Here is a 139818-nt window from a genome sequence, read left to right as displayed (position 1 = left end):
ATTTTCTCCCATTCTGTAGGTTGCCTGTTCACTCTGATGGTAGTTTCTTTTGCTGTGCAGAAGCTCTTTAGTTTAATGAGATCCCATTTGTCAATTTTGGCTTTTGTTGCCGTTGCTTTTGGTGTTTTAGACATGAAGTCTTTGCCCATGCCTATGTCCTGAATGGTATTACCTAGGTTTTCTTCTAGGGTTTTTATGGTATTAGGTCTAATATTTAAGTCTCTATTCCATCTTGAATTAATTTTCATATAAGGAGTAAGGAAAGGATCCAGTTTCAGCTTTCTACTTATGGCTAGCCAATTTTCCCAGCACCATTTATTAAATACGGAATCCTTTCCCCCTTTCTTGTGTTTCTCAGGTTTATCAAAGATCAGATGGCTGTAGATATGTGGTATTATTTCTGAGGACTCTGTTCTGTTCCATTGGTCTATATCTCTGTTTTGGTACCAGTACCATGCTGTTTTGGTTACTGTAGCCTTGTAGTATAGTTTGAAGTCAGGTAGTGTGATGCCTCCAGCTTTGTTCTTTTGACTTAGGATTGTCTTGGAGATGCGGGCTCTTTTTTGGTTCCATATGAACTTTAAAGCAGTTTTTTCCAATTCTGTGAAGAAATTCATTGGTAGCTTGATGGGGATGGCATTGAATCTATAAATTACCTTGGGCAGTATGGCCATTTTCACGATATTGATTCTTCCTATCCATGAGCATGGTATGTTCTTCCATTTGTTTATGTCCTCTTTTATTTCACTGAGCAGTGGTTTGTAGTTCTCCTTGAAGAGGTCCTTTACATCCCTTGTCAGTTGGATACCTAGGTATTTTATTCTCTTTGAAGCAATTGTGAATGGAAGTTCATTCATGATTTGGCTCTCTGTTTGTCTGTTACTGGTGTATAAGAATGCTTGTGATTTTTGCACATTAATTTTGTATCCTGAGACTTTGCTGAAGTTTCTCATCAGCTTAAGGAGATTTTGGGCTGAGACAATGGGGTTTTCTAAATATACAATCATGTCATCTGCAAAGAGGGACAATTTGACTTCTTTTCCTAACTGAATACCGTTTATTTCTTTCTCTTGCCTGATTGCCCTAGCCAGAACTTCCAACACTATGTTGAATAGGAGTGGTGAGAGAGGGCATCCCTGTCTTGTGCCAGTTTTCAAAGGGAAGGCTTCCAGTTTTTGCCCATTCAGTATGATATTGACTGTGGGATTGTCATAAATAGCTCTTATGATTTTGAGATACGTTCCTTCAATACTGAATTTATTGAGAGTTTTTAGCATGAAGGGCTGTTGAATTTGGTCAAAGGCCTTTTCTGCATCTATTGAGATAATCATGTGGCTTTTGTCTTTGGTTCTGTTTATATGCTGGATTATGTTTATTGATTTGTGTATGTTGAACCAGCCTTGCATCCCAGGGATGAAGCCAACTTCATCATGGTGGATAAGCTTTTTGATGTGCTGCTGGATCCGGTTTGCCAGTATTTTATTGAGGATTTTTGCATCGATGTTCATCAGGGATGTTGGTCTAAAATTCTCTTTTTTTGTTGTGTCTCTGCCAGGCTTTGGTATCAGGATGATGATGGCCTCATAAAATGAGTTAGGGAGGATTCCCTCTTTTTCTATTGATTGGAATAGTTTCAGAAGGAATGGTACCAGCTCCTCCTTGTACCTCTGGTAGAATTCAGCTGTGAATCCATCTGGTCCTGGACTTTTTTTGGTTGGTAGGCTATTAATTATTGCCTCAATTTCAGAGCCTGTTATTGGTCTATTCAGGGATTCAACTTCTTCCTGGTTTAGTCTTGGAAGAGTGTAAGTGTCCAGGAAATTATCCATTTCTTCTAGGTTTTCCAGTTTATTTGCGTAGAGGTGTTTATAGTATTCTCTGATGGTAGTTTGTATTTCTGTGGGGTCGGTGGTGATATCCCCTTTATCATTTTTTATTGCATCTATTTGATTCTTCTCTCTTTTCTTCTTTATTAGTCTTGCTAGTGGTCTGTCAATTTTGTTGATCTTTTCAAAAAACCAACTCCTGGATTCATTGATTTTTTGGAGGGTTTTTTGTGTCTCTATCTCCTTCAGTTCTGCTCTGATCTTAGTTATTTCTTGCCTTCTGCTCGCTTTTGAATGTGTTTGCTCTTGCTTCTCTATTTCTTTTAATTGTGATGTTAGAGTGTCAATTTTAGATCTTTCCAGCTTTCTCTTGTGGGCATTTAGTGCTATAAATTTCCCTCTACACACTGCTTTAAATGTGTCCCAGAGATTCTGGTATGTTGTATCTTTGTTCTCATTGGTTTCAAAGAACATCTTTATTTCTGCCTTCATTTCGTTGTGTACCCAGTAGTCATTCAGGAGCAGGTTGTTCAGTTTCCATGTAGTTGAGCGGTTTTGATTGAGTTTCTTAGTCCTGAGTTCTAGTTTGATTGCACTGTGGTCTGAGAGACAGTTTGTTATAATTTCTGTTCTTGTACATATGCTGAGGAGTGCTTTACTTCCAATTATGTGGTCAATTTTGGAATAAGTGTGATGTGGTGCTGAGAAGAATGTATATTCTGTTGATTTGGGGTGGAGAGTTCTATAGATGTCTATTAGGTCTGCTTGCTGCAGAGATGAGTTCAATTCCCGGATATCCTTGTTAACTTTCTGTCTCGTTGATCTGTCTAATGTTGACAGTGGAGTGTTGAAGTCTCCCATTATTATTGTATGGGAGTCTAAATCTCTTTGTAAGTCTCTAATGACTTGCTTTATGAATCTGGGTGCTCCTGTATTGGGTGCATATATATTTAGGATAGTTAGCTCTTCCTGTTGAATTGATCCCTTTACCATTATGTAATGGCCTTCTTTGTCTCTTTTGATCTTTGATGGTTTAAAGTCTGTTTTATCAGAGACTAGGATTGCAACCCCTGCTTTTTTCTGTTCTCCATTTGCTTGGTAGATCTTCCTCCATCCCTTTATTTTGAGCCTATGTATGTCTCTGCATGTGAGATGGGTCTCCTGAATACAGCAGACTGATGGGTCTTGACTCTTTACCCAGTTTGCCAGTCTCTGTCTTTTAATTGGAGCATTTAGTCCATTTACATTTAAGGTTAAGATTGTTATGTGTGAACTTGATCCTGCCATTATGATATTAACTGGTTATTTTGCTCATTAGTTGATGCAGTTTCTTCCTAGCCTCGATGGTCTTTACATTTTGGCATGTTTTTGCAATGGCTGGTACTGGTTGTTCCTTTCCATGTTTAGTGCTTCCTTCAGGGTCTCTTGTAAGGCAGGCCTGGTGGTGACAAAATCTCTAAGCATTTGCTTATCTGTAAAGGATTTTATTTCTCCTTCACTTATGAAACTTAGTTTGGCTGGATATGAAATTCTGGGTTGAAAATTCTTTTCTTTAAGAATGTTGAATATTGGCCCCCACTCTCTTCTGGCTTGTAGAGTTTCTGCCGAGAAACCTGCTGTTAGTCTGATGGGCTTCCCTTTGTGGGTAACCCGACCTTTCTCTCTGGCTGCCCTTAAGATTTTTTCCTTCATTTCAACTTTGGTGAATCTGGCAATTATGTGTCTTGGAGTTGCTCTTCTCGAGGAGTATCTTTGTGGCATTCTCTATATTTCCTGAATTTGAATGTTGGCCTGCCCTATTAGGTTGGGGAAGTTCTCCTGGATGATATCCTGAAGAGTGTTTTCCAACTTGGTTCCATTTTCCCCCTCACTTTCAGGCACCCCAATCAGACGTAGATTTGGTCTTTTTACATAATCCCATACTTTCTTGCAGGCTTTGTTCATTTCTTTTTCTTCTTTTTTCTTTAGATTTCTCTTCTCGCTTCATTTCATTCATTTGATCCTCAATCGCTGATACTCTTTCTTCCAGTTGATCGAGTCGGTTACTGAAGCTTGTGCATTTGTTACATATTTCTCGTGTCATGGTTTTCATCTCTGTCCGTTTGTTATGGCCTTCTCTGCATTAATTATTCTGGTTATCAATTCTTCCACTCTTTTTTCAAGCTTTTTAGTTTCTTTGCGCTGGGTACGTAATTCCTCCTTTAGCTCTGAGAAGTTTGATGGACTGGAGGCTTCTTCTCTCATCTCGTCAAAGTCATTCTCCGTCCAGCTTTGATCCGTTGCTGGCGATGAGCTGCATTCCTTTGGAGGGGGAGATGTGCTCTTATTTTTTTAATTTCCAGCTTTTCTGCCCTGCTTTTTCTCCATCTTTGTGGTTTTATCTGCCTCTGGTCTTTGATGATGGTGACATACTGATGGGGTTTTGGTGTGGGTGTCCTTCCTGGTTGTTAGTTTTCCTTCTAACAGTCAGGATCCTCAGCTGTAGGTCTGTTGGAGATTGCTTGAGGTCCACTCCAGACCCTGTTTGCCTGGGTGTCAGCAGCAGAGGCTGCAGAAGATAGAATATTGCTGAACAGCGAGTGTACCTGTCTGATTCTTGCTTTGGAAGCTTCCTCTCAGGGGTGTACTCCACCGTGTGAGGTGTGAGGTGTCGGTCTGCCCCTAGCAGAGGATGTCTCCCAGTTAGGCTACTCAGGGGTCAGGGACCCACTTGAGCAGGCGTCTGTCCGTTCTCAGATCTCAACCTCCGTGTTGGGAGATCCACCGCTCTCTTCAAAGCTGTCAGAATTGTTTGCGTCTGCAAATGTTTCTGCTGCTTTTTGTTTTTGTTGTTGTTGTTTAGCTGTGCCCTGTCCCCAGAGGTGGAGTCTACAGAGACTGGCAGGCCTCCTTGAGCTGCTGTGAGCTCCACCCAGTTAGATCTTCCCAGGGCTTTGTTTACCTACTTAAGCCTCAGCAATGGCGGGCGCCCCTCCCTCAGCCTGGCTGCTGCCTTGAAGTTAGATCGCAGACTGCTGTGCTAGCAATGAGGAAGGCTCTGTGGGCGTGGGACCCTCCTGGCCAGGTGTGGGATATAATCTCCTGGTGTGCCCGTTTGCTTAAAGCGCAGTATTGGGGTGGGAGTTACCCGATTTTCCAGGTGTTGTGTGTCTCAGTTCCCCTGGCTAGGAAAAGTGATTCCCTTCCCCCTTGGGCTTCCCAGGTGAGGTGATGCCTCCCCCTGCTTCAGCTCTCGCTGGACAGGCTGCAACAGCTGACCAGCACTGATTGCCTGGCACTCCCCAGTGAGATGAACCCAGTACCTCAGTTGATAATGCAGAAATCACCTGTCTTCTGTGTCACTCGCGCTGGGAGCTGGAGACTGGAGCTGTTCCTATTCGGCCATCTTGCTCTGCCCCTCTGCTTTTTTTGTTTCTAGTGCTTCTTTGCAATATTTTTTTCACATTAGTCAGATTGGTTATCACTGCTCGTTTCCAAAGCCTACTGCCAAACTCATCAATTTCTATTCCCAACCTTTAGGCATTTGGTTTTTTCGCCTTTTCACTAAAAGAAATATCCCATATGCATTCGTGCACATTTTAATTTTTTTTTTAGGCTAACAACAGAAGAGAAAAGAACATGTATATGTCTGTCTTTTCCTCTTTATTACTGTTTAGTGTTCTCTTCTGGTGGTGCCCTCAAAGACAGAATATTCTATCCCAGAATCATAATTTCATATGGGATTTCCTAGTATACTCAAAACAGACATAATGGTGGAAAGAAACTTTTACGTTTCTATCTCCCCTTAAAGCAAATGTGATTCCTATCTTTACATTCTCTCTTTCTTCCCCTGCCTGGGGTGTGTGTGTGTGTGTGTGTGTGTGTAAGCACACAACTGCAGATATTTGAGTATTATGTATCTGATGTATCTCTTTAAAGAGGATAAAGAGATACACTTCCATTTGATGCAACATGATACATTATTTAATATGTACAGATTTCCTAATAATCTGTTATCCAAACTGTGGGTGAGATAGCAATTTAGCATTCATCTTTAATGAAAAGTCATTGTGAAAGTTTATTGAATTTCAAAGAAAGAAAATACCTAAACCTATTATCTGACAGCATACTAGATAACTGTGAACATTTCCTTGGGCCCTCAGGTCTCTAGTTATAGATCCTACGAATTCAGTGTTGGCCACACACCTCTCCCAACATTTAATAACCACAGTAGGCTGGGTGCAGTGGCTCAAGCCTGTAATCCCAGCATTTTGGGAGGCTGAGATGGGCAGATGATGAGGTCAGGAGTTTGAGACTAGCCTGGCCAAAATGGTGAAACCCCGTCTCTACTAAAAATACAAAAATTAGCCATGTGTGGTGGTGCATGGTTGTAGTCCCAGTTACTCGGGGGGCTGAGTAAGGAGAATCGCTTGAACTCGGGAGGCAGAGGTTGCAGTGAGCCGAGATCGCACCACTGCACTCCAACTTGGGCAACAGAGCAAGACTCTGTCTTGGAAAAAAATTATATGTGTACCTATATATATATCTCCACAATAAAAAGGAGGAATGTGACATGGGTCAAGCTTGAAAATGGACACTTGCAATGAGGCCACCTTGATTATTAATGGTCAAGTGATGTGTGTCTGATATGAGTCACCTATGCTTGGGAAGTGCACAGTCCTCTGAGGTCTGCAAGTGATCAGTGTTAGAGCCTGTGGGAGGACGTTGCATATTCAGACATGTAAATCTGAAAGCATGGATCATGTATATTTGGACTATTGTATATTCAGTGCCATTTGACACCTCACACCTGAGTTAAAGGGTCTCAATAGATAGCTGTTGAATGAATGGGTGAAAAATGTCTTGGCATGTCTGAAAAAATGGTGGAGCAGATGCCATAGAAATCTGAGTGCTCAAGAGATTAAAGAAACTTCTGGGAGATGAGATGTGTTCAGAGAAAAAAGAGGACTGTGTCTGTCTGCCTGTACTATTGACATGTGCTAGAGAAAAATTACACAATGATATGGAAGTTGTATTACCATAGATTCTTGGTCCCCAATATCAACAAAACCTCCAGCTCTATTCAAATGCCAAGAGTTCTGGGTCTGGGTTCTCCAGCAGCTATTTCAAACCTACTCCACCTTCTTCAAGCCTTCTGCCAATCTATTTTAGGTCATTTATGTGGAAAGCTTTGCTGCCAATCTTACCAATAAAATAGACAGCATTTGAGCAAAGAAATAGCTCATCTGCTGGATACCCCATGTTGAAATATGTAAAACGGGAGTGTTATCTGTCTGTCCAAGTGTACTCTGAATATTCTTCCTATTCCACCACTACAAGAAACTCTCTCGTTCCATTCTCTCTCTTTAAGAAAACTTTAAAGAATTTTATTCAAACTATTGTATATTGTAACAATAAATAGTACTATTTAAAGCGCACAATTTCATAAGTTTGGACATGTAGCTACACTTGTATATGTGTATACATATATATATACACATATATATGTATCTGCACATATATCTGCCTGTATTAGACAGATCAAATGGCTGTCAAGAATCCCAGAGATTCCTGGAATCAGTGCTACGATTCTGGAATTTCCAGCTAGTCACAGAGCCTAGAATTATTCCCTGTATATTTATTTAAGCTGGAGAAATCAAGTAACAGCAGTGAATCCATCACCATAATCAAGAAAATAAACATATCACGCCCAAACAATTCCTTATTTCCTAATATAAAAACCTTACCCTCATACCTGCCTCTTCTTCCTCCACAACAGGCAACCACTGATTTGTCATCTGTCACTGCAGATTAGTTGCATTTTCTAGGGTTTTGTATAAAGACAACCACACAGCATGTATTCTGTTTGGTAGGCTGGCTTTACATGTTAATCTATTGATGGGCATTCATGTTGTTTCCAGTTTTTGACTGTTACCAATAAAGCTGCTATAAAAATTCCTGTAGAAGTCTTTGTGTGCATGTGTATTTCTTTTATCTTGAGTTAATACTTAGCAGTAAAAGGGATGAATCACGTTCATTATAGGGTGTGTATTTTTAACTTGTAAAGAAACTGCCAAGCTTTTTCCTAAAGTGGTTGTACTATTTTACATTCCCATAAGCAGTATGATAGAGTTCTAGTTGTTATACATCCTTGCCGACACTTGGTATCGTTGGTCTTATTATTTTTAGCCATTCTCATTCAGATGTGTAATGATATCTCATTTGAAGTTTTAATTTACATTTCTCTAATGACTAATGAGTATTTTTGATGTGCTTTTTTTGACATCATTATATTTTTTTTGGCGAAGTGCCTGTTCATGCTTTTGTCCATTTTTTTTTATCAGGTTATATATTTACTTATTGTGTTTTGAGAATTCTTTATATATTATGGATACAAGTCCCTTATCAGTTGTGTAATTTGCAAATACTTTTTCCTAGTCTGGGGTTGTCCTTTCACTCTCTGACTCTTTCAAGGAGCAAAAATTCTAAATTTCGAAGTTGATTTTATCAACCTTTTCTTTCATGAATTGTGCTTTTGGTGTCATTTCTCAAAAATTTTTGCGTAGCCCAAGCTCACAAAGATTTGCTCCTAAATATTTTTTGGTCTAGGTTTTAGATTAGGTCTATAAGTCGTTTCGAGTTAATTTTAGTATATGAATCAAATTTCAATTTCTTACATATGGATATTTAATTTTTCCAGTATCATTTGTTGAAAAGACTATCCTTTCTCTACTGAATTGCCTTTGCACCTTTACTGAAGTTTAATTGACCACGTAATTGTGGGTCTGTTTCTGGACCCTCTATTTTCTTTTATTGATCTATTTGCCTATCTTAATGTCAATACCACACTATCTTGATCACTATTTTCCATGCTGGCCATGTCATAGATCACCTGCCAGACTATGGATTAGTTTCCTTTGGATCAGGTGCCCATCCAGTATCCAGTCAGCTGCAGCTAAGTGTTGGGGAGAGAAGTTTTGTAGAGTGCAAAGCAGGACTGCTGAGCATTACCTCTCCATGCAAGCTGAGGGCAGGGCAGCTTCCTGTAACATATGCCATGATTATGCAGGTACAAACTGCATAAATAACCTACTCTTCTCTCTGCATCCAGTTTTACCTCTTCAATAAATTGTATATATCTCAAAAGGGCAAATTTTATCATTTAATTTCCTTTTAAGATCCCTCAATGGATTCCCATTGCCCTTAGGATCAAGTCCAAGTTCCTTGTTCTTAGCAATCCAACTTCTGCTTCTCTTTCCAGTTTCATTTCTTACTATGCTTACTCTTACCACTTCTTGCATATATGCTCTAGTTTTGTGAATTACTTACCATTCCCTAAACATGGCATACTCTCTTGTACTTCTTAGACTTTTTTCATGTTTCTCTCTGCAAAGAATGTATTTACCCCTACTCTTTCCCCCCAACTAGCTTTTAAAAGTCTTTTAGATCTTCACCAGGCTCAGTGGCTCACGCCTGTAATCCCAGCACTTTGGGAGGTCTAGGTGAGTAGATCAGTTGAGCCTAGGACTTCAAGTCCAGCCTAGGCAACATGGCAAAACCCCAACCCTACAGAAAAATTTAAAAATTAGCTGGGTGTGGTGGTGTGTGCCTATAGTCCCAGTGACTCAGGAGGCTGTCATGAGGATTGATTGAACCTGGGAGGTCGAAGCTGCACTGAGCTGTGATCATGCCACTGCACTCCAGCCTGGGTAACAGAGAGAGAAGCTACCTTTAAAAAAAGGGAAAAAAAGTATTTTATGTTTTCTCTTAGATATGACATCAAGTTAATTTAACAAATTTTTATTAAGCAACTAATATGAGCTAAGAAATGCACTGCACTGTAAGAAGCAAGATTAATAGGGCCCTTATCTTCATGTAGTATAGAGTCTGGAGGAGGAGGTAGTCATTACACAAGTAATTATAGTAAAATCCACATGTACAATCATGTAGAAATAACATGGTGAAATTATGTCCCCTGACAATGCAAAACCAATTTTAATACATCTGGCTATTAATCCTGCCCTCTCCCCAATTCCCATTTTCAATGTGGTGGGCTAAAGTTCTGATCTTGGAGGGGAAGACAAGGTGAAGTGGGCCCCTGCATTCCCAGTATTCTCCCAACCCAATCTGCCTATATTAGATCAAATGGCTGTCAAAAATCCCAGGGATTCCTGGAATCAGTGCTACGATTCTGGAATTCTCAGCTAGTCATGGAGCCTAGAATTATCCCTGGTATATTTATTTAAGCTGGAGAAGTCAAGTACCAGCAGACTGCTTCGAACTCTAGCTGAGACCAGGATGGATTTTGGTCACACAGCCAGACACAGTGCTCTCCAGCAAACTATGCGGGATCACTCCAGTCATTTCATTAATCTCCTAATAATATGACCTTGTAATTTGTGAAACTGAATTTTTAGATTCTATTTGTTCCGTTATAGTGGGGTTTATGTACACATGAGATAAGTATAACAAAAGAGGAAGCACTGAGTGCTTTGTGAGTATGAGGTAAGAGGGTGAGGGAAAGTAGCTCTGACAGAAGCCCAGGAGAATCCAATCAGCCAATTACATTAATTAGGACTGCTGAAGGATCAAGGCAGGCCCACAACGGTGAATTTAAAATGCAGGTGGGGCTGGGCATTATGGCTCATGCCTGTAATCCCAGCACTTTGGGAGGCCGAGGCGGGTGGATCACTTGAGGTCAGGAGTTCAAGATGAGCCTGGCCAACACGGTGAAACCCTGTCTCTACTGAAAATATAAAAATTACCTGGGCATGGTGGTGCACACCTGTAATCCTAGCTAATCTGGAGGCTGAGGCAGGAGAATTGCTTGAACCCAGGAGGCAGAGGTTGCAGTGAGCCGAGATTGCGCCATTGCACTCTAGCCTGGGCGACAGAGTGAGACTCCATCTCAAAAATATAAAAATAAAAAATAAAAAAATGAATGTACAGGCAGGCATATGCCAAGAAGGAAAGTATATATGTAAATATATGTACACACACTTATGTATATTTATATAAAAATATACATACATAATATAAACATGTGTATATATGTAATTTATATATATTATATACACACATGTCATATATGTATATATAAATATTTGCATTTATATATGCATATATTGTGGTTATCTATTTACATACACATACGTGTAGATTATATATGCATAGACAAATATATGCATTTATATAAAAATCATCTATATATACATATATAATATGTATACATAATAGACAATCACAAATTGACCTACATTTGGGTAACCTATAAAATTGAGCAAAGGATTGTTGATATTAGTTATCCAAAACTAAGGAAATTAAGCAAAGGTATATTTAACTGAAACTTGAAGAATGAGTAGGAATTAGTCCAGGTGAAGGAGTGGGAAGATGGTTCTAGGCAGAGAAGGCATCCTCCTGAAGCCTTCCCTGGTCCACTAGACTGGGTTAGGACTCCCTCTTAGCGATCCCAAGGTCCTACTGGATGCTTACTTTTAGCCCACCCTTATCACATGTGTCACAATGGTTTTTCCTTTATCTCCCCTCATTAGACTGTAAGCTCCTTGAAGATACAGAATGAGTAATTAGGGCCCAGTAGCATATCAATTCTCTCCATGTGAAGTAGAGCAGAGGGACTAGGGAAAGACTGTCTCTGGGCAGAGGGATTGGGAAAGGTAACTACGCAGAAGAACTAGAAACAGGCTGATACAGACTCATGGGGTCAAGGATTGCTTTAAAGAAGAAGTATCTTTGTCAGAAGAAAATGGTACTCTTTCTTGCAGATGGATTCAGCCCTGCACTAGGGGGCATGAGCTGGTGGGTAAGGAACAGGTTGAGTTTCAGCCTCCATTCACCTACTTGGCATCTTTGTACTGTGCACAAACTCCACAACTATACATAGTGACCCTGTGGATTTTTCTCTGTAGTCTCTACAGTGACTATTATAGAGCCCAACACATATTAAGTAAATATTTAGAAAATAGTCCATAAAACTAAAAGCCTTGACTAGAGACTCCAATAATGGCTTACTTAGTACCGTATGTATTCTAGATTGTTAGCTATGGCCATATTGGTGCCTGGCAATAAAATGGTGCTGCCATGTGGAACGCAGTTGTTGCCATCAGAAAGCTCATCAGTAGCCACAGCAGATGACTTGCCAAATCAGACAGGGAATGAGGTAGCTAACAGGACCTGTTCCTAAGTACAAATGCCCCCTTAAGAGACTTTGCAGGCATTTTAAGGGTCCTGCAGTAAAAAGGGATGACAAAACCCAGTGAAATCTGGGTTACTTTATTTTTTATATTTGGAGATGGAGTCTTACTCTGTTGCCCAGGCTGCAGTACAGTGGTACAATCTCAGCTCACTGCAACCTCTGCCTTCCGGGTTCCAGTGAGTCTCCTGCCTCAGCCTCCTGAGTAGCTGGGATTACAGGCGCCCGCTACCACACTTGGCTAATTTTTGTATTTTTAGTAGAGACAGGGTTTCACCATGTTGGCCAGGCTGGTCTTGAACTCCTGACCTCAGGTGATTCGCCCGCCTCGGCTTCCCAAAGTGCTGGGATTACAGGTGTGAGCCACTGCACACAGCCAAGTCTGGGTTACTTTAGAAGCTAAGAATACATTTGCGGATGAAGTATCCTCCAGTGTCCTCTATCCCTTGGGAATTTAGCTCAATTACGACAGCCTGATCAGAATATGAATTGAGGAAAATAAAGCTTGACATAGTTTTTGAACTTAAACTCTCTAAGTAATGATGTAGTGGGGCAACTACTAACTTGATGAAAGTCAATTTACCAAAACAGAAGTAAGGGAGTTTAAAGAAATGTCATGCAATTATCGTATTCCATTAGATTCTAAGATACCACTGAAAGGTGTGCCATTATTTTATGAACCCCTACGAAAGAAAAAACTGCTAATTACAAATTATGATTGTAAGACACAATTTGAAATGTTACATTTTTTAGAAAGTGTCATTGAATTGATGAAATATGAATTATAAATACTTCATCTTCTTGTGGTTTGTATGTTATACATCTTAAAAGAAATATTTTAACTCTTAAAAGAGTTATTGTCCTGGGGTGAAAGCAGACTAAAGAGTCCAAATTCCCTTGAGAGGTACATCATCACGGCGGAGTACAGTTTGCTATCAAAGTTTCATGATCCCGTCTGCTGAGATCATATTTATCTAATTCTATGCTCGTCAAGCAAATAAATTGGTGTTCCTAGCACCCTTCTCTACAAAGAGGGAATGTGCTGACCGGTTTGCTTAGGTATTCCATTATGCTTGGCAGTCAAAACTTTTATTGTAAATTAATATATCAGCATTTGATTTACTCATTAATCTCTTATACGTTTCATCTAACTGAGCTTGATCAACTCCAGTTCAACTGATTCTCAGCCTGCAAAGCTAAGAGCCAAACTCTGGAGGAAAATAATACCACAGCATCATCAACACTAGGTGAGGCACCAGTTGAACAATGAGCTGATCTCTTTCTTTGTCAGTTTTAACATGCAAGTTTCATGTGCATGTGAACTCGCAACTTTTGATCCATTCCACCATAAAATATCTGAGAGCTGAGTGTGTTCTATTTACCTTCACATTCTTCAGGGGGCATGCATAATGATACGCTGAGTAGCATAGCAAATGTGTTCTTGAATATTAGATATAATTTTCATTAAATATGTGTATACTAAATCTATTTTGTACTATGTTTTATGAGGCTTTGTTTTAATTGAGATTTGGAGAACTTCATTATCTATTTCCTTATCTCCTCCATTCCCTGGTAAATTGAGAGTTGATTGTACCTTTTTGTCTAGCTCTTTCCTTGAAGTATAAAAGCTATTGAATAGCTTCAAGGAACTGTTTTACTCATCTTTTTCTGACAGTGCCTAGTACAGTACCTTGCATAGAGTAAACGATCAATGAATGTTAGTTGAACTGAATGGAATTATTTATTGCATACCTGCTATGTGTAAAGCTCTGTGCTCAGGTCAGCATGGGACAAAAATAAGTACAAAACTTGGTTGCTGTTTATATCATCTCTCTTTCTACTCCACACATCCTCCCTACCCCCACTCCAATGAACAAACATACTGAACTATTTGCAGTTCCACAAGAGTGACTTGCTTTACAGTTTTGGTATTAGGAGGTTGATCCAGAACTAGTGGGATACTGAGCAAAATCCACACTTGATTTGACTGTATTACTAGTAGATTAATGTTTCATTTCTTTCTTTTTGGTTGGAATTATGAAGTATTGGAATGAGGGGAATTATTTGTTTTTATTCAACACTGAATTGCATTTTGTTTTTGAGCAAGTCATTTGAGACCACAACTTACTTTATGTTTTTTATCAGGTAATTCCATTCACTGGTAATCTGGTAATAACTAATGGATTCATATACTGTGTAAAATATGGTCAGATTTTAACATATTAACAGTAACCACATTATTAAAAAGTCAAAAAATAACAGATGCTGGTGAGGTTGCAGAGAAAAGAGAACACAAATACACTGTTGGTGGGAATATAAATTGGTTCAACTGTTGTGGAAAACAGTGTGACAATTTCTTAAAAAGCTGAAAACAGAACTACCATTCAACCCAGCAATCCTATCACTAGGTATGTGCCCAAAGGAATATAAATCATTCTATCATAAAGACACATGCATATGTATGCTCATTGAAGTACCCCTCACAATAGCCAAGACTTGGAATCAACCTAAATGCCCATCAGTGGTAGACTGGATAAAGAAAATGTGGTATGTATACACCACGGAATACTATGCAGCCATGAAAAGAATGAGATCACATCCTTTGCAGGAATATGGATGGAGCTGGAGGCCATTATCCTTAGCAAACTAATTCAGGAATAGAAAACCAAATGTTGCATGTTCTCTTATAAGTGGGAACTAAATGATAAGAACACAGGGACACAAGGGAGGGAACAACACACACTAGGGCCCACCTGAGGGTGGAAGGTGGGAGGAGGGAGAGGATCAGAAAAAAATAACTACTGGGTACTAGGCTAAGTAACTGGGTCACGAGATAATCTGTTCAAAACCCCTGTGACATGAGTTTACCTGTATAACAAACCTGCATATGTACTCCTGAACCTAAAATAAAAGTTTCAAAATAACAGCAACAACAAAAACCAGTAGCAGCATCTTGCTTTTTCTTTCTTTAAAACATTTACCAGGTGTATTCATTGGAGCATCATGTTATTCACAATGTATTATGAATTTTCTCCCAGAGTCAAACTGTTTTCCACATCTTGACTTTCATTCTCAACTGCGATTTCCTTAAATATTTTGGCATTGAGCCACATAACTCGTCTTTGGATTTTTCCAGTACCTGTATTTTTTTTTTTTTTTCTGTCCATAAGTTTATTGTCTTTATCTGAAAAATCCTCATAGAAAATTGTTTGGTTTAGCTCTCAGCAGCTCACTCCTGAACTCTGAGGAAGTTTGCCTTCATTGAGCTACCCAATCTTTCTTCTGAGCAAGGGACATTTTGGGACGGTTCCACCTCTTCTTTTTAACTTCTTTCTTGGGCTTCTTTTCATAGACTAGACTCTCTCATATAGCAGCATGAGCTTTCTCATACAACTCCTCCATCATGTCTGGAGTTACGCTGTTCTTTATGTATTGAGAGAACTGTTTCTTGAAGCATCTTCATCTTATTCCGTTAAGTAGCACATGTAATCTGAAACATTCTGGCCCATGATGTGCTTCTGGTGTACTTCTGCATTACATTTCTTGCTTTCAGAATCATAACCAGGGAATCATTTAGTACTGTGAGGGATAGACAAGCCTTCATGCACAGCTCCCTTCAGGGCACCAAAACCTTTATTGCCAGTGATAGTTCTGGCAAGACCTGCATCCTAATTGCAGGTAAAGGCACCTGGCTGACCATCAATGCTTACCACATTGTAGTTATCGCCAGTCGCCTCCACTTGGCCTTCATAGATCTTGTCCATGCCAAACCTATTGAGAAGCCTGCGGGCCAGCAGCAGGCCAGTACAATACACTGCAGCATTAATTTGTCAGGTCAACCTTCACACTGTATTTTGGCAGTTCGTGTGCATATGCCGTGCAGACTATCATATCTCCCTCTATACGGGCATAAGCAATCTGACAAATGATATCTCTGTTTGTTACACGAACTATCATCCTGTATTTGGGTGTGTTGTATTTATTTTTATCCTGTATCACCAAGCGTTTCTGAGCATAGTAATCAGTTTTACCCTCTTGTCATCTTCTAAATTTCACTTGGTATCTCTTAAAGTAGGCCTTATTCTTAATAACTTTTACAAACCACATCCTGCAGAACAGAGACCCGCGTCTGCGGCTCAACAGAGACCTTACATGTATTTTTTTTTTTCTTTTTGCATTACTTTATTCAAGTTTTCTGTCATTATGTTTCTCCTATTCATAGACAGTTTTTGAGATCTATTTTGCTTGTATAGCATTTCATCAACTATTACTACTTCTGCTATTATAATTACTGTGATTACTTTTACTGCTATTATGACTTCCACAGTATTACACTTCAGTTGCTGAGTTCTAGTGTAAAAAGCAGCTTCATTAGTGAGACACGTTTTTGATCATGGCTGAGTTCTGAGTGGTTCTATTTGCTTGTGTGTTTTGTCTGCGCGTTAGTCAGTCAGTGGTGCACATTTATGACAGTTATTTTCTTAGTAACTGCTTTTACAGTGATATAATGTGAGAATTTCCATAGTGCATAATATTTTTGTTCTAAGTCCAATAGTAAACTGAGAATGTCCAATTTTAATGGATTCTGCAAATGAAATGATCCAAAGTGCACCCCTTCCCCATTGACTGCAAATGTATAGGTATTTATATTTTATTGTTTACACATTCATATAAATAAAAAAGGAAGATTTGCATTTTCTTTTTTTTCTTTTTTTTTTTTTTGAGACGGAGTCTCTCTCTGTCTCCCAGGCTGGAGTGCTGCGGCGAGATCTCGGCTCACTGCAAGCTCCACCTCGCCGGTTCACGCCCTTCTCCTGCCTCAGCCTTCTGAGTAGCTGGGATAAAGAACCCAAAGAACTGTGTGATTTTGAGACAATCACCTTACTTCTCTTTGTCTCATTGGGTTATAATGAAATCAAACAAGTTAGAACAATATCTGGTACACAGTAAGCGCTCAAGTGTTAGCTATTAAGTAATAAAGCAATTAATGTGTTTAGTCAAATATTTGTTGTTTGGAATCTATGTTTGCTGTTGCCGAAGGCATCATTCTATAGGAAAGAGAATGTTTCTCATTCTTCTCAAATAAATGCAGTTATGGTATATTCTTCTCAATGTCAATAACATCTTGAGGGTTTGGAGGGCCACAGTAATGACAACTGTACAACTAAAGAAAACTTTTTTATTTTTAATTTTTTAGATGAGTAAACAGAGGTTCAGAGAAGCCAAATAATTAAGGCGGGACCAGTAGATTTCTCAAGAACTCTTGGTTAATCTTAAACACGTTAGCAGTTTCTTGTTGGCTCAGTCGAAAACCAAAATAATAGCCCACTCAGTGTTTCTCTGCCCCCAGGATCCTGTGGTGAAGGCTTGTTAAAAATGAAAATTTCCAGAACCCTCTAAGGACTGATTCTCTGAAGGGTTAACCAGCATCTTAGGTGCTTCTTATACAACTTTTTTTTTTTTTTTTTTTTTTTTTTTGAGACGGAGTCTCGCTCTGTCGCCCAGGCTGGAGTGCAGTGGCCGGATCTCAGCTCATTGCAAGCTCCGCCTCCCGGGTTTACGCCATTCTCCTGCCTCAGCCTCCCGAGTAGCTGGGACTACAGGCGCCCGCCACCTCGCCCAGCTAGTTTTTTGTATTTTTTTAGTAGAGACGGGGTTTCACCGGGTTAGCCAGGATGGTCTCGATCTCCTGACCTCGTGATCCGCCCGTCTCGGCCTCCCAAAGTGCTAGGATTACAGGCTTAAGCCACCGCGCCCGGCCATACAACTTTAATTCGTAGAACCATGACACTTTCAGTAAGGCAGGGAGAGAGTATCCTCAGAGAGTCAAACTGGAGCAAACCTCGGCCACCTTTTAGGGCAGGCTGTCCGGGTAACTGAGATGTCACACTTGATGCTCTGCCTGGCCATCAAGCAACTCCCAACAATCTGCCCCCTTAAGATCCTAAAACCTTCCCTCTGCCATTACTACAGTTGTGATTGGCAAATATTGCATTCTTCGGCTGTTTTCCTCAACAGGAAGAAATAACAGAGATTTTTGCAAGCTCGTGATCATGGAACTCAAACCTGGGCCTGTTCCACCTTAAAGGGCCTAGGCATGCCTAGTGCTTGGGTCTTGCAGAGTTTGGGCACCACCATATTTGGAGCGTGCCTACTTTGGGGCGGGAACCTCCTTAGGAGTGATTAGGTCAGCGCTGGGGGAGGTGACCTTGTTTGGTTTCTGGCACCCGAGAACAGTGGTGCACTGTTTCCGCTGCCCCCGTTTGTCTAATTGGCCCAGACGCTCCACCAGTGCGAAGCTTTCCGGGAGCTCCTCGCTGGCCACCCCCGCGGCCCGCAGCCCGGCAGAGGCGGGAAAGCAGCGCGCCTGCGCCGTGGGAACCGGGGCTGGAGGCGAAAAGCGGGGAGCGGAGGGGGGCCGCTGGAGCCGAGTAGCGTACAGAACGGCGTGTGACGCGGGGACGCCGCGCGCTCCCAACGTCGCCCCGGTTTGACGCACACGGCACCAAACTGTGAGTTTCAGGGGTTATTTGGTCAGATTCGCCGGGACCCGAGTGGGTTTCGGGCCTCTGGGCTGTGGCAGCGGCGGGACTGAGGGTGGCGGAAGAACTTGGGGGACCCGGCCTCCGGCTCTCGAGCCCGGGGAGCTACGCCCTAGGCTGGGTCCCAACCATCCAAAAGGACGCATTTTGCCGCACAGGCTAAGATGGCGGCGGCGGCCGAGGAGGCGGAGTTGGTGCTACACAAGGAGCCCGGGCCCCGGGTTCGGGGAGGCGGCGGCCGCAGCGGTCGCTGGGGGCCACGGAGCCTGAGGTGAGCGGCGGCCGCCGCCGCGGGGCGGGACTCGGCGGAGGGATGGGGGGGCCTTTCCGCTGCGGCGTCGGAGGATCCGGTAGCGGACACAAAGGGGCTGAGCTGGGCACTAGACTTGGGGGTTTTGTTTAGTCACATGAAGCCGAGCAGCCAGTGAGCAGTAGGGGGAAGGGGCCGAGATCAGGCGGCTTGGGGAGCCTGGCGGTCGCCATTGCAATGCACTGAGTAACGGGGCGGGCCGAGAACGGTCACCAACCCCTCTCGTTGAGGCTGCTCGGTTGTGGCCAGAAACGCCGGCTCCGGCATTTACTGTACACACCCCTCCCCTTACTTGGGACAGGACCGCATAGCCCTTCCCTCCCCCCGTCCTGCAAGATCTTATGCGACTAGGTGCCTGGGAAGTAACAGCAAGAGGTAAATCGCTCGAAGTGTTTGGGTTGCCAGGGCTTGGTGGGTGTCCAGCTAAAGCTTTTTGCCTCTCCAGGTCTGATTCTCTGGCCTTTGTGTCCCTGGGAAGTGACTCTGCCAGAGGAAAGCAGGTGTGCTCCACTTCTCCCGTGAACCTGAAGATGAGTTGTCCCAGACTCTTCTCAGTGATTGGAAGCTTAGGTGGTGGAGCTAAAGGTTACTTGTTACGAGACTTCTACAGACAACTCTTGTTGGGATCCATCTATGGTTTAGCAACATTAGTGGAAAAGTTTTCTTGAACTGTATAAGTAATATTGACTTTGAATATAAAAACGTTTATATTTAGACTTCAGATTTTGTGTGATCATCAAACTCAACGAGGGGATAAACATAATTGGGGGCAAATGATGGTCCTGTCTTGTTAATACTTTCAACAGAAGTATCAAAACACCACTGTCTATCCTGTCCAGTCCTGACTAATTCCACGCTTGTTGCATCTGGATGGTAGATTTGTTTTAATTGTGTATTCCCTCCCTGCAGTAGTTTGCTTTAGTTGTAAACAGTTTTTGGTCCCATAAGAAGGAAAACGTTTCAAAAAATAGACAACTAAAGTTTCTCAAAGAAAGGAAACCTGGCTGTTTGCCTTGAGTGGCATGTGTAAGTATCTAGGGAACTTGGTGGCAGTAATACTGCATTTTAGTAGGTTTGCTAAGAAAAAACTCGGTTTTATAATAAGGCTATAATCTAGCTTAAGACTTTTGAATTGGTGAAAGATAAAGCTTGATTAGTATTAATGCAGTGGTATGTATTGCTTTTAAAAGCCTTACAATTTCTAACAAAGTTGTACTGCAATTATATCATACTTTGTGTTGGTATTAACTAATGAAGTACAAGATTTTGAAACACCTAATGTTTTGTGTTGGCCATTAACAGAATTCCTTGATTGGAGGGATATTTAAACACATCAGTGTTTAGATCTCTGTGTTCAAATTGAAATTTGAATTTTTCAGCATTACTTAACTTTCATTTCCTTGTTCTTTTCAGATATATATTTTCTCTTTTTTTAGCTTTTCTTCTAATACAGAACAGTCTTGTATTAATGAGTAGGAGATGCATTAACATTAGCAAATGTTTTCCTGGATCATGTAGTTTTACTGTGGAAGGAATATCAAAGAACAACTGCTCTTACCCTCCTCTTTTACAATATATTGAGGTCCAGAGATGATTAAGTTAGTGGCATAATGCAAAATTGCCTTTCAGCCTCTACCCATTGCTGTTTGTATTTGTCATATTGCTGGGATGAGAAGGTGAATATCTACAACTAATAATGGTTAAAAAAGGGGATGTTATTGAGAATACTTGTTAATTAAGTATTATTAGGTTCATGAGAACTTCTGTGACAATAAGTTTAAAACTTTCGTATTGGCCGGGCACGGTGGCTCACGCCTGTAATCCCAGCACTTTGGGAGGCCGAGGTGGGCAGATCACGAGGTGAAGAGATGGAGACCAACCATCTTGGCTAACATGGTGAAGCCCTGTCTCTACTAAAAATGCAAAAATTAGCTGGGCGTAGTGGCGCACGCCTGTAGTCCCAGCTACTCGGGAGGCAGAGGCAGGAGAATCACTTGAACCCAGGAGGCAGAGGTTGCAGTGAGCTGAGATCGTGCCGCTGCACTCCAGCCTGGCGACACAGTGAGACTACGTCTCAGAACAAAAAACAAAAAACTTTCATATTATGTGGTAACTTAGTTTTTAAAGTGACTTTCAGTGAAACAGAATCAGGTACAAAATACAGAAATATCGGATAGTTTCAGAGCAATGTTGCTTTTGAATTTTAAGGTTTTCCAAATGCAATCGTGACCCAGAAATTGAAAAATTAAAAAACGATCAGGTACTTGATAAATTTCTTTGAAAGTTTGAAATAACTGCTGTTATTGCCAGTTATTACATAAGAAAAGAAATGAGATCAATGCTGAAAATAATGGTGTCTTTCATTTTGTAATAGTGTTTTGGTTGGATAAACAAATGTGCCACTCAGAATGTTCCTTTTTTTTAAAACAACTTTTTAAGACTACTGCTTCTACTGAGTGGTATCTCTAAGGTCTGTCAGGAAATTGAACAAGTAGTGACTGTCATTTATGGTGGGACCCTACAGTGATCTTTAACTTCTTTGAATGTCAAATTTAGCAAAAAGTTAACTTGTTTTAAGGTTTTAAAAGTTTTTATGGGTCATTTCAGGTGCTTTTAAATTACTGATTTTTGTACGTTGATAAGCTGTTTTACAATTTTCAATATTATGTGAGTGGATTTACTTACACTTTCATTTTGTGAAAATTAGAGTCACTTTCAGGTTATTTGTAGTTATAAAGTGGTCTGTCACCTGCCAACCTTAAACATTTTCCAGTTTTAATTTGTCCTTCAAGTTATAAGATTGTTTTGGGTGAATTGAGACTGTTAATGGGTAGCAGGAGGAGAAAAGAAAGTTTCAAGGAGAATAGAAGTGGTGGGATATCTGCAATCTAGAGAAAGGTCAGGTCCATTTTTTTCTGTCATCCTAAATACTGTTCTTTAGGGTTACTTATTTTGACCATTTTCTTAGGATGTGATGATTCTGGAAGGAAAAGTGAATCTTATTCTTGTGGGAAGGCTTTTCAGTCAGGTCCTAAGACGATTGTAGCTTGTCGCAAATAGAGAAATTGGCATGTTGAGTTATCTAACCCTAATTTTATAGAGCACTTGTTTTAGCCATTTTTTAAAAGTGTTTTCTAAATGTTTTAAATTAGTAACCTTGTAAAATAAAACAAGAGAATAAAGAGTGGATACTATGGATACATATTCAGATGAGCTTTTATTTACACTTGTTATTTTTCTGGTGAAGAGAACGTGTCATAAATGGAGAATCTGTAAGTATTGAGTAAAGTTGTCAGGTATAGCATTGACTGAAGCAGTTCTAGACGTGGTGTTTTTGATTCAGGTTTATTACAGGGAAATAAATTGCTATTAATAGTGCAAGCCATTTACACCATTGAGTTTTGGGAGATTTGAGAATCATGGAACTGATGCTAGCACTAGCTCACCCTGCTGGTTGGCTAAAAGATATCTCCTCTTCTCCTTAAGAAACAAACATGAAGATCACAGGAGACCCCGAGGGTAGTAGAACTCTAAATTAAATTCTTTCTTCAAGGAGAGGAAGTTCCCATGAAAAAGGTGTTTTCTCTTCTCCAAGGTCGTAGTTGCTGCATTCTATTTTTTTTTTTGCAGATCTGCCAAGTTGAACCATAGAGTTACTATCCTTTCTTTTTCTTTCTTTTTGGTGGGGGGACAGAGTCACAGTTTGTTGCCCAGGCAGGGGTGCAGTGGTGCAATGTTGGCTCTTTGCCACCTCCACCTCCCATGTTCAGGTGATTCTCCTGCCTCAGTCTCTCAAGTAGCTGGGATTACGGGCGCCTGCCACCGTGCCTGGCTAATTTTTGTGTTTTCAGTAGAGATGGGGTTTCACCATGTTGGCCAGGCTGGTCTTGAACTCCTGACCTCAGGTGATCCACCCGCCTTGGCCTCTCAAAGTGCTGGGATTACAGGTGTGAACCACCGTGCCTGGCAGGAGTTACTGTTGTTTTTTAACTTCCTGGGAACTCTTATGTGATTATGGAGAGTTAGTAGATTTTTTTTCTTTTAATTTCAAGATAAGAAATCCTTTGACAGTTGAGAAATGTTAGGAAAACAGCCCTGTGAGACTAACTTTCCAGGAGGAAAAAAGCAGAGGATTTCAAGAGGAAGAGGACGAGGAGCCTGCCAGGGCAGAAGCAGCAGCAGTGCACACTTCTCTTGGTTGGGCGAAAGTGAGACTGGATTAAGGTTAGCGTTTCTGAGAGATTTTCTTTCCACTCTCCTTCTACTAATCTTGGCCCTACCCCTTCTGTCTGCTAGCTGTAGTCTTTCCATTTCGTTTGGAATCCTTGAAACAGATCTTGTAAGTAAAAATAAAGATAAGTGATTTGTTACATGAAACTTAATTCTGCTAGCCTAGATTTTGGTAGAACTGAAGTTGGGTTAGAGTGATGAATGCAGATTTTATGTGTTAAGCCTTTTGATATGTATATCTTCTTTTAAGTTGGAAATACAGCTTTTAAAATACTTTATACAGGCCGGGTGTGGTGGCTCACACCTGTAATCCCAGCACTTTGGGAGACCGAGGTGGGTGGATCACTTGAGGTCAGGAGTTTGAGACCAGCCTGGCCAACATGATGAAACCCCGTCTCTACCAAAAATACAAAAATTAGTTGGGCGTGGTGGCACATGCTTGTAGTCCCAGCTACTTGGTAGGCAGAGGCAGGAGAATCGCTTGAACTTGGGAGGCAGAGCCTTCAGTGAGCAGATACTGTGCCACTGCACTCTAGCCTGGGTGACAGAGTGAGACCCTGTCTCAAAAAAGAAAGACTTTGTACAAACTCTAGAAACATAAATATGTCTTGAGCCAAATAGACAATTGAAAATAAAAATACCTAATAAAGTGTTAAGATTAAAATTCTTTACACTTTACAAAGCATGTTTACCTGTAGTCAATGAATTTTCTATCTAATTTTTTGAAAAGATTAGTATTTTACTTACAGGTATCTCTTTCCTTAGTTTCTTGAGAAAGATGTTAAGTGCAGTCATGTGCAGCGTAATGGTGTTTTTTGGTCAGTAGTGGACTTCATTTACAATGGGGGTCCTGTAAGATTATAATACTGTATTTTTACTGTATTTTATGTTCTGTGTTTAGATACACAAATACTTAACAGTTATGTTACAATTGTGTATGGTATTCAGTACAGTAACATGCTTTACAAGAGCATGTTGTGACCTAGGAACAATAGGCTATACCAAGTAGCCTAGGTGTGTAAGCAGCCTCTACCATGTAGGTTTGAGTACACTTTGAGATGTTTGCACAGTGACCAAATTGCCTAAGAACGCATCTTTCAGAATGTACATCCATGCTTAAGTGATGTATGATTGTAAAACTAGTACTTTCAGAGCACCACTTAGTGGGGAGGGGAGGGGTGATTCCCAATTTATTGTTGGTTTGTGACGGTGGGTAAAAGCCTTCACAGAGTTGGAATTGCCTTTTGTTTGCTACTGACTCACTAAATACTTTACACACAGACACACACACACAGAATCACAATTGCAAATGTAATTATGCATATATAAAGAGGCAGGATGTGATAAGTTTTAAAAGTGTAAGCCTTGAAGTAAAATTGGCAGGGTTCAGATTTAGCTGTGTGAGCACTAAGCAAGTGGAATTAGTAATTACCATCTTCAAAGAGGTTTAGGGTTGATATTACCTAATTCGTGTAAAGTCCTTAGCTTTCTGGCACACAATACTGAGTAAAGTAAGTGTTAGTTGTTAGAGTAATATAGTTATTGTTACCATTGTTTAATTATTCTTTCTACGTTAACTTGAAATTTTCACCTGCGAGTGATTTGGAGTTGTATACTTTTGCTAATGTACCATTTTAAGCCATACCTATAAAGACAAGGTTGTTATAGAGGAAGTGAGAAGTAGGCATCAAAGTGTGCCTTCTCTGATTCTAGCAGTAGAATCTTATAACCAGGTTAAATATTTCAGGAATGCATTCCCAGCACTGTCAGCAGATAAGTAGATGCACTTGGGAATGAGTACATTTTAATGAAGTTATTTCCCAACCAGTGCATTGGTTTGTCTTTGTTACACATCCTGAATTTCTTCACTCTTCTTTCAATTTTTGACTGTGAGGCCATGTGGTGACCATTAGTAGAGAGAAGAAGGTCAGTGACTATGCATATTTGTAATGTACATATAAACCCAAGATGAGAGTGAGGAGTAACTGGTAGGTAGCTAGATTGAGGAGGGTGGAATCTAATCTTTTCATTGGATAGTCTGAGTTGGGAATTTCCCAAACAGCATTTCCTTTTGCTGTTTTCCTCTCCACACTTTGTTTTGTATATGTCTGTGCTGGTATGGTGTTAAAGTTATCAGTTCCCCCTCTTTAATTTTCTTTCTACCACTAACCTTCTAGCACAAACACAGATTTTAAGCTTATAAGCAAATTTGTCAAAGACAGCTGATAAAAATAATTTTAGGTTCACTTGAGGAGGGGTGCTAGTATGAAATTGTAAGTTTTTCATTTATGCTTGGAAAATATTTACAGCAATTTGGAAAGTGAAGGGGGAAGTCACCCATAATCTTATTACCATTATATAATTATTAGTATTAAAGACAGATGACATTAAGTAAGCATCTACTATATTCTTTTAATAATCCTGTGATATATATATTCCCACTTTACATGTGAGGAAACACATCCACTTAATAGTGTAGCAGCCAAGTTTGAACCTAGGTACATCTTGAGAAAGGTCTGGAGAGGAGACCTTTCTGTTCTACCTTCCTGTTCTTCTTTTATATATATCCTTTTACCTAGTTGTTATACAATTTGTAAGTTTCATCTCCTAGTTTTAAAACTTAGCATTATAAAAACATTTTTCTCCCTGCCCTTATTTCAAGTGGTGTCGTATTGCTCACATTGTCTATTCATACCACCATATAAAGGCTCTTTGTCTTGGCTGCTGGACATTGATACAATGATATTGACCAAAATGGATGCTGCCCTTTACTGAGTGACTAAGATGAAAAAAATCATACTTAATCAGAACTAATACTTTATGGGATTTGGATTGCTACAGGTTTAGTCATGCCATCTATCCTTGCTGGTGGGACATTTGAACTTAGAATTGGATATAAGTAAAATACAGATGAGAAATTGAATAATTTATAGCTATCTGAAAACAACTTTTTAAAATATATTTTAACACTTTGAAATGCCTTGCGCTTCCTTGTGAAAAATCTTAAAGGGATATTAAAATTAAATGGGCACTTAAAACTTATCTAGTTACTATTAGTAATTCCTAATATAATTTTATTTAATTCATAAAAGAAAAAAGCGAATTCTGGCACTCATTGGGAAGATGGCATTATATGTTGATATAATTTGTGGGACATAGTGACTATAGTTAATATTGCATACTTCAAAGTTGCTGGGAGAGTACATTTTAAGTGTTCATACCACAAAATATAACTAAGTGAGGTAATCCATATGTTAATTAGCTAAATTTAACCATTGCATAATTTATATGTTTTTCAAAATGTGTTGTACACCATAAATATATACAATTTGTATTAGTTTAAGAAGAAGAAAAAGATAATTTGTGGGCATTTATAAATAGATTGTATAGGTCAACACTGCACAATAGAAATATAAGTTGAGTCACAAATGCAATTTTAGATTTTCTATAGCTACATCAAAAAATAAAAATAGGTGAAATTTTATTAATGGATTTTTATTTAACGCAGCGTATCTCAAGTACTATTATTTCAACATATAAACATGACTGAACTATTTTACATTTTTTCTTTTTTTTAACCATATTAAGTCTTCAAAATCTGTTGGTATTACATACTTAAAGCACATCTCAATTCAGACTAGCCAGACTTCAGGTATTCAGTAGCCACATACAGTTACTGTGTTGGACAGTGCAATTACAGATAGTAAGTCCTATAGGGGTACAGAGAAAGAATAATATAGAAATAGAACTGAACAGTAAAGAATGGCTGAAAACAGAAAATACTTGAGAAGAATATTCCCATAAAGGAGTGATGGGAATTAAAATTAAGCAAATACGGTTTGATACCAGGTAATAGAGTGGCTTGAATCCAGTTTAGGGAATATAGTTTGGGGTATGTGTGTGTGTATGTGTGTGTGTGTGATTGCGAATATGTATTGGAGGGTGCCTAATTCATGTCTCATACATGAGCACTTGATACATACTGAATTAGCTGGGTGCATTGGCTCACGCCTGTAATCCCAGCACTGTGGGAGGCTGAGGCAGGCAGATCACCTGAGGTCAGGAATTCGAGACCAGCCTGGCCAACATGATGAAATCCCATCTCTACTAAAAATGCAAAAATTAGCTGGGCATGGTGGCGTGCACCTGTAATCCCAGCTACTTGGGAGGCTGAGGCAGGAGAATCGCTTAAACCTGAGAGGTGGAGGTTGCAGTAAGCCAAGATCATGCCACTGCATCCCGCGTGGGTGACAGAGTGAGACTCTGTCTCCAAAAAAAAAAAAAAAAAGATAAATATTGAATTAATATTTAGAGAGAATTAATGTGACACCACAGAAAATGCTGGAAAAAACATCCTAACAAAGCCTTGTGGATCTTCAAAAGGGAAAGAGTTTCGTTTAGGGAATATTGATGTTCTGTAATTAACAATACGATGGATTGATACAGAAGGATGAGAATTGAGAAAAGGTTTTTAGATTTAGCTATTATTGGTTACTTGTTTTTAAGTTTTATTTAGGTATAACTTACAGTGTACTTACAGTGAGGTGCACAAATCTTAAGTACAACTCAGTAAATTTATACATATAAGTATACCCAGGTAACTCCCAGGTACTGGGAGGTACTGGGTTACGCCTGGGGAGAAGAGGATGTAAAAAAAGCATAGACATGAGAGTTGTGGAATGCAAGCATTTTCCCTGGTTAGAGCCTATCTATTTTAAATGAATTACCCAGATTGAGATGTAGAAGAATGTTTTTCTTCACTGATTAAAGGTGCCTTGTGCTCCCTCCTATTAATTTCTCCCTACAGAAGTAACCACTATTCTAGCCTCTAACCTCTATCACCATAAATTAGTTTTTGCTTGTTTCTTTTTATTTTCCTTCCTTTTTTTTTCTTTTGAGACAGGGTCTCACTCTGTCATCCTAGCTGGAGTGCATTGGCGCAATCTCAGCTCACTGCAACCTTCACCTCCCAGGCTCAAACGATCCTCCCACTTCAGCTTCCTGAGTACCTGGAACTACAGGTGCACGCCATCATGCCTGGCTGAATTTTTTTTTTTTTTTTTTGTAGTAGAGACGGGGTTTTACCATGTTGCCCGGGCTGGAGTTTTTGTTTCTGAACTTCTTACGGCATATTTGTTCTCCTTTTCAAGGTTAGTGAGAATTGATGCTTGAATCCATCTCTCTTTTCTTCTGTCCTTGTTTGGCATTGTTATGAATTGGGAGGTAAATCAGATGAAATTTGGTACTATGGCCCTTTTTTCCCCCCAGTGACAAAATCAGAGAGGTGCTTCTTAGTGTTCATAATAGTGCTCCTTTAGACATTAGTTTTATGACTTGATATTTTGTTTAGAATGCAGAGATTTGAGTTGCCTCCACCGATAATATAGTTGCCTGGCTTGCTGTCATTACAGTGTTCTCTAGGCATATAGCCAGGAAGTAGGTGGAGGAGGTTGTGGATTGCCTCCTTATATAACGGTTTTTGGAGCCTCTTTGATAGTAGCTTCCAGGCATTTTATCAGTTAGCTATTAGGCATTTTAGGTTGCTTATTAAGGTATATGGGTATTTTTGATTTTAGTTTTAGAAGTAGGAATAAATAGGTGTACCTTTTTTTTTTATAGGTAGGTATCTAACCTGTCCAACAGAAAAGTAGAATATAACTAGAATGTTACCTTATGGACAGTTGCTTACAAGTGTGAATGGTTAAAGCCCATGTAGGAGACTTTATAAATGGAAAACTGAAATAGAATTGTTCATCATGGTTTTTACTTTTAGTACTTGAATCAGTTTTTTTCCCCAAATGGAATTAATAGTTGTAGCATTATTTTTTGTAAATACTGAATAGTAGAAACCTTATTGTAGTATAGAAATATTAAATTGGTGCTTTGCAGATAAAGAATTTTTTCTGAAATGTGTATTATAATAAAGTTGTTAAAAGTACATAATAATAAAAAATGTGTCTTCGCATTCTAGTATATCTAGTTTTGAAGAATGAATATGTAAATTGTGCAGAAATGGATATGAAAAGACTTTCTCTTTAACATTTGGATTGCTAATGCTCTTGAGTTTATAAATGAAAATATTTACTCTATATAAAGAAGTTTTGTCTTTTGGAATTTGTAATAAATTTGTTTAATATACTCTTGCTCCAAGGATTTTAGTATTTGTCTTGAAGAAATAATAAAATCTCGCCTGTCAACTTTTCTTATTGTAGCTTTTGTGAAGTATAAAAGGCTAAATTAGCAAATTGGTTAAATTAGACATTAAAAAAACTATATGATTATTATCTCCAAAATATTGAGACTTTATACATAACAGCTTTTGGGGGCTAGATTTAGAAAATCACTAACATAAAACAATTAGAATTTTCTTAATTATCATCTTCAGAACTAATGTATGTAGGAAAAAATACACTCAAGTTTGTGTTCTATGTTTACACGTTGTTTTGACAAAAATGAATGTTACATTTGAATTTAGTTTTGGGAGATTTCAGTTTTTTTGTATTCAGAAAAGTCTTGTTTGTCTGGTTGTATTTCCCCCAGTTTTCACATGTTTTATTTAACTGGGTTAGTTGTCATACAAAATTCAGCTAATGCTTCACTAGGAGTAGGGATGCATATATACAGAGCACAGGATATGGCTTCTACTCCAAAGAGCTCATGATCTAAGATATAACTTGAAGAGTACTTAACTGTGAAACATTTAAATTACTGAGCTGACAAAATAAAATCTTTAATAAGATTAATTAATAAAGCTTCTTGACAAAAATAATTTTTTAACCTAGATTTTGAAGAAGTGGTATGTATAGGTTGGTGAAAAGGGAAGGAAATAACAGCTAGGGGGAAGAGCATGTTAAAAAAGCGCAGATATTTTGGGATGCTGAGGCAGGTGGAGCACCTGAGGTCAGGAGTTTGAGACCAGCTTGGCCAACATAGTGAAACCCAGTCTCTACTAAAAATACAAAAAAAAAAAAAAAAAGAAAAAAAGAAATTAGCCGGGTGTGGTGGTGGGTGCCTGCAATCCCAGCTACTCGGGAGGCTGAGACAGGAGAATCACTTGAACCTGGGAGGTAGAGGTTGCAGTGAGCTGAGATTGTGCCACCACACTCAGCCTGGGTGACAGAGTGAGACTGCGGCTCAGGGGAAAAAAAAAAAAAAAAAAAAGCACAGACATGAGAGTTGTGGAATGCAAGCATTTTCCTTGGTTAGAGTCTATTTTAAACGAATATAGTAAAAAATAAGATTGTGGCATGAGCTGGAGGGATCTAAAGAAGTTTGGATTAGAAATTGGAAATAAGGAGTTCTACTGAAGATCATTGAACAGAATTACATGAAGAAATATGATTAGCAGCCAGATACAGCATGATTGGAGAGGAGATTGAAGTGAGGAAGGCCAGTTAGTGTTTATTATCTTGGTGAGTGGGAAGGGTATATTAAGAGTAAGGATATGTAGTTTTAAATAAGTCAAATCAAATATTGTGGCTCCTCAGTTTGTAGTACAGAGCTAAAATAAGAATGAGAATTTTATTATCTTCTGATATTCAAAATAAATGGAGATAGAGTTTGCATATGACTTACTAGCACTAATTGAGGTAGGCCTTTCTCTTAAAAAAAAAACTGGCTTGGACTTTTTTTTCTGTTAAGTTTATTTTGAAAACCAAGAAAGTTATGCTATAATGGTGTTTTCCTAAGTAAAGAATATTTAAGGTAACTGGTAAGAACTTGTATGCTGAATTTTGAGTTAAAATTCTATATTTTATTCATGGCTTAAGAGACATTATAATTTGCATTGGAGCTGGTGGGAAAACAGGAAATAATAAAAATTAACAATGAGTACTACGTATTTATATTTGTTTTTAAGTAGACACTTGTTTTAAAATATAGGAACATTTGGGAATACTCTGCTTTTATAGGAAAATAATGTTCTTAAGATGTAGAGTTTTTAATAATTCCTAAATTGAATGTACATTATGTTTTATAATGGGTAAAGGTCATTTTAAAAATAGAATTAGAAAAACAGGAAAAATTATAAAAGTAATACAATTTTTTAAATCCTCGTTTTTTTTAAGAGTTAGGAAATAGAACAGAAGCTTGGGAACTAATAGTTTTAGAGTTTTAAGATACCATGTTTTAGCTTAACATTTACATTTTAAACATTGTCACAGTTAAATTAAGCTTTTAGGATTTAGTATGCAGTAGTTCTCTGCTGGCACTAAGTCTTTCCCCTTCGCTCCTTTCCAACAGGTGTTGCCCAAGCTGTCATAAGCCATTCTTTTCTTTCTATTATTAGTACTATTTTGTAGAGACAGGTCGCACTTTGTTGCCCAGGCTGGTCTTGAACTCTTGGGCTCAAGCAGTGCTCCTGGCCTCCCAAGGTGCTGTGATTACAGTTGTGAGCTACTGAGACCAGCCTTTTTATTCTGATGGTCAGTACTGATGAAGTCCTTTCCAGCTTTGGGCACACAGCCTTCCGTTATTTCTGCCGTCAGTTTTTTGTCTTTCTACTGTGCTTTTCAACCTTGGTTATTTATGAATCACCTTCATCTGCACAATTATTACTTGCCATTTAACTGCAGCAAGTAAAGACATTAATAGTGAGGTTTTTGGGAACGTGGTAAAATCAGGAGGTATGTTTCACTTTGTCCAAGTTATCTGATGAGGCAGATCAGCTAAAGCAAAATACAGTGGGTTGCTCCCTACTATCACTGGGACCTAGAGATTTCATCTACGTCTCTGAAAAATGAGGTTTCTGTATGATAGTATGGGTGAAAAGGAATGTCAGCAGAACTATCAGCTGTTTTCTGATTATCCTGATGAACTAGTGGTATAGGAAGCTTTTCTGAAAATGCTGCTCTGAGTTGCTTGCTTAAGTAGTCGCTTTTTAATACCTGTGTATGGCTCCATAGTTCTTGAGAATAGCCCTATCTCCATTTGTTTGTAGATGAGAGAAAGCGGAACCTTCTGCTGTCAGTGGAGAAGGCCTAGAATTAGTCTAGAACTGGTGCTGTAGGGCCCTGGAATGCTTCAGGAATTGGTGTCTGCAGGGACCTCTGAAGGAATTGTCTAAAAGTCTGTGTAACAAGTAAGCAACACTGATGGTTCCAGGAAAGGGACTCCTGCCTCATCCAAGTTTTCTTCTTTGACATTCAACCTGAGGATCTCTGTACTTGAGAACAGTAGGCACAGTTCAGGTTAAGGGCATCATACTGGAAAACAGGGAGAATTACATGAAAATCTACATGTTGATCTGAGAGTTATTCCCAATCTCTTTTTCCCTTCCCAGTTCGGAGAATACTGGCTGACAAGTTCTTGCCCCATCTAGCTGTGAGATTAAAAGATTCATCCTGTGACAGCAAACTGATGAGATCAGGAAAAATGTCTAACTGATAACAGATGTGGCCCAGATGGATAATCCTACAGTATGTCTCCTCATTAAGACAGAATCTCTAGGCAACTTTGAAATGCCTCAACCTTAAATATGAGATTAAGGATCACCAAATATTTGAGGATGACCTTAATATGAAAGAGAAGAGGGAAATGGAAATACTTGAAGAAGAAGACAAGTTTTTATAAAAAGTTACTGATTTCTTCAGAAGTAGATACTGCATCTTTGAAACAAGAAAGGATGCTATGAAAAAGCGGTGCCCAGAAAAGAAGAGCATCTAGAAATTTAGAATATGAAACACTTCATAGAATAATTGGAAATTCAGAATATTAAATTCTTATTAGAAGGTTGGAAAATAAAGTTGAGAAAACGCTCACAGAGGAGGACAAAAAGAGTTGTAAAGTGGGAGAAAATAAGAAAACTAGAGGATCACACTTGCATGCACGTTCAACATATGAAAAGTAAGAATTGGCTGGATGCGGTGGCTTATGCCTGTAATCTCAGCCCTTTGGGTGGTCGAGGTGGGCGGATCACCTGAGGTCAGGAGTTCAAGACCAGCCTGGTCAACATGGTGAAACCCTGTCTCTACTAAAATACAAAAGTTAGCCGGGCGTGTTGGTATGCACCTGTAATCTGAGCAAATCGCTTGAACCTGGGAGGCAGAGGTTGCAGTGAGCTGAGGTGGCGCTCCTGCACTCCAGCTTGTGCAACAGTGGGAGACACTGTCTTAAAAAAAAAAAAAAAAAAGGAAAAAATGGAAGAAATTATGTGAATTTCCACAGTGAAAGGGCTCATGAATGCTCAACATGGTGACTGAAAAAAAGAACATCAAGATATATCATGGTGAAATTTCAGACACCCGAAATAAAGGGAAGATCAAGAAAGCTTTCGGGAATGGAGCACAAAGGAGGGATTAGAAATAGGTAGCATTGGAGAGTAATCAGTAATGGAATAATACCTTCAAAATCCTGAAGGAAAGTTATTTCCAAACTCTTCATTCTATACCAATCTATCAAGTGTGGTAGGAGGCTAAAAATAGGAAACGTATGAGGTTGTTAGAATCTTTACTTCAAAAGTACCATATCAGGAAGTTACTAAAAGGCACAGGCTCCATCAAAGTGATGGGATAACTAAAAAGAGGGGGATCCGGGAAATAGGATGCAGTACAGGAGAAGAGTAAAGAGAATTTCTAGGATGATTATGAAGGGAGATTCAAGGATAGTGCTGTACAGGAGGTCTGAAGAGTAACCAGTTCAACTTGGGACAGGAGGATGAAGGGATCTAGATGGTGTGTCTTTAGAGGAAAAAAAAAAAAAGGACTTTTCTGATTTAATTTATAAGGGATATTTGTTGGTAGTTTTCTTATGATAACTTTGTCTGATTTTGGTATGAGGGCAATATTGGCCTCATAGGAATGAGTTAGGAAGTGTTCCCTCCTATTTTTTGAAAGAGTTTGAGAAGGAATAGTGTTAATTCTTGAAATGTTCCCCAGATTCCAGGGAAGCAGTCTGGTCATGGATTGTTTGTTTGTTTTTATGAGACAGAGTCTTGCTCTGTTGCCCAGGCTGGAGTGCAATGCACAATCTTGGCTCACTGCAACCTCGAACTCCGGGGCTCAAATGATCTATCCTCCTGCCTTAGCCTCTCAGGTAGCCAGGACTACAGGTGCTCTCCACCGTGGTTGGCTAGGTCCTGGACTTTTCTTTGTGGGAAGTTCTTTCTACTTGATTTAGGTCTATTCAGATTTCCTGTGTCATCTTCAGTCAGTTTCAACAGTTTGGGTTTTTCTAGGAATTTGTCCATTTCATCTACACTATGTAATTTGTTGGCATACAGTTGCATAGTGTTCTTCTATAATCCTTTTTATTAATATAAGGTTGGTAGTAATGACTCCTTTTCCATTCCTCATTGTAGTGATTTGAATCTTTTCTTTCTTAGTTTAGCTGAAGGTTTGTCAATTTTGTTCTTTTCAAAGAACTAACTTTTGGGTTCATTGATTTTTTTTTTTTTCCCCTCTACTTTTTTTCTGTTCTCTATTTCTGCTGTGTTCTTTTTTTTTTTTTTCTTTTGCCTGCTTTGGGTTTAGTTTGTCTTTTCCTAATTTCTTAAGATAGAAAGTTAGGTTGTGGATTTAAGACCTTCTTTTTTAATGTAGGCATATATAGCTGTAAATTTCCCTATAATAAGCATTGCATTTACTTCATCCCATAAGTTTTAGTATGTTGTGCTTTTGTTTTTATTTATCTCAACATATTTTCTGATTTCCAGTGCAATTTCTTCTTTGGCTTACTGGTTACTTAGATGTTTGTTGCTTAATTTCCACATATTAATTTACCAAATTTCCTTCTGGTATTGATTTCTAGTTTCATTCCATTGTGGTCAGAGAACATACTCTCTGTGATTTTTATTCCTTTAAAATTTATTGACACTTGTCTGATGGCCTAACACATAGTACATACTAAAGAACATTCCTTATTCTGTTGTCGTTAGGTGGAGCGTTTTGTAGAGTTTGTAGTGTTCAGGTCTTCTATTGCCTTGATCTTCTGTCTATACTATCCATTATTGAATGTGAAGTACTAAGGTTTCTAACTATTATTTTTGAATTCTGCCTTTCAATTTTGTCAGTTTCTACTTCATATATTTTGGGGTTCTCTTATTAGCTGTGCACATGATTATAAGTGGCATGTAATTTTGATGGATTGACCTTTTTGTTATTACAAAACATTCTCTGTTTCTAGTAACAATTTTTTGTCTTAATGTCTATTGTTTCTGCTGCGAGAATAGCTGCATCAGCTCTCTTTTGGTTACTTTCTGCATGCTATAACATTTTTGATCTTTTACTTTCAGTTTATTTGTATCTGTTTAATCTCAAGTGTGTCTCTTATAGCCAGTATATAGTTGGATTATGTTTTTTACCCATTCTGCCAGTATGTGCTTTTTGATTGGAGTGCCTGATTAATTTGCATTTAACATAATTACCAATAAAGTGGAATTTACATCTGCTGTTTTGCTCTTTGTTTTCTATATATCTCATTGTTTTTTGGGGTGGTTATTCCTCTAGTCCTCTAGTACTGTTTTTTGTGTTAAATAGCTATTTTCAAGTGTATCACTTGAATCACTTGTTTTGTACTATATATTTTTAATTCATTTTTGTAGTGGTTGCTCTAGGAATTATAATTAACAACTTAATTTTATTCTAGTTGAAATTAATACTGTTAATCTTAATAATATACAAAAAGTTTGCTCCTATATAGCTCTGTTCCCTCTCCTTCCTTCGTGCTATTATTGCCATACATACATCCTTTTATACCTTTTAAATCGGGAGAAGAAAAAGTCACAGAGAGAAAACAATTATACTGTCTTTTATATTTACCTATGTAGTTACCTTCACCATACTCCTTATTTCTTCAGATGGATTCAGCCTGCTATCTAGTGCTCTTTCATTTCAACCTGAGGGATACTCTTCAGTATTTGTTTAAATCTGTAAATGTCTTAATTTCTCCTTCTGTTATGAAAAATAGTTGTAGAATTCATGGTTGAGAGTCTTTTTCTTTCAGTGCTTTGACACCATTGCCATCTGGCCTCCATGGTTTCTCATTAAAAATTAGTTGTTAATGTTACTAAAGATGTTTGTCTGTGACAAGTTGTTTCTTTCTTGCTTCTTTTAGGATTCTCTCTTCCTTTTTCAGCAGTTTTAGGATGATGTGTCTAAGGTGTAGATCTCTTTGGGTTTATCCTCTGTGTAATTCCTTGTGCTTTTTTGGATGTTTAGGTTAATGTTTTTCATCAAACTGGGGGAATTCTTAGTCACATTTCTTCAAATGCTCTTTCTGCCTCATTCTTATCTCCCCTCTCTTCTGAAACTCCTATTATGTATACAATGGTATGTTTAATGTTGTCTCACAGGTATTGTAGGCCCTATGCATTTTTAAAATTGGTTTTCTTTCTGCTCCTCACACTGGATAATCTCAGTTGATCTATTTTCAGGTTTGCTGACTTTTCTAGTGAATTGTTCATTTCAGTTATTGTGCTTTTCAATTCCACAATTTTTTTTTTGTCATAATTTTTTATCTTTTATTGATATTCTCATACTTCCTTTCAGTTCTTTAGACATGGGTTTCTTTTAGTTCTTTGAATATGCTTAAAGTAGCTGATTTTAAAACATTGTCTGGTTTAGTCAGTGCTATGTCTGGGTTTCCTCAGGGACAGTTTTGTGGACTGCTTCTCTCTCCGTGTGTATGAACCGCACTTCCTTCTTCTTTTTTTTATATCTTGTAATTTTTTGTTGAATACTGCACATTTAAAATAATGTCACAACTCTGATAATCAGATTCTCCTCTCCTCTCTGCCCCAGTGTTGTTATTTTAGTGATTTTTTTCGAAACTAATTCTATAAATTAATCTGTATTCTTTGTCACACGTAGGCACTGAAATCTCTGCTCAGTTGGCTTAGTGGTCAGCTAATGATTGGACAGAGATTTCCTTAAATGCCTGGGAGCTATACATCTTTTTGTTGAAGTTATGTGTGTGTTGGGACACTCCTTCAACACTTAGCCAGGCAGTTTACAACTCTGCCTTACTCTTTAGTTCCTGCTTGTGCAGAGCCTCAAGTTTAGCTAGAGGTGAGCACTTAGGTCTTTACTGGGCATGTGTACAGCCCTTTCTGTACACGTGGCTTTCTATAGTCTCAGGAATATGATGGAGCTTTATAAAGCCCCCAGCTTTTCTTTTTAAAGATTGTAGTCTACTGTTTGCCTCAGCTGTTCTTCTCTCCCTCAGCCAGCTGCGATATGAAACAGTTACCTCTTTTTGACAAATGTCCTTTGGTTGTCCTAGGGTATTAGGGGAAGCTTTTTATACTAGATAAGTGCTGAATCAGGTCAAATTAAACTAGCTTTGGGAGTAGAGCCTTCCAGGAGACCACCAGACATGTTAAATAATGACAATTCTCTGGGAATGAGGTACTAAAGGAGCACCAAACCTCTTTTGTCTTCCCTAGTGCCTGCCAGGCTGTTGAGTTTTTTGTTTTTAATTGTAAAGCAGTGGGGTCTGGCTCTGTGCTCAGGCTGGAGTGCAGTGGCGTGGTCATAGCTCACTGCAGCCTCAAAGTCATGGGCTCAACTGATCCTCTGGCTTCGGCCTTGTGAGTAGCAGGGACTACAGATGCATGCCAACATGCCTGACTAATTTTTAAACATTATTTAGAGGTGGGGTACTACCATGTTGCCCAGACTGGTTTCAAGCACTTGGGCTCAAGCAGTTCTCCCCACCTCAGCCTCTCAAGCAGTTGGGATTATAGGCATAAGCCACTGGGCCTGATCCCCCAGGCTGCTAATTTTCAAAGCTACTACCCAGCTATGGGGGAGGATGGGAATAGGGGAAGATGAAATGCCTTAAAGTGTACTGGTCTTCCCAAATAAGATTCAGCCATTTATCACTCTTCCTAGATTGCTCCAAGCCTTTGGCTAATTTCCAGAGTTCACAGAATGTTGATTTTCACAGTTTTTGCCAGTGATCTTGCTGGTTTTATGGAGGAGATGATTTTCGAAGGTCTTTGTTCTGAAATTTTTGCTTATATTCTACTGTTGAATTTTGGGAGTTTTAAAATATTTTAGATATGAGTCTTTTGTTAAGTATATAGTTGGCAAATATTTTCTGTTATTCTAGAGAATATGTAGGGTTATCTCATAGTGATTTTTATTTTACGTTTCCCTGATTCCCAGTGTGACTGAGTACCTTTTACTATGTTTATTGCCAAGTTTTATAAATGTTTTGTGTGTCTTTGGAAAGAATGTGTATGCTGCAATTTTTTGGGTGCAGTATTCTTGTCTGTGTCTTAGTTTGGGCTGCTGTAACACGTACTATAGACTGGGTGGCTTACAAACAACAGAAATTTGTTTCTCACAGTTCTGGAGATTGAAATTCTGAGATCAGAGTGCCAACACGGTCAGGTTCTGATGAGGGCTCTGAGCCTCTGATGTCATATTTTTGATTTAGTGTTGTTACTCTTTCCTTCCCCTCCCCCTTTTAAAACTCTAGTTGTTGGTTTTCTCTGCCGGCCACAAACCCAATTTTTGTTTTCTGAAAATAACTTTTTTTCACCTCATTTTTGAAGGATAGTATCATTGGATATAGAAGATTCAGTGTCTCCAATTTTTCTGATAGGCCAACCATTAATAGTATTGTTGTTTTTGATATGTAACCAGTCATTTTTCTTTGGCTGCTGTCAAGGTTTTCTCTTAGGCTTTCAGCAGCTTGACTATGATATGTATGCATATGTGGCTCTGTGTATTCTGCTTGGGTTTGTTGAGTTTCTTGGATTTGTTAAGTCAGTATTTTCTACTGAATTTGAAATGTTTTTGCCGTTGTTTCTTCAACAAAAATTTTTTTATGCTTGTTTCATTCCTTTCTTTTTGGGACTTGAGTTACATATGTTGGACTGCCTGATAGTGTCCTACTGGTCTCTTAGGATCTGTTTATTTTTCTTTAGTCATTTTACTTTCTGTTCTTTGGATTAGACGGTTTTGTTTCCCTGTCTTCAGACTCACCAATTCTGTCTTCTGCTATCTCTAATCTTCTGTTGAGTCATCTGATGAATTTTTTATTCTGGTTATTGTATTTTTCAGTTTTTTCTTTTTTTTAAGTTTCTGTCAATTGTTTGAACATATTTTCTTTTAATTTTTGTAACATACTTAGAATAACTGCTTTGAATTAATTCAGGTAGATGCAGAATCAGTATCTGTTGATTTACTTTTCTTTTTTCCTGAGTCTGGGTCACATTTTCCTCTTTCTTTGCCTATCATGTTATTTTTTGCCTGCACGTTATGGATATGTTTTAGATTCAGTTAATGTTCTTAGAATTGCTGGTCTTTTTTGTTAAGGTAGGTAGTTAACTTACCTCGGCCCATACTGCAAACTTGGTCTCCCCTGATGTATGCAGCTGTGGCCATCTCTGCTCTCTTCTAGCTTTCCATTGCTGCTTTTTTGGCCTGGCTTCTTGGGGGTCTCCCAGTGAGTAAGTTGGTTGTTACCCAAAAATTTGTGGAGATTATAGTCTGATTTTGCGCTGTGGTTTTCTTGCTTCTTGGAATTTTACTAATTTCCAGCTGTTCTGTGGAGCTTCTAACCTTCACTAACACTTCAACCTTGTAGAGCTGCAGCTTCCTGCCACCTACACTTCATAGTTGGGGAATGCACTCTGTTGAAAGGCAACAAACTCAGTAATAACAGTGCTATTTTCAGGTGTAGCATCATTCTTTCTAGTTTCTGCCTACTTTTTCCTCAGTCCCTTCAGGTCTTCTCTGTGCCTACTGGTTTATCAGTCATCCAATGATTTGGGCAAAGTTTATACCTAGAATTTTTGTTTCACCCCTCTGGTTCTCTGACTGCCGTGTTTTTCCCATTTAAATTTCCGCTGTTTTCTCAGGCCTAAACACCGAGCCCTAGGGTGATACTATCTTTCTCCAGAGATAATTTTTGTGTTCTTGTGGGGTCTCTAGCATTCTGTGATTACTTTAATTAAATTGTAGTGATTGAAGGATGGATGGGTGCATAAGGTATCTATAGGATGATGTCTCTATTTTTGGCTTGGATTTCTTCCATAGTAGTTTCATTCCTAAACATGTTCTCTCCATGAAGTGTGGCAAAGATAGCCACTGGCTGCTCCAACTTACATCATTCTCGTAGCTGTTTCTGCTGAGGATTCAAGCGACACTTTCCCAATAGTTTTTGCAAATGTACTAAGAAACATTCTGTATCTCCCATTTCTGGATATAGTCCCATCCATGAACAAATTACTGTGCTAGGAGAACAGGGTAATCTGATCAGCCTGAGAGTCACTTGTTTATCCTTCCATTCAGGTGCCTAGGATTGGGGCCACTGTAATAGTTGAGTAAGAATGTGTCCCTATAGGGAAATTAAGGTTACTATTAAGTAAAAATAGAGGTAATGTTAGAGATAGAAGATTGCTCTATAACAGTTTTTATAGATTTTGGAGTGTCCTGAAAAATTTCACTGTATTGCTGGATCCAGTAAAGTTGTGTAGGAACAATATTTCACAAAAAAATTATAATTGAGTGGTGACATTACTTACAATAATGATTTTGGTCAGTTTATATATCTCTGAGTTTGAAAAATTTTGTGACAGAATGTCTTGTAGAGTTACTGCTAATAAAAGAATGAAATAGATTTGGTCCTTTATTCCCCCCTTGTCTTCAAAAGTTAAGAGACCTAAATCAAATGTTAATACAAAGTAACTCCTAGGGCTAAGAAAAATTTCTTACAGTATTGTTAAGATAGAGTTGCCCTGTCAGTTAACTATTATTGTGTAACAAATTACTTTGAAACTTGGTGTGGTTTAAATCAATAAACATATATTGTTAGAAAAAGTCTGTGCGTCAGCTAGGTGGCGTTTCTGGTCTTGATTGGGCTCATTTATGAATCTGCATTTACCAGCAGGTCAGGAAGGTGGCTCTGCTTCTCTTGGCTGGATTCTCTCATATATTTGAGCATTGACTGGCCATAAGGTTGATCTAGGATGGCCTATATTGAGTTGGCTGTAGTTTGGTCTAGGGTATGCTGTGACATCTGGGTTACCCCCCCATCCTGAAGCAGATGAGAGTTAGCTTGTTATCATGGTGGTGGCAAGGTTTTGAAAAAGAGAGCAGAAGTATACAATGTCTCTTGAGGCCTAAGCTCAAAACTGGCAAACTGTGACATCTGCTGGATTCCACTGGTGTTTCTTATAAGGTGAATCCCAGATTTAAGAGGTCAAGGAGAGGACACTACTTCTTTTTTCTTTTTATTTTTTAAGAGACAGGGTCTTGCTCTGTTGCCCAGGCTGGAATGCAGTGGCACAGTCGTAGCTCACTGTAACCTCGAACTCCTGGGCTCACGCAATCCTCCTGCCTTGGCCTCTTGAGTAGCTAGGACCACAGACGTGCACTACCACACCTGGCTAATTTTTGTATTTTTTGTAGAGGCAGGGTCTCCTTGTGTTGCTCAGGCTGGTCTTGAACTTCTGGCTTCAAATGATCCTCCTGCCTTGGCCTCCCAAAGTGCTGGGATTATAGGCATGAGCCACTGCAACTGGCAGACCACCTCTTAAAGAGAGAAACTACAAAACTTCCTTGCCAAATACATGGATAACGAGGTGAAACAGAATTGGGCTATTTTCACAATTGGGCTTTTTGTTTCAGTTGGTAAAATTAGATTAATTTTCAGTGTTTAGTTCTGAACTCACTGTATTTCAGTAAGAATTGTTTGCATATAGAAATTGGGGCAGGTACAAATTTTGTATATCAATCTATCCAGTAGTCCAGATTACTCTTTGCTGTATTTGTTTCATAAGTCAGGTCTGATGAGATTTTGGAAGCATTGTTTATACACGGAATTACCAATTGTAAGTAGATGTTGGTAAATTAGCAGTTGTTCAAAGGTGATTCATTTATATCTTTTTTTGGGTCATAAATGACTTATTTTGGTGTTCATTTATTATTCTAACTTTGAGATTTACTTTTTTTCTATTCCTTGTATGCTGTGAATTTTTAACAGATTTGTTGAAGTACAATTGACATATTAAAAAATCACATTTAAAGTAAACAATTTGAACAGATTTGACGTCTGTATACACCTATGAAATCATTCAAGATAAGGAACATACCCTTTAGTTTCAAAAAGTATGCTTATGCCTGTTGGTACTCCTCCTGTTTGCCCAGACAGTGACTTATCTGCTTTAGGTAATTTATAAGGTAATTTGCATATTCTGGAATTTTACATAAATCAACACATGCAGTATGTACTCTTTTTGTTTGGAGTTTTTTTTTTTTTTTTTTTTTTTTTTACTCAACGTATTTTTTTTGAGGTTCATTCATGTTGCATGTATCATTAGTTCAGTCCTACATATTCTGTTGCAGGTATATAATGTAAGGATTCACATGTTGATGGACATTTTTCCCCTAGTGTTTGAATATTACAAATAAGGATGGTATAGACATTTGTATACAAATCGTTTGATATGGTTTGACTCTGTGTCCCTACCAAATCTCATGTTGAATTGTAATTCCCAGTGTTGGAGAAGGGACCTGGGGATAGGTGATTGGATCATGGGGACAGATTTCCCCCTTGCTGTTCTTGTGGTAGTGAGTGAGTCCTCACGAGATGTGGTTGTTTAAAAGTGTTTAACACTTCCCCCCTTCACTCTTATTCTCTTGCTCCACCATGGTAAGATAGATGTGCTTGCTTCCCCTTCATCTTCTGCCATGATGGCAAGTTTCTTGAGGCCTCTCCCAGCTGTGCTTCCTATACAGCCTGTGGAACTGAGAGTCAGTTAAACCTCTTTTCTTCATAAATTATCCAATCTCAGGTAGTTCTTTATAGCAGTGTGAGAATGGACTAATACATCGTTGTGTGGACATATACTTTCATTTATTTGGACAAATACTTAGGAGTTTCCACTCCGTGACTGGATCCTGTAGTAGATGTATGTTTGATGTTTTAAGAAATGGTGAAACTTTTACAAAGTGATTGTACCTTTTTATCTTCTCATATGAATATATGAAAGTTTTAGTTCCTCCACTTGTTCACCAACACTTGATTTGGTTGGTCTTACTAATTTTAGCCATTCTTACAACTGTGTAGTGATACCTCTTTGTGCCTTTAATTTGCATTTCACCAGTAACAAATGATACTGAGCATCTTTTGATATGCTTGTCATTCATATATTGTTGCCGAAGTGCTGCTTCAAATCTTCTGCCTATTTTGTAATTGGATTGTTCTATTATTGAAGGTGTTAAAAGCAGGTTTATTGAGACATAATTGACATGTAATAAAGTACACATATGTAAAGTATACAGTGAGAAAAGTTTTGACACATATATATACTTAGGAGGCCACAAACAAGATGATGAATATATTCATCACCCCCAAAAGTTCTCCTGGTGCCACTTTGTAATTCTTCCTTTTCTGCCATGTTCCTTTTTGGGGGTCTGTCTCTTTAACAGCATATAGCTTAGGATTACTTTCTTTTCCCACTGAGGCAAGACTCCTTTTTATCCGGTGTTACGTGAATTAGGAGATTTTCCACTCTTAAAAGAACAGGTACTATTGTGCTGTGTGAGACTAGGGCAATTCCCTTTCATCCTTTTGGGTGACTCTTCCTTGCTTGGATAGTTTCCACACAGAGTTGCTCTAATCATTATGTAGCTAGATACTTGGGGGTGTTCTTTGTTTGTGGAGTTATCTTCTCTTCAGTACTCTGCCCTGTGATCTTTAGCTGTTGACTTTTTTAGGCTTTTAGCTCAGTCTCTTCAACTCAAGGATTACCACCAGATTCTGCATAGATACTCTTTCCTTGGGCAGGGATCTGTACTTTCTTCAGGCAGTTGTTTGCTCACCTTATTTCCCTTTCAGGGTTCACCCTTAGGGGTTGCTTAATGTCTAATATCTGAAAACTATTGTTTCGTATGTTTTCTCATTTCTTGAGTTTTCAGGGAGGAGGGCAAACCCAATTCCTGTTACTCCACCTTGGCTCTTACGTGTACTTTCTACTCTTCATATTTATCTTTTATTTTGGTAAAAAACACATAACAGTAAATTTACCATCTTAACTGTTTTTAAGTGTACAGTCTAGTAGTGTTAAGTGTATTCACATTGTATAACAGGTCTCTAGAAATTTTTCACTTTGGAAAAGAGAAACTCTGTATCTGTTAAACACTAATTTCACTATAAAAGTTATAGACTTTTATAACCACTCCACTTTCTGTGATTTTGACTATGTTAGGTACCTCATGGATGGAATCATAAAGTATTTGTCTCTTTGTGATTGGCATATTTCAGTTATAATGCCCTTGAGGAGATTGAGGTTCATCCATGCTATAGCATGTGGTACAATTTCCTTGTTTTAAGGCTACATGATATTCCATTGTATGTATACACATTCCGTTGATCTGTTTATACATTGGTGGACAGTGGGTTTCTTCTTTCTCTTGGATCTTGTGAATAATGCTGTTGTGAACGTGGGCATGTAAATATCTTTTTGAGATTCTGCTTTGAATTCTTTGTGTATATGCCCAGAAGTGGGATTGCTGGATCATATGGTAATTTAACTTCAAATATTTTGAGGAACTGTCATGTTTTTCATAATGGCTGCACCATTTTATATTTCCCCCAACAGTGTACCAAGGGTTCCAATTTCTCCACATTCTCACCAACACTTGTTATTTCCTGGGTTTTTAAAAATAACAGCCTCTAGTGGATGTAAGGTGATAACTTGTAGTTTTGATTTGCATTCTCTGATGACTGGTGATGTTGAGTATCTTTTCTTTCTTACTATATTTTTTTTGAAACAGGGTCTTGCTATATTGCCCAGGCTGGAGTGCAGTGGCACAATTATGGCTCACTCCAGCTTTGACTTTCCAGGCTCAAGGGATTCTCCCACCGCAACCTCTCAAGTAGCTGGTACTACAAATGTGTGCTACCACACCTGTTTATTTTTAATTTATTTTTAGTTTTTAGTAGAGACAAGGTCTTGCTATGTTGCCCAGGCTGGCCTCAAACTCCTGAGCTCAAGCGATCCTCCCACCTCAGCCTCTCAGAGTGCTGGGATTACAGTCATGAGCCACCACACTGGGCTGAGCATCTTTTCATGTGCTTGTTTTATATGCCGTCTTTGGAGGATTGTCCATTCAAAAACTTGGCCCATTTTAAAATTCAGTCAATTTTTTGTTGTCAAGTTCGTTATGTTACATATTTTGGATATTAACCTCTTACCAGATACATGATTTGCAAATATTTTCTCCCACTCTGTAGGTTGTCTTTTCACTCCATTGATTACTTCTTTTGATGTACAGAAGTTTTTAACTTTTAATGTAATTCCATTTTTTGTTCCCTGTGCTTTTGGTGTCATGTTCAAGAATTCATAGCTAAATCCAATGTCACGAAGCTTTCTCCTATATTTTCTTTTAGTAGTTTTATAGTTTTTGTATGTGGTGTAAAGGGTCCAACTTCATTCTTTTTCAGGTGGATATTGGATTTTCCCAGTACCATTTGTTGAAAAGACTGTCCTTGCCTCACTGTATAGTCTTGGCCCCCTTGTCAAACACCGTTTGACTAGAAATGCATGGGTTTATTTCTGGGCTGTCTATTTTGTTTCATTGGTTTATATGTCTTTTTATGCTGGCACCACTGCTGTCTTGATTACTATTTGTATTTAGTATGTTTTGAAATTAGGACTTGTAAGGACTCCAACTTTGTTGTTCTTTTTCAAGTTTGTTTTGGCTCTATGGGGTCCTTTGAGATTCCATATTAACTTAAGGATAGGTTTTCCCGTTTCTGCAAAAAATGCCGTTGGGACTTTGACAGGGATTGCATTGAATCTGTAGATTGCTGTGGGTAGTATGGACATTTTAATAATAAATCTTCCAATCTATGGATACAGTGTGTTTCCATTTATTTGTATATTTTATGGTTTCTTTCAGCAGTGTGTTATAGCTTGCAGTGTACAAGCCAGTTGGATCCTTGGTTAATTCCTAAATATTGTATTCTTTTTGATACTATTGTACATGGAATTGTGTTAATTTCTTTTTCAAATTGCTTATTGAAATACAAACTGATGTTTGTATGTTTGTGTGCTTTTATTTTTTGTATCCTGCAACGTTGCCAAAATAATTACTTCTAACATTTTTTTTTTCTTGAAAATTTAAGAGTTTTATGCATGTAAGGTCACATCTGAGAACCAGGGTAATTTTATTTCTTCCTTTCCAGGTTGAATGCAGTTTATTCCTTTTTCTTGTCTAATTGCTCTGGCTAGGACTTCCACTGCTGTGTTAAATAGAAGTGGTGACAGTAGGCATCCTTGCTTTGTTCTCAATGTTAAAGGAAATGCTTTCAGTCTTTCACTGTCAAGTGTGATGTTAGCTGTGGGCTTTTTGTGTATGGCTTTTATTATGTTAAAGTTTCCTTCTATTTCTATTTTGTTTTCATGTGTTGAACTGTCCTTGCATTCCAGAAGTAAAGCCCACTTGGTCATGATGTGTAATCCTTTTAATGTGCTGCTGAATTTGTTTTGCTCCTATTTTGTTGTGGATTTTTGCATCAGTATTAATCACGGATATATGTCTATACTTTTGTTCTTGCTTGTTGTGTCTTTCTCTGATTTTGGTGTCAGGGTAGTGTTGACCTTATGGAATGAATTTGAAGTATTCCCTTCTTTTGAATTCTTTATGAGTCTGAGGAAGCTTGGTGTTAATTCTTGTTTAAATGTCTGGTAGAATTCTCTAGCGGAGCCATCTGGTCCTGGGCTTCTCTTAGTTGGGAAGTTTTTGATAACTGCATCCAATCTCTGTTTACTAGTTATAGGCCATTCAGAGTTTTTATTTTTCATGTCCTCATTTTGCTAGGTGTACATTTTTAGGAATATACCAGTTTATTCTAGGTTATTCAATTGTTGATGTATATTTGTTCATAATATTCTGTTATAATCCTTCTGGCGTCAGTTGTAATGTCCCCTCTTTCATTTCTGATTTTCATTTTTCAAGTCTTTTTCTTAGTCTAGGTAAAGAGTTTATTGATTTTGTTGATCTTTTTTTTAAAAACAAAAAAAACAAAAAATAAAAACCAAAAACGAACTCTAGGTTTCACTGAGTTTTTTTCTTTCCTTGTCTTCAGTTCTGTATTTAGTTGATCTCAGCCCTAATATGTATTATTTTCCTCCCTTCTGCTATTGTTTAGTTTAGTTTGTTCCTCTTTTTTCTAATTTCTTGAGATACAAAGTTAGGTTGTTGATTTGTGATTTTTTTTTTTTTTTTAAACATGTAAGCTTTTGCTGCCATAAACGTCCCTGTTAGTACTGCTTTTGCTGCATCTCATAAATTAGTGGTTTGTTGTTTTTGTCTCCGGATATTTAAAAAATTTCTTTGTAATTTCTTTGCCCCATTGGTTGGTTAAGAGTGAGTTTTTAAATTCCACATGTGTGGATTTTCTTGTTTTTCTTCTGTTATTGGCTTTTAGTTTCATTTCACTGTGATTAGAGAAGATAGTTGGTATGATTTCAGTCTTCTTAAATTTATTCAGACTTGTTTTGTGACCTACGTTTTATATAATTTTAATATGTATCTGAACTTTCAGAGTTAATTATAAAGACTTTTCTGAATTGTCAGTGTTTAGTTTTCTAAAATATGTTCACGCCTCTTCAGCATATTTACAATATTTTTGAAAATTAATAGACATTCTTTTTTAGAAGTTTTTAGGTTTACAAAAAATTTGAGCAGGATAGTATAGTGTTCCCATGTTCTAACCACCCCTCCAACTGTCATTTTTCCCTGTTATTAACGTCTTACATTAGTACAGTACACTTGTTACAGTTAATGAACCAATATTGACACATTATTATTAACTAAAGACCATAGTTTATTCAGATTTTCTTAGTTTTTACCCAGTGTTCTTTTTCTTTTCCAAGATATGTTACATTTAGTTGTCGTTTCTTCCTAAGCTTCTGAAGACTTTGTTTTTGATGACCTTATGAGGTTTTTTTTTTTTTTCTTAGCAGTTTTGAAGAATATTGGTCAGATATACTGTATGATCTTCTATTGGAATTTGTCTGATATTTTTCTCATGATCAGACTGCGGTTATGGGTTTTTGGGAGGATGTGTTATACTTGACATTTTAGTATTCAGGTGTTCTCTTAGAATACTGCTTGAAGCAAAACCATCTGTGCCAACTGCTTTTAAGTTTTATCCTCTTTTTTTGTACTCTCCCACCCACTTATATAAGTAATATTCCAATTGTATTTCTTAGGTATAGATTTTAAAATACATTCTATCATACTTCTTTGTAAAATCTTTTTTTAAAAAAAATGTGTCTTCGCTATTATCAAAAAGATAACACATGTTGGCAAGGATGTGGAGAAAGGGAGCCCTTGTGTACCTTGCTAGGAATGCACAATAAACAGCCATTATGGAAAACAATATGGCAGTTTCTAGAAAATTAAAAATAGAATTACCATATGATATAGCAGTCCCGCTTCTGGTTATATATCTAAAGGAATTGAAATCAGTATGCTGAAACGGTATCTGCATGTCCATGTTCACTACAGCATTATTCACAATAGCTAAAATATGGAAGCACCCTAGGTGTCCATCATTGCATGAAAGGATAAATGTGGTATATATGCACAATGGAATACTTTTCAGTCTTAAGATAGAAAAAATTCTGTTATTTGCAAGAACATGGATGAACCTGGAGGACATTATGCTAAATGAAATAAACCAGGCACAGAAAGACAAACACCACGTAATCTAAATTGCGTGTAGAATCTAAAAAAGTTGAACTCTTAGAAGTAGAGAGTGAAATGGTGTTTACCTGAGGCTGGATTGGGAGTGCATGGGGCAAGAGGAGATGTTGATCAAATGGTACAGGAGGAATAAGCTTTAGTGATCTGTTGCACAGAATTATGAAATATAGTAATAATGCATGTATATTTTAAAATTGATGAAAGAGTAGATTTTAAGTGTTTTACCACAAAAAAATAAGTATGTGAAGTGACGGATTTGTTAATTAGCGTGAATTAATCATTCTACTATGTAAGCATATGTCAAAACATCACATTTTACCCCATAAATAGATAATATATACAACTATTATTTGTCAATTAAAAATTAATAAAATAAAAACAAAGTGTCTCAAATGTGCTGGTTTAGGTTTGTGGGGAACAAATGCAGTTAAAAGGTTTTTTTTTTTTCAGATTTTGGAGGGTACGAGCAAAGCAAGGTAAAATTAAACAACTTAAGTCGAAGTTTGTTTGTGTGTGATGTTTGTATATGCCTTTATTTTTTATTGTGGTAAAATATGCATAACAACATTTACCATTTTCAAGTGTACAGTTCAGTGGCATTTAAGTATGTTTATTTTGTTTGTGCAACCATATATAGTTTTTAAAATATGCATTGGTCTGCTAGGACTGTCATAAAATACTATGGACTGGGTGGCTTACACAACAGAAATTTATTTTCTCACAGTTTTAGAGACTGGAAATTCAAGATTAGGGTGTTGGCAGGTTTTGTTTCTCCTGAGGCATCTCTGTCTTGCAGATGGCCTGCCCTCTGTGTGTACATACCTTGTGTCTCTTAGAATGATACCAATTGGGCCGGGTGCAGTGACACACGCTTGTAATCCCAGAACTTTGGGAGGCCAAAGCGGGTGAATCACTTGAGGTCAGGAGTTCGAGACCAGCCTGGCCAATATGGTGAAACCCTGTCTCTACTAAAACAAACAAACAAAAAAATATAAAAATTAGCCGGGCATAGTGGTGTGTGCCTGTAGTCCCAGCTACTTGGGAGGCTGAGGCATGAGAATCGCTTGAACCTAGGAGGCAGAGTTTGCAGTGAGCCTTCATCTCAAAAAAAAAAAAAGAATGACACCAGTCATATTGGGTAAAATCCTCATAAGTTACCTTATTTAACTGGATTCCTGAAAGGCCCTTGCTCTAATGTCATATTTGAAATGAGGGTTCAATATAAGAAATTTGGGGGGAGACACAGTTCAGTTCATAACATCTTTTATATAGAGGTGCTTCCAGTTTATCGCTATCTTCAATGTATTAATTTCCTGTGGTTGCTCTAACAAATTACCACAAACTGGTTGGTTTAAAACAATAGAAATTAATTCTCTCACAGTTCTAGAGGCCAGAAGTTCTAAATCAGTATTATTGGGCCAAAATCAAGGTGATGGCAGGGCTTTGTTCCTTCTGGAGGGAGGCTATAGAAGAGAATCCATTACTTGCTTCTCCCTGATACTAGTGGGTACTGGCATTCCTGACTGTGGCCCATGTCCCTCCAGTCTTCAAAGGCAGCATTTTCAGTTCTCTCTGCCATGTCGTCGTCGTCTTTTTTGGAGACAGAGTCTTGCTGTGTTGCCCAGGCTGAATTGCAGTGACATGATCTGGGCTCATTGCAACCTCTGCCTCCTTCATTCAAGCAAGATTCTCCTGCCTCAGCCTTCTGAGTAGCTGGGACTACAGGTGTGTGCCACCATGCCCAACTGATTTTTGTATTTTTAGTAGAGATGGGGTTTCACCATGTTGGCCAGGCTGGTCTCGAACTCCTGACCTCAGGTCATCTGCCCACCTTGGCCTCCCAAAGTGCTGGGATTACAGGTGTGAGCCACTGTGCTTGGCCTCTCTGCTGTGTCCTCTCATTGCCTTCAGAGTGTGTCTCATTCTTATAAAGATACATGTGATTGCATTATGGCCCACCAGATAATTCAGAATAATCTCCCCTCTCGAGATCCTTAATGTAATCATATCTGAAAAGACTTTTTTTTTTTTTTTTTTTTTTGCCATGTGAGGTAACATTCTCAGGTTTCAGGGATCAGGGTGTGGATATCTTTTGTGGGGCGATTGTTCAGCTTATCCCACTCAGTCGTTTATAGTAGACTTTTAATGTTCTTACTTTGATTTTACAGTTTAGTTTTTAACAGGCCCCCATGTTCAGTTCTGGGTTGGTGGGAGATGATGGCATTGGGTGGCAGAGAAAGTATCTCATCTTTTCTGTATACTATGCAGAAAATTCTAGGTCTGTGGTTCTGGGAAGGACAAATCAGAGATGATAGTGAGTATGGAAATAAAACAATTAAAGTAATCTAGCTTGATAACAGAGGTAGGTATGGTGGTGCTATTTTTTAAATAATAGAGAATTTAGAAGAGTCACAAGCTAGTTTCAGGTATGGGGAGGAGGGGATGTATAGAGTTTGGGACACACTGAGTTTTTAGAACTTCTGAAATATGGTAAAATTAGTAATGGTAGGTGTGTTTTTGGCAAATGCATGTTCAGTGGATTGTTGGAATAGAAGTCACTTTATACTAAATTAAGGATTAAGTTGAAGATGGAAAGTATTGATACATTCTATTCTCTAGAATAAGGGTGCTTGGCATTTAGTAAGTACTTAATCAGTGTTGGCTATTATGAGAATTACTATAGTGTTCCAATACTATAACATTTTTGTCTTCAGCTGTTTGGTTACGTCTTGATATGTACATAATATTAAATAAATACTGATCTAGAAAGATGTGTGTTGTGTTAATTATTTTCATTATTGCCATTGCCATACTATTAAAATTAATGAAAACAATTTATTGTAGATTTTTTTAAAAAAAAAGAATTAGAAAGTTTCGATTTCTCGTTTGAATAGATTATTATTTCTCAAAAAAAACCAGTGGGATTGGGGGGGCACTTAGCAATAGTTTCCTAAAGATTAAAATGATCGTATTCTAGTTGAATGCTTTTTTTTATGTTATATCAAGAAATATAATTTGATTTATGGTTTTTCATTTAAAATCGTAATGTATTGTAGCTGTAGTTATTCATGTTTAACACAAAAAATTAAACCTTGGTCTTTGTATGTATTCTTTCAGGTTTGATTTAATTTTGGATGAGATTATTCTTGCAGCAAGATGTTAATAAGACAAAATCTAGGTAAGTAGAAGACTGCTTTGTTAAATGTACATATCGAGATAGGAATAATACAAAAAAAATGTCTTAAAAATGTGGTGTTGAGTTCAGAACCAAAGAGTTTTTAAATAAAATTTTGAAATGCAAATAACTGTCTTTTTGACACACTTGGTCCACTTGATTTGATGGGAGTAAAATTACAGCTATCAAATTGTGGAACTAAATTTTTAGTTTCCTTCTTTTGTGTTGAGGTTAACTAAAGCATTCAGGTTTCCAGTGAATATTCTAACATGTTAGAAAATCAAGTTAGTGTTTGGTTCAGCCACTCTTCAAATTGAACTCTCACCACTTCAGTAAGACATTTATTGTGCCACTTCATTGTTTTCTCCTTTGTTGATAAAGTATATGAATAGTCATTGCTTTTGTGAATTTTGCTTCGTTATTACTGTTACCAAATGGGACATTTGCCAAATTGTGATTTCTTTCTGTTAATATAGTATTCAAAATTGTAAATTATTGTTTTAATGTTTTCCTAGTGGGTGTCTTTACTGAATGACCTCTCTAATACAGCATTCTGATTAGCTTTCTAAGGCTGTTCACTTTCAAAAAGTTGAATTGGCATCATGTACTTTTGGTCTGGTATGTGAAAGAATGCTTTTAAATAATATAAGCTGTTGACGTGTTTTAAAAAGATACATTTACTGTTTGTTGGTAAGTGAATATGGCTTCAAAACGGAAACAGGGGAAAACGAACACTGAAAAAATTGGAGTTAACTTGGTTTTCCCTCTAACCAGATGTTTCAGCTGTCAAAAATTTGCTGATCTCAGTGTTTGTTAAAGAAAAAAAAAAAGAAGTCTAGGATGAAAAGTGCTGTAGTTCAGTAATATGCACTGAAAGAAATCTCAGTCAGTGGTTTGGGCATGTTTTGAAGCAAAATTTCCCTTTTATTGCTATTATATAATAATAATAGTAGTGGTAGTTTGAAGAGTACTTATTGTGCTCTAAATTCTATTAAGTGCTTGTCATACCTTATTGATCATTATAGTACCTCCTATTGTGTAGAAAAATTTTATTTTTTGCTTTATAGTGGACTATTTTTCTTTAGGAAGAATAATTTACTTTTGTAGCATTTATTAGAAATAACACTTGCCTATATATCCTCTTACAGTGGAGAAGAAGCCAGACTTTTGTACTTGAAGGTCTTATTAGGGATTTGTTTTCTAGTTGAATATACAGTGTCTGTTAGAACTTTTGTTCTGATTTTCTGTGTTTGATATTGCTTGTGGGATGACACTGGTTTAACTTATTCTGACCTTATTTTCCACCATGCTTATATATGTATTTTTTTCTTTTTTATTATGGTATAGTTTACATATATATAGTAACATAAAATTTGAGGTATAGAGCTGAATGACTTTTCGCATACACATTCATACATGTAACCGCCATCTAGATCAAGATATAGAACATTTCATTACTTTAGAAAGTTCCTTGTGCTTTCCCCGCTTCCAGTCCAATAGCTTTTTTCCCCTAAAGTAATGATCTCTCTGAATTCTGTCAGCATAATTTAGTTTTGCCTGTTCTTGGATTTTATGTATAGTATGTACTCTTGTATCTGGCTTTTTCATTCAACATAATGTTCTTGAGCTTCATCTATGTTGTGACTATATCAGCAGTTCATTATTTTTTATTGCTGTTTTATTTTTAGTAATATTCCATTGTATGAACACACTACAAAATATTTATGTTTTCTCTGTGATTTGGTTTATTGGATTCTCCATATTTCTGTTCCTACTTGCTAACTTTTCTATACTCTTTTCCTTCTTCTACCTATCTCTTTAATTGTCCCCCATCACTTTCGAAATAAAATGTAGTAAACCCTATAACACGGCATGCAGTTATCTCACTGTAGCTATGCCAGAATGCTGAGGATTATATGAATAAACTAAGTATGATGTTTCATATTCCTAGTTCTAGTCCTAGGTGCCTGTTGTCACTTTCCCTCAACCCCTTGCCTCCCCAATTGCCAGAGCCCTCTCTGCTAGTTGTCAGCTGATCTTCTGAAATAGCCTATCTGAAGCATCTGTCTGATCCTTTAAGCCAGGCCTGGGCATAGTTTGTCTTCTTTATTGGACTATGAGTTTGAAGGTAGATACCATCCATGTCTCATTTATCTTAGTAGCACAGTGCTGGGAATACTGCGTGCATTCGGTAAATGTTTTGTTAAACATAGATCAATGAAAAGTGTTCTTTTCTCCCAGGCAAATAGAGATTCAGAATGCTAGCTGGAATGGGATGGGGGCATTGGCACTTCAGTTGCTGTTGGGCCATAGGAAGGAGCCACTGAGGACAATCCAGAGAGAGCATTATAGACATTTTAGAAAGAGAAATAAATTATTTCCCAAGTCTTCTTTCAATGGCTAGTAAAATATTCTTAGTTCAGACCTAAAGTAAGACTGTCATTGTTGATTTTGATTAGTATTTCCAAGTGGAGGCATTAATCCATGTTGCAGAAATTTGAAGTGTTTGCTATGAAGAGTGTTTTCTTTGTGGGTTTGTACTAGTTATTTCTTTAAAGATTTTGAAAGGTTACACTAATACAAGTAGAAGATTGGGAACACTAGTCACACATGTAAGAAGTGAAGAAAACTTTTCCTCATTTCTCTGAAGGTAAAAAACTGTTAGGATGGAGGAAGAAATTGTAGAATCATAGCCTGGAACTGTGGTAACATTTTCGATTCCCACAACTGAGGAAGCCTGCTATTTGTTGTAAGGTATTTAAATTTTTTTTATTGTAGATATGTAATATAACATATATGAACAATATGCTTTTTTTGTTTTGTTTTTGAGATGGAGTTTCGCTGTTGTTGCCCAGGTGGGAATGGAGTGGTGTAATCTCAGCTCACTGCAACCTCTGCCTCCTGGGTTCAAGCAGTTCTTCTGCCTCAGCTTCCCAAGTAGCTGGGATTACAGGCATGTGATACCACACCCAGCTAAATTTGTGTTTTTAAGTAGAGATGGGATTTCACCATGTTCATCAGGCTAGTCTCAAACTCCTGACCTCAGGTGATCCACCCTCCTTGGCCTCCCAATGTTCTGGGATTACAGGTGTGAGCCACTGCACCCAGCCTAAACAATATACTTTCTTAAGAAATAACACACTTCTTAAATTTTAAAGCATTTTGACTAGTGGGTTTTTTTTGTTTTTTTTTTGTTTTTTTTCCTGTGTTTGAAATTTGGCTAGTTGGTTGACTATAGTAATCATCTGTAGATTTTTATGCCTGAAGCTTGATTGCCCTCTAGCAAGTCCAAAGCAAGAAAAGGTTCTTCCCCACTGGGATCAATTTGTTGCCTTTCCTTTCTGTAGCTTCTGCCATAATGCTTGAACACATAGTTGGACATTGACCTTTTCTCATGCTGTTCCTTCTGTCTTCCCACAAGGATTTTCTTAGACATAGATTCTTACCGTATATAGACCTTGATTCTTTTTTTTTTTTTTTCTTTTTAATCCTGGATGTGAACTGTGTTTAGTCCTATTGTTGGTTAGGGTTGAGCAGCCAGAGAAATTTAACCTTGAGATTGCCTAACTTACGTGTCTCCACAAATATTTTAGACTAATTTTTCTTCTCAGAGGCTGCTAGCTGTACCTCAGTTGCAGAGTCTTCCTCTTCATTTTGTGCTTCAGTATTTAACATAGGCAGCTGCTGCTAAGACTGCAGAATCCCTGAATCCAAGAATTTGAAATTCTTTATGGATATTTGTCTTAAATTAATTTATCTAGTTTCTACCTTAACTTCTCTGTACTTCAGTTTCTTTAGTAGCACTGTAGATGTGCTGCCCTTTGTTGTAGCATGAAAAAGAAAACTTTTAAATTAATACAGTTCTTTGTTCTTCATTCTAGATGAGATTATACAACATACATTGACCCTTTCCAGCTGTATTGCCAAGTAACAGTATTTAGTATTTCACTTTTTTTTTTTTTTTAAGACAAAGTTTTGCTCTTGTCGCCCAGGCTGGAGTACAATGGCGCAATTTCGGCTCCCTGCAGCCCTTGCCTCCTGAGTTCATGCGATTCTCCTGCCTCAGCCTCCTGAGTAGCTGGGACTACAGGTGCATGCCACCACACCTGGCTAATTTCAGTATTTTTAGTAGAGATGGGGTTTCACTGTGTTGACCACGCTGGTCTCTAACTCCTGACCTCAGGCGATCCACCGGCCTCAGCCTCCCAAAGTGCTGGGATGATAGGCGTTAGCCACTGCACCCAGCCACATTTAGTATTTTCAAAATGTAAATTTTTTATAAAAGTCACATGTGACTTTATGAGCAAATAGTACAGCAGTGTTTAAAGTAAAAAGTAAAACTCTTACCTCCCACCCAGCACTGTACTCCCCATAAGTTACCAAAAATAGCTGGTATGTATTCTACATCTTTCTCTTTCTGCTTATCAATATATTTTGGACATTTTTCCATATATGTACCACATTTATTATAACTGTTACCTTATTAATATTTAGGTAAATCTCAGGATTTTTTGCCTGTATATAAGTATTGCTGCAATAAATATTTTTGATTATATCAATGGGAGTGTGTGAGAGTGTCAGGATAATTTGTAGCAGTAGATTGCTGGGTCAAGGATATGTGCCCTTTAACTTCTGATATAATAAAACTGCAATGAGGTTGTACCACTTAATATTCTTATTGCTAGTTTATGAGAATATCTTTTCCCACATTCTGCTAAATATTTGTTTTATCCTGCTAGTTTAATTGGCAGAAAGTAGTATTTATTTTACTGTGCATTTTTTAAATTGTGAGAGTGCTCAAAGGTTTGAAATATCACCTTCATTACAACTTAAATTCTATTGGAGAATATATGTGAAGATTTTTATTTTTTGCTGTTAAGTCCATCAGTTCCATCAATTAACATACCTTTGTGTTTTAGGTGTTACAGTCAAAGTTAATATTGAATAATCAGATTATTTGCCTTTTTTTTCCCTTTATACTATTTTTTTTAAGATAAATATTTCCTTATGGCAAATTTCTTTATAGTTTGCTACAAACTAACATCAGCATAGCCTGTAAATAAAAAGAAAATAAAAGCCATTACTAAATATTAGGTTCATTAAGTCTAGATTAATAGCAGTCTGCTTAAAATCTGTTGTCTTTTACAACTCAAGCATTAGAATACTTTGCTTCTTTGTGGTTATTTTTTACTATTCTTATTATGTATGATAACCTACAGTTATTAGTCTTAATTCCAGCTTTAATATGAGTGAACTCCTTTTTTTTAAAAAAATTATTTAATTCTAGAAAACTTAAATACTTAAATTTACAACTGTAAAAAAAGAGCTGAGAAAATCCTTAGTGTTCCTATGATAGATTTCTCTGAGTTATTGTTACAAATTGACATCTTTTGGTATTTTTAAAATAGTATTTTCTAGTGTGATGCTTTTATTCCTAGATATGTTTATAGTAGTATGCCATATTATATAAGGGATTTGAGCATCTGTGGATTTTGGTGTCTGGGGGGTTGTCCTGGAACCAATCCCCTTCAGATGTGAAGGGTCAACTGTATATCTGTCTCTCTTGATCTACATCTCTTAAAACTCACCCTTGGTTTCACTGTGCTGTTAAATTTGTTTAAAGGGAGGCTACATTGTTCTCTTTTGAAGTTGAGCTGTGAGTAGTTTTTCAAGAAAGTTTCAGCCATGCTTGGGTTTAGTATAAAAGTTTCTATCCAAATCTGAAATGTTTTTAAACCTAACAAAGACTAAGTGGCCAATATCATTCCAATGTGTGAACAGGAAACCATAAAACTGCTCCTTCAGACCAAAGAATTTTGCCATGGCTATACTTTAGCCTTCTATGATTGGTCTAAACTGTAAATAAAAGTGCTAAATAAAACAAGGCAATCAGTAAGCCTTTACTGAAATCTAATATTCTAGGCACTGTGCTATATGTTAGGGATGCATAATTAGTCATTAGAATTCCCAGTATCATTCGACTAATTATAGTACAAATGATGAACACAATACTGCCAAGTCTGAGTAGTACAGTGTAGTAGTAGGCCTGAGGAGGACGTTTTTAAGGAAGAAGTCAGGAAAGGCTTCATAGAGCAAGATATCATTTAGAGTTGAAAAAAAGAATAGAATTTTCACCTTGGGAAAATATGGGCAGATGGGGCATGAACTAAAGCTGTTATTTTAGTTTCTAGACATTATTTCGTAAAAACAGTTTCATTTAACTGAATGTCCATATTGCCAGAGTTACTGAGTTTCTTAAATGTACTGAAGTGTACATTTTACCACAGCTTAGGAATTTATTATTTGAACTGTTTCCTTGTGCTATTTTTTTCAAACTGTGGAAACAAGTTTAATTTTTTGAATCTACCAAGAAATAAATGATACCGTGAAAACTTTCATCCTCATTATTTTGATTATTATAATATTACACTTAAGTGTAAGAGATTCAGAAATAATAAATGACTGGCTTGAGGTTAGGTAGGTAATTGCAGAGGCAGAATTGGAACCTAAGTCTTCTGATATCTGATTTACTATTCTTTTGAGATGACCATTAAAGTAGATATTTGAGACCAGGTGGGGTGGCTCACACCTGTAATCCCAGCACTTTGGGAGGCTGAGGCAGGTGAATCGCCTGAGGTCAGGAGTTCAAGACCAGCCTGGCCAACATGGTGAAATCTCGTCTCTACTAAAAATATAAAAATTAGCTGGGTGTGATGGCAGGCGCCTGTAATCCCAGCTGCTTGGGAGGCTGAGGCAGGAGAATCAATCACTTGAACCTGGGAGACAGAGGTTGCAGTGAGCCGAGATCGCGCCATTGCACTCCAGCCTAGGAGACAGAATGAGACACTGTCTCAAAAAAAAAAAAACAAGTAGATATTTGAAACTTTTACGGTCTTCTAACTAGGCTGAAGCCTGTGGGCTCAGTAAATTTTTGTTTAATATTTTATTGATTCATCTGATGTTTTATGAATTGGTGATTGTAATTAAGTTGGTTTTAGATCACACTTTACTAGTCTGAGGAGGAAAGATGACTAAATAAGTAATTATAATCAAATATCATTAGTATTGTGATAGTCTCTGTTCCTGGAAGGCAAGGGCCATGTCTGTTTTATTTATTTATATATTCAGTACTTTAACATAGCTAATACTTTACTCATAGTAGACATTTAATAAATATATATTTAATGACTGGATGGAAATATGGCAAGGCTTCCCAGAAGTGACACTTAAACTGAAACTTGGAGGAACTGTTTGGTGATTAATGTAGATAAAAAATATGGGGAAGGCCTGTTAGCAGAAGAAATAGCATGTACAAAGGATGAGAGGTAACAGAAAGGGAAGATTGCTGGAACTGAAAGAAATGTAAGTTTTGAATGTAGAGCTCACCGTGGGGTGTGGATGTGGGGAGTGGCTAGTGTCAAGAGATAAGATGAGAGAGTAAGGCTGGGCTATTTTATTGAGGCTTTTATAAACCATTGAAGGAGTTTAAATGCGAGGAAATGATTTTATTCTATCTGTTTTAGCAAACGAACCTAATTAAAATGGGGAGAACAGATCACAGGGAAAGCTAGATTGGATTCAGGATGACTAGTTAGTATGGAGAGCGTGCTAGCCTGACTTGAGAGTGGTAGAAGTGGGGATAGAAAGATGTGGTTGGATTTGAGGGAGACTTAGACGACAAAAGAGACCAGCTTTGGTGGTTAATTGTAATGGAGGTGGGAGTGGGAGAATAAGGAAGGAGTTAAGAATGACTCATGTTTCTAGCTGGGCAGTAGTGCTGTATTATTCACAGATAGGTACTGTGAAGAAGAACATTTGGAGAGAACAAGAGCTACATTTTAGATGTATTAAGCTTTAAGTAGCTCAGGACTTCCGATTAGAAATGTCAGGTGGCAGTTAGATATGAGACCTGTAACTTGAGATGTGAGAATCGTCGGCATGAAATCTTAATGTCTCTCGAAATCTTTTTTTTTTTTTTTTTTTTTTTTTCTTTGAGACAAGTCTTGCTGTATCCTCCAGGCTGGAGTGCAGTGGTGTGATCTTGGCTCACTGCAACCTTCGCCTCCCGGGTTCAAACGATGCTCATGCCTCAGCCTGGGATTACCGGCGCCTGCCACCATGCCCAGCTAATTTTTGTATTTTTAGTAGAGATGGAGTTTCACCATGTTGGCCAGGCTGGTCTCGAACTCCTGACCTCAGGTGATCTACCCGCCTCGGCCTCCCAAACTGCTGGGATTACAGGCGTGAGCTCGCCTGACTCATTTTTTAATTTTAATATCTTTCTGCAAGATATTACAAAGCGTGTTTATACATTAAATATTCTATTGACCTAAACATTGCTCCATGTAGACTTATGAGCTGCTGTTTTTATTAGAGATTCTGGCCTCTGCTTATTGTTAATTGAACAAGATTTAATACCATTAATGAATAATTATGCTACTGATGGCAAAAGTCTTACCAAAAATATTGAATGGCTAAGGGTGTATTGAATGTATTAAATCTTAGATTTATATTAGTGTGTCTAAGTAGCTGAATATAAATCCTAATATTTGATAATGCAAATATTTTCCACCCTGAATAGCAAAGTTTAGGTTAAAGTGATCCTGTGGTCTTTAGATTAATCATGATTCAACAAACTATTAGGATTAAAGTTACACACAACAGTATGATCTTGCCTACCTTGTTAACCGTTATATACTCACTGTCTAGAGCAGTTCTTGGCACAGAGGTCCTCAATATTTGTTGAGTAATCAATCAATATTGACATACAATGCTTTAATAGCTAATACAATTTTATTTTTGGTCAGGTTACAGCAATGGCAGACTGACTTTTTTAGTTCTTAAAAAGAGTCTTATCCCCAACTTAAGGAATTATATTTTTATTTGAGCAATATTTTCCCCCTTAAATTACCCTTTATTCATATTTATGCCACCTTCTTTCTATATACTTCGCTTCCAACAAACGGACACATTTCTGTTTCTAATCAGAGCATTTTTACTGACATTTATGAAACAAGTCTTCTAGTAAAAACAGTTTGGACATTTCACTTGTGTATTCTGACATCACCATGTCTAATGGTGTTTTGTCACTTTTGCTTTCAAAACCTATTCTTGCTAATGGGATGACCATTCTCGTCATGGAGCTCAGAATCTCTCCAAATATTTGTAGTGCTTACCTTCTGTTATAAAGATTTGGTCAGTTATTAAGTCTTTTTGCTATTACTTCGGCGATACAGCATGTATTTATCTTTTTCTTTCTATTCCCATTGCTATTGTTGTTTGCCCATCTTTTACACTCATCTTGGATGATGTGTCTGTGTTCATTTCATTTGGATAAGACCATTTGATTCAACTCTTTAGGAAGTTACCTTAATTATATTACTTGTTCAAAAACATTAACTACTCCTTAAGAATAAATTTTAATTCTTAGGTATTATATCTAGGAGCTTCCAAATTTATGTTCTAATCAACAGTTTTATCTCCTGCTATTCTTTAGTAAGCATTTTGCTGCAGCCTGATTATCATTGTTATATGAAAAAACCCTCACTTTCATCTTTACTCTTTGCCAGTCTCATCCTCAGTTTATCTCTACCCTTGAAATCTAACTCATCCAAGAAAGCTTAGCTCAAATCCTGCCTCTGCCTTGAGGGGGTGACATAGTCTCTGGTATATGGGATGTAGTTCTGGTATATTTCCTCACCCATCCCTAGATTCATGGTGGAGATCTCTCTAACCAAGACAGATTAACAAGAGAAGTGCATACAAATTTATTTAATAAAAATTTTGCATGACATGAGAGACTTCAGATATGAAGACTTGGCAAAACAACAGAAAGCTGTATTATTATGGACAGTCATGCAGGAGAATGATTAGAGGACAAAAGGGTATGATCTAATGGTGATAAACTGGGGTGGAGTTAGCAAAGCCTGTTTGTTCAGATTCTTCTTGGCATCTCTATGTGACACATCTGTAGGGACACCTATCCCATAAGAGTTTTAGGAGAGAAGGGAGAGAAAAAGTCAAAGAATGACTTTCCTAGATTTTATGGCCTACTTCAGGGGAGAAAAGAATGAGAAAGAGAGACCTTCCTGCTTCTGCTGTTTTCTCAAATGCCAAGGTGCCATATTTTGGGGGTAGTATTTCCTACATCTCATTACTGGGAAGTCACTTTCTCTTGATATTTATGATTGTAAACTGAGCTACCTATTAATTGAATGACTTTAAAGTATGATAAGATAATGAAGTGCTAAATATTGACATCTCCTGCAACACCCTGTATAGTTGACGGGCTCCTTTATTTTTTAAACTGGTAAAAACAAAAACCGTGGTTACCTTATATATATATTTTTAACAGACGTTTATATGTTTACTTTTTCTATACTTATCACAGATATTTTTTGTCTGATGGATTAAAAATCAAAACCATGATAAATGCAGACTTATTTAACATTTATATAGTGCTTACTACCTGCCAGACGCTGTTATAAGTACTTTTAAAATATTAACTCAATCCACATTTTACAGATAACAAAACTAAAATATGAGTTTAGCAATGGAAGAGCTAGAATTTGAATGGAGTAGTCTAGCTTGAGAGTCTGTGCTATTAAAGCCTTATGTTATACTGCTCTCAACAGAGTGGTAAAATAATTTAGTAAATATTAAAATAATTCAGTGAAATAACATAAGAAATATTACACAGGAAAATACATAATTACATGTATACTCTTATTTATACTCTCACGCATTTTTTTCCTGCCCCTCATGTTATTCTGGAGCAAATCCAGAGATATTTGTTATTTATTGATGTCTACTTCATCCCCATTGGTAATTTTTTTCCAGTTTTTTATTATGGTAAACTATAAGTAACATGAAATTTGCCATTTTAACCATTTTTAAGTGTACAGTTCAGTGTTACTGTATACATTTATAATGTGCACTCATCACCACCATCCATCTTCATAATTTCTTGTCTTGTAAAACTGAAACTCTATACCCATTAAACAACAATTCCTCCACTTCTCCTGCTCCTGAGGTCCTGGAAATCACCATTTTTCTGTCTCTTTGAATTTGACTACTCTAAGTGTCTCGTAAGCAGAATCATATAGTGTTTGTCTTTTTGTGACTGGCTTATTTCACAAGTGTGTTGTTTTCAGAGTTCATCCATGTTACAGTATTTTGCAGAATTTCCTCCCATTTTAAGTCTGCATAATATTGCATTGTATGTATGTAACACATGTTGTTTATGGTGGACACCTGTGTTGCTTCCAACATTTAGCTATTGTGAATAATGTTGCAGTGAACATGGGTGTACAAATATCTCTTCAAGACCTTGCTTTCAATTTTCAGGGATATATAGCTAGAAGTGGAATTGCTGGATCATATGGTAATTCTATTTTTAGTTTTTTGAGGAGCCACCATAGTTTTCTGTAGTGGCTGCACCATTTGACATTCCCACCAACAGTGCACAAATGTTCCTATTTCTCTACATCCTTGCCAATACTTGATATTTTGTTTTTGTTTTTTGATAGTGGCTATTATGTGTTTTGATGGTTTTGATTTGTATTTGTCTAATAATTAGTGATGTTGAGCATCTTTTCATATGCTTATTGGCCATATGTTTATCCTTGGAGAAATGTCTATTCAAGTCTTTTGCCCATTTTTTAATCATGTTGTTTTTCTGTTGAGTTGTATGTTCTAGATACTACTCCCTTGTTAGATATATGATTTGCAGAGATATTTTCTCCCATTCCATTGGTTCTGTTTACTCTGTATATCTTTTGTGGCACACAAATTTTTACATTTTCACAGAGTTCAATTAGTCTTTTTTGTTTGTTTTTTTTAGACAGAGTCTCATTGTGTCGCCCACGCTGGAGTGCAGTGTTATAATGACTTGGTTCACTGCAACCTCTGCCTCTGGATTCAGGCGATTGTCATGCCTCAGCCTCCTGAGTAGCTGGGACTACAGCACTTATTTGCATGTTTCATTGTTTTCCAGCCTTTACGCTGTATGCTTAAAATGCAAATGGAATAATATAAGAATATAAGAATAATGAGAAGTAATACTTGGAAATGTTCTGAGAAATGATGAAAAAAGGGCCTGGTTTCTATCTGATTGAAAAGAGATGAGACTTGGGAGAGCAGTCAGACTCCCTCTGTCCTTCCCACCTCTTCTCATCCCCTCCCCTAAGTGCTCTGGCTAGGAATTCTAGTACAATGTATGTAGAAGTGGGCTTTTCTTGCCCTGGCGTGGTGGCTCACACCTGTCATCCCAGCACTTTGGGAAGCCAAGGTGGATGGATCATGAAATCAGGAGTTCGAGACCAGCCTAGTCAATGTGGTGAAACCCCATCTCTACCAAAAATACAAAAATTAGCTGGATGCGGTTGTATGCACCTGTAATCCCAGCTACTCAGGAGGCTGAGGCAGGAGAATTGCTTGAACCCTGTGGCGGAGGTTGCAGTGAGCCGAGATCAGGCCATTGCACTTCAACCTGGGTGACATAGTGAGACTCTTACCCCCCATCAAAAAGAAAGAAAGAAAGAAAGAAAGAAATGGGCTTTTTGTGTATTGCTTTTATTGTATTGAAGTAGTTTCCTTCTATTCGTAGTTTGTTGGATCTGGTTATTAACGAAAGGATATTGAATTTTGTCTTTTTTTTTTTTGTTGCATCAATTGTGATGGTCATGGGTTTTGTCCATTGTTTTGTTAATGTGCTGTGTTACATTGATTTTTTTTTTTTTTTATGTTGAACTATCCTTGGATTCCAGAAATAAATCTCACTTGGTTATGGTGTATAATCCTTTCAATATGCTGTTGAATTTTGTTTGCTAGTATTTTGTTTGAGGTTCTCAATCTCTTTTCTTCCTGGATAAATGAAGGCGTACAGATAATTTTCATAATAAAGCCATACTACAGTGTATATTTATAGTTCAATGGAATGTAAGTAATGGTTTGTTTTTTTTTTTTTTTTTTTTTTTTTTTGAGATGGAGTCTTGCTTAGTTGCTAGGCTGGAGTGCAGTGGCGTGGTCTCTGCTCACTGTAAACTCTGCCTCCCGGGTTCAAGTGAGTCTCCTGCCTCAGCCTCCTGAGTAGCTGGGACTACAGACATGTGTCACCACGCCCAGCTAATTTTTGTATTTTTAGTAGAGATAGGATTTCACCATGTTGGCCAGGATGGACTAGATCTCTTGACCTTGTAATCTGCCCGCCTCAGCCCTGTATTTTTTTAATAGATAATCACTTATATACCCTGGTATTTGGTAGTATATGCTTCACACTAATTACAACACATGATAATCATATGATATCTGAACGCTAGACCATTGTTTTCAATTATGGCTGCACATCACAATGCCAAAGGAGATATTCATACACACACCATTGCCAGAGTCATTTAGATTGGAATATTTCCGAAGGGGACTGAACATCAGTAGTTTTAAAAAAGTCTTCAAGTACAGAAATATTTTAAAATTCCCTAGATTGTTTTGGCTACACATCCAAGTTGTATGGGGTGCTTTAAAAAGTCTATAGGCCTTGGTGAAGTGGAATCAAATTCCAGGCGAGGAGTTGCACAATCTGTCATTTTTAAAAGTTTCCCAAGTTTATCTGAAGCACAGCTAGGTTCTTAATACTGGTCTAGAATTTTCTCAGCCACAAGAAAGGTTAATTAGCAATTTATTTTGATTAAGGTAATTTTCAAGGGCCTTAAATACAGATTTTCTATTGTATAGGCTGAAAGGAGAGCCATATGTTTTATATTGTCAATTATACAGGAGCTAAGTTGTTTACTTAAGGAAATTGACGTAGGTGCTTATCTTCATATTAATCTAATTGCTGTATGGGGTTGCAATAATATGAATAGGCAGGACCACCAATTATTTTCTTAGGCAAACTTGTTCTTATGTCTAAACTGGTATTCTGCTCACAACTCAGCATTTAGCATAAAGCATGTTCGAGGTGACCTTAGTTTTGTGTTTTCAGAAGATAGAAATATTCATGTGTATCACAGTAGAACTTAAATGCAGTGTGATTTAAAACATCTCATTTGTTCTGCCAAATTGAACATATTAGTCTGCTAGGGCTGCCATAGGAAACTACAGTAGACCTACCTAATCCGTGGGGGATACATTCCAGTACCTCCAGTGGATGCTGAAACCTCAGTACAGAATTCTATATGCGCTGTTTTTTTCCTACATATACATATCTGTGATAAAGTTTACTTTATAAATTAGACACAATGAGAGATTTAAAACAATAATAATAGAACAGTTAAGTAAGGTTTACTTAGCACAAGTACTACAATACCTAGACAGTTGATTCAATAACTGAGGTGGCTAATAGATAGGGAGCATCTACAACATGGATCCACAGGACAGAGGGATGATTGATACATAACCTGAGTGGGATGGAGCAGGACGGTGTGAGATTACATCACACTACACAGAACTGTGTGCAGTTTAAAAGGGTTGAATTGTTTATTTTTGGAATTTTTGATTTAATATTTTCAGACCATAGTTGACTGGGTAATTGAAACCTCAGAAAGTGAAACTGCAGATAAGGGGTAACTATTATACCATAGACTGGGTAGCCTAAACAATAGAAATTTATTTTCTCACATTTCTGGAGGCTAGAAGTCCAGGATCAAGATGTTAACAGGCTTGGCTTCTTCTGAGGCCTCTCTCCTTGGCTTGCAGATGACTGTCTTCTTGGTGTGTCCTTACATGGCCTTTTCTCAGTGCATGCCCATCTTTGGTGTCTTCTTATAAGGACCCCAGTTAGATTGGATTAGGGCCTATTAACGGCTTCATTTTAACTTAGTACTAGGGCTTCGACATATGAATTTTGGGGGGAACACAATTCAATCTGTAACATTGCATTTAAAGTGTTCTCCTTTATAGGTAATGAATTAATGAGTGGAATTATTTTGAATTATTGGGTGCTGCTTACTGAAGAAAATTTGCCAAAAATGATGACTTTGTTTTTGTAATGAATATTTAACCATACCTTCAGAATGTAATAACAAGTTGTGGTGCATTGAGTCAGATGTGTGACTTTGGTTTGCTGTGGCAAGTAAATAGGATAAATGCATCTAGATGTGCATATATGCTTTCAAGATATACTGATAAATGTATCTATTTATCAGTATATCTATTTGTCTCTATATAGTGAAAGGTATTCTTAAAGTATTTAGGAAAAGAATCATAAATCTGAAAGGGAGTTACAGTATACCTTATTTTATGTCATTATGCGAAGTTATTTTAAAAATTTATTCAACCCACTTTAAATATTATTGTGATATTTAAGGAAACTCTAAAACTTTGTACTGTCTGTTAAAATTACACAGTTTAATCTGGGGATAGTCATTGTTTAGGCACTAGAAAGCTAATGATACAACAATAAATGTGACAGAGATTTAAATTATACTTATTTTCTCAATTCAGAGAAATAGTAGAGGTATTAGAACCATTGTAAAAAGTCTGTTTATCACACATCACATTAAAATGAGAGGCTCCCCCCCAAAACTGAACTGTATTAGAATGCTTATATACAGTTTGAAAGGAAATTAGCTAGTTGATAAATTTTTAATTTGGGGGCAAAAAGTTGCCTATGCAATACTGTATTTTGATATTACCCTATTGTAAATTATATCTCATGTGCAGCCTTTTAAGTTTTCAGTGCATATCAGTACATTTACATACATAGGGAATTTTTTAAATTTTCCTGCAATTTCCTGCAAAATAACTGAAGATGAGGCGTGTGAATTAGTTATATCACTAATTGAGATAAGGTGTACAATGGCAATTGCTATTACTTTTCATGCACTTTTAAATTGATTGCATGGTCGAATATTAAAATAAGCTTGGATCTTTTTTTTTTTTTTTGAGATGGAGTCTCACTCTGTCACCCAGGCTGGAGTGCAGTGATGAGATCTCGGCTCACGGCAATCTCCACCTCCCAGATTCAAGCAGTTCTCCTGCCTCAGCCTCCTGAGTAGTTGGGATTACAGGCATGTGCCATCATGCCTGGCTAATTTTTTTTTTTTTGTATTTTTTTTTTAGTAGAGACGGGGTTTCACCATATTGGCCAAGCTGGTCTCGAACTCCTGATCTTGTGCTCCACCTGCCTCGACCTCCCAAAGTGCTGGGATTACAGGCGTGAGCCATCGCTCGCGGCCATAAGCTTGGTTCTTTTTGTGCACTCACTGGTGGCTAGGGGCAGCCTACCCAGAAATATGCAATGTGTCTGATGAAACCAGTTGAAGTTAATAAAAGGAAACTTTGTTGTGTTTAATTCCTATATTGACTGATTTCAGGGCCTTTTTCATTTGTAGTCAGCCTGTGTTGGCTGTGTTTCTTCATTAGGTTGACTACTACCTTTTAGTTGTTCAAAACAGCATAAGCAATAGAAGACATGGTTCCCATTCTCTCGCAATCACAGGGAAGGTTTTTGCTTTTGTGTTTTGGAACTTAGGTCCATTAGGAGAGAGATATCAATACTCATCAACTGAATATTTGAAAGGGTTCTGAAAAGAACAGTTCTGTAAGAGCATATGTCAAAGGAACTTGACACAGAGTGGGTTGAGGAGAGCTTCACAGAGTAAGTGACCTTAAGAGCTGTGATCTGAAGGGAGATTATCAGTTAAGGTTAACTAGATTTGTGTGATGGAGGGCTGAGGATTCCAGACCAAGGGAACTACATGTATAGAGGCCCTATGGTGAAGAGGAACATGTTTGGGGAATTTGAGAGAAGGCCAGTACTTTGGATCACTGAGAACTGATGGGAGGAGAGTCTGAGACTACAGTGGAGAGATAGGCAGGGCCCAGCAAAGCCATTTCAACTGTGTAAAAGATTTGGGATTATATCCTGAGAGAAGGGAAAATGTGTTTTACAGAGAAATGGAAAGATGACTCTGCCTTTGGTGTAGAAAATGATTAGAAAAGGGAACACTAGATTCTACTTAGAAGTCAGACATGCATTAACTTTAAGAAACTTTCTGCTTATGATAATGAACAAAAAAGTAGTCACAAATTGTGTTCCACACTCTAGGCACTATTTTGGATGTCAAGGGTACATCAGTGAGCAAAATGTCTCTGTTCTCAAGAAGCTTACTTTATAGTGCAGAGAAAAAACAAATGATCAAATAATAATGTATCAGGTGTTAGTACTATAAAGAAAAGTATCAGCAGAGAGGGGCATAGAGAGTTACTCTTCCAGTGCTCTTCCAGTAACTTTATTTTGGATGTTATATGAAGAACCAGGAAGGAGATGGACACAAATGTGAAAGAACTGATCCGTATGTATATTTGGAAGAAGAACTTCAGGTGGAGAATATTAAGTGCAAAATAACTGGAGCATAGTCGAGACATAGTAAGGCCAATATGAGTACATTGAGAAAGAGAGTTGGGGCCGGGCGCGGTGGCTCATGCCTGTAAGCCAGACACTTTGGGAGGTCGAGGTGGGTGAATCACCTGAGGTCAGGGGTTTGAGACCAGCCTGGCAAGCATGATGAAACCCCATCTCTCTGCTAAAAATACAAAAAATTAGCTGGGCGTGGTGGCTGGTGCCTGTAATCCCAGATACTTGGGAGGCTGAAGCAGGAGAATCGCTTGAACCCAGGAGGTGAAGGTTTCAGTGAGCCGAGATCATGCCATTGGATTCCAGCCTAGGCAACAAGAGTGAAACTCCATCTCAAAAAAAAAAAAAAAAAAAAAAAAGAGAGAGAGAAAGAGAGTTGGTGGGAGATGGGGTCTAGGACAAAGTGCATTGGATATGAACTATAAGACTCATTACTTATATCAAAATTTAGTCCTTTTTGCTGATAACATTTTATGTAATTAAAATAGTATTCTGTTATTTTACACCTTATAGGAACTTTTTTTCCTCCTTTTAAATAAGAAAAATAAACAAAAATTTCAGAAAAGAACAGTAGTGTTGAGGGGTGAATTATATCCCCCTCCAAATTCTTATGTTGAAATCCTATCCCCCTCTACCTCAGAGTAACCTTACTTGGAGATAGGGTCTTTATAGAGGTAATCAGGTTGAATGAGGTCATTAGGGTGGGCTTATCCAATTATCACTGATGTCCTTATAAAAAGGAGAAATTTGGATACTGAGACACTAATAGAAGGAAGATGATGTGAAGAGACCTAGGAAAAAGTGGCTCTCTGCAGGCCAAGGAGAAATCGGAAACAGATCTTTCCTCACAGCTGTGAGAAGGAACCAACCCTACTGATACTTTTGTCTTGGACTTCCAGTTCCCAGATATTTGAGCCAATAAATTTTTGTTGTTTAAGCCACCAGTTGCAGGACTTTGTTAAAAGGCGATTCTAGGTTTTTCTTTTATCCTAGCAAATTAATACAGATATTAACTAAAGACTAAAATTTACTCTCCTCACTCCTTCCCCATACTTAACAAGGGTAACAGATTGTTATGAAACCTTCCAGGTCTTTTATTGTGTTTGTGTGTATGTGTGTGTGTTTCATTAATTTGTAAAGCAACTTATATAACTTCTGAGGGAATGTGGGGAATTTAAAAACAACAAGCAACAAAAAGTAAATGCTACAGCATTATATTATAGTTCCTTGCCTTCCAAGAAAATTTTTAACTCTAAACCTAACTCTATCACAAGATAATATACACTACTCTTTTCCAAAAAAAAGACCTCTTTTATTTTTAAAGTTTCATGCTAAGATACTTCACAATCTTATTTAAATTTGTTAAAAGGTTGATTTTTCCATTCCAGTATAATATTCCAGTATAGCTTTTTTTGTTGCTTCAGTGTGGTATTTTGGAAAAAGAATTTGTTACCACTTGGTGGCACTATGTGGCTTAAAAATGAATCACATTGTATGCAGTTAACTATACTGTTCTACGTAAATGATTAAATTCAGAGGGAAACTGTTTGATACAGAGCAACTTAATATAGTAAATGTTTGATTCTTTTGTAAATAAAATAATAACTGGTATTGTAGAATTTTATTAAAATGTCATGGAATATAAAAATATAAACCAAGGGTTAGTTTGGTGGGTAGGGAAGTATATAAATTTTTGATAGAAACCTCCTTTAGGTCAGGTGTCATTTATCATTCTGTCTTAATCCTCTTCTTTGTCTAGATGTGAGAAAATAGATTTTTAATATTAGAAGCAAACATCTTCAACTTTAATAGTAATTAATGTTTTCCAAGGTATATATTTTATTTTCTCTTATATAAACTTAAGAAAATGAAATTTTTTCAAATGATTAAGATAAGTAAAACTTAAAGGAAAACAGAAAAATTAAATATATTGAATGATGTCTTCCTGCAGCATATTGAAAAATCAAACAGTCCTTTTAAAGATCCTGTATGTTTCATTTAATTAGACAAAGGATCTTGAAATATAAGAGGAAAGTTACTTTGTTCCAGACATAATTTTTGCTCCCTAGCAATTGACATCTAATACCATAATTGTTAAGGTATTTGTGTAATATATTGTTTTCTAGGTCACATATACAGCATATAAAAGATGGTGCTCTGTGTCTTTTTAAAAATTTAAATATAATACAGGAAAATGCATGAAGTGTAGGGTACAGCTCAGTGAGTCATCACAAAGTAAACACTCCATGACCACCACAGATCGAGAAATAGAATACTGCCAGCAACCCAGAAACCCCATTTCTTTTCTTAGTCGCTATCCCTGTTTTTTCTTTCCCAGATTAACCACTTGCCTGACTTCAAAGAAAATAACTTTTTTTTTTTACTTGTTTTTGAACTTTTACAGAAATAGAATTATACAGAAGTATTATTTTGTCTATTTTGTTCAACGTTATATTTGAGAATTGGGAATTTTGTCAGATATAGCTATGGTTCACTTGTATAATTTTATCACAATTTGTCATATTATTGTAGGACATTTGGGCTGAATAATGCTGCTGTGAACATTCTTGCATGTTTCTGGGTGCATATGTGCAACATTTATATTAGGTGTATACCAAGACTAGAATCTGGGTCATTGGTTTGACCTGTGTGTATATATTCAAATTTAGAAGATGACACAAGAATTGTTTTCAAAATGGTTGTATCAATCACATCAAGTATATGAGGATTCCTGTTGCTCTGTATCCTCACTAACACTTAGTATTAATATCCTCTAATTTTAGTCTTCTGAAAGATGCATTTCCCTGATCCAAATGGAGTTGAGTACCCTTTCATAAATTTACTGGTTGTTTTGGTATCCTTTTTTGCAAAGTCTCTTCTCTCCTCACCACCTTAACAAAATTACTGTTGAGCTTTCTGTTTCTATCTTACTGGTTTATAGGAATTATATAGTTTATGCATACAGCCCTGTTTTTCCTATTGGAGTTTCTGTACTTTTCCTTTTGCTTTTAGGAGTTTTTATATGCTCTAAATACAGACTCTTTGTTAGTTACATTTAAAAAATATATATATATATATATATATATTCCACTTTGGCTTGACTTTCACCTTCTTAATATTATCTGTTGATGAAAGGAAGGTCTTAATTTTAGTATAGTCCATATTATCATTGTTTGCTCTTATAGTTAATGTCCCGTTTAAGAAGTCTTTCCTTGCTCCAAGGACATGAAGATACTCTCTTATGCTCTGAAACTATGCTTCTCAACTAGAGGCAGTTCCCTCCTCTCTAACGACATATCTCCCACCATCTGGGTGAGACATTTGGCAGTGTGAATACATGTTTAGTTTTTATAACTGAGTGAGTGGAGTACTCTGGTCATCTAGTGAGTTGGGCTAGTGGTGCTGCTAAATATCCTACAATGTACAGAATGTTAAGCATCCTACAATGCACAAAACAAACATCTAGCCAGGGTATCACTAGTGGTGAGGTTAAGAAACGTTATCCTAGGATCTTTATTATTTTGCTTTCTACCATCCATCTAGAACTTACTATTATTATTTTGTATATTGTTTATTATGTATTTAGATCGCCTTCTATCTAGAACTGATTTTTGTATAATGTGTGAGGCATAGAATCACCTTTTCTTATGTGTGAATGTACGTTTTATATGACATCATTTATTAAAAAGATCACTTCCCTACTGCTCTGTAGTATCACCTTTGGCATAAATAAAGTGACCATATGCATGTGGGTCTGTTTATGGACTCTGTTTTTTCCCCCCTATTGGTCTACTTTTGTCTGTCCAAAGCACCAACACTATGGTCTTTTAATTACATGGCATTATAATAAGTCTTTATCTCCACTAAGGCGGGTCCTCCTACCTTGTTCTTGTTTCATTGCTTTCCATAAATTTTTAGTCATAGCAGTTTTATAAAATTGAATCTATACATTGAGAGAGTAAACATCTTTATGATATTAGGTCTTATAGTTCACGAGTGGCAAATTATCCATTTATTTAGCTCAGTGAGACTGAAATTCTTTGTTCTCAGGATCTCTTTGAACTTTTTAAAATAACTTTTATTTATATGATTATATCAGGTTATTTGTTGCTTATATCAAGGTTGTTTCTCAGCCTTGGCACAATTGACATTTTGGGCCAGATAATTTTCTGTTCAGTAGACTGTCTGTGGATGGATACTATCTGTGCATCATAAGATTTTTACCTAGCCTTTAGTCACTAGATGCCATTAGTACTCACCCAGTGTGACAGTCAAAAAGTCTAGACATTTCCAAGTGTATTGATCCTAGTTGAGAACAATTTTTACTGCTTTTGAAATTAAATTTAAATGTTTATAAGTTTATTTTAATATAATAATATTCCATTACATGTTAACATGAGTAACACCATTTTGAGAAAAATACACATTCCAGAACAAAATTTAGTGAGAAGAGTACCATTGTTTTACATGTTTTAAAAATATCTTTAATGTCTCAATAGAAGACAGTTGGGTTCTTATACTTGCTTCAGTTCAGATATTGTACATTATATAGCCTCTGGAAAACTCCATGGTACACTTGTGAAAGAATGGCAGTGAAAAGGCAAATAAGGTTTTAGTATTATTATGAAAATAGTTTTGTTTATTGAAGATCTTCTAATAAGGTCTTAGGGACGCCCCCTGGGCCCCCAACTCACACTTTTCAGATCTCCTGTCCTAGAGATCACAGTATGCACCCTTGACCTAACTTAATCAAACTGTTAATAAATTAAGTAAATTAGATTAGATTATTTGTTAATTTGTTTTATCTTTCCAGACAATGCAAGAAACTGAAAACATTTTAATCCTATTCATTTCCTTCCATACTGTACCCCTTACTCAACTTATTTGCTACTATACTCTTGTGATTTTAAACTCTATATATTTTAGCCAGCATGAAACCTCATCATCATTTGCTGTGTAGCTTTACCTGCATATTTACCACTTGTATCACTTTTTATTCTTTCCTCCATCTTCAGTTCTTCATCTGTGATTTTCTATTTCTGAAGATCACTTTCTATTGTACCCTTTAGTGTAGATCTGTAGCGAGAAATTCTCTTTGTTTTTGTTGTCTGGTCATGTTCTGTATTCCACCCTCACTTTTGGGTGATTATTTTTTAGGATTCTGAGTTGGCAGTTACTTTCTTTTAACGAGGATGTTACTCCTTTGTTTTCTCTGCCTTCTGTTGTTTCTGTTGAGAAATTGTTAGTCTTGTCAATGTCCTCCATCCAAAAAGACTAGCAGGAACACCCGTAGTTGAACACATTTTTTACTTGTTGCAATGAAGGAGACCACACACTAAAGGGAGCTTTGGGGTGTCTTACTAAGAGGATATTAGAGGGAACCTATTACAAGATTTGGGCTTTGGTTGAGTAGTTTGAAGAGGGTCTAAGGAAGTGGAAGTTTGTCCTAGATTGGGTGTTGTCAGGACATGGGATATTTTAAGATTGGCTATCTTTTTTAAACGGAGGTAAAATTCACATTACATACGATTAACCATTTTTAGTGTACAATTCTTTGGTGTTTAGTGAACAGTAGTCCCTCCTTATCCATAGAGTGTACATTTCAAGACTGCCAGAGGATGCCTGAAACTGCAGGTGGTACCAAACCTTATTGCCGTCAGTCAGACACGTTTCTGTTCATGTCTTTCACCTATATATTTAATGACTTTTCTGTTTTACCTAAGTTCTTAAAATGCACCGTGTTCATAACTTTTGCAGTTTGAGGTGTGACAGGAAAACTTGCACAAATTTCTTTTCCCTTCTTTGCAGTTCATCGAATAGAAGATTTGTTCTTACTGTAGATCTTAGCAACCTTAGCATTTTTTTTCTCTTCTTATTGAGAACTTTCACCTTTTTATGTAAAGGAAATGGTTTACAGCTTCTCTTGGACATATCTGAATTGCCAGAATCACTACTTTTGTACTTTGGGACCATTATTAAGTGAAATAAAGGTTCTTGAACAAAAGTACTGCAATATCATGACAGTCAATCTGATAATCAAGATGATTACTAAGTGACTGGTGGGTGGAGAACATATACACTCGACAAAGGGATGATTTGTATCCCTCAGAGTGGGATGGTGCAAGATGTCATCAAGCTCCATAGACTAGCAATTTAAAACCTGTAACTTGCTTCTTTCTGAATTTTCCATTTAATATTTTTGGACTGTGGTTGACCACACGTAACTGAAACTGTGAAAAGTAAAACTGTAGATAAGGAGGGACTACTGTATTTACACTGTTGTGCAACCACTAGTTTCTAAAGTGTTTCATCACCCCATAAAAACACTGTGTATTCATTACATAATCACTTTCTATTTGCCCCCTTCCATCACCTGGTAAAGTAACCTTAACTTTCTGTCTCTATATATTTGCCTGTTCTGGATATTTCATATGAAAGAAACCATAGAAAATGTGACTTTTTATGTCTGGCTTCTTTTACTTGGCATAATGTTTTCAAGGTTCGCACAAGTTGTAGCATGTGCTTCATTTCTTTACATGGCTAAATAATATTCCATTGTATGGATGTACTGCAATTTACATATTATTCCTTAATGAATATTTGAGTTATTTTTACTATTTGGCTTTTATGAATACAGTGCTATCAACATATGCGTACAAGTTTCTCTGTGGACATGAGTTTACATTTCTCCTGGATGTATATCTAGGCATTGAATAGCTGGATCATATGGTAATCTATGTCAACTCTTTTAGGAACTGCCAAACTTATTATCCATAGCGGATTCACTGTTCCCACCAGCAGTGTATGAAGGTCTCTGTTTCTCTACATCAATGTCAGTAATTGTTAGTTTTCATTTTTTTGTTTGTTTATTAAAGCTATTCTAATGGGTATGAAGTGGTATTATTGTAGTATTGATTTGCATTTCTTTAATGACCACGATGTTGAACATCTTTTTATGGGCTTGGTCATTTATATATCTTTTTTTGAGAAATGTCTATTCAGGTCCTTTGCTCATTTAAAAAATTAGGTTGTCTTTTTGTTGTTGAGGTTTTTATATGTTCCGGATATTAAACATTTACCAAATATATTTCAATAATATCTGTTGATATACACAGGATTTTTACTTTGATAAAGTTCAATTTCTGGTTTTATTTTATTTTATTTTTTTTTTGGCTGTTTGTGCTTTTGATGTTAAAGAATCCATTGCCAAATCAAGAGTCATGAAGATCCAACCCATGCCTTCTGAGAGCTTTACAGATTTAGCTTTTATATTCAGATTGTTGGCCCATTTTGATTTAATTTATGTAACTGGTGTGAGACAGGCTTCCAACTTCATTCTTTTGCACGTGGTTATCCAGTTGTCCCAGTATCATTTGTTGAAAAGAGTGTTCTTTTCCCCATTGAATGGTCTTGGCACTTTGTTGGAAATGAATTGGCCATAGGTGAGTGGGCTTATTTCTGGACTCTTAAAATCTATTCCATTGGTCTATATGTCTACCCTTCTTCTACTGCCACATTGATTACTATAGTTTTGTAATCAGTGTTCTGAAATCAGGGAGTGTGAGTACTCCTCCTTTTTATTTCTCAGTATTGTTTTTGTTGTTCAGGGACCCTTTCAGTTCCATATGAGTTTGAGGATAAGCTTTAACAATCCTGCAAAAAGGCCTTTAGAATTTTGATAGGGATTGAGTTGAATCTGGGATCTCTTTAGGGGAATTTTGTCATCTTAACAATATTGAGTCTTGAAATCCATGAACATAGATGTATTTCCATTTAATTAGGCCTTTAAGTTTTTCTAGCAACGTTTTGTAGTTCTTAGTGCACAGGTCTTTTACTTTCTTGGTTACGGTTATTCTTTTTTTTTTTTTTTTAGAAGGAGTTTTGCTTTTGTTGCCCAGGTTGGGGTGCAATGTTGCGATCTCAGCTCACTGCAACCTCAGCCTCCTAAGTAGCTGGGATTACAGGTGCCTACCACCACGCCTGGCTAGTTTTTATTTTTAGTAGAGACAGGTTTTCTCAATGTTGGCTAAGCTGGTCATGAGGTTACACTTACTCTTTTGGTTATTTTTTTGTTTTTGATGCTATTGCAAATTGATTTATTTTCTTAATTTTCTTTTTGGATCATTCGTTGCTGGTATATAGAAGCACAACTGATTTTTGCATGTTGCTGTTGTGCTTGCAAGTTTGCTTTATTTGTTTATTAGCTCTAGTAGTTTTTTTGTGGATGCTAAGGGATTTTCTATGAATAGAATTATGTCATCCGCAAATACAGTTTGACTTCTTTTCTAATTTGGATACCTTTTATTTCTTTTTCTTACATAATTGCTCTGACTTTTAGTACAATGTTGAATGGCAGTGGTAAAAGTGGTAGCCTTGTCTCTTTACTGATGTTAGGAGAAAAACTTGTCTCTCACCATTGGCTATGATGTTTGTTATGGGTTTTTCATAGATGCTCTTTGTCATGTCCTTTTATTACTCATTTGCTGAGTATTTTTTTTTATCCTGAAACAGTGTTGAATTTTGTCAGATGCTTTTTCTGCATCTATTGAGATAATCATGTAGTATTTTTTCTTTGTTCTATTAGTGTGATATGTTGTATTGATTGCATTTCTTATGTTGAACTGCCCTGGCATTCCTGGGCTAAATCCCACTTGGTTATGTTTTATGATACTTTTAATATACTATTGGTTTAGTTTGCTAGTATGTTGTTGAGGATTTTGGTGTCTGTTTTCATAATGAATATTTGTAGTTTTCTTTCAGTATCTTCGGCTTTGGTATTAGGGTAATGCTGGCTGCTTAGAATGTGTTAGGAAGTGTTGTCTTATCTTCCATTTCTGAAAGAGTTTGAGAATAATTAGTGTTAATTTTGTTTCATAGAATTTACCAGTGAAACTGCATAGTCCTGGATTTTTGCATTTGGTGAGGTTTTTGATTATTAGTTAATTCTCTTTACTTATTCTAGGTCTATTCAGATTTTCTATTTCTTCTTGACTTCATTTTGGTAATTTCTGTGTTTCTAGGAATTTTTCTATTTCATCTAGATTATCTAATTTTTTGGCATCCAATTATTCATAGTATTCTCTTATAATTCTTTTAATTTTTAAGGTTGGTACCAGTGTTCCCACTTTTATTCCTGATTTGTCACTTGTGTTCTTCTCTCTTTTGTTGTTGTTGTTGTTGTCAATTCCTTTGTCAACCTTGTTGATCTTTTTAAGGAACCAACTTTATTTTTTTAATTAGAGGGAGGCTCAGGTAGGGGTTTCTTGTTTCTGTTTTCGAGACAGAGTCTGTGTTGCCCAGGCTGGACTTGAACTCCTGGGCTCAAGTGATCCTCCTGCCTCAGCCTCCTGAGTATTTGTGACTAAAAGAACCAATATTCTCTCATCTCTGTTCTAAAGACTGATTATTTCCTTCCTTCTGCTGGCTTTGGGTTTAGTGTGCTCTTCTTTTCCCTAAGGTAATAATTCCCTAAGGCATAAAGTAAGATGGCTAATTTGACATCTTCTTTTTTAATATAGATATTTACAGCTGTAAAGTTTCCTCTGCATGCTGCTTTTGCTGCATCCTATAAGTATTGGTATGTTGTATTTTCATTTTCATTTGTCTCAAGATTGGCCATCATACTAAATCTCATCTATAGGGAATGCAGACTGAAGCTGGGACAAACTTACACTGGCATACCCTGTTTTATTGTGTTTTGATTTATTGTGCTTTTCATATATTGTGTTTTATGTAAACTGAAATTTTGCAGCAACCCTGCATCAAGCAAGTGTACAGGTATCATTTTCTCAACAACATATGCTCATTCATATCTCTGTATCACATTTAGGTAATCCTCACAGTGTTTCAGACTTTTTATTTTGTTAGGGTGATCTGTGATCAGTGATCTTCAATGTTTCTATTGTAATTGTTTTAGGGCTCCACAAACCGTGCCCCATCCAAGATAGTAAACTTAATTGATTAATATTGTGTGTGTTGTGATTGCTTCACCAACTGGTCCTTCCTTGCCTGTCTCTTTCCCTCTCCTTGGGCCTCCTTATTCCATGAGACACAACAGTATTGAAATTAGGCAAATTTATAACCCTACAATGGCCTCTCTTAGTGTTTGAGTGAAAGGACGAGTCACGTGTCTCTCATTTTAAATCAAAACCTAGAATTAAGCTTAGTGAGGAAGGCATTGTACAAGATGAGATAGGCCAAAAGGTAGGCCTCTTGCAGCAAACATTTAGCCAAGTTTGTGAATGTAAAAGAAAAGTTCTTGGAAGAAATTAAAAGTGCTACCAGTGAGCACACAAATAGTAAGAAATTAAAACAACCTTATTACTGATATGGAGAAAGTTGGAATGGTCTGGATAGAAGATCAAACCAGCCACAACATTCCCTTAAGCAAAAGCTTAATCCAGATCAAAACCCTAACTCTCTTCAATTCTCTGAAGGCCAAGAGAGGTGAGGAAGTTTCGGAAGAAAAGTTTGAAGCTAACAGAGGTGGATTCACAAGGTTTAAGGAAAAAAGCCATGTTATAACATAAAAGCGCAAGGTGATGCAGCAAGTGCTGATGTAGAAGCTGCAGCAAACTACCCAGAAGATCTAGCTCTGACAATTCATGAAAATGGCTACACTAACCAACAGATTTTTCAGTGTAGATGAAACAGCCTCCTACTAGAAGAAGATGCCATCTAGCACTTTCATAGCTAGAGAAAAGTAAATGCCTGGCTTCAAAACTGAAGCCTGAGAGACAGGCAGACCCTCTTGTTAGTGGCTAATGCAGCTGGTAACTTTTAAGTTAAAGCCCAATGCTCATTGAACAATTTCATAAATCTTAGGGCCCATCAGTATTATGCTAAATCTCTACCTGTGCTCTATAAATGAATCAACAAAGCCTGGATGACAGTGCATCTGTTACAGCATGGTTTATGAACTATTTTAAGCCTACTGTTGAGACCTACAAGAAAAGACTACTTTCGAAATATACTCATTGACAGTGCACCTGGTCATCCAGGATCTCTGATGGAGATGTACAAGACGAATGTTGTTTTCATGCCTGCCAACACAGTATCCATTGTGTATCTTATGGAACAAGGAATAATTTTGATCTTGAAGTCTTACTATTTAAATGCATTTCATAAGGCTACAGCTGCCATAGCTAGAGTCATTCCTCTGATGGATCTGAGCAAAGTAAATTGAAAACTTTTTGGAAAGGATTAGCTATTCTAGATGCAACTTAAAACATTTGTGATTCATGGGAGGAGGTCAGAATATCAACATTAATAGGAGTTTGGAAGAAGTTGATTTCAACGCTCATGTATGACTTTGAGGGATGCAAGACTACAATGGAGCAAGTAACTGTAGATAGGGTAGAAATAGGAAGAAAACTAGAATTAGAAGTAGAACCTGAAGACCTGGTGCCATGGCTCACGCCTGTAATCCTAGCACTTTGGAAGGCCAAGGCAGGTGGATCACTTGAGGTCAGGAGTTCAAGACCAGCCTGGCCAACATGGTGAAACCCCATCTCTACTAAAAATTAAAAAATTAGCCAGGCATGGTTGCACAAGTCTGTAATCCCAGCTACTTGGGAGGCTGAACCAGGAGAATCACTTGAACCTGGGAGGTGGATGTTGCTGTGAGCTGAGATGGCAACACTACACTCCAGCCTGGGCTCTGTCTCAAAAAAAAAAAAAAAAAAGTGGAACCTGAAGGTGTAACTGAATTGCCGCAATCTCACCCTACAAAGCCTGACCAGATGAGAAGTTGCTTCTCTAGTGAAGAAAGTGGTTTCTTGAGAGGGAGTCTACTCCTAGTAAAAATAGTGTGAACATTGTTGAAATGACAACATAAGATTTAGAATATTACGTCAATAAAGCAGTAGCAGGGTTTGAGAAGATTGACTCCAATATCAAAAGAAGTTTTGCTGTGGGTAAGATGCTGTCAAACAGCATTGCATGTTACAGAGAAATCTTTCATGAAAGAAAGGGTCAATCAATGTGTCAAACTTCATTGCTGTCTTATTTTAAGAAGTTGCCACAGCCACCACAACCTTCAGCATCCACCACTCTGATTGTCAATATTAAGGCAAAAATCTCAGCAAAAAGACTAGAACTTACCAAATGCTTAGATGACTGTTAGTATTTTTTAAAGCTATAAAGTATTTTATTTTTATTTTGTTTTGTTTTCGTTGTTGTTTTTTAAGACGAAGTCTCACTCTGTCACCAGGCTGGAGTGCAGTGGTGCGATCTCAGCTCACTGCAACCTCTGCCTCCCAGGTTCAAGCAGTTCTTCTGCCTCAGCCTCCCAAGTAGCTGAGATTACATGCACCCGCCACCACACCTGGCTAATTTTTTGTATTTTTAGTAGAGATAGGGTTTCACCATGTTGGCCAGGCTGGTCTTGAACACATGACCTCGGGCGATTCACCCGCCTCAGCCTCCCAAAGTGTTGGGATTGGCGTGAGCCACTGCACCCGGCCACAATAAAATACTTTAAGGTATATACATTGTTTTTTAGACATAATGGCTTTTGTGTACTTAATTGACAACAGTATAGTATAAACATAACTTTTTTTTTTTTTTTAAGTTCCAGGGTACATGTACAGGGTGTGTAGGTTTGTTACATAGGTAAATGTGTGCCATAGTGGTTTGCTGCACCTGTTAACCCGTCACTTGCATATTAAGCCCAGCATGCATTAGCTATTTTTCCTGATGCTCTTCCTTCACCCCCTACCCCATAGGCCCAGTGTGTTCCCCTCCCCGTGTCTATTAAATGTAACTTTTATATGTACTTGGAAACCAAAAAAAAAAAAAAAAAAAAAAAAAAAAAAAAAAAATCGTGGCTCATTTTATTCCAATATTCACCTTATTGCAGTGGTCTGGAACTGAACCCACAGTATCTCCGAGGTATTCCTGTAATTGATAAAGAAGGTGACACATCACTCATTTTAGTGGATCGGGGGGGATGTTTGGTTGTGTTGCACAATGGTCTTGTCTGACATGGATGTTTTATGAGATACTATTTTTTTCTTAAGACAATGTTGTGACAGAACATCAGATAGTCTGATAGCACGAGGTTAGTTCTTGGACATTGGGAGCTGCTACCCCCCGCCATCCCTTAGTCTATAGGTATTCTTTTATAGGTATTCTTTTTTTCTGTGGCTGCTTTTAGTATTTTTTCCTCATTGTCTTTTATTTTCATTAGTTTTCCTGTGATGTATCTAAGTGTAGTTTTTATTTATTCATCTCAGAGTTCCAGGTGCTCCCAGAAGCTTTGGCTTGATGTGTTTTGTCAGTTTTACAAAATTCTCAGCAATTATCTCAGAGGTATTGCTTCTGCCCTATATTCTGTCTTTTCTTCCGTGATTCCAACTAGATGTTGGAATGTATGTGTGATCTTTTACTATATCAGTTTCAGCTCTTACTCTTTTCTCTATTTTCCATGCTTTTGTCTCCCCTTGCTTCATTCAATATACTTTGTTTTGGCCTTTTTCTAGTTCACTAATTATCTAATTGTTTCAGCTTTCTGGTTTGTTACATAGTGGCCAGAGCATATGGTCTACAGTGATTTCTGTTTCTGTTGGAAGTTTCTCAGTGGTTGTTGAAATACATTCTCAGATTTTATAAATGTTCTGTGTTTTGAAAAAAAGAATGTCTGGTTGTTGTATAGAGCTCTCCCTATATATTTGATCGGTGGTCTACATACTTTTTTTTCACACACCTCTATAATTTTGGAAAACTATGGTATTTTTAAGTTGGCATCTGACATTTTTCTCACAAGCGAGAATAATTGTGTGTTTATACAGTATATTGTATGCATAATTTACATCTCATTTCTTCAGAATCTTTGTACTGTAGATTTAATTCATTAAGGTTACAGAAAATGTCTGCCTTGTAACGTTTAACAAAACCAGTCTTAACAGCTAAACCAAGGTGACCCTTTGTCAGTAAAAATGGCTTCATTTTTAAAATTCAAATAAATGTATTTTTATCACTGTTGATGACCTTTTCATTTCTGAATTTTAATTCTAAGACTGGGAATCAGGGAGAGGGATGAGAGAGAAGTATGGAGAGACAGCCACTGGAATCTTCCCTTGAGTTGTTTTTTGATTAAGACTGTGTAGCCTTCAAATTTTCCTATTATGTGCTTTGCTGCAATGGCCTCTGCCTAAGGAGCTCTATATTCTCAAACCTTTTATTTGACTCCCGAAAGGTTTTTACACACTGGAGCATTTGCGCAATGCTAACAGTCTGGGCAGCTCTTTTCTTGACCCTTGAAGTATTCAGTTAGCAAGATAGATAGAAATCTTTGCCTTTGAAACTTAGTTTTAGAGGAGGGATGCTCAAACTACAACCACAGTAAATAAATACATTGCATAGTGTGGTAGAAGGTGTTAAGTGTTATGGGAGATGGGAGAAGGTATAAACTAGTATAAGTGGATTTGAGAATGCCAGCAGTGTGGAGAAGGTAAGGGTTTTGGGGTGTCAGTTTAACTAAAGTGGTCCTGGTTGGCATCATTCAAAAGATAATGATTGAGCAAAGACTTGAACCAAGATGAAATAGTTTGCCATGAGACTATCTGGGAGAAGGAGCATTCCATCTGAGGAATAGTCAATGCTAAGGCCTTACGCTAGTTGAGAACGTATTCAAGAATAGTAAAAACAAAACAACAACAAAAAAGCTAATGTGTCTACAGCAGAGGGAGTGAGTTGGGGAGAGGAGTAGGAAACAAAGTCAAAGGGTTACTAGGTAGTCTCTCTCTGTAGGTCCTTACAGGTCATTGTAAGGACTTTTCCTTTTTTATCTGAGAAAAACAGGGAGTCATTTTAGAGTTTTGAGGGACATCATCTGTATGGATCACTCTGATTGCTGTGTTGAGAATAGATGGTAAGTGACTAAGGATCTGTCCTTGTACTAATACCAGATTAGTCAGCTGATGAAGTCATACAGGGGAGAGGTAATAGTGGATCTGGGTATAGGAGTGATGAGAAGTGATTGGATTCTGGATATATTTTGAAGATAATAGCGGTAGGAGTTCCTGATAGTTTAGATATGAGGTGTGAGTAAACAAGAACGGTGAAGGTTGCTCCAAGGTTATTGGCCTGAACAACTGATATAGATGAGGAAGGCCGTTAGATATGTGTTTGGAAACTTTTCTTTTGTACAGTGAGAGAAGGGTGATCTTTAAAAGGGGGATGGGTAAGCAGAACTAGAGTATTGCGAATATAACATTCGGATCAATTTTAGGGAAAGAGTACATATGGAAGTTGAGGAACTAGAAATTAATACTTTACCTGCATACTCTTTGAGAAGTCAATTCTGCTGCCCCAGCCATCTGAGTAGCTGGGACTACAGGCGCATGCCACCACACCCGGCTAATTTTTTGTATTTTAGTAGAGACGGGGTTTCACCATGTTGCCCAGGCTGATCATGAACTCCGATCTCAGGCAATCTGCTCACCTTGGCCTCCCAAAGTGCTGGGACTACAGGTGTAAGCCACTGCGCCCGGCCCCAACACTATTTTTTTGAATCAATAAATGAACAACAAAAAGGATTCAGGAACGGTGTTTGGTAATATAAGCAAACATTCTCCTTAGCTGCACACTGGGAATCCTATTGCTAAAAACACGCAAATTTAGCTGCTAACCAAAAATCGGTACCATACATTTAACCTGAATATCCATGTGGGATTGGTTCCATGACCCTGCAAGAATACCAAACTCCAGTGATGCTCCAGACCTGTATATAAAATGATTTCGTATTTGCATATAATCTGTACGCATCCTCCCGTATACGTTAAACTATCAATATATTTCTTGCAATACCTAATACAGTGTAAATGCCAAATAGTTGTTATACTTTATTGGTTTCTTATTTGTATTTTTTATTCTTGTAATTTTATTTTTTATTTCTTTTGATCTGAGTTTGATTGAATCCGAGGATGCAGAACCCATACAGAGAGCCAACTATATTTTTGTTAAGACAATAATGTGAGAGAGAAGCACACTAATACATTTTGTTTCAAGAAAAGCAAATTTCTTGTATTTGAATTATTACCATCCTAAATTAAGATACTTGTAGAATAGTGATTATCTTGAAATATTTTTCTTAGATCATAATAGGATTTTTTCTGTTTTCAGAAAAATAAATTGAGCAAGGATAAGAACATTAACAAGAGTTCACATTTAATACGAAACATTTCTTTGAAGTAACACTTTCAGTTTTGTCCTTTTTTTAGTTCTCAAAGATGCCATACTTTTCCATGTGAGTGTATGGAATAAGTATATTCAAATATATAAATTCAATATGTTTGAATTTGCATAATAGAGTTTGAATGTATATAATACAGGTGAGAGGTTAAGTACTCATTATAGATTGTTACAGATTTGCAGAATTTTTTTTACTATTTAAATCCTTCTTTCAATAAATTAAATTGTAAATCAGTGAAATAATTCAATCTTGGATGTCATATTATTCAAGTTCTATTTCTCATTAGACTTTAATTTTATATTTTCTAAATGTGAGATTAAGCAAATTAATTTATGGAACTTTTATAATGACAGATTATTAAAATCTACAGAAGTTTAAGAAATCTACATGTTAAATAAAATCTGTGAATGTTTGAATTTGAAAAACTTAAATTGCTGAGGCATTAGAAGGAAACTAGTATACATTCATTATGTTCCAAGCTTCAGGCTAGACATGCTGGTAAGGTTTCTGTTGGTCATCTTTTCCCAAAAATGAAATACGGTTGACCCTTGGAACAACATGAGCTTGAACTCTGCGGGTCCACTTAAACGTGGATTTTTTTTGATGAATATAGTTGACTTTCTGTATCAGTGGGTCCTGCATCTGCACCCAAACCAAATGCAGATCAAAAATACAGTCTTCATGGCATGTAAAACCCACATTTAAGGAGGGCTTGCTTATCTTATCCATAGATGGTGTCAAGTGCAGGGACTTAAGTATGCATAGATTTTGGTATCCACCAGGGTTTTAGAACCAATCCGTCATGGATACTGAGGGATGACAGTAGTTTCATCTGCATTAACAATCTATTAAGGCACCAGTTGTCTCTTCAGCTGTTGTAAGGAATCCCTTTAAAACCACCATGTTTGCATTTGCAGTCATGCCACTAACTTTGATGTGCATACTATAATGTGCCTTGATCCTGTGTAATATACGTGGTTGGGGCAAAAGTTTCATTAACAGCACTTTGAACATTCTCAGCTTTTAAGTTCTTCAACAAATTACTAGTGTTTCCTGAATAAACATTAAGCAAATAGATATCTGACTTGGTGCTGATTCTATACTCTAAAACCGTTCTTTTGTTATTTATGTCTTGATAATTGTTGTGAAATGTATAGGTATAAATTTTTTGAACGGTGAAATTTTCTTTGCCCTTTAAAATTATTTCTATTCTGAAGCAATTTATTCCATATGCATATATATTTATCTCACTACTTTGAGTATAATTGTCTCTATTTTCATTTATATAATTACATACAGTCTCTGACTTACAATGACAGTGATTCAATTTTGCGATGGTGCAGAAGCAATGTGCATTCAGTAGAGACTGTATTTTTAATCTTATCTTTTATTTTTTATTATAAAATTTTTATAGACTGTGTCAGATTATTTTGCCCAATTGTAGGCTAACGTAAGTACATTTAAGTAGGCTAAGCTACAATGTTCAATAGTTTAGATGTATTAAATGCATTTTCAACATGACGTTTTCAATTTATCATGGGTTTATTGGGAGGTAACCCCATTATAAGTAAAAGAGCATCTGTGTATGCTTTGTATTCCTAGGACTTTCAACACTCTCACTTTTCTTGCATTTATTAGACATGATGGTTTAGTATTTATATAATATTTCAAAACTGAATACAAACAGCGTACCCATCATAGGGTAAAGAATACCAAAAGGCTCAAAGTAAAATGACAATTTATGGCATGATACTTTCTGTGGAGGGCAAAGTTGACACACTGCATCTGGAATATGGGATTGACACACTTTAGCTACATTGGTTTCTTTGAAAGTTTCACAGTTAACGATTTGAACAGATAGGTTTTATAGTGAACCGACCCATGTTACACAAATGTGGTCAAAATGTTTGACCAGTTACATATATATCACTCATTTCAAATGCTTAAATGCTTGAATTTGTCTTGTGGGAGCCATGTGCATATGTCATTTATGATGTAAGCTGAGACCATCACTTATTCTAATTATATGAAAGCATAAACAACACAACAGTCATTCTGTGCTAACTGTGACTTAGCACTCTCCTTTGGTTACAACTGTAATTTATTGCCTTCTTCCAGTTACAAAATTCTTCATTAGGAAATTAATGTTTGATTAGTGAACATCCATTTGATTTTCTACTACTGTTGATTCTCATTGTTACATAATTTTGCCATGTCTTTAAAGTTATGTCTTTGTAGGACCTCCCTGCCCCCCTTGCCTTCATCCACACAGTTAACTGCTTCCATTTACCATATGGGAGCTTCTTTAGATGTGTTAGATTATATTTAGTATTTACTATACTTTGCAGTAAGAATGATCTTGAGTTATTGGGTGTTTATGGTCTGGTACCTACCATCTGTCGTCTGTTAAAAATTGAGGATGGTACATGGCATCAGGAACAAGCTATTCAACAGGTTCAGTATAATTTGTTTACTTTATTTTTTAAATTGCAATCTATATATCAAACTCAGTGCCTTTTTTTATTTGTGTTTTGGTATTGCCAAGAGGAAAAAAAAAATCTCTGGCTGTAACATTGAGTTTTCATGACACAGTTAGCTCTGTGGCAGTGTCTTGGTCATTTAATGCCATATTTTCACTGTTCAAGAATCAATTTATTGACAGATCATAAGTTAACTAAAGGATTATTTCAGGTAATTGTGAATTTAGAGAATACTTTTAAGGCTCAGTAGTGCAATTCTCCAGTTTTTAGCTCATTATTTCAAATAATGTTAAATGTTAATTATGTAATAACTAAATACTAAACATTTGTAGTACATATTAGAAGGGATCTTAGAAATCATCTTATTCAATCCCCAACTCCATATTCTTGTCTGTAATGTTCTTGACAAGTAAGCAAGAACCATTCTTGCCTAATGGTAACCTTCTGAACCATTTTATTATTTGGCTTGGTTTTAGAGTCAGTCTCATGCTGGATACCCTTATAAGTGTTCTATATTTTTTTAGTGTTTCTTCTCAATGTGACATTTAGAATAAGTTATTAGCTGGATGGTACACTCTATCTTCTCTTGAATTGTGCACTAGGTGAGATTTAGGTATATATGTACATTGTGTATGGTATATATAGGTTTAAATGCTGCAATAATTTTAAATGTAATATTTCAGTTAATTAAGATTCGTTTTGTAGTTTGACACTTGTGAATGGTATTCTCTTCTTGACCCAGTCTCATACATTACTAACTGAAGTTGTCATGTGTTTGCAAGGATAATTTAAATGAACATAGAATTTGTGAAAACCTGACAGATCCTAACTATAACTCAGCTAGTGGGCAGCATTATAATTTATTTATAGCAGTGTAATATAGCAGTTAATGAACTAATATACAATGAGGGCAAATTGTACTATATTTTTGCACGAAATTACACGACACAGCAAAGGTTGGCATTATGTAGTTAAGTACCCACAAAATGTTAACCTACTTGCAATAAATACAATTAATAATGTACATAAAAGAATGGAATTAAGCTAATTTTCTATCACAAAAGAATTATTCGTGAACAGAAAGTGGACAGCATAGATTTGATGACAGAAAGGTTGTATCTAATCTGAATTACTGAGTGACCTAGGAAGCTTGCTCAGAGGGATTACAGAATAATTATGTTAATATGCAATTATCACCTCATTTCTTCTGTAGTAACCTCAAGATGTAGTGTAGTGAGGGTGTTATAGCAAGTGCTGATAGTTTGCAAAAATACTGATGTTTGAGATTTCTGAGACAATAAGTCTAGCTTGAGGCATATAAGTGATGATCTGTCATCTTGAAGACAGATCTGACCTTTGTACAATTTTTTAATGCTCACAGTATATAACTAGAGGCAGTTATAGCTGTAAAACTCATTATGATTTTCCAGCAATTGAAATATATTTTATGTAGATTTAAAGTTCTGTTTGCAGCTTTTTAAAAAGGTGTGTGAATTTTTTTAAAGAACATTTTAAAATTCAGTTAAAAGAAAAATTCTATGATTATATGATTATCTGGGGAAGCTTTAGTAATGGTGTCTAAACATTGTTTTAAAATCTTAATTGATATAGCTAATTCATTGAATTCATGGAATTGAAATTTAAGGAGTCCAACAGTTTATCTATCTTAATTTATTAGCTTCTGTTTTTTAAACTTAGTGAATAATGCCCACCTTCAAATATGTTCCTACTTTGTTATAGTAACCTAAACTGGTATTGATGTCTCTGTTATATATACATTTGACTATACAAAGGTAGTTGAAAAACTATTTGAGATGGTGTAAAATTAACTCAGATCAAATAGTTTCTTGCCTAGATGCCTCATAACCCAACATGAATGTAGTAAAATAATTTTTGATGGTGTTAAAATTCTGTATCCATTATTCAGTGCAACAGATTTTGGTGATCCATTGTTCTGCGTGGTATCTCAGGACAACAGCTATGAGTATTGAGTACTGTTATTAGTAAGTAGTGTATTTGGAGCATTGTATAATTAGAATATATTCTGAACATTTTAATTGTTTCTAAAATAAGTACCCACAAAATGTTAATCTACTTATAGTTAAATACAGTTAATAATGTACATAAAAGAACAAAATTAAGCTAATTTTCTCTGAGTAAAGAATTACTCATGAACAAAATGTGGACAGTATAGATTTGACGACAGGAAGGTTGTATCTAATCAGAATTACCGAGTGACCTAGAAAACTTCCTTACTTAGTCAACTTTTGTAACATATTTTCAAACTGATGCAGAAGGTAATGTCTTTTATTTTTGAGTAGAGATAATTATTAATTTGGGGGTAAGTAAGCCATGTCATGTGGATGTGAAGGAAAACTTTAATTGTTAAAGTCTTCATTTTATATTTTAATAATATTTAATCTGATTTTTTTTGCTAGATGTGTTTTGTAGATAAAATCATTTATGCACATATATTTTTTCTATGTTTTTGAACAAAACAGGTTGATATCTTCAGAATGTGAACTTACGAAAAGCTCTTATAAAGCCATTCTGGTAATGAGGATGCAGTCTCCAAGCTGACATGATGTTCTCATAGTTTGTCACCCTGCTGTTCAGGGGGTACCAATGAAGTTGCTTTAAATGGGAAGCGTCTGTTCCATCTCTAAACCTCTAACACCAGAACAGATGGGTGGGACATAGAATATGGAAGGTTTTACCTCTGAGGTGGTAACAGTGAAGCCACTCATTAACACTGAATTTACCACTTCGTTAGCAACATTGCTTCCTGTTGAGAAAAACTAATATAGGCTTTCAAATTGACTGAGCATATATTTGTCCACCTCTGTGATTATAGTAAGTGGGAACATAAAGGAAAGTAACTGTCTTTCAAGCCAGTTTTTTGTCGTTCATTTCAGATTTATGAGATTGTTGCTATTGAAGCATTTTATATTTTCTACCTAATTTAATGAGAAATATCAGGAATGAATAATAAGTGTAGCATTAAGGCTTGCTTTTCTTTCCCTTGACATTTGCACACCCTTTCCTAACACATGTTTATGTGCTGCCCATTTTTAACTTCTGTGTGTGTGATGTAGAGACTCCTGCTGGGTGATGCATTAGCACCATTTTGAAGTGATATCATTGAATGTGATCTTATTGGAAGTCTATTTTTATTACCACCATACCAGAAGTTTGCCAATCTCAGAACAGAATTCTAAAACCTATGAGGGGTGGAAAAAATAATTGTTTGTATAAATAACAATGTCAAAGATACTGGTAATAGATATTTTTTGTATTAAATAACACTTTATGGAAAGAATAAGATCAGATTATAAATGCTTGTTCTAAGTTATAAAATACAAAAAAGGTAAGAACAATTTTATTATTCTTGAATTAGATTTAATGTTTTACAAAGCATGAAATTGGTACCCTTAAAGGACAGTAAAAATATTGAACTTTATTGAACATGTTTTGATTTGTAAATGTTAGATTGTGAGGTCCTGTTGCCCTAAAATAATATTACTTGTTATGCAAATTAAAAATACTACAAAAGAAAAATATACAGGCTTCGTTCTTTATCTGAGAGCAGGAAACTAACTTGTCTTGTTTACCGTTATTTCTGGAATACGGGATCAATGCATGGCACAACTAAGTGCTTAGTAAATATTTGGATAATAACTGCAAAAAAGGAGAAGAAATATGGAAGCTTATGCCAATACTTCAATTAGTTAATACCTGGGGTTGCCAAATAGCAGGTTCTTTAAATTGTACATGAGAATTATTGGATATTTTGAGGACCTTATTATAATTACTGCATTAATAAATCAGAACCTGATGGAACTTGTATTTGAATGGGGTATCCAAATTTCATAGGAACAAAACTGTTTTTCTTCTTACACTTTAGGAACTTGTACTTTGATTTTGAAATTGTGTTTTTATTAATCCAATACTTACTCAGTCTTTTATTCAACAAATATTGCCTGAGCACCTATGCCAAGTGATGTACTAGGTTCTAGAGATATGATAGTGACTAGATTACATTCCCAGTCCTCTAAGAGCAGGAAAAGAACAGGTTGCAAGGGAACTCTTCATAGTAAGGGTAGTCATTACATAAAGTCATCATATGAATGGACCCCAAACATTCAGAAATACTATTTGCTTTAAAAATATTGTACTTTTTTCTCATAATGATTAAATAACTTATCAAAAATGCCTAGAAAAGTTTTATCTACATTTTATGTGAAATAAATTTAAAACATATGTTTATGCTATTTTATTGTAAAATGTGTTAGGCCGTTGCACTAGACCACCAGATCAAAAATGGGATAACTGCTTTTAAAGAATGCCTGGAATTTGGGGCCCCACATATGAAAGTTTGACATGAAACTTCATTAATTTTAACTTTAGTGAAGTTGAAATTCACTTTACTAAAATTTAGTTAACTTTAGTAAAGTTAAAATTATAGTTAAGGTTAATTTGAATAAGGAATGAACAAAACTATGAATAAAGCATTTTAACAATAAAACATTGATGTTGATAGCAAATATGTTCATTCAAATAAAGTTTTTTACTGAATGGCGTTTTGTTACCTTCCTTCAGGAATGAACTTATAAGTGACAAATCTTTCATTTCTCTGCAGTATTTGATAATTTATATTATTCTCTCGAATAGAGTGACTGCCTCTGATAAACCTACTTAAGTGAAAGAATTTTCTTTGTATTAGCAATCTCTACATGTGGTTTAAAATTTTTTCAGTCTGTAGCATATTTACATTGTTTTTGTGTCTGTGTGTATATGTGTATCTGTGTGTATGCTGCTTTTTCCCTAGTATGTTTGTGTATGTTGCTTTTCTCTAGACATTTTGTATATATGACGTATTGGATTGTTGTTGTTGCCTAGCATGAAGAACAATATTAACCTTTGAGGTGCTTTTTAAATATTTCAATATGTTTGTGTTCTTTCATTCTTGGAAAATTATTAGAATGTCAATATAAAGAGTAGAAAATTAAACTAATAAAAATATGTACTTTCAACTCTCCATACATTCTAATAGTATTTTTTCTTTCATGCAAATCTAAATTTTTTTTTTCCATTTTCTAGACTAAATGTGTTAAATGGGCTTGCCAACAATATGGATGATTTGAAGATAAACACCGATATTACTGGTGCTAAAGAAGAACTCCTAGATGACAACAATTTTATCTCAGACAAGGAGAGCGGAGTTCATAAACCAAAAGATTGTCAAACATCATTTCAGAAAAATAATACATTGACTCTGCCTGAAGAACTGTCAAAGGACAAATCTGAAAACGCCTTAAGCGGAGGCCAGTCTAGTCTATTTATACATGCTGGTGCTCCTACTGTTTCTAGTGAAAACTTTATCTTACCTAAAGGAGCTGCTGTTAATGGACCAGTTTCACACTCCTCCTTAACTAAGACTTCCAATATGAATAAAGGCAGTGTTTCATTAACCACTGGGCAGCCTGTGGATCAGCCAACAACAGAATCTTGTTCAACTTTAAAGGTAGCAGCTGATCTTCAGCTGTCTACACCACAGAAAACAAGTCAACACCAAGTTTTATTTTTGTTATCAGATGTAGCACATGCTAAGAATCCCACCCATTCCAATAAAAAACTACCTACCTCTGCTTCAGTTGGTTGTGACATTCAGAATTCAGTAGGGAGTAATATAAAGTCAGATGGCACTTTAATAAATCAAGTAGAGGTGGGTGAGGATGGTGAAGATTTATTGGTAAAAGATGATTGTGTCAATACAGTAACAGGAATTTCCTCAGGTACAGATGGATTTAGATCAGAAAATGATACAAACTGGGATCCCCAAAAAGAGTTCATTCAGTTTCTTATGACTAATGAGGAAACAGTAGACAAAGCTCCACCTCATTCTAAAGTAGGTCTAGAAAAAAAAAGAAAGCGAAAAATGGATGTAAGCAAGATAACTCGTTATACTGAGGATTGCTTTAGTGATTCTAATTGTGTACCCAATAAATCAAAAATGCAAGAAGTAGACTTTCTAGAACAAAATGAAGAGCTACAAGCAGTAGACCCACAGAAATATGCTTTATCAAAAGTGAAGCCTGAATCGACTGATGAAGACTTAGAATCTGTGGATGCCTTCCAACATCTAATTTATAACCCAGATAAGTGTGGAGAAGAGAGTTCACCTGTTCATACTAGCACTTTTCTTTCAAATACCTTAAAAAAGAAATGTGAAGAGAGTGATTCTGAGTCACCTGCTACTTTCAGTACCGAAGAGCCATCATTCTACCCCTGTACAAAGTGCAATGTGAATTTTAGGGAGAAGAAGCACCTCCACAGGCATATGATGTATCATTTAGATGGGAATAGTCACTTTCGCCATCTTAATGTCCCAAGGCCATATGCTTGTAGAGAATGTGGACGGACATTTCGAGATCGCAATTCACTTCTAAAACATATGATTATTCACCAGGAGAGAAGACAGAAGTTGATGGAGGAAATTCGTGAATTGAAAGAACTTCAGGATGAAGGAAGAAGCGCACGATTACAGTGTCCTCAGTGTGTGTTTGGTACCAATTGCCCTAAAACATTTGTGCAACATGCTAAAACCCATGAAAAAGATAAAAGGTACTACTGCTGTGAAGAGTGTAACTTCATGGCAGTGACAGAAAATGAATTAGAATGCCATCGAGGCATTGCACATGGGGCAGTGGTAAAATGCCCGTTGGTCACTTCTGATATAGCCCAGAGAAAAACACAAAAAAAGACTTTCATGAAAGACTCCGTAGTAGGATCGTCCAAAAAATCAGCTACCTACGTATGTAAGATGTGTCCTTTTACTACTTCAGCCAAAAGTGTTTTAAAAAAGCACATGGAGTACTTGCATTCATCATCATGTGTTGATTCATTTGGTAGTCCTCTTGGACTTGATAAAAGAAAAAATGACATCCTTGAAGAACCTGTAGATAGTGATAGCACTAAACCATTAACTAAACAACAGTCAACCACGTTTCCAAAGAACTCTGCTTTAAAACAAGATGTGAGGCGAACATTTGGATCAACCTCACAATCAAGTAGTTTTTCAAAAATCCATAAGCGGCCACACAGAGTACAGAAAGCTCGGAAAAGCATTGCCCAATCAGGCGTAAACACTTGCAATCAAAACAGCTCTCCTCATAAGAATGTTACAGTTAAAAGCAGCATTGACCAAAAACCTAAGTATTTTCATCAAACAGCAAAAGAAAAGTCTAATGCCAAGGCAAATAGCAACTATTTGTATAGACACAAATATGAAAACTATAGGATGATAAAAAAATCAGGTGAATCATATCCTGTGCATTTCAAAAAAGAAGAAGCTAGTTCATTAAATTCTTTACACCTGTTTTCATCATCAGGTAATTCTCACAACAGTTTTATTTCAGACCCTCATAAGCCTGACACCAAAAGACCTGAAAGCTTCAAAGATCACAGACGTGTAGCTGTAAAGAGAGTAGTTAAGGAATCTAAGAAGGAAAGTTCTGTTGGAGGGGAAGACTTGGATAGCTATCCAGATTTTTTGCATAAAATGACTGTTGTCGTTTTGCAAAAACTTAATTCTGCTGAAAAGAAAGATAGTTATGAAACAGAAGATGAAAGTTCCTGGGATAATGTTGAGTTAGGAGACTACACTACACAGGCCATAGAAGATGAAACCTATAGTGATATTAATCAAGAACATGTAAATTTATTCCCTTTATTTAAGAGCAAAGTGGAAGGTCAGGAGCCTGGAGAAAATGCTACTCTTAGTTATGACCAAAATGATGGCTTTTATTTTGAATACTATGAAGATGCTGGAAGTAACAACTTTTTGCATGAGATACATGATCCTCAGCATTTAGAAACTGCAGATGCTTCATTGTCAAAGCATAGTTCTGTTTTTCATTGGACTGATTTGTCTCTTGAGAAGAAATCGTGTCCTTACTGCCCAGCAACATTTGAAACAGGTGTTGGGTTATCAAATCATGTCCGGGGGCATCTTCACAGAGCAGGATTAAGCTATGAAGCCCGTCATGTTGTATCACCAGAACAAATAGCCACAAGTGACAAAATGCAGCATTTCAAAAGAACTGGCACAGGAACACCTGTTAAACGAGTTAGAAAAGGTAAGTTCTCCATGGGAATAATTTGGGCTAATAGGTCTGTGTTCTAATTCTGAGGATTTAAAAGTTCTGTTTGAATTTGGTCTCCATTAGAATCATATAATTTTATGTTTCAGAATTAACTCATTTTAGGGTGGTCAGTTTATATAAGAAAGTCTGATATTACTCTTAAAAATTTTTTTTTAGCTATAGAGAAGTCTGAAACCACTTCTGAACACACTTGTCAGCTCTGTGGTGGTTGGTTTGATACTAAAATTGGATTATCAAATCATGTTAGAGGCCACTTGAAAAGACTTGGAAAGACCAAATGGGATGCTCACAAATCTCCAATCTGTGTTCTGAATGAGATGATGCAAAATGAAGAAAAATATGAAAAAATCTTAAAGGCTTTGAACAGTCGTCGTATTATTCCCAGACCATTTGTAGCTCAAAAACTTGCATCAAATGATGACTTTATATCTCAAAATGTTATACCTCTTGAAGCATACCGTAATGGCCTAAAGACTGAAGCTCTGTCAGTGTCTGCATCAGAAGAAGAAGGGCTGAATTTCTTAAATGAATATGATGAAACAAAACCAGAACTGCCCAGTGGAAAAAAGAATCAATCTCTTACACTCATAGAACTTCTTAAAAATAAAAGGATGGGAGAAGAAAGGAATTCTGCTATTTCTCCGCAAAAGATCCATAATCAGACAGCAAGAAAGAGATTCGTTCAGAAATGTGTTCTTCCATTAAATGAGGATAGTCCGTTGATGTATCAGCCACAAAAAATGGACTTGACTATGCACTCAGGTAAGAGGACATTTATGACTATCCTATACACAATTTAAATGCAGTTCAATTATGCCTTCTTTAATGGAATCTATGTGGAAAATACTTTCTCACAGTCTTCTTGTTTAAGCTGCTTTTTTTTTTACAGAGCACAGATTGGTTATTCTACTGTCATTTCTGTATAAATCATCAATTGATGCTCATTAGCACTGAGTTCTCTGTGCCTCTTTTCTTGGTCTGAATGGAAGGTGAGAACAAAAGCAGAAGAAAACCACACACACACAAAAAAACAAACAAAAAGCTGATCTGTGAAAATAAAACTTGCTGTGGCTGGAGGATGGTTGTGGATAATGTTCAAAAGCATAGCATTATTGAAAAGGCATACCTCTGTCATATTTTTGCGAGTTCTCCAAGGTGATCATGTTTTCAAGATTTAGCTGTTGGGTTTTCCACTGCGTAGGTAAAACAAAAAAGACTCTTAAAGCTAAATGGTTTGGTGTCTTTGTGATTAACCCAAAGAAACATCTCCGTCTCCAATTCCTCATTGTATTGCGGGATAGTTTGGTTTTGGAGAACAGGTGTGAACATAAAACATATTTGTTTGGGGTTTTAGGTTTTAAGATGGTGCTGTAATGGAACAGAACAGATGATTTAGCTTAGTGCTTGTGCACCAATAGTTTTTCCTTTTGAAAGGAATATTTTGTATGTATTGGCAAATAATGTGGCAGATAAAGTAGCCAAACGTTATTCAGTATTGCCAAGTCTGGTTTATACTTTTAGACTAGAAAAATTTTAAGTGTCTTTTCTAGATTTCTTTTTGAAGGTTAATAATGTTGAAGGTTTATGTAAATGGTCTCATGATTAGAGCTGTAAGTTGAATGTGTCGGAGGTAATAGTTAATGGATTAATAACGAGTAACATTACTGTAAAGTAATGTTGTTTATTTGCTTTGGGGCAAACATTGTGATATCCCAAATAGTTGTAATGCAATTTTGATTTAAGGAAAGATGACTTTGTGTTGTAAGTGGTCTGGAAAACAATTTATCTTGTATGAGGTTCTGTTTAATATGGCTTTTTCTTTCTAATAAAGAGTCTCTGAAAGTCAATAGCTTTCAATATTTTTTCAGAAGGATAAAATGCAGGCAAGATGTGTTAGCTGTGTTGACCAAGGGGTAGTATACTTCAGAGATGGCAAATGTATTTGTGGCTATCACAGTAATGCTGAAGAAACCGATTGAAATGTGTTGGGGGAGTGAGGATTGTCTGAGAAGTTAGGAGTTTCTTATTGTTTGAACATGTTTTTTCTGTGATGACTAAGATGTTAGCTTGTTGATCATTTATTTAGCACAAAGATTTTAGCAAAAAACTTTAAATCATTGACTTTCATTATTGATTGCGCATTCAGAGTAATGAACATAAAATACCCTGAATAAAATGTTGTGTCTAACAGCTGTTCAGTGGTGTGTTTTACCACCTTTTCTCCCAGCCTTCAGAAAGCCTAATTTAGTACTGAGACTTTTACGGTTTTGTGGGTAAAACACTTTAATTACCACTTTGTCAACTAGACTTTTTAATTCTTTTTATTGGTAATGTTGTAAGCTTTGAAACTTCTCAACAGAACCGTGGTGTTCAAATCACAGGATTGTATATTAGTAGGTTTAAGAAATAATCTGCGTAACACAGAAATCTGCAAGAAAGTGATAATAGGTGTTATATCCAGAGGAGCTCAAAGGTTCAAGTCACTCCTCTTCTACCTTTCCAAAGAGCATGAGTTGGCTCTAAACACTAACTACAAACTAATAATAGTTAACTTAATTTCCCCTCCTTATTTTAAGTTAACCTATTTCATTGAACGTTTTGAAAACCATCTTTATTGTGGTGCTTTTCTACACTCTTTAGGCTAAGAAAATTTCACTTTTTGAAGTGAGAACTGGATTATAGTTTTCTTTTGAATGATAGGTATGCCTGTGAAGCTTAGAACATGTGTGCATTGCAATACGACGTTTACAAGTGCTGTTAGCCTGTCCAACCACTTACGCGCTTATGCACGAAAGAAGAGTGCTGGACTTTTGACTGGTACAGGTATGTTTGAACAGATATCACAGCAAGTCTGTTTGATACAATACACTTTTTTTTTTCCCACCAGACTGGTGTTAATTCAGATCATATTTATAGCTTTCTTTAGTAAGCTGCAGTTGAGTCTGAATACACATTAACTTTCAGCAGCTTGTAAACTGTTAGATATAATTCTAAGCTAGTTAATCTTTTTCTTCTGGCTCTTATTGACTTAATTTGGGGAAAAAAAATTAACCCAAGAGGTGTGGAACTTTTAAGTCTACCTTAATCCCATTTCTTTTTTAGAATACTATTTTTGATTTTTAAATTTATTTTAGATTCCAGTAAAACACCTCTCTTTATAGTTCTAGTCAGGCACAGTGGTGTGCCCCTATAGTCCCAGCTACTCATGAGGCTGGCAGGAGGATCACTTGAGCTCAAGAGTTAGAGGCTATAATGTGCAATGATTGTGCCTGTGAATAGTCACTGCACTCCAGCCTGGGCAACATAGCATAAAAATATTGTAGTTCTAGCTTGGGGAAATCCTTTTAGCAAAGGAAATTATAGGGATATTTCAAAATGTAGACTTGGTTAGTAAACTAAGCAAACTAATGAATTTTCATTAGTCTATAGATTAGATCTTTGAAGGGGTGAGCCTTAATAATGGCTTGTGTTGACAAGTGAATAGATTTTTCTTTTAATACTTCTTAAATATATTAAGGATTAATAAACTTAGCTATGCACATAAGTGTTAACATGCACATTTCTGTGTTATTTTTGGTTGGTTAGCCTAACCTTGCAGATACCTCTTAATACTGCTCATCTGTGAAAATTTGATTAGCTTACTTCTATGTAATATGCTTCTTATAACCTACAAGATGCTTTGCACTTTCATTTGTAGTCTTTTAAGCTACCCTGCTTCAGCAAATCTCATTTCCTTCACATCTTAAAATATACCCTCTTTTTGACATAGATCTACATAAATTCTTTTGCCTAAAATTCTTTCCAATCTTTTTATTTCTCTTGCTCTTTTTTAGATCACTGCCTCCTGCTTTCTTCTAGTTGTTTGCCCAGCTTTTTTGTTCTTCCTTGTGTCCTATAACTTACATCCAATATGTTCTTGCTTTCAAAAAACCACTTATATTTATACTAGTGTCTTCTGCTTCTTTGCATTCTTCCTTAACTTGATATACAAATGACCAGGGATGAATGTTGACGGTTTATATTAAAAAGAGAGGAGCGGGGTGAGTTTTAGTCTACTGGATTAGGCCTCCTACTCTGAGATTATAATTTTTATATACCTTTATCACCTTTATCAGGCTTGGCAAGTGATTGCAGACATTAGAGGTGGGGGACAATGAAAATAAGAGACTGTACAAGTGGGAAATCATTAGTTACCATACTTGCTAACCTTTATTGAACATTTACTATGTGTCAGGCACTATGCCATGCAATTTACATGTATAATATTTAATCTTCACAACAACCATACAAGTTGTAGGTACTGGAATTCTCTTCCATTTTATAGGAAACTAGGACTTAGAGAACTTAATTTGCTCAAACTTATACAGTTAATAAGTAGCAAGGTTGTAATTCAGATCAGGGCTATCTTACCTAATCTTTGTTTTTAATCACTGTTTTCTACCTTATACAGGCGGCCTATTTTTGAATTTCTTATTTTTAAAATAAGAAATTGAAATAAAAATAAGCAATTGAAAATTCTAAAACGAAGGTGGGTGGGTTTGTTTGTTTGTTTATTTATTTATTTATTTAGAGATGGAGTCTCGCTCTGTCACCCAGGCTGGAGTGCAGTGGCGCGATCTTGGCTCACTGCAACCTCCACCTCCCTGGTTCAAGCAATGCCCCTGCCTCAGCCTCCCTAGTAGCTGGGATTACAGGTTCATGCCATCATGCCCAGCTAAGTTTTTTGTATTTTTAGTAGAGATGGGGTTTCACCATGTTGGACAGGCTGGTCTCGAACTCCTGACCTCAGGCAGTCTGCCGGCCTCAGCCTCCCAAAGTGCTGGGATTACAGGCGTGAGACACCGCACCCGGCCTGAAGGTGGGTTTAAAATGGGGAGTACTCTGGTGAAGATTGAATACATAAGAGTCTAATTAAAAAGAGCAGAGATCCAAGAAGTGCTTAGGCCTAGATTAGACTTTGGAGGACTTAGTGTTCCATTCTGATTATTCAAGCAGATTATGCAGATATCCAATAAGGCAAGATATCTCCAGTCCAGATTTTATTAGTCCACTAAAAAAATGCTTTTACTTCATCTGAAAATTCTGCAAAACACAGGATTAATTACCTATAAATAACTGGTAGTAAATTTCCATTTACCAAGAATGCATTTATGAAGATTATCTAAAAAAAATCTTCATTGTCAGAGAGAAAAGTAACGTAGGATGACTGAGAATATATTTAGGTCCTGAAGAATAAAAGAGGGTGTTATTTTAAAAATATGATTAAGTACTAGCCAAAATATTAGAAGTACTAGGAAATAGAAAGCGTGTGTTTGGCAGTCCTAGGCAAAGAAAAGGAAAATGAGAAACTGAAGAAAGCCTAGGGTCATATTTTCCACACCCAGTAGCCACTTTGGACAAACTTTAAAAACTAATGCTTCTTTTTCTTGGAAATTCTGAAACATTTTTCCCTCATTAAAAAAAATCTTGATCAGTAGAGCCATACAGATGTCTTTGCTGCTTATTCATGCCAACTGAAAAGTTTTTATCAAGCTTTATTAACTTTTTTATTTTCCAAATAGAGAATTCTGTATTATATTTGCAAACTCCACATACCTACTATTCCCCATATCAGTATCACTGTTATAAAGCAGTAGTCCTAATAACCTATGGCCCTAGAAGGTTCCACTCGGTTATTATAAGTGATTCGTTAATTCATATGAGTAAAAGGCATCATTTTTCAAGAATACATGATCTTTTAATGAATAAAATGCAAATTCATTTTTATAAAATCTTACCTTAGTATATCACAAAATTGGAACAATGTAAAGGAAAAATAGGTGGGAATAAAGCCTTCCTAACCATGTCCAGTATGTGTATTTCTAGTTTAAGCAGTCTTAATTCATGTGGATTTTAAGTTGTGTGGCACTCTTGAATACAAAGCTTAGATACCCCCAGACTAAATGGTAAAGGCCTGCTTTTGGTTACCTGTGATAGAATAAACTTTCAAGCCTTCTTAGAAGCCACCAGCTCCTGGTCTCTTCTGTGGGAACTGGTGACCTTTTGAGGGAAGCAAAATATATCTTCTAACTTATAATCCCTTCAAGTATCCTGAATACACTGAAAAGGATACCCCTATTCTTCCCAAAATACCTGTTTACTGGTGACCTAAATACTTCTGATGTTATGGTTCTCAGTCTTTATTGGGGTCACCAACATCTTTGAGAATTTCATGAAAGCTATGGGCCCCATCCCAGAAACATGCACTTATTCATTCTCAGATAAAAAAATTTTCTGTGTATAGCCTTTGCATATCTCCTGAAGGCTGTCATCAATTTGTCTGGTGGAAAACTGAGAAAGGAGAGATGCCAGAATAAAAGGAAAGTAGAAACAGAACTAGGAATCAGAAGCCCTAAGAAGTTCTTTTTTGTTTTTTTTATAAGAGCAGAAGATGCTTAAAATATAAGAATTGCATAATAACAAAACTAATTCTGGGGTCATAAATATAAATTAAAATACATCTTCCCTGATATTTATAAAAGGATCCGATGGAGGAAATAGGAAAAGTTTAGAATTGGAGATTTGGAAGAGGTAGGCAGACTTAGGACAGTTAAATTGTCATAAAAGAATAATTTCACAGATCAAAGTTTTGCCGAGAACTGTCTCAGTTTATCTTCTGTTGGGTAGGTTCAAATAATAATTTTTATGTGTCTTTACTTGTAGATAATTTATGAAGCTGTTTTACTTCCTTTCCCCGATCAATCTTTATCAAAACAGACTAGAATCAAAGGGTTTATTTTGTATCCTATATCGTAAATTTAAGGCAGACTTCTTACTCAAGAGTTTATTCCAGTTATTTATAGAATGCAGTAATGGTAGGGTTTTTTTTGAGATTTTGTTCTCTTTAATGTTTTACATGCTCACACAGATTATTTCTGGTTAATTTTCTAAACAGTTTAATAAGAACACTATATAGTTTTCATTAAATATTGAAATTTTATAATGTAGCTTATATTAATTACTTCTGGACTTTTTATTTTACTGGTTAGCTTTTTGTGCCTAATGTTTTAATTAAATGATGTATTTTTATGCTGGCAATATTAAGAACATAGTTCTATTAAGTTATTAATGGAGGGACTGTACATACTGGTTTGCCTTGTCACACCTAAGTACTAGTGCCTCTTTTACTCTCATAAATGTCCTGGATTGAATGATAAATTAATCATCCTGGTTATTAAAATTGCTAAAGCATTTAAAATTAAGGTAAAGCATATTCTATCAACCTAATCTGCAATCAGGAAATAAAATATATTTTGAGGTCAAAATAAGAGTGAATTTCAGCAGGTAGGGAAAGGGAAATACAGTCAGAGTAGAGAGAATGTTGTTAAAGGAAGTAGATCTGTCAGTGAATGCCACAATGCTTCTCTGTGGTAGATAGCATGTTGTTATCCTTTGAAAAGAAGAAACAATGATGGTAGCATTCAGCATTTTAATGGGACTTTATTTTATATCTTGGCCACATATACAAACTTATATTAATACAAACACACAATTCCTTGATCACTCACCTAAATGTACTTCAATATTTTCTTTTTTAGTATATTCTTTGTTGTGAAAAATTAATGCTGGTCATGAGCCAGTAAATTGATTTGCTGCCCACTAAGAAGTCACTATCATACATTGAAGTCACTGTCCTAACTGCCTCTTTCTCTTAGGGGTCGGTACTGACTAGAACTAATGGTAATAGTATCTTAGAAGTCATAACTCTTCTGTGGCAGCAGGTGAATTTTCTATACGCATTTTATCCAAATTTTTCTCTCTAGATCACTTTTGAAATCAAATGCTAACTTCTGGGACTTAAAGTAATTGGAGATTTCTAGTTACTCATTTAAAATTAATGCAAGAAAAATATTTTTATATTTGGGAGGGGCTTCATTTCATTATCTTCAGAACACTTTTGTGTGTGTGTGTGTGTGTGTGTGTGTGTGTGTGTGTGACGGAGTTTCACCCTTGTTCCCAGGCTGGAGTGCAATGGTGTGATCTTGGCTCACTGCAACCTCTGCCTCCCAGATTCAAGTGATTCTCCTGCCTCAGCCTCATGAGTAGCTGGGATTACAGGCACACGCCACCATGCCTGGCTAATTTTGTATTTTTAGTAGAGACGGGGTTTCTCCATGTTGGTCAGGCAGATCTCGAACTCCTGACCTCAGGTGATCCTCCCGCCTGGGCCTCCCAAAGTGCTGGGATTACAGGCATGAGCCACTGTGCCGAGCCCAGAACACTTTCTTGATACATTTTGGAAGTAAAGCCCAGTTGTTGCTATTCTGCAACAAATGACTTATCCATCATAATTATTTGACTTTTCTGATGAGGTCAGTGCCACTAGTGCAATATATTAACAGTTTTTAAAAGTCAGTGTTTTATTTTTTATACCATCTACTTTTAAGTGTAATCGTAGTAGGTTTCTTTTGTCTGTTTTCAGCTTTAATGATATAATTGGCCACACAGGACTGTAACAAGTGCTAATGAACATGTAGTACAGTGTCAGGTGCTGAATGGATTTGTAAGCCACTAGAAAAGTCATTTTTATGTTGTGGAAAGTGCTGTGGGAGCACTTTCTGATGTGACAGGAAAAGTAGTATTGTGAAAGCTTCCCAATGTGCATTAAATTACTTGGTCATTCATGAGTGTCACTGTAGTGTCTTTTAAAAATAATACGGTACTGCATGTTTGAAAAATTGCATGCTTTCATAATGGTTCATTCGGCCTGAAAGAGTGTAAGTAGAAAATTTTGATCTTAGTAAGATTAAACTCCAAACGAGCGAACCTGCTTCTACTTAAAGCAAACACCTTGATAATTCTTCCAGACTGGACTGAGGGGGGATATGTGAAAAGTACGAGACGTGTCTCTACTGTCAGAGAACTTAGGAAAGGATTGTTGACAACATACATAAAACTATCAAAATTTGGAAACTGTGCAAGATGGTATACAACTAAATGGCATATTGGCTTTAAGTGTTGTAGGTGTTCAGGTTGATTATTTTAGTCTAAGCCTCCTTTTGAGGGGAGCTGGGAGTTAAGTGAGATTCCTTTTTTTTTTTCCTGATGCCCTTACTGTTTGTCTCATTGAATTAGAGCTTGTAGAAAAGAGAAAAAGAAAATAAATGAAAGTAGTTCATGCTGGTATGTTTCTTGTCACTTTTCAAATGCAAGAGAACTACAAAACTAGCAGTCACACAAAATTTTATTCATTCAACAAAAGTTTGAGTTCTTGTACCAAGACTGTGCTCATCGCTGAGCCAGTAAAGATACTGCACTCCAACTTCATAAACATAATCATAACCCAGTGGGAAAAGATCAAGTATGATGTTACAGAAAGGTTTACATGGTTTCAGCCACACCCTTAACTTGAAGGATGCAGTAGAGTTTTAGGAAGACAAGATGAAGTGTAGAACATTTCAGGCAGAGAAGAACATAGTGTGGACACAAAGGTATGAAATTTGGACTTCAGGTGTCAGGAGTGAAACTTGGAGTTCAACTATGAGAAGATTTGGTTACAGATGTTTGGGAAAATTGTAGTGCCAGAAAGGTGGGGTTGGTGCTTTGAATGCTTGGTAAAAAAAAAAAAAAAAATTAGGAAGTCGTTAAAGGATGTTTTAAAAATAAGGGGGCTGGGTGTGGTGGCTCACACTTGTAATCCCAACACTTTGGGAGGCTGAGGCAGGCAGATCACCTGAGGTCAGGAGTGTGAGACCATCTTGGCCAACATGGTGAAACCCCATCTCTACTTAAAAAAAAAAAATACAAAAAATTAGCTGGGCGTGGTAGTACACACCTGTAATCCCAGCTATTCAGGAGGCTAAGGCAGGAGGATTGCGTGAACCCGGTAGCCGGAGGTTGCAGTGAGCCAAGATTGTGCCATTGCACTCCAGCCCGGGCAACAAGAGCAAAACTCCTCAAAAAAAAAAAAAAAAAAAAAAAAAAAATTAGCCCAGTGTGGTGGTGTGTGCCTGAGTAGCCTCAGCTACTCAGGAGACTGAGGCAGGAGAATTGCTTGAACCTGGGGGGTGGAGGTTGCAGTGAGCCAAGATTGCACCACTGCACTCCAGCCTGGGCGACAGAGAAAAATAGGCCAGGCGCAGTGGCTCACACCTGTAATCCCAACACTTTGGGAGACCGAGGTGGGCGGATCACCTGAGGTCAGGAGTTTGAGACCAGCTTGGCCAACATGGTGAAACTCCATCTCTACTAAAAAATACAAAAAAGTAGCCAGGCATGGTGGGTAGGCGCCTGTAATCCCAGCTACTCAGGAGGCTGAGGCAGGAGAATCACTTAAACGTGAAAGGCAGAGGTTGCAGTGAGCTGAGATCATGCCATTGCACTCCAGCCTGGGCGACACAGCAAGACTCCATCTCCAAAGAAGGAAGGAAGGAAGGCAGGAGGGAGGGAGGGGAGGGAGGGAGGGAGGGCGGGGAGAGAAAGAGAGAGTGAGAGAGAAGAAAAATAAGAGAATGGCATGGTCAGACTTTTATTTTAAAAAGCTATTCATGAGACAATGAAAAGATGGGTCTTTATATTTCTTAGCTATAACTTATTTCTATAGTACTGTTCTTCATTAAGAGCATATATGCGTATACATTTATCTGCACAGTAACATATCATTTATAAATGATTAGCAAGGTAGTGAATTATCTGAGTTGAGTAGATTCTCTAGGTGACTGAAGACTAGTCCCTCAACTGTTAATAACTTGATTTTTCCTAACCAGTTTGGTGGTTATTGCTCTAAAATGTTGTTCTTATTTTTGCCTTGAGTAGCTTGGATATAATTTAATCCAGTATTTTGGGTAACCCTCTACTAATTGTTTTATTATTCCAGCAAGAATTAGGCTATTTCCCCAGCATACTAAAAAATGATGGGCTGATTTTTTCACTAATTCAACATGTATTTTTTTTCACCTCCAACTGTGCTAAGTATGCAGAGGTATATTGGATCTTACAATACAGTAGAAGTACATATATGCATAACTGCAATACAAGACAAATTGGTAAGTGCCATTGAAGAGGTATGCGTGAAATACTGTGGAATTTCAGAGAAAGAGGAAGACACTTTCAGCTAGACTAGGATCTCCCAAGGCTTTTGGAGTTAGCATTTGAATGGACCCTAATGTATAGCCAACTGAAATGGAAATGGGGGTCAGGCGTGGGGAAGAGAAATGCCTGAAGGAAGGAGCAAGGCGGGACAATGTGGGAAGTTTATTGGAAATACTAGGAAGAAGGAGGTAAGGGGGAATTGAGTTGGATTGGTAAAGTGAGTCACAAAGATGACATAAAATGCTAGTCTAAGATGTTGGAATTAACTTTGTAGTGGGGAACTATTTGAATACAGAATTTGTGTAATGCATTTGAAATTGCTTTTTAAATAAAGGATTTGGCGGAGAGGAGGAAAAATTGCAGGGTAGATGATTTTAAGAGTCCTGTACCAGGTCAGTGACATTAAGTATGTAAAGGAGGGGTAATAGATGTATGGGTAATATTACGGAAATAAAATAAGCAGGATATGGTAGATTAGAGATAAGAGATGGCTCAGTATTTTAAATCTGAGTGGGAGGAGGATGGTTATACCAGTACGGTTAATCAGTCTGCTACCATGCTGTCTGGTAGAAGGGCAGGCTTCATTACTTCTCTTGTCATTTACTAGCAACACTTCATCATCCAGCTATCCACTATAACAAAGTGTCATTTTAAAAGCTGGAGATCTCCAATTTTGGAAAAGAGAGCTTTATTTCTTAGAAAGCTTGAAGCCTGCAGGCTTGGAAGTGAGACAGAGACCAAAAGCAAGCCCTTCAGAGGAGGAAGGGTGAGACAGGAAGTTATGCTGAATGGGTTGGCTAAGTATACATATTCAACAGGTTATATAGGAGGAGTTATGAATATTCATGAGGGGGTGCACACATGCTTAGTGTGCAGGCTCCATGTTACATACATCTCATGTTCACTATGAGGTGAAGACTTAACATTTAATCATAGGAAAATTAGGGTTTACATGTCAAAAGGTGAAACAGAGTTCATAGGCACCCTATGTGCAACCTCCATGGGCCAGCTAGAACCAGTTGGTGATCTCTTATCAGGAATGCTGGTCAGTTCAAAACCACAAAAACAGAGGGGAGTCCAGCTTCTGAGTTAGGCGATTGGTTGATATCCGTGGTGGAGCAAGTCTTTTGAAAGGGTTGGTTTCTTTTTAACTCTTAGGAAAGAAAGTTTAATGGTGGTTAGTGAGGGAGGGAACCTAATGAGACATGCTTCACCTCCTGTCCCATCATGGCTGGGAACTCAATTTTTAAGGTTTCTCTGGGGTCACCTTGGCAAGGAGGAGGGTATCCATTCAGTCTGCTGTAGAACTTAGAATTTTATTTTTATTTCTCAAAAGTAAATAACCACACTTGTTGAATCAGTAAGTTTGTTTTTAGGAGAATATAACCGAAGAGTTACACCATTGTAGCATAAAATACTTAAATTTTACGATGCTTGTTTTTTGCTGCTCATTGATTCCAAAAGGAGGGTGATCTATTCTGACTGACATCTTGTTTTTCATGCAAGTCTTATCTAGTTTCCTAGCATTACTGTTGGTTTTATTATTTACCAAGTTTCTGGGTTTTGCTTTTTTTTTTTTTTTAATATTTGTTTGGGCATTTTAAATGTATCTCATTCTATCCTCAGTTATAATGTTTGTGTTTGCTATGATTTTTTTTCTGTAAGCCTTAAATAATGAGATTCAGAAAATATCATTAGGTATAGAGTTTATTCAAGCCCAAAACTTGAGGATGGCCACCTGGGATGGCCACCTGGGAGCATAGGTTCAAGTTGCCCTGGATATATACACTGTGATTAGCAGCAGTTACCAGTGAGTTTTTAAGGAAAAAAGCGGTTTCTGTGTTTATTTACCAAGAATTTACATTAAGATAATGTAAGCTATCAATTGGCTATACATTGTTCTTTGTATCACAGATTTCAGGAACATAAAAATAATGGGTGAGGCATCAGGTCAGTAACATAATAAATGCCTAATTTAAACAATTGCCCTCCCCCCAGTCGGGGGGTGGGCATGAGAGTCACGTGACTCAAGTCCCCTACTCCAGTCTTTCTGGGCCTGGTAAATCTCGCATACTGTACATAGCTGACTTCTCTGAGCTGTTTTCCTTCTCTCAATTCTAACTTGAATTTCTTGAATGCTATTTGTAATCTGGATTAAGATAGAAGTAACACTTATAATAACAAGGCATGTGGTTGGCCAGAGCTAAAGTTTAGTGTAATGTTTTAATTGACTTTATGGAAATAATAAAATAACACCCAGACTTTCTCTGTTGGAGGTTAGGGCAAAAGGATGCCTTATTGGTAGGTAGTTCCTCACTTATTGCAGAAGTAGAAAAAAGTAGAAAAGTAGAATTTACTTTTTTTTTTTTTTTGGTATGCCTAGGGTTTGAAGAATGAGTTAATTTTTGTTATCCAAGGTTTATGTTTTTAATTGTAGCCTAGCTGGGAGTTGGCTAACACAGAAAATACCTGATCAATACCATGTTTGGTTGTAGTTTGAATTTTGGCTGGAATGTGTAAAGCTCTTAAGAACTATAAAAAGCCAAATCAGATCCATTGCAACCATGGATTTGTGACATTGAGATTTACTAATATATTGTTATGAGTACCATCTAATTTAAGTTAAATATGATTATATCAAGGATAATTTAAAGGAAATTTTAAAATTAGGTGGTTTTCTTAGCTAATTTTAAGATCAAGAACAATTTAATTATTGTTACTACATCTGAAATGATATATCAGAAATAAGGAGATTTTAGAGGGCAGGGACTGTGATTATTTTGTTTGTAATTCTCAACAAAAGTGACTTAAAGCAGATTGTCATTATGTACTTTAATGTTTATTCTTATTTCAGATGTGTCTTAGAAAAGTGGTTGATGTTGATAGCTAATGCCTATTTTGCTTAATAAAACAGCATACAAGTCCAACTTACTTACCTGTTACCACAAAGAAGTAATACGTTTGCTATCCTATCAACTCTTAACTGACCAGTAAGCCACTTGTAGTTGTGATATTGTTAGCTTTTTTAGCTTTGGGCAAGCTGGTAAAACTAGCCTGCTTCTAATTTCTGTTTATAAAAATGTGTGAAGTATCATATTTATGTCTAGCTTTTCCCTTTACATAGAGAATACTTGCTCAAAATATTCTTTAGTAATCATCCCCTCTACTTTGAAATAGTGGGGGCTTCTACAAGTTGTACTTTTTCTTTAACTGAATCCATTCAAGTTTAAATATAAAAGGCTACTTCCATTTCCTTTAACTCTTCCTCTGAACTATAAGGCTGTTGACTATCCTTAATATAATTTCCTACTTTGTAGGACAAACTCAAGCAACCAGTCCTTGTGGACTAATAATTTGTTAAACCACAAACCTAATTCTTAAAGCAAAGGAAATCTGCTTTCCACGTATTTTGCATTTCATCCTCTTCCAGGTAAATTATTAAAACATGCAGGATCTAGTTAACTTTGCCACTGATTGCTGTGTGATTGAGTTACTTATCTTTTTTTCAGTCATTGGGAGTGGAAACTCTAAAAATTAATGAAAGTTATTTAGGGTACTAAAAAATTATTTAATTTTAGAGTGAAAATATCAAGGGAAAATGATGATGAAAATAAATACTTTTGAGGTTACTAAATGTGTATCTTTATACTTCATTCCTGATTATAAGGGAAACATTGTTTTTTTTAACTTTAAACTTATATACTCATCTTCGGAATAATGAAGTGGTATAGCTAGAAGCAAAGAACTGATGTTGGTAGGAGTAGGGGAGTCTTTTTCAATTTTCATACTGTGTAGAGATTGGGGATTTAACAATTTTTCTCTTAATAGCTTTTTTTTTTTTTTTTTTTTGTATGGGCCAAGAGATTGAGGGGTGGAACTGAATGCAGCCTCTCTCATTTATGATAGTAGATACTCAGGTCCCAGGACTGCTATTTGCAGAGTCCAATGCAAAATGAGTACGTGGTAGACCTCGTTCAAAAATTAATAATTTCAAGGCTGCAATAGTAGAGCATTAAACCGAGTGTGGGGCTCTCCCTATGTGACTACACAAGTTGGACACCCATGAAGCTGGTCTCCTAGGCACTTTGTACAGAAAGAAAGATAAAAGCTGAATAAAGGAAACTTTGACTTCTCAACAATTGGCTTTCTCTACCCCATTCCTGTTTTACACAAGCTAGCATGTTTTTGTTTGTTTGTTTGTTTGTTTGTTTGTTTTAAAAAGGCCCTGATTCTTTTTCAGTTGAGGCCAAAGGAAAGAAAATGGTATTTGCAGTCTTTTTATATGCTTGGGGCTTATGAACCTTGAAGGATTAGTGACAGTTATAATTGAATTTATTACTAACACAGGAACAGAAAACCAGTACTGAATGTTCTCACTTATAAGTGGGAGCTAAACAACAAGAACAGATGGACACAAAGAAGGGAGCAACAGACTGAGGCCTACCTTGAGGGTGGAGGGTAGGAGGAGGGAAATAATTTTAAAAACTACCTATCAGGTACTATGCTTATTGCCTGGGTGATGAAATAGTCTGTACACCAACTCCTGTGACAATTTACCTATATAACAAACCTGCACATGTACCCCTGAAGTTAAAGGTTAAAAAAAAGAATTGAGTTTTACTTGTGTACCCTTTGGCATGTGTGCATCCTCTTCCCACCTCACCACTGCCACCACAACCTCCAGCACCAACTTTTTAATAGTGGTGGAATGATGGTTTACCTGTTTGTGTCATGTTTATTCCTACTGCAGTTCTGAGTGAGGTCATAGCTAATATTGTCCACCAAACTTATACAGTCCAACCACTTAGAGAAAAAATTTTCATCCCTCTTGTGCCTCTGTCTTTGGGTATAGGTAACCCAGTTGTTTCACTTTGTCCTAGAGATACCAGCAACCAATTAGAAAAGAAACGGATTAAACATGCTTTTAAGTAATTGGGCAGGTGAGAATGATTACAAATAAAAATACTTTGGTGGCAAATGTTAATTTAGTTATGGTGTGCTTTATCAAAGAAGTTCCAGATGTTTTTATGAACTCTCATTCTCTTGGGTCATTTATATTGTGAAGGAAAAAGAAAGTGAAACTCGTTGAAGCAATTATTGTATAAAATGGGCAGAAAGGTGGAAAGAGCAAAAGATTTTAATAATGTCAAAGTGAAAACTAAATTCTTAATCTTCTTTGGGTAAAACTAAATAATGGCTCAGAAAACAGACGAATTTTTATGTGTTGTGTTATCTATTTGCTTTGCACCAATCTGGTTTAGTGCTTTGGCGTATTGTTGTCGTCATGATCATTGGTCGTCGTATTCATAGCATAGCAGTGTGGTGTTCTTTTTGAGGACTCATGAGTTTATTGTATTTCTCTTTCATATTTGTATTTGACCAAGACAGATATCTTACTGGAAGATATATATATATATTTTTTTTTTTTTTTTGCATTTTACCTCACAACTCAATTTATTCTCTGTATAAGTAAAATATTCTCAGTAGCAATTTAGATCTTTTATAAATCAGGTAACTTGAAAGATTTTTGACAGTCTTTTGGTTGAAATTGATCACTTAAACAGTTTGCCCAGTGATTAGTAATCTCAGGAAGGTTTGGATGACTAGATTTGTTTCTTTCTAAAGAAGCTTATACTTGAGAAGAAAATTAACACTTTCTAAAAATAAATTTTTAATATATTTAAATTATAGAAACAATGTTAGATTTAAAATACTTTGTAAAGAGAAAAGTGTGTGTGGGTTTTTTGTTTTTAAGTTCCTTGGAGTGTTTTGGTCACTAACAAGTGCAAATAAAATCCTATTACAAAAAAAGGCTTTGTGTAACAAAGTTATCTATTTGGCAGATTATTCATATAAACAACTCTGTTAAAGCTTTGGCTGTTTATCACAGATATTGATGAGCTGCATTATACTAAAACTGAATGTGTTAGTGATCTGTATTTAATGTTGTAGTGGCTCCTGGTACAGTCCAGAACAAAACTACTTTTCCCTCTAGATATAATAAAATCTCTTAAGTGAAAATATTGGTATAACAGACATGTTTGTACCTCATCCTTTTCATTTATTGAAATTTTCTGTGTAAATCGTCTTTTTATGTAGAGGATCCTATATAGATGTCCCCTTTTTGTGCAGTTTTAATATGTTAAATATTCAATTTTAAACAGATTTTCCCAAAGGTATGGGCACTATCACAGGAGTGAGTTTGGATATTGGCATTAGAAAAAACTATTGTAAAATATGTTCATGTCTCACCTACTCAAAAATATAACATTTCAGGAGATAATCTAGAATTGATGAAGATATTAAAACACTGAGGCATTTAGATTTCAATTTCCAAAGATCCCAGATTTTTAATATTTTAACTTTATGGATAAGTTTCTAGGCATTCTCAGTGCCTGAGATTCTGTAACCTTAACTTTGGAGCCCTGGGTTCTAGAGATGATCGATCAGTCATATGCTGACTGAGTTGTCCTGCTTTCCAAGGTCATAATACCTTCAAATATTCATTGCTACAAAAATGATGGCATTCTCATTTCAAGTTTAGATCTGATCATTCATAACACAGCCTAAACTTAAGAATTTCCACAGTCCATAAAGCATCAAAAGCCATAAAATAATTCTTTTTTTCCCTAAAGGAAAACCAAAAATATTTCTGTATTTCAGAATAAACATACCCAGTTCCATTTTTAAAATATTACAACATGTAAATTTAAATGCTTTATAACTGATAAAGTGTTCTTTTGCATATTTCCCTACCATCCTCTGCCCTTCTTCCTCAATTTGCTTAACACCCCTAACATTAACATTCTATGAACAAATTTTTAAGGGTTGTTATAATGTATTCTATTTGTGTCCTACAGTAATTTATTTGCATTTTAAAAGGAGTTTGAATACAGTGTGGCAATTTTGACAACCAGCAAGCTCATCAAAGTAAGATTATACCTGTAGTCTTATGAGACACCAAATGCCTGCTCTATTCTGCCTAACACAGACAAGGATCCATCTTTACAAATGGAAAGAATAGCTGACATCTAGTAGCAGTTACTCTTTGAGTTACCTCAACTCTATTTCCAGTATATGAATTACTCATAACCCACTTAAATTCAGATTGCTTACCACAGCGATTAGGAAAAAGGTTTTTCCTACTGGTTACAAAGCATATCGTATTTCACTCTTGTAGTTGTTGTGAATAACCTAGTTTCTCTACATAAGCTGGACTGGTCAGTGATTTATATCTAGGATAATGAAGTACGTGCGACTGCAGCAACATATTTAAGCAAATGATGCACAGTGTTGTACAGGAATATTACCGGTATCAAATAGGAGTAAAACATTTTCATTCTTAGGCTGTCTAAATATCAATGGTTAAATTACTGGGTTTTGCTTTATTTTTACTACAGAAGTATTTGTTGAGTTCCTACTACATGCCAGGCTCTTGACTGAGATAACTAATAAGATCCTTATAAGATTTTTCTATTCCAGAGTTTGGTTGTTTAGTTTTGAATTACCCATTCTTTAATACCTAACTTGACTTCTAGTAGTTCTTTACTTATTAGACTCTTCTTCTAAGGATAAACAGAAAAAGACTGTGTGTCCTAGATTTTACTTTTGAATAGGCAGGTGACAGGAAGCTGATACCAGTGACTTCAATTTAGGTTTCTTGTGGTTTTGAATTTTCTATATGACATTTCTGTTAGCATTGCCATTTGACTAAGGAACTATGTTTACTGGTTTTGTGATAGTAGCATCTATTCTTTTGGAATCTGGACTTTGAACAATTCATTTCACAGAGTCATTGAATAGCCAGTTCCTTCTCTCTTACTTAGAATTTTTCAAGGGAATTTTTCACATGACAGGATAATGGAAGAAAAGCCATTTGGGTAACTCTTCTGTTACATTTGTATCCCTCCCCCCTTGGATCCCTACAGATAAATTCTTACCTTCTCTTCCTGCTAATTGACCAGCAGCACCCTGGATTGCTATCATCCCTTTGTCCAAAGAAATGGTGTAGCTGTATTCAAAGACCTATAAAATGTTATGTGCTATCTATTTCTGCCTATAAAAAAATACCTTTTTTTTTCTTTTTAAAATTAGGTTGTTTTAGAATAAATAAAGGAAAAGTCAAGTAATGGAAAAATTTCAAGAACAGTTCACATACAATTTTGGTCTATTTTAATATAATTTTTTTTTTACCTTTTCAATTCACATTTTAAAATAAGCTATTGGAGAAAATGTAAAATGAAAAATATGTAAAGAATAGTTAGCATAAAACATGAGATCCAGTTGTAAACTTACATGAAATAATATGGATTTATATTTATTTTCTAGGAAAATAAAACATGATTGCATAATTGATTATTGTATATGGAATACAAGTTAAGTTCAAAAATGAAAGTTGAACTTTTTTTGTCCTTTCAAATGTAGGGCCACCATACAATTTTAAGAGCTATTTATTATTATAGAATTAATGGTGAGTCACTATGAAAATTGATTTTTCGTTGAGCTTTAAATTACATTGTCCATATTCCCTTACTAAGTTTTCCAAATATATAAGACCTACTTAATGGAGCGGTAATCAAATGCAAACTTAATTTAATGATCTCAAAAGGTTATATTTTTCTGGAAATAAGTAAGATTTAACCAGATGTTAAAATTATATATGATTATAAGAGTAAACATTGCCATTATTGTAATAATTGACCAATTTAGTAGTTTCGAGTTATTTAGTTACATTTTCTCAGTTCTAGTTTGGCGTGGTAAAACATTATTTGAAAAGGCAGTACAGGAAGAATACAGATAGTATTCTTCAGTACAGAAAATACTGCTGTACAGTACAGATAATATTACTGCTATTACAGAATCAGCAAGTTGAATGCATGCTTCAGGGAAAAGGGAAATGAATGCAGACTTTTTCTAACTGATTTAGATGGTCTGTCTGACCTCTCTAGAAAAATATGCGTGTATGTATATTTTGAAATATATAAGGAATGTTAAGTCTTTCTCTTCCTCTTTTTAGCCTTAGATTGTAAGCAAAAGAAATCAAGGTCAAGATCTGGAAGCAAGAAGAAAATGCTAACATTACCTCATGGTGCTGACGAGGTTTACATTCTCCGATGCAGGTATATACCTCTTTTGCCAGATCTGATCAGTTTCTTCATACTTTGCTTTGAAACATATTAGCTATTTCATTTGGGGTTTTTAATTTGTGGCAGAGTGTGCATTCTCAACAATCAAGTTATAAATGAACTTTTGGAGATAGGCTTAAAATCTTAATTCAGCTAACAATATCCTGTACTTCAACAACTAATGAATCAAGTTTTTTACATTAGCTAATAGTAATGTAAATCTACTATACTGTGACTTATTTAATAGCTTGGCCAGGTGTGGTGGCTCACACCTGTAATTCCAGCACTTTGGGTGGCCAAGATGGGTGGGTCACTTGAGGCCAGGAGTTTAAGACCAGCCTGGCCAACATGATGAAAACTCATGTCTACTAAAAATACCAAAATTAGCCAGGCGTTGTAGCGGGTGCCTGTAATCCCAGCTACTCAGGAGGCTGAGGCAGGAGAATCACTTGAGCCCAGGAGGCGGAGGTTGCAGTGGGCCGAGATTGTGCCACTGCACTCCAGCCTGAGCAGCAGAGCAAGACTCTGTCTCAGAAAAAATAAAAAAGAATAAAAAAGTAGCTTTCCTTGTGTTTATCTGGTTTGTATGGTTTAACTTTGTTTGGTTTGATGTTTTGCTATCTTGAGTTCTCACTTATTGGGAACACATTTTTCTCTCCCCTCATAGTCACACCTTCTTCTGTACTCACACTCACAACACACATGAAGAAACACAGACACAATGCAATTTAAGGAATGCTAAATTGGGGAAGGGTCTTTTCTAAAGCATGACATATTTTGGAGTAATGGTTGTTGTTTCAAGTGAATTAAGATGTGTAGATGTTAATTTTAACCTAATAATAATGCTCCCACCTATACAAAGATTACTGGAGTTTATTATAGCTGTTAATAAACATATGAATTGGGAGTTTTGATGTTTTATTAAATCATTTGACTTTATTTAGAAACTTTATCAAGTGTTGTCTTTAAAATACAATAAAGTTTATTCCTTATATTTTAGGATTTTATGTGAATTGGTTTTAAAGAAGGAGAATTGGTCATGTTAAGAGAACTGTTATCTTTCTGTAGGTTTTGTGGCCTAGTCTTTCGAGGACCCTTGTCTGTTCAGGAAGACTGGATTAAGCACTTACAACGACATATTGTAAACGCTAATCTTCCACGGACTGGAGCTGGCATGGTGGAAGTCACGTCACTACTTAAAAAGCCTGCCTCCATTACAGAAACTTCATTTTCTCTACTAATGGCCGAAGCAGCTTCATAGAACCAGGAAACCTTTTGAATAGCCAATTTGAATTGGATGTAAATTTGAAATTCTTTTTTTTTTTAAAGCCACATTAAATTATCTGTTTATAAATACTAAAGCAGGAAAATGGGGGAAAGTGAATTACAATGACATCAGAGCAAATCGAATACTTAAAACAGTAAGTAGTCTATATATTTTATATAGGGTGGAAGATGTGTTTTTAAGGTTTATGAAGTTTTATTGGTTAACTGTGTTCACTCAATAAAAAAGCAGTACATGTAAGCAGCCATTAATAAACTGTTGCACATGAATACTTATAGACAGACTTATTGGACAATTATGTTTTTTGCAGTGTTACCAGAATCAAGGCTCTGTTCATTCCCCACAAGACTTGCATAGAAAAATAAGATATTATATTTTGTTTGTATGTATTTAGTGTTTTGTATAATACCAAGAACCGCTGACTAAATTTACTTAAATTAGGGCATTAAATATCATGTACTTCATAGTTTGAGACTGTTCACTCAAATAGGGCAGAGTACTATTCTATCTAGATGTGTAAGTGTTTTTTTTAAAATCACATGGAACGGTTTTTTTTATACTAAAAAGTGGAGGGAGATTTGTTTAAACAAGTATTTCTAAAAGAAATATGTACATAGTTCTGGAAATTATTTGTGGTAAGGAAATATTCTTTACTCCAGTTGCATTTCTCAGACAATAAAGTGGTGCATCCATGCTACCTCCTACTTTGTCAACAAAGATGCTATTTACCCTTTACATTTTTGTATCATAATAGATTTTAAAAATCTAATGTTCTTTATTGCAAGACAGTCTTTTGTTAACAGGTTTGTTTCTTTTTAATGTTTTACCTAAAATTTGACATGCTTACAGGACAGGTTTGCCTCTTACTTTATTTAACATTGTAGAAATGTAATTAATAAACAATGCTCACTACACAGTTTAGAATAGACGTTCTCATTTATATTATCTTCCAAATTTGATCAGTTAGCAAAACTTAATACACCAATTAAAATATTTCTACATATGATGAGAATGTTTACAATTTAAATTTTAGAACTTGTTTTGGATGTGATTATATGTACGAAAATCGTGTAACACTATGCTCATGCTAAGAACCGACATAACAGAATTACTGAAATAAATGTGCTGTGAGGAATGGAAAATATGGTGCAGGTGTCTTGGTCATGATAAATTGTGATTCTTTTTAAAATTTTTTTCCAAAAACAAATTAGTTCTTTTAATCTGAAATCAGATTCCTTTATAAACAACAAGTTTTTGTATGCAAGCACCATTTTATTTCATGTAGTATGGCTGATACTATAGTTGAACCAAGGATATGCATTGATTCTTTGCTTCGTATGTAAATAAAGTTAAAAACAGTTAAAATAAGGAGTATTTTGGTAGAGTATATACATACCTCACTGCCAGTGAAATTGCTTTCCTATGGTATATCTCCTTACCAGAAAAATCTCTAAATAAAAAAAGGTTTAAAGAAAATTAAAATGTGAAACATTTCTTATTTTTATCATTGGTGGAAATAGTTCACTTCAGGTTGTGTTTCATTGGATTTAAACTGTTTATACTTACCAGGTTACTTGGTTCACAGAGTATAGTTTTTCTGGAATCACCTCATTGGTCGATAAAATGTATGTGAGAAAGATCATTTTTCCCCCTTTCATGATTAATCAAACCTCTAAATTTAGAACCATCTTATATGCAAAATTAGAAGGTTGGACTAGATGGATCATTCCCAAACAAGGATCTCCTGATCCTTAGGTTAATAGATAAGGGAAAAGTACTTGTAAGTTATTTTCAATTTTACAAAAGACCCGATAAAAACTATGTATTTGTCTATAGTGACAAAACTTAAAACATCACATTTCTTTACTTTCGACTGAAAATATATCAGGTCTGTATATATTGGTTATCTCTTACTGAACAAGTTTCATTGATAGTTATATAAGGTCTTTGAACATATATTTTTAAATTGGAAGACATACTACATAGCAAGTGGAATCCAGAAGTAAAAAAAAAAAAAAAAAATCATAGCAGGATTCTTGTGGGAAGGCTAGTAATCACTAGAGCCCCTTTCCACTCTAATTGTTTGTTGTTTTTTTTTTTTTAAAGACAGGGTTTTACTCTGTCACCCAGGCTGGAGTGCAATGGTATGACCATGTCTCACTGCAGACTCAACCTCTCAGGACTCAACTGATCCTCCCACTTCAGCCTCCCTAGTAGCTGGAATTAAAAGCACACGTCATCACTCTTGGCTAGTTTTTGTATTTTTTGTAGAGACAGCGTTTTGCCATGTTGCCCAGGCTGTGCTTAAACTCCTGGGATCAAGAGATCCTTCCGCCTCGGCCTCCCAAAGTGTTGAGATAACAGTCATGAGCCACCAGCTTGACCCCCTAATTCTTACACTTCTGTGATTTTGTCTTATTAGGCCAAATATCAACATGTGTGAATACAAGGAGAAGAATTCGTTTGACCACAAGTTTCGGAATCAAAACTACATTTAATTTTAAAATATATTGAGCTATATGTAAACAATTATTTCTCCTTCTAGATATATAAAGAATTCAGTCATCAGAATAAAATATTTCATGTCAGAAACAGTAGACTAGAGTGACTCTTGAAAAGTAAATTAAGCGAAGAGCATTTTTCATAGTAAAGATATTAGGGTTACAAAATTTAAAGAATTCTTTAGGAAGCATTCAAAATTCATCTTTTATTTGGCAACTAGAAAGTTAGTATATTTTCATTTGGTTCCCACTAGAAGAAAAGTATGAAATATTGTCTCAAGTTACATGATCGATTTTTATGTCAGCATATGACCTGATTTATCCTTCAGTATTGACTAATTTTCTTTTAATTCTTTTTCCATTGCCTGAGATATGTGAGCTTCTAATGCTAAATTAGGGCTTTAAAAAATTCCAGTCTGGGCCGGGCGCGGTGACTCACGCCTGTAATCCCAGCACTTTGGGAGGCTGAGGTGGGCGGACCACAAGGTCAGGAGATGGAGACCATCCTGGCTAACACAGTGAAACCCTGTCTCTCTACTAAAAATACAAAAAAATTAGTCGGGCGTGGCGGCGTGCGCCTGTAGTCCCAGCTGCTGGGGAGGCTGAGGCAGGAGTATGGCATGAACCGGGAAGGCGGAGCTTGCAGTGAGCCGAGATCGCGCTCACTGGGTGGACACAGCAAGACTCCGTCTCAACAACAACAACAACAAATTACAGGCTGAAGTGTTAATTTATTTAGTGGCTTCAAGACAAAAAAGTTAACTTCTATGTGTTGTTTTCCACTATACTTATTTCTAGTATATTAGAACTGTGGCATAACTCATATCTGTATTTTAAATTTTACTTATTTAATTATAGGTTGGGGAGATAATGGCTTCTCAGTAATTTACTAGACAAACTTTTTTAAAGGACATATTCGTAACTTTTCAAGGACTATGCAATTAGAACACAGAGTCCAAAGGATCACTCTGGGTTTTTCCTCACTAAGAAAATGTAATAGACCAGGCACAGTAGCTCAGGCCTGTAGTCCCAGCCCTTTTGGAGGCCAAGGTAGAAGGATCACTTGAGCCCAGGAGTTTAAAATCAGCCTGTCCAACATAGCAAGACCCCATCTCTATGAAAGAATTTTTTTTTTTTTTAAAGGCATGGTGGTGTGCACCAGTAGTCCCAGCTACTCAAGAGGCTGAGGTGGGAGGATTGCTTGAGCCCAGGAGTTCAAGGTGAACACAGTGAGCTATGACCATGCCACTGCCGTCCATACTGGGGCAACAGAGTGAGACCTGGTCTCCTTAAAAAAAAAAAAAAAAAAATGTAATCTATGCCCATTTAAAAAATAATAGAAAAACAAAAAAAAGTGGGGAAATCACCTGTGATAGTATCACTCAGATACCTACTTTTAAATAGCTTGATATATTTATGTCTCTTATCTATCTCACTGTTTCAATATAATTATGATCAGAATGTATTATAACATATCTTGTTTTACCATTAATTTTAAATTGGGGTGCTGCGTTGTATACACTAACATTTGAATACCACATAATTTATGTTAACCCTTGAATGTGACGGAAGCCAGTCCTCATCTGTGATATTTCAAATGACAGACTAGAATCACCTTTCATCCCCACTGCAGAAGATAACTATCATATTTATTTCAACAATTGGAACTTGTTTTCTTATTTTGAGGGCCAGCCACATTTAATTATAGATCTTTCATCAGTAGCCCATACCTTTACTACAACTTTGGTTTTTCTTATCACAAATTGTTGAATAAATACCTTTAATAGTTTAGGCAAACAACAACTGTAATAATAAAATTTACAGAATTGATTCCTCATACTGCATGGTTCTTAAATTAGGCCAGAAGTCAAGGTAAACAAAGAGTGCATATAATCTAATAAATTATTGATCTATTGTTAAAATTTTAGATAAGAAAAAGAAAAAAATAATTATAATTCCCCACATTAAAAATTCATCATATGTCCCTCTAGTCTTGTTTTTCTGTTTGTAGACTTTTTCCTTTAAAATAAATAAATAGAATTTGCTATGCAGAAATTGACCCTTTATTCTCTTAGCAGTAGATTCATGAGCATTTTCATGCCACTAAATATTCATCTTAAATATATTTAAATTTTTTACAGTTTTCCATTATCCTATACTCCTCCATTATTGCTCATGTTATATTGTCTCCAGGGTTGGGCATCATAAAGAATGCCTTTGTCGGCCCGGCATGGTGGCTCACATCTGTAATCCCAGCACTTTGGGAGGTGAGGTGGGTGGATCACCTGAGGGCAGGAGTTCAAGACCAGCCTGACCAACGTGGTGAAACCCTGTCTTTACTAAAAATACAAAAATTAACTGGGTGTGGTGGCGGACACCTGTAATCCCAGCTTCTCAGGAGGCTGAGGCAGGAGAATCGTTTGAACCTGGAAGATGGAGGTTGCAGTGAGCTGAGATCGTGCCATTGCACTCTAGTCTGGGCAGTGGAGCAAGACTCAGTCTCAAAAAATAAATAAATAAATAAATAAATAAATAGTGCTTTTGATGATCATTCTTGCTGTAAATTCTATACATCCAAAATTACTTCCTTAGAATAAATTTCTAGTAGTAGAGTTAATCAAGAGTTGAATATTCCTCAGAGAGTTGAGGCTTTATGTATACATTTCCAAATTGTTACTCAGAAAGGTTATATAACTGTATTCTCCTAACTTCAGTGTATGAGACTGGTTTCAGTTCCTCATCCTTGCCAGTATATTCTTCTAAACAAAACAAAACTTTGCTTATTTAGTATGTAAAAAGTGGTATTGTGTTCATTTTTAAGTGGTAAATGAAAAAAAAATGTCAACTTTTGTTCTTAAAGACATTACCTTTCTGATTTAAAATGAATATAATAATATAATACATACAATTATATTTTGCTGGATAATATGTCTAAAATAACTTAAGCTCTGATTTCACAATTGGCCACCAGGATAATGGAGAGCTTTAAGTGTCCTTAACCTGTAGTGTTTTTCAAGAGATCTTTGACTATTGAATTTTGTGGTGTGTCTATATACACTTTTCTGGGAGCTCCATAGCACTTAATTGCTCTGTGACCCCCACCTCCCCCCAAAAAAGTAAACAGTAACTTCTTTGAAAGTAGCATATGTCACCATATCAACTGTCAAGTGGTTTGTGTTTTTGAATATAATCCTAGACAAATTTTAATTAAAGTTAACTCTCAAAATCTTCCATCATATAAATTGGTGTTGTGTGAGAATTTAAAAAAAAAAATCTTCTGGCATAGGTATTTTTGTTTGCTTTTATATAATGTGAAAAATAGATAGCATTACATGTGAATTGTTTTGTGTATTCTGAACAAGTTGGTAGAGAAATATTATTTAGAAGTTTGCTCTAAAAAGATGATTTCTTAAGGATATAAATCCAAAGATTTAGTTCTTTCTTAAGTTTCTAAGGTCAAACTCATGGGTTGTTTTTTTGTTTGTGTTTTTCTATTGATGAGTTTAGCAAATTTCAGCAAATACTTTCAAGGAGCTTTTAGATAATGTGTAGTCACATTTACAACCTTAGTAGAATTTTAAAAACATTTAAAAAAGCATTTCTAAATTCAGTATATTCAGTTACTATTTCAAGAACCTCCGTTCCCTGATTTGAAATCTTTTCAAGTACATTAATATCTTTTATAAATAGAACAAATTAGTCTTAATGTGTAGAACGTTGACTTATCTTGGCTATTTCAATGCCTCAGATAACTTAAGATTTCTACTTTAAAATGATTAGTACAAGTCCATGTTGATTACTCATTTACACATTTTTAGATTGGATTTAGAAGGATGAACTGTTAGGCTAATAGACCAGATAATTCTTAAATATTATAAATACTCAGAATGTTTGAAGTATGAACAAATTGCCACTTACCAAATTGGCTTTATTGTGAGATAAAGTACGTAAATATGTTACTCTGATATGTAAAGAAATAACCTTAATTACACTAAAGACGAGATGTAGAACATTGCAAGCATCCCCAATTAAATTATCTTTCTCTTTACCATTATTCTGACTTTTCTAATAATCATTTGTCTATCATTCTTAATAGTTTGACCTCTTAGAAAGCATGCAGTCTGCTTTGTCCTGTTCTTGTATTTCATAGAAATGGAATTACACTGTGTGTCCTCTTTTGTGACTTGTTGCTTTTGCTTAATACTGTCATTGAAGTTCATCTCTGTTTTTGTTAGTAACTATAGTTTATTCATTTTCATTGTTGTATATTATTATATAGATATGCCACATTTAATTATCCATTTTGGTTCTTGATAGACATTTGGGTTGTTTCCAGCTTATGACTTTTAAAAGCAATGGAGCTATGAACACTTTTATTATGTCTCATGATGAACATCTGTAGGTTTCTCTTAAGGTGCATGCCAAGGGGTGGGATTTTTTACTCATAGACTATATAGTTTCTGCTTCTTAGATAAAGCCAAACTTTTCTAAAAAATGATTGTACATGTTTTTACTCCCAGAAGTGTGTCAGGGTTCTTGTTCCTCTGTATCCTAATACTATCAGACTTAAATTTTTACTCGATAGTGCATATAAGTATTTCATTGTGAACTTAATTTACATTTCCCTGATTACTATAAGGCTGATTATCCTTTCTTATGTTTATTGGCCACATGTGTTTCTCTTTTGAAAAATGCCTTTACTGATCACCCATTTTTTTTCTATTGGAGTGTCTGTCTTTTTCCATATTGACTCTTAGGAATTCCATTAATCCTTAGGTTGTATGTGTTGCAGATATCCTCTACTTTGTGGCTGTACTTTTCACTTGCTTTATGGTGACTTCCAATGAATCCTTTTAAATTTTTTAGTCATTTTATGGCACATATTCTTGGCATTTGTTTGTCTGATGATGCCTTTATTTGGTTAATTTTTTTTTCCCCACTGTTTAGGGTTTATTTGATATTTTAGTTAGTGTGGCTATTCACTTAGTTCTAGAATGATATTTTTACTGGGTATGGAATTCTATATTGATAGTTATTTTTTCCTCACATATTGAGGCTGTTCCATCATTTTCTGCCTTGTTCTTGCAAGTTGTTGTTGCTCATCTTAAAACAATCTGTTCTGTATTTTCTGGGTGATTTTTAGATACTTATATTTATCTCGAGTTTTTAAAGTTTTCCTCTAATATGTCTGTGGGAATTTTTTGTTGTTGTCCAGTTTGAGATCTCTGCTGGGATTCTGGAAATTTCTGGGCTGTTTATCTCTCAACTGTTTTTTTCTGCCCCATTTTCTCTCTCTCGTTCTTTTGGGACTCTAAAATATGTGTTAAATCCTTCTCACTGTGCTTTCTAGGTTTTGTGTCTTCTCTGTTTTCTTTCTCTTTGTCTCTCTGTGCTGCATTCTAGTTTCTTCCCCTGGTTTTCTCAGTGACTTACTTTAGTTATACTATTATTCAGATCTAGAATTTCCATTGGCTTTTTTTCAGATACACTTTTTATTGTTTTTAGTACCCTAGCTTGGCTTTTATTTCTTAGAATATGGCCCAGATAGTTATTTTTATATTCTGTATTTGATAGTTCTGGGACTCTGAAATAATTGTGGGTCAGATTCTGTTAGTAGTTCCTTTTTTCTGCTTGTTCATGGCATCTTGTTTTCTTATATGCCCATATGTTTGACTATATGGTGGGCATTGTATTTGAAATCTATTATAGAACTATTTTCAGGCCTAGGACAGTATCTTCTCCCATAGGATTTTCATTTACTTCTGCCAGGTGTCTAGGGGTGCTACTAGTTCAGAACACCTTAATCCAAGTTCAGGTCTTGCATTTACCTGGCCTACTCAGATGACCCAAAGTCAGGCTATAAGAGCTATCTCATGGTTAGCTCAACTGGTTATCAACTGGTTCACCTTTTGCCCGGTGGGTATAGTTTTGTTGTTCTAGCCCCATGAGGCCATTGAAAGTGCAATTTAGTTTTATAGCTATTTATTGAGATCGGACATTTCCCCCTGGGCAAAACTAAAAGATATCCCTACTGCATGGCCTCGCTGGGTTTCTTGTCTTCTTTAAGATTTTTTTTTTTTTTTTTTTTTTTTTCCTGTGAACTCTGTGGAGAAGTGTCTTTCGGATTTTTGGCTCAGTAATCCTTCACTGTTGTGTAAGTTCTTTGATGCCTGTATGAAGTTTTTGTTTTTATTAATCCAACATTTTAATAAATCATTATAAATTTTCTGAGATTGGGGATTTTGAATGTTCACTTCTAGTGTAGACGAGTACTGGTATATAGCATGCATCCAGTATTTACCGAATGAATGAGGTTTTTTTTTGTTGGTTTTTTGTTTTTTGGTTTTTGGTTTTTTGAGACTGACTCTTGCTCTATCGCTTAGGCTGAAGGGCAGTGGCACGATCTGGGCTCACTGCAACTTCCGCCTCCTGGGTTCAAGCGATTCTTCTGACTCAGCCTCCCAAGTATCTGGGATTACAGGCGCCCACCACCATACCCAGCTAATTTTTGTATTTTTAGTAGAGACAGGGTTTCACCATATCGACCAGGTTGGTCTCAAACTCCTGATCTCAAGTGATCCATCCGCCTCGACCTCCCAGAGTGCTCAGAATACAGACATGAGCCACTGCGCCCAGCCTGTGAATTAGCTGTTTTAAAGCACTGCGTTTTTCTCTTCCACATATATTTTAGAATTTGTTTGTCAAATTTGGGAACATCCTGAGATTTGGCTTAGAACTACACTGTAATTTGTGGAAAATGGGAAAATATGTCTTCCCTCTTAGGAACATGATATGTTTTTCCATTTATCTTTGTCTTTTATGTCCTGTGGGAAAGTCCTATAGTTTTCTTTATAGAGAACTGCACATTTCTTTTAAAATTTATTTTTATGTATCTTAGTTTTTGTTTTTGTTGCTAGTGAAAGAGGGATTTTATACCAGAATTTTCTAATTCATTATTGATACAAAGGAATTCATTCAGTCTCATGCTGAACTCATATTCTAATATTTTTTTCAGTTCTCTTGGAATTTCTAAGTAGCCAATATTCTCAAAAATATGACATTTATCTGTTGCTTTCCAATTTTATTCCTGTTCTTTTTCTTGTGTTCTTATACTACGAAGGATCCCCAGTACAATATTAGCAGGTATTTCTCTCTTGCTTCAGATTATAACAAGGATACTGCTGTCATTATTGAATGTAATTTTGCTTAAAGTTTCTTGTAGACAGTTTGTTGAGTTGAAAAGAGTTTATTTCTTGTTGGATAAGAGTTTTTGCATGTTTTTGTTTTAAATAACAAAGGAAATACCGATTTTAGTAAGGATTAACTGTTGTTGTGATTGCCATGTGATTTTTTTCTTCTTTAATTGGTTGATACTAATAAAATACGTTAATAGGCTTTTAAACATTAAGTCATCCTTAAATGCCTTTTTGTAGTCATGATGTGTTGGTTAATACTGTACAACTGATTTGTTTCTGCAGGTTGAGTATCCCTAATCTGAAAATCCAAAATGCTCCAAAATCCTTGGGTCACTCCCTTGAGTATTGACATGATACCACAAATGGAAAATTCCACACCTGACCTCATGTGACAAGTCACAGTTAAAACAGTCAAAACTTCGTTTCATGCACAAAATTTAAAATACTGTATAAAATTACCTTCAGACTGTGTATAAGATGTATATGAAACAAATGAATGTTGTGTTTATACTTGGATCACATCCCCAATATATTATGTAAACAATGTAAGGATTATGTATATAACCTAATAATTTCTTTGGGTTTTGAAATATTTGCATATCTAATATAAAATATTTGCATATATCGCATATATGCAAAATATTTCAAAACCTAAAGAAATCCAAAATCTGAAACACTTCTGCTCTTAAGCATTTCAGATAAGGGATACTCAATCCATATTTCATTGAGGAATTTTTTTCATATATGTTTATTAGTAATATTGGCCTGTACCTTTCTTCTGCTTTACTTGTCTGGAATCTAAGTTGGGCTAGCCTAAGAAAATGAGTTAGGAAATTTAAACCTAAGAAATGAGTTAGAAAATGAGTTAGGAAATTTAAGCCTAAGAAAATGAGTTAGGAAATGCGTCTATACTTTGACAGGGTTTTCATATCATGGACAATATTGTCTTCTTAAAGATTTGATGGTACTCATCCATAAACTCATCTGAGTCTGTCACCTTTTGAGAGATCAATATTTTGGATAAGTTTACTATGTCTTCTATAATTATAGGTTGTTAGTGTGCTTTTCTTCTTTTTGAGTCAATTTTGGTTATACTTTCCTAGAAGAGTATCCATCTGTTCTAGATTTTCCAAAATTTTGGAATAACTTCTAGATAATATCCTCTTAAAAGTTATTTAATCTCTGTATCTGTCATTTCCTCGTTTACTGATGTTTTCTTCTCTTTTTCCTTAATTAAACTTACTGAAGGTTTTTTCTGGGGTGTTTAAGTCTTTACAAGAACTTACTCTTGGTATTTTATTTATTAACTCTTCTACCTTCCAAAACCTAAATTTTATTTCCCACCTTTCTGGTTTTCTAGTAATTACATGTAAGGCTACATGTTTTTCTATCTGTATCAATTTGATATCCCACAGGTGTAGATATACTAGAGCTATTGTTGTTTACGTTTTACATTATATTTCAACTTTGATTTACTTTTTAACCAATTTCTACCTTTTGGGAATGTGTTGAAATTTTTTCTGTGGTCTAAGATCTATGATTACTTGCCGGTAGTGTTTCATGTGTTTGAAAATAATGTATAATCTCTTTTTTTGGTATAGAATTTTGTATATACATGATATGTAGTTTATTTACATATATTTTAAAATATAATTTATATATATAGTCTGGATTTAAATGATGCTGTTTTAATTATATTTTCTTTCTTTTCTTTTTTTTTTTTTTTTATTTGAGATGGAGTCTCGCTCTGTTGCCCAGGCTGGAGTGCAGTGTCACAGTCTCGGCTCACTGCAACCTTCACCTCCTGAGTTCAAGCAATTCTCCTGCCTCAGCCTCCCAAGTACCTGGGATTACAGGTGCCCACCACCGTGCGTGGCTAATTTTTGTATTTTTTAGTAGAGATGGAGTTTTGCAAAGCTGGTTGGCAAAGCTGGTCTTGAACTCCTGACCTCAGGTGATCCACCCACCTCAGCCTCCCCTAGGATTACAGGCGCAAGCCACCGTGTCCGGCCTACTCATCTATTTTCTACATAATTTGTCAGATTCTGTGAAAGATAGTTTAGGGTCTCAGTGTGATTGTTATTGTATCGTTTCTTCTAAACCTCAGTTTATTTTTACCCATTGTTTTTAAGTATATAGAGGTTGTTGCTGTTATATCTACTTGGTAGATTGTTCAGTTTTTCAAATACAAAAAAAAAAAGGAGTATCTTTTTTTCTTCTTTCCTAATGTCAGTTTATTTTGGACGTAGAGCTGGATTTTCTTATTATTTCACCCAAGTTAAGATGAGTAGGTAAATATAACCATTCATATTTTTGTGCATATGTTTACACTTACTCTTATCATACTATGTTTTCTATGTATTGTGCTTTCTTAATGATTCCTTTTTCAACTTCTATTGGATTGATTGAGGAGTTTTTGGTTAATTTTTATGCATATATTTGTATAGAATAATACAGGACAGAGAGAAATACCTCTTTCCTTAGATAATACATGTAGTTTTCTAGATTTTTTTAAATTGTTTTTAATCCATTTGGAATTTGCTTTTACAGTATTGTATGGGAGTCCATTTCTTATACCAAAAAATGGATATCAACACCACTTATTAAACAGTTTTTCTTTGTCTAACAGAATTGAACAACTTTGTCACATACCAAATTCTTGTGTAACCTAGAATCTGCATCTGGAATCTCTATTCTATTCAACTGTTCTTTTTGTCTTTTTCTTAATACCATATTTATTTGATTGCAGAGTTAATACTATATTCTAATAATGGCAGAACAAGTTCCCTGTCCTTCTTTAGAATATACTTACCTCCTTCACTGCTGTCACAGTGAGATCTTCAGAATGATTTTACTACCCTTCTAAATTTTGAGTCCTTATTGTCATAATCCTAAGTAATATATCCCTTCCCAATTAAATTTAAATTTACATGAGTAACCAGTGTTTCCTTTTCTCTAATTCCATCTTGAGGCCTCTTTTCTAGTTACTTTTCTTTTGCCCTGAAAGATGAATAATTAATTGACCAGGTAAAAGATCACTGGAGGCAGTCCATTCTCTCAGGGTGGATAGATGCTTTTTGTCTCAGGGTGGATAGACTAGCTATTTCATTGCCGGTCTAACCTCTTTTCTTATAAGTAACTTATTCTTTCTGCCTGGATGTTTTATAAGATCTTCTGTTTAGAGTCAGGAACTTTACCAAGCATGTCTAAATGTACAGCTTGGGACTTACTGAGTAGATTTCAGTCTTTCTCTAACTCAGGTAAATTTTTCTACTATTACCTGCCAAATAATTTTATTTTTTTCTTTTATTCCTTTGTCTCCTTCTAGAGCTCCCATTGTATGTTAGATTTCTTTGATCTATTATTTAAATCTTTTCCCCTCACGGTTTCCATTTACGTATGTTTGCTTTGTACTTTGAGATATTTTTTGTGCTTAGTGACCATCCTCCTTTTAAAACTATCATTTAAATTTTTTTGTTTTTTTTTTTTTTTAAGACACAAGGTTTCGCTCTGTCACCCAGGCTGGAGTGCAGTGGCAGGATCATAGCTCACTGCAGCCTTGAACTCCTGGGCCCAAGTGATCCTCCCACCTCTGCCTCCCAAGTAGCTGGAATCAAGCCACCATGCATAGCTCTCATTTAAAAATCTATTTAAAAAATAATGTTACTAAACTTTTGGAAGTTGTGTGTGTATGTGTATGTGCTGCACGTGAATCACCTTAAATGCTCTTATTTTTATTCATGTTTTCATCTTCTCTAGCATTTCTATTTTACTAGAGGTGTATTCTGATTACTCTGTTCATTTTCCTCTCATTGCTGGGACTCTTTAAATGGGTTGTTTTTCTTTTTCAGGTCATTGAGTTCTGGTATGTTTGTTGTGGTGTCCTACATGTTAGTAATCTTCCAAGCAGTAGATAGTGAAATGGCAGTTCCTGTTGAAGTACCTGAAGGATGTGTCTGGTCCACTATCACCCTGAGCTCTCTGGGAGATAATCTCTGGGTCTCAAGATAGGGGGGACTCAGTCCACTTATTCTTTCAAAAACACATAGGACATTTACTTGTGGGCCAGAATTGACCTTCTTCCCTGGAGCCTATGTATTCCTGATACTCAGTCTCTCCTGAGGTACATCTTCTGGTCCTCCACACTGAGCTTCCAACACTTGGAGAAGAAAGTTGCATATTGGTTCTCTTTTCTCCAATAGGAGCCCCAAGCCTCATACACATCTACACCAGCTACTACAAGTCCCAGTCACCATCTGGCTTAGGAGAAGAGTAGAGGAAAGGGAACCTGTGTTGAAATCACCCATGCATTTTATCTTTTTTCTCCAACAACACAAGAACTTTAGTATACTTTACTTCCCTCACATTCAGCAACCTTTTTTTCCTTTTAATCACTTGAAATTTGGCTTCCATATTATTTTTTTATTTATTAACTTTAAGTCTTGACCCTTTATTACTTAATATTCTGTGTGAAGAAATGGGAAAAATGCATATAGCATTTCTGCTGCATACTGAAGTGTAGTGGTTGCCTTCAGGAAAATTGATATGCAGTTTGAGTTCCAAGCTGAACTAGTTACTATTTTTATGGAACATTTTCGCAGATTGTGGTAAAATTGATATAACAGAATTAACCATTTTAAAGTAAAAAATCTAAAGACATTTAGTGCATTCACACTGTTGTCCAACAGTCACCTCTACCTAGTTCCAAAATGTTTTCATTACCCCAAAAAGAAACCCTGTACATAGGAAGCACTTGCTCCCCATTTTCCCCTACCCCCAACCACTGGCAACCACCAGTCTACATTTTGTGTCAATGGGTTTACCTTTTATACTTCCATACTAGTTTTTAATCAGTATTTTGTAATTTAATTCTTAAATTCACCCTCCATGATTTTTTTAATACATAATTTACTCTTAGAATAGTTAGAATACAACCTCAAGGAGCTTTTTTCGCAAAGGGCTTTTAACCTTATGGGTGGTATGCTCTCTGAATCTTTGTACATCTGAAAATGTACTTCTAGTTTGGGGGTAGAATAGATTTTCCCCTAAGCCTCTGAAGATTGTTCCATTGTCTTATATCTAGTATTGTGGATAGTCTGGTGCCAATCTGGTCTAATTTCTTTGTCAGTCTCCCACCCTCCCCCATGAAAATTGTAAGATTATCTTTTTATCCTTAATGTTCTGAAAGTTCACCAAGATGTGTCTTTATTTTTCCTTCATCCTGATCAATCAGTATTTTGTAGGCATTCTCAATTTTGAGGACTAATGTCTTTTCGGTTCTGGGATACTTATTTTTATCATTTCTTGTTTCCCTTAATTATTTCTGTTCTGTCCTTGTGGCACTTCTTTCGGGTGTATATTAGGACTTATACATCTGTCCTCTAAGTCTTAGTTTTTATTGCGCTGTCCTGTGGGAGAATTCCTTAGCTCAGTCTTCAACACAGGTTGACTCTGAAGCTCTGTGCATTCTGCTAATCAGCTATCTGATGAGTTGTTTTGGGGTTTGATGTTTTGGTTTGTTTGTTTATTGGCACTCAACACTTTCTATATCTAAGATCTTTAATTGTTTTTCTTAAGGACCCATTTTGTTTTATGGATATGATTTCCTCTTGGCCCTCAGGAATTAATTATATATGTTTTTAAGTCTCTTTACACTATTGAATATTTTCTTGGGGTTAACTCTTTTTTTTTAGTTTGATGCCCTTATTTTATGGTGTAGGTTTTCCTCACATATTTGGTGATTCGTGCTTGTTTGCTCATGTTTTAGGGTCCTTGCTAGCCTTTCTGCAAACGTTACATTAATTCGGCCTGTTTCTGGTGATTGTAGGGAAAGAGTACAACATATAAATATTGAGTTTTCTAGAAATGGAGGCTGTTTCTTTTTTTGGTTTTGTAGAGCAATGTCATGGCCTTGCCATGTCTGAACTGAGAGAACCCCAGCCTCCAGAGCCCTTACCACCTCTTGTAGCAATCTTCCTATGCATGGTTTGGATTAATTTCCTCATTTAATTAGATTTCCTTTGCCTTCTGTTTCTTCAGTTATTACATTTTTTTATTAACCAAAATATGCTATTTTCCCCCAACCCTATTATAGGTTTAAATTTTTTCTTTATGTCCAACTTTAGGGATTAGATAATCCTGCAGTATAGTCCCTTTTTTTAATTGATTGAAGAATTGTTCATGTAAATAATAGTGATACATTATTTTCCTAAAGCACTGTAAAGTGAAGTCATAAGACATGGTAGTTGTGCTTCAAAAGTGTTCTTTTTTAGCTGCCTCAAATCCTGTATTTTTTTTTCTGCGCTTAACTTTTGTAAGTCCTTTCAGAGTATCACAACAATGCTGTCTTTCTACTCTCTACAACCACTGGATATGTATTTTTTATGAGGTACATAGAAAAAGATAAGGAGGAAAAGTATTTTTGTAATATGTTAACCTAAAACATAAAGTGATTTAAATGAACACATTTTTTACCCTGTGATTTAAGTTGTGTATTCTGCATTCTGCTTTTTGTATTTGTTTTTAGAAGGTGACGTTTACTGCTATTCATTTCTCTTTGCTTAAGGTGGTAACCAAGCTGCTAATTTGAAATACTTGTTATGGTACCATTTCAGAACTAAAACATTGCTTACCAAAGGTGAATGATACCATATGAACATAGTTTTTGCAGACCCTCCTAATATTTTGCATAATATGTTTAAGTCTATACATCACAGATCATAGCTTCATTGGCCCTCTTCTCACCTAGGAGGCCAATACAATGAAGACTTAGGGCCATTTACTAGGAAGATGGAACTTATGTTCGCTCATGTATAATGTTAAAGGTCTATTATCTCTGTTAGACATCTGTTAGTGTCATATTTTCTCTTCTGATAGGGCAGGCAAATGCCCTTGCCCTTCTCCCTCCCTCCCTTCCTTTTTTCTTTCTTTTTTTTTTTTTTTTTGGACAAGGTCTCACTCTGTCACCCAGGTTGGAGTGCTGCATGCAGCATGGTCATAGCTAACTGCAGCCTCAAACTCCTGAGCTCAAGTGATCCTCCCATCTCGGCCTCCTGAGTAGCTGGGCCTACAGCCATGTGCCACCACTCCTGGCTAATTTTTAAAATTTTTTTAGAGACAGGGTCTCACCGTGTTGCCCAGGCTGATCTCGAACTCCTGGCCTCAAGCAATCCTCCTTCCTCAGCCCTCCAAAGTGCTGGGATTATAGGCATGAGCCATTGTCCCAGCCCCTTTCTCTCTAAGACTAAAGCTAATGTGGCTATTTGAATTGGTGATTGGGAACTTTAGTATACAGTCTGATGTGTGGTGTTGGGCCCACACAGTTTAAAAGGAAATCGCTTTCCTACATAGTTACTGCTAAAACCAAAGGATTCTAAATGGTAATGCTGACACAACAGTAAGTTTAATTTAATTCATGTGAGAGGGAAGAAAGTTCTGATAGTATTTACCCTTCATTGTTATTTCTAAACTCTTCTTCCTCTTCTTTAAAAATCCTCAGGTTTGAAGCTTGTGCTTTCAGACTGTACCACTGACAATTCCCCAGTATACCAAAGCCTTGAACATTTTTAGCTCCCAGTTACTCTCTACAACACTACCCCATTCTAAATCTTGAGATTTTTATCATCCAAGAGAAAGTGACATTAAAGCAAATTACCAAAGAAGGTGATGTAATCAGCAGTATAATTATCTTGGGGAAAAGTATTGGGCTCTAGGAAGTAAGTGCAAAGGAGCATGGTTGGTGTTCTGAAGGAACCGGAAGAAGGCCGCTGTGGCTGGAGAGAAACAAGTGGAAAAGTGGGAGATAGAGTCAGAGAAGTAATTTAGAGTTGGTCATGTAGGGCCTCTGTGTCATTGTAAGAAATGTAAGATCATAGGATGTCTCTAACAGACTTAGCCTTCACCCTTTCTTGGCCTCATACTCTCATGATCATGCTCTAAACCTTGTCTGTCTTCATGAAACTGCAGCCTGTTTTTCTCAGTTTCAATATTCCTACTGTCTGAACTACCACTTCTTATCCTTCTGATTTTACTCTCTCTTACACCCTGACTCCAGTAATTCTTCCACATCACCAGAGCGTAGCAGTCCATTGATGTTACTACCTTTTCACTGACTCTCAGCTGCCATCCACTCCCTCCATGTTTTCCCTTCCTTACCCAAATTATATTCATCGGTCTGTCATCAAGATTACTCTCTTATAATCACTCTTCCCTTGTCCCTCTCACTTTCTGTGCTCTCTTGGCAAAATCCCAACCCCAGTTAAACCATTCTCCACACTTATTTTCCTCCATCTTAAAACAAAAAACCTTTTTTTTGACCCCTGCCTTCTGCAACTATCAGTCATTTCTGTTTTTCCTTTTAAAGCAAAACTTCTTGCCATAACCAGATATCATTATGATACAGTGATAACATAATTATAGGTAATATTTATTGAGTACTTGGCTGTGTGTCAGACATCATTCCAAATATTTTACATATATAAATCTTTATTCTCACAGCAGTCCAATGAAGTAGAAAATAGCATTTTTACAATGAGAAAAATGAAGCATAAAGACCAGCTTTCTCAGTAACTGATCAATAGTAAGCGAAATTAAAAATCCAGGTGGTCTGGCATCAGAGCCTATCCCCTTTACTATTAGGATCTCAAGCAAAATGTGTTTTAAATGTCCGTTCTCCTGCAGGCAGCTAGCAGTACACTCAGGTTCCCAAGAATGAGTATACCCTACTCCAGTCCTCGTTCCTCGTGAGGAGTAGGGCTAATAGGTCCTGACTGTTGGGCATTGTGTTTGTTATAAGGTGGAGTTTTTCATGTTATCAGAAGGTTAAAAGTGATTGCTTCTAGGCTGAGCGTTCTTTCTCTCTTGTAACCTTAGTGCTTTCTGGTTTCTTCATGCTTTGCATTTCTCTCTTACCTCTCATGTAAGTTCAGCTCAACACTGCCTCTCTCTGATAAAAGCATAAACTCTACCTCATCCTATCCCTACCACATCGTAGACCAAACGAGAACCAGAGTGGGGTCCCAAGAAAAGAAGTGATAGAGAAGACTCTTCACCCTGATCTCTGGTCCAGAAAGAAAGAATCCTGGAGCTAAATCAGATTGGTAACCAACAAGACTTCTTTGTCTGAATTGCTGCTTCTGCGATTGCTACTTTGGAATCTGTGGTGGCAATAGGTGGTAGATTTTTTTTTTTTTTTTTTTAATCAGGCACCTGTGCTTTCTATCAAAGGGCTACCCCCTACCAGTGACATAATTTTAAAACGCTTCAACTGGAGTTGTTTTCTATAGACCCTAATCTCATATATCCCTAGGGAACTTCTTTCTTAAATAATTGCCTGTAATCCATTATTTATTTGTCACTCCTTTCTTGTATTTATCTTATATTCTTTGTTACATTTATCCTTTGGGAAAGGAAGAAATTCAGTTAAACATTTAGCGTGGATGTTTTGTAACTATTGATTTAGAAAATTTTAAACAGTAAATCCTCAAAATCAATTTTTAAGTTTTAAGAGCAAGGAAAAACAAGAATAACGTTGGCTGACCTCTCCCATATTGTCATTGGCAGACACAGCAGACATGGCCCCTCCTAAACAGTCACTGGCAAGGGATTACTGTGATTGTCTTAACCCTTTTCTGGGTCAAATTGTAGAGTTTATCACCATACCTAGAGAGGAGTTGTTAGTATTTGTTATTTATTGGTTTTTGTTTGATTTTTTTATTGTTCATTCTTAAAAGTTAACCTCTTGTCAGAGATAGTTTAAAATTCCTATTGTAAAGAGCAGGCAAGTTTTTTTTTCAGCCATATAGTTATACCCCTTTCCCCATTATAGTTCTACCTTTCTGAACCCCCACTTCTCTTAATTACATTCCAGTACCAAAAAAGTTGAAATGTTATTAGTTTACACTGAAAGGTCCAGTCTCTACAAAAGGAACTACAAAACTACCATGATGGAATGAAAATCCAACCATTTCTCAAGTGATTACTTTCCATTATGGAAGTTTTATTTCTTAAAAAAAGATAAAGCTGATTGATTTTGTCAAACTGGCCTCAACTTAATGAACAAACCCCACTGGTCCTTTAGGAGTGATATCTGAAGCATTTATCTGTTTGGTTCTAAAGAAAATATATAACTTTGTTGGGGAGATTTTACTTAAGAATTGTAAATCCTATATGCTATTAAGTGAGTAGATCCCTTTTACTAGACATCTATCCTAGGGCTTTGGCCTAACTAATTTTAGTAAATAAAGCATTTTCATATTGATAGCTTAAAGAAAATCGATATTATCAAGGATTATGAAGACCAAGATTGTAATTTAAGAATCTGTGACCCAAGGTCTTACTGTGATAAATACAGTTGTACCTCTGTTGGATATTGCCACTTCCTACTATAGGAAAGGGCTTTTTATGTCTATAAAAGGTAAATGTTAATCTTATAACAGGTCCTTCAGGTTGATGCCAGTAGTGTGGGTGAGAACGAAAGATAAATTGAACAAGAACATGATGAGAGATTTGATAAGCTGGACAGGTCAAAGAGAATCTAATTTCTAAAAGAACATCAGAGATTCTAGAACTAGCACTAGGGGTTGTTAGAAAGGAGACTTCTGTGAAAGCAATTTTAGACTCAATACAGTGGATATGCTGGAAGTGCCAGCCAGGAAAAGAAAAACAAATTTTGCTTCTTAGGGACGAGGGCTGAGGGAGAAGGAGGTGTTCCAGAAAACATTCATTAAAACTCATGAAGGCAGGAAGAGGGCTTCAGTTTTGAGAATGGCTCTATGTGTCACTGCCACAGATTTTCACACAGCTACTGTCTCTGATATTACAACACTTGAGAAACACCCAAATCATAAAATGACAGCTGACTTTTTCCTTTACTGAGTAAATATAATTCCCCCCAACTATAGGAAGAATAAAATTATGCAAATAGAAGACCTTTTTGCATGGTTTAAAAAAGAAACAAATGATATGTCCTGCTGTGGTCAGATGATGATGATGATGATGATGAAGGCAATGTTTAAGTGTAATGGTTGTTACCAGAGTGAAGCTAGGGAGTAGTAGTGGAAAGAATACTAACCCAGGTATCAAAACTTGATGTCTGCACCTCGGTTTTGCCCTGCTTTAGCCAATACAAGACCCTAAATTCACAATTGATTTAGTTCCTTATCACTAGAAAGACTACCTGATCTTGTTTTTCCACCTCTAAAATTATATAAGTACAACAGAAAAGTGTCCACACTTACACTAATAAAATTGGTTTGAACAGTATGAAGATGATGAAAAATAGCATGTAAAAATAAGGGGACGTTTTAATTAAGTTTATGCTTTACTTTAATAGGTTTATGCAGCAATGAATTTTTTCTGGAAACTATACCTCTGAAAGAGATGCAGAGTTCATTTTGGTAAACATAAAAAGCAGAACTGGTAGCACATCATATCGCCACATGGAGGCTAGCAAATTAGACATAAGCCAGACAAAATCACAAGGAGAGCCATAAATAAAAGAGAGTCTTAATGTGATTTAAATACCGTGACTGAGTTGCATTCAGTATCTGCCCGGTCACCAAGTCCAATGTGACGTCATCCTCTATAGAGATGTATTCTAGCAAAAGACTTCTGCATCCACCATCTGGCCCCAGACTAAGAACACATCTCACTGAATGACACATAACCCAGTGGGATGCACCAAATTTGCTTAACCATGAACACATCATCTTCTCATAACAAAAGCTGAAAATGATCCTAATTTTATATTCTGTAAACTGTGTTGTGGAAATTATTAAAACAACTGTCTTCTGGGTAGTCCTGTAAACATTCACTGATCTTTTTTCCTTTATTGAAGCCACAATAAAAAAAAAAATACTGTAAATTTCAGTTTAAATTGAGAAGCCAGATATCTTTCAAAATGTATCCTTTATGTGGTAAAATAGAGAATAACATTGTTTTTAGTTAAGTAAAACTAAAGTACTGTTTCTGACTAGGTAATCTGACCTTCCAAACACAGGAGTTTGAGCAGAGAGTTCTAAAAATTACAGTGTCTGTTCTTTGTCAGAACCTTCTGGGAAGAGTGTGTCAAATGAGCACTACCAAGGAGAAATTTCTAAGATTTTAACCTTTTAGTTTATACTTTAAACTGAGATTTCAGGCATGTTTCAAAATAAAGACATTCGCATCCTGTCTCTAAGAGTCTACTGGGCGTCTTATATTCTGTATTATTTTGGAAATAATTTACACTTCAGGAGCAATAGTTTGCCTAACTATGTAATATTTGCCTAAATGGAAAATATTCTTTCTTTAGTACTTCTTTGGCATTCCTCAGACTGCTAAATATTTTGTTGGCTATTGGGCAAGAAGGAGATGATGATATCTCTTATTTCAAAAGCACCCTGAATATACAGATCCCTGTAAATACTAAGAAAAAATTTTTGTGGTCTCTGGTACTCTTTCTGACAAAAATAGGTGCTAAAGAAGGAGCACGATATGGAAATTGGAATAAAATTTAAAATAAT

General features: G+C 36.3%; 1 protein-coding gene and 1 pseudogene across 6 annotated transcripts; one reads left to right on the top strand and one right to left on the bottom strand.

Moving 5' to 3' along the window:
* Nucleotides 1–15229: 15229 nt before the first annotated feature.
* Nucleotides 15230–16143, bottom strand: LOC112636592 (annotated as a pseudogene).
* A 2009-nt stretch (nucleotides 16144–18152) lies between these two features.
* On the top strand, nucleotides 18153–119100 carry ZNF644 (zinc finger protein 644). 6 transcript variants are annotated; one of them, XM_025398414.1, is made up of 8 exons: nucleotides 18251–18828; nucleotides 19313–20543; nucleotides 51885–51945; nucleotides 93074–96111; nucleotides 96295–96900; nucleotides 98839–98961; nucleotides 116225–116327; nucleotides 117402–119100. In XM_025398414.1, exons 3-8 carry the CDS (start codon nucleotides 51902–51904, stop codon nucleotides 117592–117594), a joined length of 4107 nt encoding a protein of 1368 aa, XP_025254199.1. In that variant the 5' UTR covers nucleotides 18251–18828; nucleotides 19313–20543; nucleotides 51885–51901; the 3' UTR covers nucleotides 117595–119100. The 6 variants fall into 6 exon arrangements, with proteins under 6 accessions (XP_025254218.1, XP_025254199.1, XP_025254242.1 ...); XM_025398424.1 differs by lacking the exons at nucleotides 19313–20543; nucleotides 98839–98961 and having other exon boundaries at nucleotides 18262–18527; nucleotides 117402–119094; XM_025398457.1 differs by lacking the exons at nucleotides 19313–20543; nucleotides 93074–96111; nucleotides 96295–96900; nucleotides 98839–98961 and having other exon boundaries at nucleotides 18251–18527; nucleotides 18716–18828.
* The last annotated feature ends 20718 nt before the right edge of the window (nucleotides 119101–139818 follow it).

The sequence above is a fragment of the Theropithecus gelada genome, chromosome 1, assembly GCF_003255815.1.
Source record: "Theropithecus gelada isolate Dixy chromosome 1, Tgel_1.0, whole genome shotgun sequence".
Taxonomy (NCBI): domain Eukaryota; kingdom Metazoa; phylum Chordata; class Mammalia; order Primates; family Cercopithecidae; genus Theropithecus; species Theropithecus gelada.
The sequence above is the reverse complement of the archived record's forward strand: the minus strand, read 5'-3'. Positions and strand labels throughout refer to the sequence as shown.

Excerpts from the sequence above, each read along its gene's own strand:
- ZNF644 (XM_025398414.1), top strand. The coding sequence starts at position 51,902 with ATGAGATTATTCTTGCAGCAAGATGTTAATAAGACAAAATCTAG. Across the intron at positions 96,112-96,294 it reads TGTTAAACGAGTTAGAAAAG|CTATAGAGAAGTCTGAAACC; the intron begins GTAAGTTCTCCA and ends ATTTTTTTTTAG. Across the intron at positions 98,962-116,224 it reads TGGACTTTTGACTGGTACAG|CCTTAGATTGTAAGCAAAAG; the intron begins GTATGTTTGAAC and ends TCCTCTTTTTAG.